General features: G+C 41.7%; 2 protein-coding genes across 2 annotated transcripts; both read left to right on the forward strand.

Annotated features, from left to right (window-relative positions):
- Positions 1–50,322: 50,322 nt before the first annotated feature.
- On the forward strand, positions 50,323–121,043 carry ANKRD26 (ankyrin repeat domain containing 26). Its single transcript, XM_080344776.1, has 44 exons — positions 50,323–50,687; positions 55,095–55,209; positions 55,477–55,650; positions 55,757–55,863; positions 56,379–56,516; positions 57,299–57,444; positions 60,846–60,896; positions 63,726–63,759; positions 63,837–63,909; positions 65,147–65,207; positions 65,367–65,482; positions 65,952–66,099; positions 66,740–66,801; positions 67,771–67,882; positions 69,535–69,563; positions 69,666–69,732; positions 75,987–76,048; positions 77,033–77,144; positions 78,796–78,824; positions 78,927–78,993; positions 79,084–79,128; positions 85,270–85,331; positions 86,301–86,412; positions 88,064–88,092; positions 88,195–88,261; positions 92,397–92,482; positions 95,985–96,223; positions 97,454–97,603; positions 98,567–98,600; positions 98,832–98,970; positions 100,412–100,592; positions 102,166–102,349; positions 102,825–102,971; positions 104,674–105,627; positions 107,176–107,328; positions 108,369–108,523; positions 108,722–108,815; positions 109,101–109,235; positions 109,823–109,900; positions 110,762–111,043; positions 111,740–111,975; positions 112,703–112,949; positions 119,224–119,269; positions 120,776–121,043. Exons 1-44 carry the CDS (start codon positions 50,485–50,487, stop codon positions 120,922–120,924), a joined length of 5,910 nt encoding a protein of 1,969 aa, XP_080200902.1. The 5' UTR covers positions 50,323–50,484; the 3' UTR covers positions 120,925–121,043.
- Positions 93,353–95,184, forward strand: LOC308041430 (uncharacterized protein; the record flags this gene model as incomplete). Its single annotated transcript, XM_080346091.1, has 2 exons — positions 93,353–93,436; positions 94,174–95,184. 2 exons carry the CDS (start codon positions 93,353–93,355, stop codon positions 95,182–95,184), a joined length of 1,095 nt encoding a protein of 364 aa, XP_080202217.1.
- Positions 121,044–143,883: the final 22,840 nt, after the last annotated feature.

Raw genomic sequence — 143,883 nt, forward strand, 5'->3', positions numbered from 1 at the left:
AGACAAGTAGATATATTAGAAAATGAAGAGCTAAAACCAGAACCAATTCACCCCTGACAGCCTTTGAAGGTTCCATACATGATGTCTATAGGAAAAGTTTGGTTTGGTATCATCTATCATGTACTCTTAACCAGTGTAATCTTCCCTGTGTATCAACTGTTCTATTAATTATTTATTCTTGGACATATAAATCTGTCTTAGCACTGCAGTAATAGTACTTCTGACATGATTTAGAATTGAATTATATGCTTTATAAAACTCTAGCTGATGTTTTAAAACATCTGTTGCACATCTGGGAAAATCACATACTCAACACACACAGTTTAGTACAATGGATGTATGTAAAAACAACAAATCTGTCTGTGAAGGTGGTAGATCCATTTCTCTCAATGGGAACATATAAACTCTATTTGCTTTATGGACAACATAAAAAAAAAAAAAAAAAGATGACATCATTATAACTGTAACTTGTAACACTGTATGGATATATTGCTTCACCAAAGTGAGCATTTCACTGCACAAAGATAGAATAGAATCAGAAAATCATAGAATCTTTTCAGTTGGAAGAGACTCTAAGCATCATCGAGTCCAACCATAACCTAACCTGACTCCAGCACTAAATCATGTCCCTAAGAACCTCACCTAAATGCTTTTTAAACACCTCCAGGGATGGTGACTCCACCACTTCCCTGGGCAGCCTGTTCCAATGCCTGACAACCCTTTCTGTGAAGATTTTTTTCCTAATATCCAATCTAAACCTCCCTCGGTGCAACTTGAAGCCATTTCCTCTCATCCTACCACTTGCTACTTGGGAGAAGAGACCAACACCCTCCATGCTACAATCTCCTTTCAAGTAGTTGTAGACAAATAGACAGATGTAGATGACCTGACTGTAAGGATGCTGTGCTAATAACTTTCATTTTCTTCAATTAATTTTCTTTAATTAACTTCAATTAATAAATGTCTGGGCTAATTAATTTTAAATCACATATAATAATTTTTGAAAAGTTAAATACCTTCTTTACCACCACTACTGTTTAAATTCAATCACAAGCTCAGAATTCAGCAGAGAAACCCAAGCATTTCCACATAAAACATAATTCTCAAGCAGTACAGATCAGAAATAAAGATAAGAAAACTTTTGATATCTAGAGACTGATGCTTATACATTCCTCCTATAGTCATTTTTCATGCTTAAGAAACAGAAAAACAGAGATAGATATAATAAGGCTCTGGAATTCTGTATTCTTCAGTGACTACAAGCTCCTGGAACCACTGACAGCAATCATCAGTTGTTGTCACAGACACCCTAACAGCATTCATGAGGACCACTACTATCCATTCTGCAATGAACAGAAGAGAATGAGAATGATATAATCAAAACACTACTTGAAAACTTCTGTGTAAACTCCAGAGGCTGCACTCTTGCTCTCAAAAAAAAAAAAAACATTAGCACACACGGGTTCAGACTGGGCAAATGTTTTAATAAAAAATGCGTTGGATTTTTCCCTAGCAAATGCTTACAAAAGCTATCAAAACTTATCTGTGCACAACAAAGAACACTCACTCTTATTTACTTATTACTTGCTCTTACTAATCAGGCTACTCATCTTCCATTTGCTCCCTAAAAAGTTTTAGTTGTTCAAATGAGAAGCAGGAACAATACTGCATGACTCCACTGCCCAGTGCCAACATGAAGGGAGCCAGGAGACCTGTGTGGTTAAACAGGGAGCTGCTGGGTAAGATCAAGTGGAAGAGAAGAGTTTATAGATCACGGCAGGAGGAGCTGGCCACTTGGGGAGAATATAAGGCTGTTGTCAGGGGGTGTAGGGAGGCAACTAGGAAAGCTAAGGCCTCTTTAGAATTAAACCTGGTGAGAGGGGTCAAGGACAACAGGAAGAGCCTTTTCAAATACATGGCAGATAAAACTAACACCAGAGGCAATGTAGGCCCAGTGATGAACAAGGTGAGTGCCCTGGTGACAGAAGACACAGAGAAGGCAGAGTTACTGAACACATTCTTTGTCTCTGTCTACTCTGCCAGATGCTGTCCTGAGGAGACCCGTACCGCTGAGGCCCCAGAGGAAGGCAGAACAATGGAGGAGTTTGCCTCAGTTGATGAGGACTGAGTTAGGGAGCAATTAGGCAATCTGAACATCCATAAATCCATGAGTCTGGATGGAATGCACGGCTGAGGTCATTGCTGGACTACTCTCCATCATCTTTGCCAAGTCTTGGGAAATGGAAGAGGTGCCTGAGGACTGGAGGAAAGCAAATGTCACTCTAGTCTTCAAAAAGGGCAAGAAGGAGGACCCAGATAACTACAGACCGGTGAGCCTCACCTCCATCCCTGGGAAACTGATGGAACAACTTACCCTTGGTGCCATCTCAAGGCATATCAGGGATAAGAAGGTCCTTAGGGACAGTCAACATGGCTTCACCAAAGGGAAGTCATGCTTGACCAACCTCATTGCCTTTTATGAGGACATAACAAGATGGATGGATGATGGCAGAGCGGTGAACGTGGTCTACTTTGACTTGAGTAAGGCATTTGACACAGTCTCCCACAGCATCCTCACAGCTAAATTGAGGGAGTGCGGTCTGGATGATCGGGTAGTGAGGTGGACTGCGAACTGGCTGAAAGGAAGAAGCCAGAGAGTCGTGGTCAATGGGGTGGAGTCCAGTTGGAGGCTTGTATCTAGTGGAGTGCCTCAAGGGCCAGTACAGCGGCCTATATTATTCAATATATTCATCAGTGATTTGGATGAGGGAATAGAGTGTACTATCAGCAAGTTTGCTGATGACACTAAGCTGGGATACGTGGCTGACATGCCAGAAGGCTGTGCTGCCATCCAGCGAGACCTGGACAGGCTGGAGAGTTGGGTGGGGAAAAATTTAATGAAATATAACAAGGGAAATTGTAGAGTCTTACATCTGGGTAGGAACAACCCCAGGTTCCAGTATAAGTTGAGGAATGACCTATTAGAGAGCAGCGTAGGGGAAAGGGACCTGGGGGTCCTGGTGGACAACAGGATGACCATGAGCCAGCACTGTGCCCTTGTGGCCAGGAAGGTCAATGGCATCCTGGGGTGTATTAGAAAGGGGTGGTTAGTAGATCGAGAGAGGTTCTCCTTCCCCTCTATTCTGCCCTGGTGAGACCACATCTGGAATATTGTGTCCAGTTCTGGGGCCCTCAGTTCCAGAAGGACAGGGAACTGCTGGAGAGAGTCCAGCGCAGAGCCACGAAGATCATTAAGGGAGTGGAACACCTCCCTTATGAGGAAAGGCTGAGGGAGCTGGATCTCTTTAGCTTGGAGAAGAGGAGACTGAGGGGTGACCTCATTAATCTTTACAAATATATAAAGGGTGAGTGCCACGAGGATGGAGCTAGGCTTTTCTCGGTGACAACCAATGGTAGGACAAAAGGTGAAGGGTACAAACTGGAACACAAGAGGTTCCACTTAAATTTGAGAAGAAACTTCTTCTCAGTGAGGGTGACAGAGCACTGGAACAGGCTGCCCAGGGGGGTTGTGGAGTCTCCTACTCTGGAGGCATTCAAGACCTGCCTGGACACCTTCCTGTGTAACCTCATCTAGGTGTTCCTGCTCCGGCAGGGGGATTGGACTAGATGATCTTTCAAGGTCCCTTCCAATCCCTAACATGCTGTGATTCTGTGATTCTGTGATTCTGTGAATAGTAACAGGGCAGCTACCAGCATGAACATTTTGGGAGCAAACCATGGGAGGAACGGCTTTCATTCAAGGTATCCAGACCACCAGCAAAAATCATGGCCAGCTTCTAAATGATAACACCCTCATTCAGGTCAGTTTGTTCCAACATCTTTAGCTACATGCAGAGAGACTCTGCAAGAAGAATATACCTTGCTTAAATTAAAAAGGAATTGTTTATTCACCAAAAAGCAGACAGTTAGACATAAAGTTTTCTTGAGGTGGTTATCCTCCATTCAATGCAAATGACAGCTTGATGTCCTACACCTTTTCAAGATGTCATTTAAAATATTTTTGATTGAAGTATTATATCTGTGCAAGGAGACTAAAGTTAATTTGGCTTTGTGTTATTAACAATTCATGTCCTGAATTCTGTCCCCTACATATTACATTACTAGCTCTTTTGTCATTTAATTGCTTTTGACTAGCTCTTCAGAACTGAGGAATTTATTCCCCTAGGCTCTATAATGACTGTGGGCATACAACAGAATAAATTCAGGATTAAAGTTTATATTTGACTTAGTACTCCCAGGCCCCTGGACATTTAAAACTAGTTGTAAGACTATTTCTATGGCTAAATAAGCATCTTATTTGTACAATTCATCCACCTTTTCAGTTTACAAGTTAAGAACTGTAGGTTACAAGGATCCACAAAATATAATTTAATTATGCAAAATTTAATCAAGAAATTATGTTTTCTTATAGCTTGAAGTAATTCCTAAAAATCTCATTAAAATATCTTTAATTAGTGCTATCAAAATTGTTCAAGCATCTAAAGAGATCATATTCCCCATCTCTAGCAGAAATGACAAAATCATTTTGCAATTTATATGCACTGTCACTTCTGGGGAAAATGTGGCTGTTTGGCACTTTCTAGAGACAATGCTCAAAAATGTTCAAAGGAAAAGTGTGCATTGAGTTGTACTGGCATTGTACTGTGCATGGCAAGAATAGAGAATTGCTTATTTCAGCTAAAATAGAGTTCTGAGATGTCAAAACTCATGCTGGTCACCAATGCTATCTGCAGTGTACACTAATTTATAATCAATTGGGTAAGGCAAGGTGCTCCATTCTGTCTGATGGTGTATTCTTGTTTATTCATTACACAGTAGTATTTGAAAGTTGTATAAGATCAGTGTTAGAAATGTAAGGAATTACTGGCTAAATCTCATCCATCCTGGTAAAAGTCAAAAAAACATGAGTGGAAAAACTGAGTGGACACAAAAGCTGCTTGTCTCTCTATGGCAGCAAAACCTGCACTGGTATACCCGTTCTTGGAAACACTGGCCTGCCCTAGTGACATGCACACAGAAAAGGGCTCGAACCTTTGCAGTGCAGTGGTCGTGTCCACACAGCCTTTCATCTTATGTGCCACAGACTAAACAGGTAACTCATGTTTTGCATCTCACTCCACAACCCTCTGCCAGCTGTGTCCTCCAAGCCCGCCACAGCACGCTCCATAGAAAGGGTTGCAGCTGCCACAGCCTACAGACACTTCTCTGAATGTCTTTCCAAATCATGGAACAGTCTTCACCTTCATGGCTGACAGTGAGTCAGATAAAGCCCATCACCAGGGCCAGCATCTCAGGAACATCCTCTACCAGGAGAAATAGAGTAATTGTGCACATGCAGGGCTGGCACGTGCAGGGCTGGCAAGGGGTGCACAGTCGGAAGACAACAGGCAGAGAGGGAAACAAGGGGAGGAGAAGGAATGGAGTTAGGGTGTAACACAGTCAAAACAGAAATAGGGCCACAGAGAGTCAAGCACTATGTCCCTGGGGTTTAAAGACGGGGGTGAGGGGCCACAGAGGTACCCCAGAATTGAGGAAGAGGATGGTATGAAGACAGAAAGTCTCTAAAGCAGGGAGACAGGGAGAGGCAGCAGTTGGAAAGGCATGGGAGAAATGCGTGCTTAAGCTGCCTCCAGTAACTTCAGTGAGCTCAGCCAAAGGAAGCTATGAACTGTGCAGCTCACTGGTATTTAATACAAATAACTCTTTGGCCAAAATCACTAACAGTTTACAAGAGTCAGTGAGAAGGATCCAAAGTTTTCAAGTTAATCCCAGCGCACCGATCCCAGTCTGAGCTGTTCTCCTCCTTACCATGCAGCATGGCAGAAAAACACCAGGCCATCACTCAGCAGCTCTCAGTCATATTACACTAGTATGAAGGCCAGACCCTCTTGCTGTTTGTCCTTCTTCTGCCTAATGGAAACTGATCTGAAAAGTGAGTACAGGCACTATGTGCCAGCAAAATTTTGGCTCCCAGAGCTATCTTCTTCATCCAGAGCACTTCAGTACTGCCAGTCATGGAAAAGGACATGCTTGTTCCTGTGCTACATAACCAGAAATCCAGAAGGCAGAAAAGCTAAACAAATTGTAGAATCATAGCACCATTTAGATTGGAAAAGGCCTTTAAGATCATCGAGTCCAACTCTAAATCTAACACTGAGAAGTCCACTAAACCATATCCCTAAGTGCCACATGCAGACAGATAAACATCTAAACATACATCCGCACCTGTATAAATTCCCAGCAAAAATTTCTCGTAATTCCATGACAAATGATCTTTCTTACCCACATTGCCTCTGCCTTCCTTCAGCCAAGAAGTAAAGTTATAGGTAAAAGTTTGGGGATCTAGAGCCAAAAAGAAATTAAGAGATCCAGGTCTGGTTGATTAAGGCTCCCCTATAGCTCCTTCAGTTATCCAAAAGTGACAGTTCCCTCTTCCCTTTGAATTTACTTTCCCTGCTGTGGTAGTGGGGAAATCTACTGCTCCCTGAGCAACAAAATGTTCTCTAGCAGTCTCATTTTTTCTTCCTTTCTATGTGTTATTAAGAACCTGAGCATCAGTTCTGCCTCTTTTAGCTCAGCAGTCTCAGTCTTGTTTTGTGAGTACCTCCATTAGCTATTAGTACATTTCTCATGTCAACTGTATCTTTCAAACTAATCTTTGAAAGATCTCTGATATATAGGAGAAGTTGGGAGGGGTTGAAACAGAGGACTGAGGGTCATTTGTATAACTGAAATCTGATGCTTCCAGAGTTAGCAGACATTCAAATCACAAGACATTCACAATAAATTATGTTGTTTCTTATTAGACATGAGTGCAGGTGTGTGAGGGGGATCCAAGAGTGACTCCCCACTTAGTCGCACACTGGCATTCTTACTGAATGGCTGCTAATATGGTTTTTACTCTTATAACTAGTGTTAATAATGGTAATAATGGTAATAATAATGGTAATAATCTAGAGCTAGGTAGAGCTCTCAATTAGTAGATCAAAAATACTTCCTAGAAACCATTAACTCCTCAGTTTGCAATTGAAATAAGCAGCACTAGCTAAAGAGCCAGTTATTTTTCAATGAGCATCACCATCTGACAATAGGGCTGACAATGGCCTTTATCACTGTATGTAACCATAATCTCTTATGATTGTTGTCTGAAGTGCTTCCATGAACTAAGAATTTCAAAATCTCAAATACTTTTAAATAAGCTGTTTGCCAGAAGAATTACAATGGAGATTAGCACATGAATTCTTTAGAGACATAATTTAGTCAGTAAAATGCTTCTGTCAGTTTCTCATGTTTGTTTATTTTCCTCCAACTTGCAAATGGGAACTTTTGATGATTTTTGAACTACTTTCTTATCATGTTTCTGTTTAAAGGTTCCTCATACAATTGTCTGGTGCAAAGCCAATGGCGGCTCTGGGTTTGTGCATTTATGTACCAGTCCTGACAGCTCTGCCAGTCCAGAGCATCTAACAGAGCATCAATGTTGCTGCTGCTGCTTCCAAAGGGACTAGACCAGCTCAGAAGATAAATTGCTTGATTCCCCCTAATATGCTCTGCTAAGAAAACTGATTAGCTGAAACATAGGGCCGCCTGAATACAGATAGATGCTTTTGAAGCCAGCAGGAACTTTTTTCTTTTTTTAATGTGAGTCAGGATATTAAGCTACTGAAACAGTTTTGAAAGCCTTAACTCTTGTTCCTTTTATTATGAGTATGAGCAAGGGATAAAAAGACATGAGAATGAGTTAGAAAAATATTGGTTATATATATGTGCTGTAAAATTATCTGCTGGAAGCTTGTTCCCAAGAAGAACAGTAAGCTAAGTATTAAATTAAAATTTGCAGGATTATTTGTAGTATCTTCATTTCTCTTTTATAGTCAGGTAAAAAATAGTTTTTATTATATTATGGTCATATATTATAAGCAATAATTACATTTTTATTAATTATTGCAAAGTTAATTATACATTGCAGGATTCAGAACAGACTGGCATAGCTGAAGAACCACACTGTTATGTGACTCATATATTTCATAATATAAAAATACACACTGAACATAGGGGTTATAAAATTTACCCTGTGAATAATGTTGTAATAATTAATACACAGGCTGTTAGTTCAGTCACAGTAAAAAAAAATATATATATATATATATATATTTTTTTACAGGGAGGGTATAAAAATGAGAATTCAGTTGTGTGTGCAAGCTGGACTCAGATAAGGTTGAGCTCTGCAGCCAAGCACTCAAGGTGTCTTTTGCTTCCAAAAAAGAGTGATTTTTATACCCTACTCATTACAGCTATTTACAGCATCTTTAGCCTTGGCTGTAACAATGCACTAGAATATCTGATCTGAGCCATGGGTCTGTGAAACAGTACAAGTGAGTCTTGTGCAGACTCATCGTGAGGCCCAACAGTGATCTAACTCTGTTTTCACATCAGCAGCAAACATTATTAAAAATTGCTAACAAAAGTTGTGTGAGAACTGCATAGGACCAGACATAACACGAAGGTGCGTAAGTGCTCCCTTGGCATAATTCTTGTGGACACACTAAGACAGACAAGGTACTTATTTTTTCTGTTTTATATTTTTTTAATGGCAAGACAGGGTGTGCCATAAATGTGAATGTTTCCCCCAAAACCCCTGTGCTAATACTGCCCCCTCAACACCTCCTTTGATTATGCAGAAGTGACGCATTGAACTGAAAGGAAAATAGTAAAAGTATAATTGTACAAAAAAAAATGTTGGAAAAGGGAGTAAATACATATTTTTTTCCTCACGGATATGACTTGTTTTTTTGTTAGCAGTAGAGCTGCATGTTGCATGTTATGTTTGGGGTTATTTTTTATATTGGAACAGCCTTTTACCAGTAGTTCATTCATTCACTTAGCACGGTGGAAACCGTAGCTCTACTTGTATGAATCGCCCCCTTATGTATGCTAAATACTGACAGCAGTCGCATTTAGCAAATTTCATTGCTTCCTCACCACTCTTGAAATGTAGGAAAGCATTGTGCACATTCAGACCTACAAGTGTTTACAGGCTTCTTTCTCTTTTATCAGCCAAGGACAGCTAATCCCTGCAGGAGAGGAGGTACAATGTGGTTTTAGTTTGCTGTTCTCAGTCCCAAACATGATTTTCTTTAATTCTCCTCCATTCCTTCTAAAAACAAACAACTGGTTATCTGCTTCCTACTCCCCAGAGGCTCTGCTATTTCAGGCCGCTTGTCTGAATCTCCTTGAGGAATTATTTTTCTTCCAATCAGTCAGACTTCAAAAGAGAAGTATCAAGGGGCAATCTCTGTCACTCTGTGTAAATAAAGATTACTTTTTTGTTTAGCGTCCTCCTCATGCTTTTCGATACACTGAGATTTTTCAAAATCTCAGCTTGCTCTGTAGTTTGAATGAAATCTTCATCTTCTCTCTCTGTCCTATGTTTGCCTCCAGTTGCACAGAGGCAGGAGTTTGATGGGAGCATTATTGAGGGACTATGCAAGGAAGGGATTGGAGATGATGTTCCGAGCACAAAGAGGCTGTTCTTGGCGGAGGTGTGAGACAACGTCCTGAGGGACATACTTCTGCTAGGAGGAGTGCTTTGGTGAGCAGGATGAGACAATGTAAGGCAAGATTCCAGGAAATGGAGAATACGGTGATGAAACCTGCTGTGGGGTGAGGAAGAGATGGTAAGTAAAATTCACTTCCTGAACACAGGTATTTCATGGTATTTGAGATACTCTATGGCACTTCACACATCTTCATGGAACTGGCAGCTAGAATACAGGATGCAAGTGAGCTTTTCTGGACTTGCAGGTGAAGATTTCCAAGGACATTTCAAAGAGGAATAGATCCCTATGTATATTTCACTTATCCCTGGTACATCTAGCAAAACGCAGAAATGAGGGAGAAGAAGGTCTGATCTAAAAGGAAAGCATGACAAAGATAAACACACAAAATGGTAAAAACAAATAGAAAAAGAACGGAAGACTTGATAGGTCATATAAAAGGGAGAAAATATGCTGAGGAGTAGAAAATGGAGAAGTGATCTCTGGGGTAACAGTAAACAAGCAGAAAAGCTGCGTAGTCCACCAGCAAGATACCGGCAGACGTTCAGTACACAAGTCAGATTAATCTTCAAAAATATTCATGTCCCACAAGCCGCTGAGTTCAGTACAGCTATTGTTCTGCAATGTCAGGCACTCACCAGTGGGTATATTGAATCAATCTATGGAGGTTCAGATGATATATAGATATATTTTTTTAGTTATTTATTGTATTATTTTCTAAATTAAAAGCTAAAACTAAGGCCATTCCATAAATGAAAAACACCATAGCCCCTATAGCATGACTCTATGTTACAAGTTACCCAATATCTGGGTTCCTGTACTATGTACTTCAGAATGTCTCTGAAGTGTCAAAAAAAAGTAAGATAGTGTTGTGTGTCAAATTTTTTTAAAAGGTCGATCTAAATCAATATCTTTAGAGGCCATTGCCCACACTCTGTTTAGTTCATATTTCTTAATTTTTTAATCTGTCTCTCAGTCTTGAGAAAATCTGAAAAAGTGAAAAGCACTTTTTTAAAAAGGGAGTAAAAATACAAAATTAAAGAGGAAAAAAGAGAAAGTGGAGTGAAAGAAGGGAATTTAAATGCAGGGAAGCACAACAGGAAGGAAAACAGTCCATTGCAATCTCTGTTTTTCTTGTTATGGAGAATGCTTGCTATATGACTGTATAGGTGAACACAAATAAATATTCACCCTGTCAACAGAGGCCAAAGGACATAAGACAGAAGGTATAAATGTGTTGGGTGAGTAGAATAAAAATAATTTTCATCTGCTCTTTTACAGACACTACTGGATAATCCAGAATACATTTTTCTGTTGTAATATCCATTTTCACATTTTTCTGACAGGACATTTACAGGGATGTAGGTGAAAGATTTGGGTTTAATATCATAGAGTTTTTCTTCTGTAACGTTGTTTGCATACAGAATTATATATTTTAAAGACTGCCTTGTATTTTCTAAATATCCTGAAAGTATAAAATAATATGCTTCCAAAATCATCCTTTTCTTCTGTAGCATTATTCCTCCACTCTCATTCCTGAAAGGGTTCTGTATATGTTTCATTTTCCTTCTCTTAGCAACCTCACTGAAGATGATGAGATTCTTTGTATGTGTACCTCATGGCAAAATCTCATCCTAATTTTGACCGTTCTGATCACGGACGCCACAGAAAACTGGTGTGGCATCTTCCTCTTATGACTGAACTTCAGAAAGAGCGTAAGTAGAGATCAAGGTCCGAAAGGCAGAAATTCAGCCTTTGAAGCACATGCTATGTTGAAATCCATCTTCCTTCCCAGCTGTTAAGAGGAAGCAAATGAAGATCATGGAGAGTCTTTCCTCCAGCAGAAACAAAGAGAAAGGCAGACAGTGAAAGGAGCAGCTTCATCCTCTTGCTTTGGAGCAACTGGGCATGGCTTGAGGCAGTGCATGTGGTGCTGGCTGGGAGGACGAGGAGAGAAGCTTCAGCTCAAAGAAGAGAATTTTTTGGGTGCTCATGTCCAGAAGACCCAATCCTGAAACTGCTATATTTTCCATCTGCAAGCAAGAACTGCAGTAATATGTTCAGATCCAGCCTTGAATTCAACATTCTTCGCTGTGGTTTGGGTTTCAATGTTCAGTTCAGACCCCGCTTTAGTTCTTTTGGCAAAGAATTTGAAAAATATCCTATTGAATGGCAAGTCTCGATAGACTAGGAAAATAAAGCAAGCTGGCAACTAATTCAGCATAACAGGCTTTTTTATTGCCAAGCAGCATTTACAGAATTCATTACTACACTCAGTGCTAGTGAACCTAGTAAAATCTTCTATTAATATCCTTACTTTGTTCTGTTAATATTTATAGACTATGCCTGGTTCAACTTTTTTATATCTTGGCATTCACCAGACTTCAGCTTAGCAAGGAAGTGCATCATATTTACTAGACAAGATTTACTGGATAATCCTTGACACTTCCATGGAAACAAGGAGATATTCAAGATGGGAAAGAAATTCTAAGGTTTTGTTTTCAGTGGTCCTGAACTGTCCATCCTAGTATTGTCTGTACAAAATGCTGACATGCTGGAAGGCAAAATATGAGTTTACTGCAATGCCTAATATCTCACCAAGAAACCAAAATTCTATAAACAGAAACTGTTCTGTTTCAGGCACTTTAGCAGGCAAGATACTGTGTTTAGCACAAAGAAATGTGGATTTTCTACCTAGCTGTGGCGATGTCTTGATGTGTAATCTTAACTTCACGACCTTGTTCTTCTGAAGCTTTGTCCATTTTTCTTTCACTGCAAATGGTCTGAGGCAACTAAAAAGTGTTATGTAGTATATAGTGCCTGACACATGGAGAGTGACAGTTCCCATAAGATCTGTGTATGCAGGAATAAAAATACTGAGGAAGTGTATCCATAGCACCCAGCTGTATGATCCTAATTTAGTCTAGGAGGATACTCCATTAGTCAATAAATCATAGATATCTGAACTGCCTAAGGCTCTCAATTGACATGCAAGTGTTATAGGTGTCCAGCTAAGTCTGATGCCTATTGCTCATCAAGATAATAGCTTCTCAAGTGAAATGCAACGCATTTGGAGTGTTCCTGTGGGCCTGAGTTGAATCAAACCAAAAGTAAAATAAGAAAAATTCAGTTCAGCTGTTGACTTCCTATTACACTTCTCACAGAGAGAGGAAAGATATAGCAGCATAGTTTCTATTTCAGAATAAATGAGAACCACCCACAGATCTGGAAAAAAATCACTGTAGCATACAGTCATTCGATTCCTGTGAATAGCACCATTGGTGCCAGCAGAACCACTGCCTGGGACTTAGGTAAGTTTTTCTGGTTTAAAAGTTTATATTTTCCCTAAGTAATTAAAGTAACTTTAATTCTTGATAAATTAAACTGTCTTCTAAATAATATCAACGTTAGTAATTTATCTTAAAAGCTTTTCCTTGTCACCAGACTATAAACGGGGCAATATGTCTGTCAGCATGCCACTCTGTGGAGAACAATAGCTGAATATCTATGACAAAGAAGAACTGTCTAATTAGTCTACATTTTTCAAAGAATAATTGCCTGTCAACTGGTTAACCCATCTTTCTATAAATGCATTACCCAGGGCAGCAATTGAAATTACAGGTATGTTCAAGTGGATCCCTGATAATATAAATCTTCCTCAAAAGCTCTCCTATTTCTATTGTTTTATAGAAAAGTACATTTTCAGTGTTATTTTGTATTTGAAGTGTAGGCCATAAAATTAAGGAAAAAAAATATGTAAAGGGTTTTCTAGGCTCCATCAACAATACTGTGCAACTAATATACAGTACCTCATTTCAAATAACAAGGCCAATGACTTCTTTTATGGGATGTGGTAAATGTTTCTCATTGAGAACAATTTAAAACATTGCTGTTAGTTTTTCAGAAGACACAAACCCATACATTAATAGTGGCATGAACAGAATAGTATGAGGTTGAAGAAAAAAGAATTGAATATTAATGCTGTCACTCCAGGTAAAGATGGAAGCTATTTTTGGATCTTCCTTTTCATAGTGCTTAGGGCAATCATGTATTCATTATCAGACTCCATGGAGACTTTTGCTCAGTAAAACTTACTCAGTCTGCAGTGGTACAGAGGTAAAGGTACCTCCAAAAACATAAAATATATTTCAATAAATATTAGTATCTTCAGCAAAGCTCAGAGGAGATATTTTCTGATACCTCATTATGTATCGTGCCTTCTTATTCTACTGGTAATTAGGCACCAGGGAAGGAACAGATCTGAAACTGGGACAAACAACTAAATTAGAGATGTCATATACTTGTTTTGTTCTAGTTATATCCCTGGAAATTAATCTGATATGATGTAATCAAGAAACTGCTAAGAACACAGCAGAGAACTCTGCTTTCTTATTTATTGGACATTGGTTTTTATTTGACTTAGATCTGCACAACTCAGCTCTTCGTGTAGTATTATTTGTGTGGTGCATTTCACAAATCACTCAGAGTGAATTTCTGATTTTATTAAGGCCAAGGTTTTACAACCTTCAGGTTTACAAAGTAGTTTTGCATCTCCTGACTCACCAGGACTATCAGCAATGTGGCTCTTTACTCCATGTTTATTCTCTTGTCATTATCACCCAGAGCACTATGATATCTAAACACAGGTTACTAACATTTGCTAGGAAAAAGTGTTTTGTTTTGTTGTTGTTGTTGTTGTTGGGTGGTTTGTTTTGTATTGGTTTGCTTTTACCTTAGCAGAGAAAGGCTAATTGTGATATTTGTCTTTCCAATATATAGAAGCAAAAATAAAAATATCTGCTAATTTAATATGCCTTTGAGGCACGGAACTAATTACTAGTCTGGAGATTACACACTAGAAGCCAAAAAACTCTTTCTTTTGCCATCTGAAGTGGCAGACACCACATGTGCGATTTTTTTCTGTGTTCATTTGCCGTTCATTACAGAAAATCTCTTAACGTCAGGCTTCAAGAGTATTTCTGTCACTCTATCTGGGAAGCAAGAATCTTGATTTACTTTCAGGTTTTCAATATAAAGAAGATACCACAATTCTCCCTACTACAAATGGTATTACACAGGGGAACAAAAATTGCAGTGAGCTTAATTAAACAAGTGACTATTGTACCACAAGATCTAACATGAACATTTGTCATAATGCTATGTTCGTTCTTTTTACTAAGAAAAAAAAAAAAACCTTTATATACTGCTTTTACACATCTATTAAAGTTTAACCTTAGCTAGCTTCAAAAATTTCAAAAGATACCTTTTTATTTATATTGCAAGCACACAGTATAGTCTTGTAATTCCTTTTATTTGAAAACTATTTCTAGGAAAGGCTTTGTTGTTTTTTACATATGTTTGTCATTTGCAAAATCAACCAAAACATAATTTAATAATAATGAAGTAACTCTGGGAAGGAAATGTGACATTTAGTTACCAATAGTAAAAAATAACTTTTTTCCATTAACTCTAGATTATTCATTATTGACTAATAAAACAACTAAGACCATAATTTAAATTATCTTTTCTGGATTTCCAGAGGGTATTACAGTATTATGTAGTAAACATCAGTCTACTTCAGACTTTTTTAATCAGTATTTTTAAATTAATTTAATTTACCTCAAGACAAATGGGTATGAAATTCAGAAGCAAGCATCTTCAGCCTACCTCTGCCTTTCATTTAGTTTCCAGGGCAGTATTTTGGTCACCAAGTGCCTGGCCTAACCAAGAAAACCTACCAGAGGAATGTGTTCAGCAGAACTTTGCCCAGCCACCTGGGGCAGCTGATAGTCAGCATTAAGCTCCTGGCTCTGTCAAGACATTTCCCTCCTTCAACAGCCATCTCTGAAAGGTGTATAAAGCAGATGCCTCCTTTGCTCAAACTTTGCTGCAGTCATGTCTGCTTTTGCTGAAATCAGTCCAGACTTCAAAATATGGGGTTTTTTTGTTAAAGTTGAGTGCTTTTCCAATCAAGAGGGGTTTTTTATTGTGTGATAATATCCTTTTGACTCCCCAGACAACTGATACTAAAGGATTTGGTAAGGTTGTTGATTATTTTGAACTAAGCAAGCTTTCTTCCATAGAGAAGCATAAAAAGGATCAACTTTGCTTGGCAAGATATTCATTTTCTCAAGGCATGTTGCTATCAAGAAGACAAATTACATAGACAACCTGTGTCAAAGTTATTTCCTTGCTGGAGCTGTAACACCAGGCAGTCTATACATATTGCCAAATAAAATAGGTCATGTTACCCCATATGTACAAAAACATAAAAGAGGAAGAAATTTCCAAGGAATGTCTCACAGAGAGTTCATCAGAAAATCCATTATTCCCTTACAGTGATAAAAAACTGTACTCGATTTGGGGCTCTGTGTGGAGTGTCGAAGTCATTTACAGATGAATCTGCTTATAAGAATTGATGGGATATTGAATGTGGTGACATGACTTTTCTCTCTCAGTTGAAAGTGTCACAATTACATATAAGACGATGTTGCAGAGTTCCCCCCAGACTTGCTGTACACTTACTGCCAATCTGTTACCAGAGAGTTTGCCTTTCTTTTTCTTTTTCTGTGCTCATTCCCTCAAACTAATGAAATCTCTTCTGAAACTCACCAGGACCATAGCTCTTGATTTAGAGTCATTACCATGGGTACTTTCAAGGCTCTGTCAGCACTGTCATTGCAAACTCCAAGCTTCATTTATGTTGAGCAAAAATCCGGCACTTAGGTTCCTTCGTTATTTGTCAGCTCACATGCTGAGTTACAGCTCTGTGTAGATGGGTACCCACTCATCAAGTTGTCAGTGCAGAACTGTGGATATTAACTTAGTGGGGATTTATCTGTGAAGCATACCATCAAACCAAGGAGTAAAATAGCATGGGTTTTGTTTAAAGTGGTGTACCACTCAATTAGACACTTCTCAATGACATGAATTCACTTTTCTAAAAGAAGTATGGAAGTAGGAGAAGAACTAGTTCATTTTTCTCTTCATCATGCATTTGTTTTTCCTCTTTCCAAACTTTAACAGTTCTGAAGTGAGCTGTTCTTGTCTTTTTTTTTTCTCTTTCCTTTCCTCTAGTTATTTCTTTTATGAAAATGATAAACCTAAACCTGAACTTTTTCCAGACTGATCTCTTCATTGGATTACTCTGTCCTTCACTGGCTGAATATTCAGGAGAATGTATGTCCCTCCTTTATCAGTCTTATCAAACCAATTAGGTATGGACCATGCTTACGAAGCATGAACTATGCCCAGCTTGTAAATGCTGTGACTGAGGACAGATCTTCAGGACAGTGTGTCTTTTCCTATATATTCTCTTCACACCAGAGAGACTGGGATTAAAGCCTAACATCACAGTGACCTGGCATCCCTATGCCACATCCTCAGGCAAGAACCTGAGCCAGGTCAGACGGGTGCCCCACAAGTGCTACCATTCTGCATGTTTCCAGTCATGAGAGGCAAAGACTGCCCTCATCCTCTGTGCCCCACCACACCTCAGGAGACCTCCTGATGCTCCAGCTGCATTCCAGAGCATTGTCACTGAGGACTTCTGGGTTATGCACTTGATCAGAAGGCAATTCAGCTGGCAACACTCAGATTAGCACAGTTTGTAGCCCTTAGATGTCATTGAGTAAGGAATATGGCCAAATTTTAAGAAGCTACCAAAAGGAAACACCTATAAACAAATTGCTGTCTAAGCAGTGAGAACATCAATGCATGGCTTCTGACGGCTTTGTGTGCGCCCAGCCTTCCCCATGCCTCCTTCCACAGACCTCATGTCACCTTCCACACACCCGCTGCTGGTGCGGGCTGGGGTTGGCCTCAAGCAGCCCACGGGTTGCCAAGCAGACACCACCAGGTTTTCCCTCAATAATGGAGGTCTTTCTCCTCTGTTTAGGGAGCAGTCATTACCAGAGTTGCGAGAACTTAAACATGCTCAGGACCTCGATTCTTCTCTGAAACATAACTACAGTTTTCCATGTCAGATAGACCACCAGCTTTCCATCGTTAACACACCACTGACATCACTGACATTTTGCTTTTGCATTCAGTGGGAGCAGAATCCAGACAAGAGTGGACAAATACATTGAACAGCAACACGTCAGACCTAGATATGAGTTCAGCTTCGATTACACTTTGCACATAACTCTTTGGGGCTTATACACTATTAAGAACCAGAGTGTTAGACTTTGTTAATAGACAAATGGACTCAGTAAGAAAATATTCTTGGTTACACCAACAAAAGTTGAGAGCCTAACTGTGAAAAAAACTTGGCATATTACATTAAATGTGACAAGCAATATATTAATCAAATAGATGAGTCAGAAGTTATTTTTGCCGCTGTGAACTATGGAAATAAGTTGCACTCTGCTTCTTTATAATTTTAGAAGGAACTCTGGGAATGTCTCCCACCCTTTTTCATTCATTCTGTCAGCAACACTTGGGTTGTCTCTTCAATACCTAATAGCAAATTGCCTGCGTAATGCAATTCTGCTGGAGCCCACTAAACCTGAGCTCTACTTTATCAAAGCAAAGTGCTTATTACTAGTCTGAAGTTAAAGTTATTGATTCAGTTCTCAACGGAGATGTTATAAATCCTCAGATAACACCAAATTTTGTAGCTCACACATGGCCCTTCCAAAGAAACAATTCATAAACTTGCAGTTCCCATCACAGTCTAATTTCTAGAAACAATTGTTGAGGCAGGAGGAGACAACAATAAAGAGTGGCATCTCATCCAAGATATGCTAAATGACATAGGGGCATTAGCACAGGGAAAAGCACAAAAAACATTGCAGTCACCCATGTAATTTTGCAGAGTACGTACTTTAGTATTATATGTTATACATAGTAATAATAATAATAATAATCATAATAATAATAATGTAAAGCCAATGTCAAATAAAAATACTACAGAAGAAAAATATTTTCAGTGAATATGAGGATGAAATTGACAATGAATATAAGAACCAGTAAAGGGTCATCACTGCAAAAGAAGTTACTGAACAGGAAATCAAATAGGTGAGGAAATCGTCTTTTAGAGATGTTCCTATGCTCCTGTTCTGGAATCAACACCAAACAAGATTTAAATCTCAGGGTTTTTCAAATTCTTGCTATGTAAATTGTTTATGTTTCAATAGGGGGGGGGGGGGAGAGGGGGGAAGCCCTCAGTACAAGTGAAGTGTGAGAAAGGCACAGCACTTCTTAAAGTAGGCACAGCACTTCTATATTGCATCATGCTCTGGAGCAACTATCTCACCAGTGGGACCCCTGTTAGACTCTTACAGCTCCCAACATAATTGAAAAGGTTTATCTTCCTACAAAGAATGTAACCTTCATTGCAGCACTGTAAAGAGCACTTCTCGCCATCTCCTCTGGGTTCCTCTTGGCTGCCACCAGCAGATCACAGATTGCTGATGTGCTGCAGTGCACAGTGGAGTTTTAAGCCTTTTCTTCAGGGACCAGTGGCATGTACACTTTTACCATTGCATTGTGTCATTAAAAGGAGAACAAGCGTCAACGCACATTGCACTGGCATATCTTAGAGAATAAAAAGGTGTTCGTTGCAAAATTGTTTTTATGAGCCATTCAGTTCCTTAGAGATACACCTGGTATTAGCCTCACATATCTCTGTTTTTGCTTCAATATAGGCTGTATTATATGCTATGCTAAACATCACATGGCACAGGTCTGCACAACGGAGTATACACTTGCTCATAAGGTGCTCTGGAGATTTAAGCAATCAGTATGGATACAGAGAACTATCTGTCAACTTAGCAAATGTTCTCATGGTTCCCTTTTGGTTTACTGACTCACGGAAGAAAATTATGAAAAACTGCCTCCACTTAGAGTCACACAGAAATCTGCTTTAGAGTCAGAGAGCGTGGTAACATTCAGATTTGGATCTGAGGCCAGTTTAAGCTTAATGATAAAGTTTAAAATCAGACTGCAGAAAATTTGAACACAGATCTAAGGATGTTGAAATGAAAATGTGTGAAATGTTGCTCTAAAATAGCTGAAGTCTCCTGAGCTCACCTACATGCTTACATCAGACTGGATGTAAGGAAAGCCTTTTTCACCATGAGGGTGGTGAAACACTAGAGAAGTTTGCCCAGAGTGGTGATAGAAGCCCCATTTCTGGAAACATTCAAGACCAGGCTGGATGGGGCTCTGAGCAACCTGATCTAGTTGAAATGTCCCTGCTCATTGCAGGGAGGTTGCACTAGATGACCTTCAAAGGCCCCTTCCAACTCAAACTATTCTATGATTCTACATGAGTACTTCTTCCAAGTTAATTCAAACCCCCAGGCATTTCAAGAGCCTCATATTCCAGGTGGTGGTGATGGTTCAGGCACTTCTTCCTCCCACTAGAAGTTGGGAGCAGAGGGGGCAGAAAGGAGATCTGCACCCCACCCTCCCAGATCCACCTCCTCTGGATGCATGTGGTTCAGAGGCTTTCAGGAGAATGGTTGCTGTTTGTTTGTTTGTTTCTCAATTAAGCAACAGAAAATCTTTTTTGGAACAAAAAAAAATTACAGAAGTTTATTTTTGTTTTCCTATATGCAAACAGCAACACAGTCATCAAAATAGCTTTAAGGCACAAAAATAATAGAAAGGGCAGGTGTGTGTAATGAAATAGGTGACGCAATAAATCATCTGTTACTGGCTCTGCTGCAGAAAAACTAAACAGTTCCAAGCAATCACAAACCAGTAGGGTATTTCTTATAGATGATGCAGCACAGCAGCAGTTCACTATGCTCACATATAAGCAAAAATTCTACTTAAACTCTTTCTCTAGATCAGCCTCCTGTCATAAGGTGCATCTTCTTAAGCACTACTGTAATTAAAATACAATAAACTTATCAGTTAACTCAGCTTTTTTTCCTCAATCCTGGGAAAGTCAATCTTCACCATTTCTATTTTTACATCCCTGGGAGGCACTCTGATAATGCAATGACAGAAGTCCACAAAATCTGAGGCAGGCAAATGGATTTTGTAACTGAAATCTAAAATATTGTTACTGAGTCCTCCAAAAGATGTAATGTTAGTCCCAAGGGCAATACAGTGATGAGGACACATTGCTTCATGTTATAAATCCTTTTTTTTTTTTTTTTCATTTCTGTCCCTTCATCTTCCTTGCAACATGTCCCCCTCCCACATGCAGAGAACTGAATGGAACGGACTGTTTACCAAGAAGATTTGTGCCTGGAAGCAATGAAATATGCTTTCTACATTGTCTTTGTGAAAAATGGATGATCTTTCCTGCAACAGTGACTAACTGGGCACTACTGAATCCAGACATTAAGTCGTGAACATTTCACGGTTTTGAAATGGGGACCAGAAAAATTTCAGGCAGATGACGTTGCACTGGAGCTTCCATCTCAATCGAAATACTTTTTAGAGTGAAGCTTTATAATGGAAATTGCTGTTTAGTCTTCACTATGTATCCAACACAGCATTGCATTTCAACATGTATGCCAGTTTTATCTTCAAGCAAAACCATCACACAGAGTGTAGAATAAGAGTAAACTTGATGATTCTTTAGAATATATGAACCAAATACAGTCATCAGTACACTGTTTGCACACTGCTTTGAAAAACTAATATTAATTCATCCGATTATGTGGTAGAGTATGCATGTGCTGACAGAAAAGCCAGCTCCACGGTGGAAAACACTAAACACTTAACTTCTCTTCTAAAGATAACAGATTGGGAGAAAATAAACAAACAAACAAAACACCTGTGAATTAATGTAATTAATGTTAATGTTTTTAGTAGAAAATTAAGACACTAGACTAAATAAATTCTGTTTTGCGATGGATTAAATATTTTTGTAATTGCAAACGTTTATCCCACCACACTGAGCATGTCTACAGTCAAGCTCACAGGCATTCATAATGAAAGCTTGCTGAGCTACAAGCTGTCTACAAAATATACTGACAATTTAAAAGACACTTTTTTTGGTAAAGTCACAGCTTTAACAAACATTCACCCTTAATCATAACACCGCTGAGATTATATTATATTTCATTACCTGAAGAGTTGAGCTCTGGATCTATCTGTGCTATAACTCACTGGTTTGCAGTATTAAACTGAACATATTTGAAGTACAAACTATGACAGGCAATAATGGAGTATATTTAACTACAAACTGTGGCAGGCAGTAACCTCTCTCTGGCTATCAGGGCAGTATTATACTGTTAAAAATCTTGAAACACTGGTGAGATAGATCAACATAAGCCTATAAATCTAGTGAAGATGTCTGCATTAGTCTTTCCGCACATGACAGCAACAAGACAAGTTTCCGGCTGTAGTTGCCATGAATTTAACTTCTGACAACTTTCCTGCTAGGGTGCCTCAACTGGTAGACAGTTGGTTGTAGGTCTCCTCACTCGGGCATCAGGGAGAGAGATGGGAGAGTAGATACTCAGGAAGAAAGTAAAAATGCTAGAAACAGAAGTAATAAAACTCATAAAACATCTTAAAATAGCTCTAAGTGTATGGATATCCATACACTTTGTACAGCCTTCCACTTAAAAGTTCAAAATGTCATGAACCATAAAAAGCGTTAGGAAAAAATTAACAGCATGGAAACACATAAACAGCAACTTTTCTGTATACTTTTTCAATGAACATTTAATGTTTTAATCTACAAGCAACTCTTGGTTTATTACTGGAAACATTTTAGAGTATTTAAGCTTAAGTGCTTTGGAAAGAGATTGCAAGCACTAACCTAATTGTTCTCCCCATGCTGAGCTCCAGAGAGGAATGACTGTGCTGGGACAAGGGTCTATGACCATCCCAAGTGTTTCTTAATCTAAGCACACAAGCAGTCCAAATAACTACAACAAGATCATTTGAATATTTAAACATATAATTTTCAGATCAAGTCCATAAGCCAAATCTACAAATGCTAACAAAAATAGCAATGCAATAATGTTATAAAATATTAAATTATTAAAAAATAAAAACCTGACACAAAAAAATCAGTTTTGCATCTACCATGCTGAGAGAAGTTCTGCACGTTGCATGGCTTTTTTGATGCTTTCTGAAGCATCGAGTTCTTGACCCTCATGGCAACAGGACAGCAAGCTGTTACAGCAAGATCAACTTTTAATCTCTGTGAAATGTAATGAAATCAAAAGGCATTTGCAGTCCTTTGTGGCAAAAAGCATTAGGACAAAGGAATGTATGTTACTGAGCATTTTTCAGGTATAACATGCAGCTTCAATTCTGAAGCTGCCCAGTGTTTCCACTAAACTATAAAACAGGTACCAGGGAAAAAAAAAAATAAAGAGTATAAGGGTTTGATAAAACATAAGCAAAACAAATAATTCCTTTTTTTTTCTTTTCTCTTGGAATCATGGTTGTGTGACACTAAGTGCTCTTCGTGCATGTGTCAGTTTTTCTTTTTCTTGTGAAAGGGCGAGTAATTAATTCCTTTTATAAAGGCTTTTTACTGCAGTCCTGTCACTGAGATTGTTTTTTATTACTCATTCAGGCTCACCTACTGCATTCTTCAGTTTATTGCTACCATCTCTGCAGTCACTACATTTGCACTATTAAGAATTTTTTTTCTTTTTATTTTCATCTACTATTTTTTTCATTCTATATCCTTCTCCTTTTGCCTAGTCTCCCCCACCAAGGTTGGGTTTTTTTCTAGGAAAAAAATGTCTACTTACATGATGTACCAACCACTTTTGACAAATACATGTTTTCTGCATATGAGTGGGAAAATTATTTTCAGTGTAACGACAAAAATATTTTACAGACATTTAATCATTGATCTAAGATAAAAACCCATGTAGTTATTAAAGAAAAAAAAAAAAAAAGCACATACAAAAGGGCAGGAGGGGGCACCTAAAAAAAACCAAACCAAATTATTTCAGTTTAGGTTCACAGAATCACAGAATCATTTAGGTTGGAAGAGATGTCTGGACGTCATCTTGTCCAACAGTCCTGCTCGAGCAAGGTCACCTAGAGCAAGTAGTCCAGGACCATCTCCCATTAGGCTTTAAATATCTCCAAGGAAACTCCGCAACCTTGCTGTGAAACCTGTCCCAGTGTCTGACAACCTTCATAGTATTAAGGTGTTTCCTTCAGGTGGAATTTCATGAGATTTAATTTGTAACCATTGCCTCTTGTGCTGGACTCACTCATATCTTTACTGAGAAGCTCAGGACTGGATAGAGTAGAGTAGATCTTCATCTATCTGGCAGGATATGTTTAACTCTCCTCTTGCTTCAGTGCCTCTCAGCTTCCTAGAAACCCCTGGTCTTAGCACAGTAGGGTCTGGTGAAAGATTCTTCACTCAGTTCGGAACTGAGTTTCTTTTCCAGATATAGGAAAATGTCATTTAAAAGGTGGTTGAGCAGTTTTTGCTCCTGACAACTACCTAAGTCCCAGTTACTTTTTAGGTGTCTATAGACCTTTGATCTGTTAGGATCAAAAGCTGGCAAAACTACTCTTGCAACCTGTTGGAGCCAGGCCATAAGACCTTCAGAGCTGGTATTGATACCATAGTAGCAACAGGCTATATACAAAATAGCTCCAGTGCTTTCCAGTTTTTAATTGCAGCAGGCTATTATGCTGAAATGTCATTCAGGAAATCCTAATGATCTGCATAATAACAGTGAAACTTATAATAAAATATTTACATTAATTATATATCTTTTTTGTTAAATTATCACAGTTTTTATTGTATTCATAATGCTGTAGCATCATTCTTATGTTACAGTCCTCTGTAGCGAAGTATTGTTCTACAGCAAGAGCTACACACAGTACTCGTCAACAGCGGAGCTCATTTTTTCAAGACTAGTCCTACTGAAATCAGAAACAGATGACTCAGCTGCTGAAAATAAGATATAAGCATCTACTTATACCATACTCTGCAAACATACAGTTCGATAACTCAAGATTAAATGCACAAGACTAATGTACACCCCCAAGTCAGGATTACTCAAATTAGTACAGCTGATTTGGTAATTATGGCTCATTCAGGAAGCATTCAGTTGGATATAAACTTGCACTTCTATGATGAGTCTACAACTCGTAATATTGGCTTGTGCTATAAGTGTTTTGATTGTAGTTAATGAACTCTTCAGTTCATGCTTTTCATTATTTTAGGCAGGACACATCTTCAGGCTGTGTGATGGAAAGAAAAAGAAAAAAGACATTTGATCACTCTTACTCCTTTATTCCAATAGAATTTGCATTGGAATTAGTTTTAGCAACTCACTTCAGCTACTGAGCTACCTTTACACAAGGATTAAAAATACTGTTAAACTTTCTGTATATTTTCATCCTTTATATGCTCTACTTAGTAGGCTATTTATTTGCTTATGTCTCTGAGTACCACATACTTAACCATTGACAAGTTGAGTAGATCAGCCCTTTTCCTGAGTCAATTCCAATACAAATTCCTATAAAAGGAACAGGGTTAATCATCTGAGAGGATTTTTGTAACTGCTAAGTCCCTCCTGTAAAACAAATTACAGTAGAATCTCAGTTACCTGAAGGTCTCTTGGGACAACTGAAACGTTTGGATAATTAGGGTTAATTGGGTAGAGCTGGTTGGCTGCACTGATGCTGCCATGCACATAGCCACAGGCTAAAACGCTCTGCCTCCACAGATAAGAGAGGATTCTGGCAGAAGAGTGGGGACGGCTTGATTTCACAAGAGCTACATCTGTTGCAGTGGGGGCTTGAAGCTCATTTTTTCCTGAGATGTCCTGACAGAAAGACTGCAGCCCCATACAATGTGGGATTGGGATCAGGATATCTTGGATTGCAGGGGTCTCCATGAATAAGAACACCCAGAGGAAGATCCCTCCTGACTTTTTCAGCTGCTTATCTAGCCAGCATGCAGTCCAGCTATGTTAGTATGCAGATAGAAAGACAATTCTAAGCAAAAAGGCATCTCTTCCTATGTACCCAAACTCTCAGTTTCCCTTTCTCAGTTCTAGAAACAGAGTTCCCTGCCTGTACTCCAGATTTCCTCTTGGCTGCATAGCAGAAAATCTGCTAGAAAGATGCAACTACTTGTAGGAGACTGGCAACACTAATTTAAACAGCCTTTGCAAAACTGAAATTTCTGGGTTACCAATTTTTAGATATTTTTAATTTCTGTTGCTCGTTTACCTATTCCCACTCCCAATGGCAGCACATGAGAAACTTCTAATAAACCTGTCAAAAAGATACAGCTTAATGTTCTTAAAGAAATAGCGCTGGCCAGGGCTTTGAATTGACAAAAAGAAGCACCAGTGCCTGCCCTGGGCTTTGCTAACCATGAGAAAAATTACTAAATACACAACAGTTCTAGCACCTCTGCTCATGACACTAATATGCTTTGCCAACAAAAAGGGTATAGAAATTCAAGTAACAAAAAAGGAGCATTTGCTCATTGTAGTGTAGGCTGGTGTTCTGCTACAACCATTACATTGTGTTCTTGTCAGGCTAGAAGTAAAATTAAAATGCAGGGGGAAAAAAAAAAAAAAAATATGCCCCTAAGATCTGATTGTATATTTACTTCCTTCCTTCATAATTCGCACTCAGGGCTTAAATCTTTCTAACACTGAATAATTTTTTTTCAGCCATAATCTTTTTTTTCTTGCCTCTGCTTATGATCTCAGGCCTCTTTCTTCCATTCAACCTCTTTCTCCCTCTTTTCCTCGACAACCAGGACAAAGTCAAAACTCTCTCTAGTATCATAGACTTTTGGCATTTCATCCAACTTGCAAAGCTCTGAATCCACATCTGATTCAAATAACTTTGACTAATCATCCTGCTTTACAGGCCAAGTCTGAAGAAAACCAATATATTCATCACATTTTCTTCAACTCCTCTGTCTACCTGGTGCCACGGGAGAAAGGGCGATGGGTAGTGAGCTGGTTTTCAGCTCTTTCCTTTGTCTGGCTGGTTTCTGCCTCTCCAGGCGCTGGCTCTGCTCTGCAGAAGGACTTTGAAGGATCAGTTCACTGCCGTGACACCCACTGTAGCTTGTGCCTGCTCAGGGTGCACATCATCGTGCTGGGGAGCCCTGTCTTAGCTCTTCTCTGGGAGCTTTGACTCTGCTTTGAGGCAGAGCTTGCAAGCACCTATAATGGAGCCACCTAAGAGCTTTCAGTGACTATACCTGTATTGTCCCTGTTTTTACCCAGGTCACCTACGTCAACATGTCGTTCAGTAAAAATACGTTTACTTTATCTGGTTTTAACTGCAGCTCTTCCTGTATTATATCTAAAACTACTGCCATCTTGGTAGTTTCCCATTTTGTTGTAAAAAAGTGATACTGGAATAGCAAAAGGCTGCATGCAATTCTATATGGTACAAGAAGAGAGTGTTACAGTCCCTGAAGTATACTTGTTTAGTGCTAGGCAACCAATGGTAGGACAAGGGGTAATGGGTTCAACATGGAACACAGGAGGTTCCACTTAAATTTGAGAAGAAACTTCTTCTCAGTGAGGGTGACAGAGCACTGGAACAGGGTGCCCGAGAGGGGGGTTGTGGATTCTCCTACTCTGGAGACATTCAAAACCCACCTGGACACGTTCCTGTGTAACCTCATCTAGGTGTTCCTGCTCCGGAAAGGGGATTGGACTAGACGATCTTTTGAGGTCCCTTCCAATCCCTAACATTCTGTGATTCTCAACAGGTATCCATTTCTGGGGTTTGGGTTGATCATGCAGAGACAAGAAAAAAAATTAATCTTGTTCTATGGCCATTTACTCCTACCGACACTACTTATTTTATATTTCTTATTCTTTTATACATAAGGGGGTGGGGGTATATATCAGTATATACATATGAAAATCTGAAACTGCTGCACTGCAGTTGTGCTTTGCCTACATGGTGCTGGGCCTGACACCTTTGGTTGGGAAAAGACACCTCTTGTGCCCCAGGAAGCCTCCCTGGGACTTCTTATAGGGACCATTACCAGTCATTGGATATGAACAAGGACATCAGATTGAAAAGGTGTTTAGTCAAAGTGACATAAGGTCTCGTTATCACATTTGCTATTAGCCCTGAGAAGAGAAGCCACAGGGCTGTGTTCTCGGATCATTTTTGTTGGACAAAAGACTTCTGTTTGCCCTGAGGATACAAATCCGTCTTTTTTAATACCGCAAATGCATTCTTTGTGGCTTCCTTCAAGATCCAGAAAGTCTCTAATGAAGAAGCTGAGGAATTTCATGTTCTTCCCTTTGGCTCTTGAGAGTACTTGCCCCCCAACATTACATATGTCACCTAGAGTGTCAAGCAAACTTCGTAAGTGCAGCTTAAATCCAAAACTGCTATAAGCATTGACTGCATAAATCAAGCCAGATAGAGGCTTTGTGCTAAATTCCAGCAGAGATTTTCAGAAGTAGCTCAGGGAGACATTCCCAGGTGGGAACAGATGAGGCTTAGCTGAGCCTTCCTACAGTCCCTGTCTCGCACAAAGAGTGGGGTGTCAAGTGAAGGATCAGGGTTGATGTCTGTAATTTAGGACCAGGAATTTTAGAAATAAGATGACCTGTGATGATTGTTTTGTGTGGTTAGGTTGTGCTGGGATTTTTTTTTTCCTTTTCTCTCGTTTAAGCTTCATGAAGTAAATGTGGCCAGTAGCTCTGCCAAGCATGTCTGTGATGTTTGAGCTGTACAAACAACATGTAATTATAAGATGAAAATCTGTGGAAGGATAATGTGCTCTCTTTCTAGCCCCAGAGCCTGTTACAAGGGACCAAAATTGCTTCTTTTGTTACTGGAAGTCAGTGTTTAATATTAAAACTATTTTACTCTAAATCTGGTAGCTCCAAACAGCTCTATTCATACACAGCTTGGTAATCTAATTTGTTTCAGTTGCCTGTTTCAGTGCATTTCTCTGTCTGATTAAACTGTAACAGGCAGCACAACGAAAAATCACTTCAGTGAATTTACCATTGATCTATTTCCATTTTGCACAAATCAATTATGTCAAATTTCTTAGTGGCCCAATTTGTTAATCAGTAAGAGTTTTGCTGAACCTAGCAATTGTCACTGATGTCTGATAATATATTTAGGTATTTGCTTTCCTCCATTTCTATCATTTTTGATAGATAGTATATTATAATAGTCTCTAAACTGTCCCATTCTCTCCCACTATTGCTTCTTTATTAATGCCAGTCTACAAACTTAAATATACTTGTCCAGTAACACAGTCTTTGATATACTCTGACTACTTTAAATTTACAGTTTCTCCCTTTCTCCGAGAAGAATATCATATTTTGACCCATGTTTCCCATTTTCTTCTTATAAACTGCAAAAGCTCTTCCCTTTTCACTGCTGTTTAAAATGTCCTCCAAGCCATCCATCATTGTAGGTCGGAGTGTCGCAGTGAGGGAGATGCAGCAGGGGTGAACTGCACTGAATCCACTACAGTGCTGTGCCAGTCGACAGAAACAGCAAAAAAAACTGCAGCATAACAAATGACAACCCACCAGATTGATTACAGCAATGGAGAATACTAATGTCTTAAATTAAATACATCTGACTGCATCCTCAGCTGTTTCTGACACTTTATACCTTCAGCACAGGCCATGGCAGCCTGCAGCTTAATAAGGGGGACAGAGAGAGCCCTGGTCCAAACCAGGGGAGAGGAGGTGAAGGAGAAGGAAGAGCTGTGCAGCTGTTCATCTGTACAGCAGATGTCAACATAGAAATACAGTTTGTGTGAGCTGATGCTAATGGAAAGAATAAACACTTCTTATCTCTGCTGGTAAATCTGTGTCTGGTTATCACTTGGATCACCCCAAAAGAATCAACACAGATAATTCATCTGTCCTGTAGTTCATGTATGTCCCATACATGTAACATGTCATGGCTAAGAGGTAAGGACTTTTGCAATATGTACTCATCTTCCAAAAGCTGCTACAATATGATGATATTTGAAGTCATTAAATGGGACAATTGCTATTACTCAAATGTATTTCTAAAATATACAGACTTCTCAACGATGGTTATTTGCCCTTTCTTAACCTCCAAGCTAATTTTGCTTTAATGTGATATACACAGAGCATTTGCTTGTGTACATATAACAGTATTTCTGTATACAGGCAATATATCTGTATACTGGTCTTAAGCATTGAGCCACTCCTCTGACAAGTAAACCCTGAGCTTCAGTGGTTCCAAATGCGTGAGCAGGAAACACAAGCCTGGCTCTTCCAAATTTGCTGAAAGTTTGTTCCATGGACTCAGAAAGGGAACTGATTGCTATGCCACTGAAAATCACATCAAAACCATTACTGTCATCAAAAACCTTCCCTTATCTTTTACATGTGGTAATAGGTAGAGGTTTTTTTCCCTTAAGGTTAGGGGACAGGTTCTGAAGTCGGTATACAGCTGATGTACTGATGCCTTTGATAGCATAGGAAGTTGTCTGTTTAAGGCTTTGGGATTTGTCATAGCTCTAGGAAGACAATATTCTTATTCCTCCTACACAGAATGTGGAAAATAGGCATATTATTTAAACATAAATCTTACTTCTCCATATATCTAGATCATCTCCTGTTTATCTTTCCTGCCTATTTGTACTTGGATAATGCAGGACCAGATTCTGGCTGCCTAATAAGTCTGAGTGGGATGCTGTTTTCTTAGTGGTTTAATCAAAATAAATTAATCTACCAGAGAACTAAGTGATGAAGAATGAGAGTAACTAAAGCACACTCTCATCTACCATTCACATCTTATGAAAGTAGAGGCAAAAAAAATCATCAGGAATCAAGAGGGAGAGAACAAAGTAACTATATAAATGAGTACAGAGCTGGTCTTGCCTGCACATTTTCATTTCTCCATAAATTTAGTTATTTTACTTGCAGTTGTGGAGACAGAGAATGAGGAGGACACAGGTGGAATTTAAAAACAAACAAACAAAACCACTTTGTCTGCAAAATCAATTTATTCTAAGTCAATGGACAATTTCTCTTGAAAACTGAATTTTAATTAAGGTTTATGCTTAGGATTTAAATACTACCAGTGCAATGAGAAGGTTTATATACTTGTTCAAAATTTGCTAGCAAAATCCTGTGAGCCACTACCATGTTTTTAAAGACCATGCTTTTATGCAGCAGTAGGATGCCTTATGAAGTGTTGAGATAGAGTAAGGACGCCTATTGCTAAGAATGTATCTTAAGTGTCAGAACAGAAGTACTAAAAATTTTGAAGAAAGAACAGGAAAGTGGGATTGGTTGTTGCAAAGATTATGATACTTTTGCTCAGTTTAGATGAGATTCATCTCACCTAATTTTAGCACTCTAAACCTTAGTTATTAAGTTTGAGTTAGTCACATAGAAGCTGTTTTCCTTCTCAAGAGAGGAAAGCCTTTAAAATAAAGATCATATTCAAAGTTAACAAGTGCTAATTATTCTTTGGTGGAGCCTTTCTCCTTTTGTTGACTATACAATAGGATCAGTTAGACAAGCCTAATTTAGTTTAGGCTAAATGAGTAACTTCTGGATTGTTAAAGTCAGTTGAGATGACACCCACCCTGTTAGATGCGGGTGAACCTCTAGTGTTAAGAGTAGTCTTTTGGGTCTTACAAAGGCAAATACTGAAAGGAGGGAAGAACTACAGATGCTGATGATCTATTTGAAAGGGTCCTACCAAAACCTGAAGTCCTTGTGAGTGTAGGACCCAATTAGACGAGAGAATCTCAGGCTTGATATCATCGATTTCTCTTCTGAAAACACTAGATTTGGACCAAGAGTTCATTCCTGTGGGGACACTACCAGTAAAAGGTTTGTACCTGTCCATTAATAACTACTGTTAAAGATCTGTTAGTGACCCAGTTTTTGATGCAAATGTGTTCCTGACTAATGCAGTGAAGGTTTTTTATTTGAAAAATCATGCTGTAATAAGCGAAAAAATGTAATCATCATAGTAGTCTTTATCAGTTAGCCCTGCAATTTTCTCAAAAAAGAAACAGTTTTACATGACAAGACCTATTTTTTTTAAATCTCCCTTTTGACTCACTGTAACTACATTTTGTAATGTTATTTAGTAGCTGAATTTTTTGTTAGCTGTGTTACAATTTTATTTGCAAGTGATGTCAGACTAAACAGTTTATGTTTCTCCTACTAAGCAGAAAGACTCAGCTACACTTTATCATATCTAGGAACACCAGTTGACATGAGGTGCTCACTCCCATTAGCTACTTGTTTGCTCACTAGGTACAAAATCACTTTTCTCATCAGTAACTCATCTGGATGCATCTCATAAGTCTTTTGGCAGTGAAGGAAATATTTGTTTTTATCACACAGCTCATCTCACTGACTACTTTTCTTCTTTCCTGAGTATCTTTGTGTGCTCTGCTTTTTCTTACATAAGCTGCTATATGTGTTGTTCTTAGTCTTTCTTTGTCTGTGTCTTCCCTACTTAGCCCAGCCTATAGTATACCATGCCTTTCAAGAGCTGGCACAGCATCTGTAGAGAACAATCAAATTGCATCGTTGATGTTGTCAACTGAACTGATTAAATTTGCACTTGTCCTGGTACTCTCATTCTAACCTTAGTCAAATGGAAATAGTTTGTACAACAGTAATCTTAATGCTGGGTTTTATTCTCATTACATTTTTGATTAGGCAGACGGAATTCTGAGCCCTTTATGTTCTCATTAAAATTGATTAGATGAATGGATTAACTGTGTGCCAGTGTCTGGTATCTTACGATCTTTGCAGGAATAATCAGCCAACATCTCTCTGAACAAGGAGTGGTAAGCTGTTGCTGGGTATTGTGGGTTTTTTTTATAATCTAATTTCTGAAGAATGTCATGGGTTTCAAAATAATGAGCATTTTCCCCCAAACAATGTCTCCTTGAGGGACACGTCACATCTAGCTGTCACAGTCAACGTCTATTACTCCACATGATGATACATGACATGATTGAGCAGCTGGTGGTAGCGTGTCACACAGGAAACCTGGGGAAGGAAACACTTCCTCTGGTTGCACTTGAGCGAAGCTTTTCCTGTTCCTTAGATCTGAAGTATATGTTCCCTAGAAAGTAATAAGAGCCTAATATAAAAACGATAAAAACACCAAGGTGCACTAGTAGGTTCTGAAATCCTGTTTGACCAAAAGATGCATTTTGGACTGAGGAAATAAATAAAACATTTTATTTTTTTTTTCTTCCTTTTTTTCCCTAATTCAGGAACTTAACTGAAAGTTTTATTAAAGGAGAATATAAAATATGCACTCATTGAAATGCAGATTTGAGAAAATGGGCAATAATTTCAGCCTCTTATTTTTGTAAAAACACAAAAAATCTAGGCACTCACCCTTTTCTTTCTTAACTGCATTTTAAACCCTAACTATTGCAATAGGCTTCAATAAATGTCTGCATTGACATTTCTGTCTGCCAGAGAAGGGGCAATGGATGGAAATCATCTTATGCTACATCTGAGTAAGTCACTCAAGATTTCTCTGATAGTCAGTGGAGATTCATTGCTCCCTAAAGCAGGTATTTAAAATAGGTCTGATGGTTCATGCTCTAGACGTGCCTATGTTTCTTCTTGACTGCAAAGGGCTAGCTGAAAGGTATAGGTGAAATGAAGCTATATATAAAGTCAGGTGAGATAGATCCTACTGCAGGGTGTTACTGTCACCTGAACTCATTCCAGAAAAGAAGAGGGAAATTTTACCTGCACACAAGGAAATCTAGGACCCAAATTTAACCTCTTGTTCTTTTACTAAGCTTAGCATACTAAAAACCTAGTTTCACTGAGAATTGCTGGGAGTTTTATCAAATTGAAGAGAAAATGCTGAAGGCAAAAGAGGGGAAAATATGCCTTTCCATTTTTATTCTGCATTTCTTCTCAAGGTAGAAATCCTAGTTGGAATTAAGCCTTAGCACACTATCAGTTTTGGAGAAGGCAAGGCAAACCTTATACCTAAATTGGAGCTTATATATAAACACTGTGATGGAAATCCTTTGCTTTGGATTTATATAAATTTAGGATTCAGAGTGCTTAGAAGGAGCATCACTTGAAGCAGAGCAGCTCTCATGGAAGTAGTTTTCTATACAGGCTTATGTCAGAGACATAAGCAATTTTACAACTTTGAAATAAACACACAATAATCTTGTTCCTGCTCCAGTGTACACCTATGACTTGTTAAATGGATCACTGGGTTTTGTGGTTTTGCCAAAATCTCTAGTCTATTCTACTTGCTTCCAAACTTCCTCTGTTGCAATTACCATATGCACCTAACCCTGGAAAGTTGTTTAGACCTTCCCACCATGTTGGTGTGTCATTGTCTTGGCATCTACATGGCAGTGGAGTGTCTTCTGTGTGTGTTTCTCCTGTGGCATCCTGAAACATGTGTAAATGTTCATTTGTTGGCCATGGCAAAACCAGCATAACTTCCCACTGCAGGAGGAACCTGAAAGAATACCATGGGAGTCACGGCAGGCCAGATACCTTCAAAGAAGGACCCAAACCAGGCAGCACATCACTTAGAGAGCTGCCTTAGCCAGCAGCAAGAAATGGTGGCCACCAGACAGCGTTTGAAAGCATGCACCTACTCAGGCCTCTTTATGAAGAAGGAGCTGCATCTCAGGATCCACAGGGCAGTGCTTGGCTTCAGCCTCTGTGCCTCAGGGCCCTGGGGTCAGCTCCTCTGGCAGCCTCCATGGACTCAAACCACAATCCCTCACTTTGAATTAGCCACTCTGCCCCCTGGCTATAGGAGAACCTGGCTGGAAATACCTCCTCCCTGCTGAAACTAACTAATAAGTGCCAGGAGCCTCAAGGCTGGTGGGACAGGAGTCATGACTTGCAGCAAGGCTACTGGGGTCAGTGGCCTCAGGGGCCAGGGAGCAGTCCCACATGCCCTAAGCAAGAGGAGCAGGGCAGGTCCGGTGACAGCAAGCAGGGTCAACTAAGAGTGCTCCAAGGCTGAATGGCTGCACCACATCAGTGCCAGCCTTGAGCCAGCTCCAGAAAACCCTCCCTGAAGGTCAGTGATGAGCCTGGGGCCCAGTGATAAAGAATGTCCTTTCCATCCTTGGAAAGTGCATCGGTCCTGTAACCTGCTCCAAGTAATCCTGTCTTTCACTATCCATAGTCCCTTCCCAGCTGTCATTTTCACAGGGATGCAGTGTCAGAAGCAGCCCCAGCACAAGAGGGTCATGCCCTCCACCTACACACCTTCACATCAGAGGAGCTAGAGAGAAGGTGGGTTGGCTCAGATGTCAGCACTGCAAAGGAAAACCAATAAATGAAGACTAATAAGGGAGCGAAAATTCTTCCTGCCCCACAGCAAACGTCTGGACCATGTTCTCTTAAGATTCCTTGGCCTCAGGGAACTCCTTCACGCTCCCATGAAATACAGAAGAATTTAATAGAGAAGCACTATCCCAGTATGACCCTCATATCAGCAATTTAGTAGACAAAATGCATACACTGGGAAGGAGTAGTATCATACTTTGTCTTAATACTGTCTCCAAGCTGCAACTGAGTAATAATTAAATGCAAGGAATCTGCCTTTGTGTAATCCTAGGGTTAATATTTTATGCACAGTAGGAGTGAAGAGGGAACAGAATGATACTATTTGTCTGCCAAGTCAGACAAAATTGATCTATGTAGAATATTTTATATGTAAAGAAAGAAACACATTACTCACTAGAGGGCAAAAATAGGACTCACGTCATTAGAATACTAGAAATAATCTAATTTGTATCATAGGTCATGTCACCATAATTACAGTATTTTCAAAAGGTACATAATATAGTCTTGTTTTCTGTCTTAGGGAATTGTGTTGTTTTACTCATTGTCACTAGTGGGCAGATGTTCCATGTTATGCTTCCATAGCTTCAAATAAAACAGGCAGCTAATACTGCACAGAGCTATTTAACAAGATTCAAAACATTTAACTGCATCTATGTAAGAAGTCTCAACAGAAGAATTTATTGTGAATAAGATGAATCACTGCCAATATTAGTGAGTCTTAAAGTGTCTCTGTTCTCGATTAAATTACTCTGTCACCTTAAAGAAATCACACTCTGAAGGGAAGTTTCTGATATCTCAGATGCCAGTATCTACTGGCCCCTATTGTCTTATGTGCACTTTTGTGACCTCCACTAAAGCCTGCTTTGTGTCTGGTATCCATCAATTATAATGATAGCTGTCCCAATTTTATACTATATCTGGCAAGCAGAATGAATCCTGTTCTGGAGTGACTAATGCCACCATGAGCTCAGTGTCTGTGCCCCTCGAGGTCTCAGCCTCTGCAGTGAAGGGTTTTTCAACGTTTGATACCTTGGCAGCTTTCTTTTTTCAAAATCATGTCCTCACATCTGTACACTTACCTCCTTATTTAACTTGGCATCTTGGCTGCAGTTTACACTATTTGTTCAGCATTTCACCTCTCCATTTGCACTAAATTGTGCCTTCCATGGAGCCACTAAGTCAATGTACCCTGTAGTTGAACATAAAGTTTTGCATTTGTAAAATAACCTCCGGATTGTTGCATTTGGCACTCCAGAGAGATGACACCGCACAAGGGGGAGGAAGACTTTGACCTGCAGGTGCTCTGATACTTATCTCTGTATAGCCAATAAAGTGTTCCTAATGTATGATGTTTCTTGTTTCTTAGCAGTAAAAGAAAATACATTCAAAAACATGTTCCATAATTGAAAATTACAACATGTATTTTGGAGGTGAAATGACACTCTCTTCCTTGAAAGAGGCATGTAACTCCTGTATCTCCAGCCTGATAGCACACTGGCTCCTCTTCTGGAATGAGGTTATCACAGGATCAGAAATAGTAACACAAGAGTCTTCACTTTCATCTTAGCTGTTTTTTATTACCTGAGGTGATGAAAACCCAATTGAAAACTATAATAGAGTGTTAAGGAAGGTGGGAAAAGAAGCATAAAATTTTGCTTATTATAGGTTAGTAGCTAATATCCAAGCAGCCCAAGAGAGAGATGGAGAAAGATGTCATGCTTATCTTCTGTTGTCTTTCTGTGTCTCAAAACCTATCTATCACCTATGATCAAGTTATAAGCCTGCTCTTCTTAATGACTTAACAGCCAGAAAAAAATTCCTCTCCCACACACATCATCTGTGGTAAAAAGCCTGCATAACTTGTGTCACTGTGTTTTGGCATATAAAGAAGAAATTATATCCTATCTTTATTATGAAAGCATGATTCTGTTATATTCTGCTGATATTATCCTATAAAAGTAGTTTTTCAGTATTGCTGAAAATATCCTGTAGCAGTTAACCAATTATAAATATTTAAAATCTCTCACTGACATCCTGGAATAGCAAAACCTCACTAATTAACATCAATGATTAGAGGGATCAAATTAGTGAACAATGGAACAAACACATGAACAAAGCAAGGTAACATATCAACAAAAGTTGTTCATTAATTTACTTGTTGAGAACTGTTTCATTTCTTGTGTGATGATTTATTATTAGAGTCGAATAGGATTATTTTTTATTACTTTGGCAAAATACTTTCACAGTGGCAAATGTCAATCTGCTAAAACTGAAAACATCCTCTAGTAACATCTGAATGCATGAAAAATATTTATGGAGAAAAAATGTATGCTGCCCTAGTTCTTTGGTATCCTACCAAAGGTTACACTGCTTTGTTTGAGCTAGTGTCAGGCAGAAACACTTGGTCTATCTCCAGATAAGCTGGCATTCCCATACAGCAGAATTCAGTGCTATCCAGGGTCATGGTTTAACCCCGGACAACAACTAAGCACCACCCAGCTGCTGGTTCACTCCCCTCCTGTGAGATGGAGGAGAGAATAGGAACAGTAAGAAAACTCATGGGTTGAGATAAAGGCAGTTTATTATATGAAGCAAAAGCCACGCACACAAGCAAAGTATAAAAAAGGATTCCTTCACTGTTTTCCCATGGGCAGGCAGGTGTTCAGCCATCTCCAGGACAGCATTTTGCTTTCTGTCCCCAGGATCAGCTGTTCAGCACAGAAGGAGTTCATGAGGAATTGCACTGAGTATCACTTATTTTATATTTTATTTTTACTTTATATATATATTTTAGTAGTAGTAGTATATTATCTATAACAGTAGTAGCAGTGGTAGCAGTATGTTAGCATTATTTTGTTATTTTATTAAACTGGTTTTATCTCAATTCATGAGTTTCTCCCTTCCATTAGAGTCTCTCCCCTACTTGGGGTATGGGGGGTGAGCAAGCGATTATATGGTTTAGATTGCTAGCTGGGGTTAAACTGTGTCAGCCATGAACAGCCTCACCCCCGGAACCAGCTGTATCTGTAAAACGCGGAGGTGTGGGCCACAGGAGCAGACACGGCTGTGCCCTCTAAACAGGAACGGGCCCTGGCCCAGATTGCCTTGGACCTTCCACCAGCGACTTCTCTGCTGGGTGACATCACCATGTCAGCAGAAGCTGTGGTGCCTGCCCAGGCTCCCAACTCACCTGGTGTTGCTCCCCAGCCCCAGGAAACAGCTCCTATGCAGCGCTGGACTTCACAGTGCTCCAGCAGAGATGAATTGGTGCACCTGAGCCTCAATCGCCTCTCTTCTTCATTAAACAGGGCATATGCACGGACTGTAAATAAATGAATTTGCCAGGGAAATTACTTTCTGTGTCACCGATTTTTCTACAGCCTCTCCTTCCAGAGGCCTGAGAAGACTGGTACTGAGCAAACAGGCAAAAATAATTAACCTTTCTGCCCTTCCAATTGATCAGCTGTGACCATGCTCCTTTTATTCTGGCTAAGCGGAATAGGCTTGTGAAATGGCTTTTCTATAGTTTACCACTGGTCACTGCATGGGAAATTATGAGATCTACTGATGCAGAAAGAGCTTATAATTAACTATCTGAGATGTTCAAAAAGCTGAGCTAAAGGGTCAGAGATGAGAGCTCAGCCCTTGTCACATGTCCAGGGAAAATGGCCAGCTCAGTGACGGAACCCAGCATCCCACTAGCAACAGTCTACTCTAGAAGTATTTAACCCTTAGCCACTAAAGTGGCTTAGTCTACTCTAGAAGAAGACCCTTAGCCACTAAAGTATTTTGCACGTGGAAATTCTGTTGTAATGCTCCAGCGAAACAGTTTGAACAAATGCAGGTTTGTCCTTCTCATCACTCAGCTGCAGAGCTGTATAGATAGTCACAGGTGACATGTGATGCAGCTCCCAGTACAGCTGTTTGCCTCCAAGCACCTGTTAGCACTATTTATTAAAGCAAGTGTGGAACTGGTTCCAAATTTGTATTACAAATAATTCTCTCCAGATAACATATTTCTCTCTGTATGTGAAAAAATACATGGGTATCTTTGTTCCAAACCTTCTGTAGATTGTGGAAGTGGTCAGGCTAACTAGCCAAAAAAGTATATATATGGCGTAACAGTGGTACTCAGAGATGAAAAAAAGAAATGCATCCAGTTCTTTCACATCCTTATAAAACATTTTTCCTAGGCAATTAATATTTGCATTACCAAAAGTAATCCTTTCATTAGTTCGTGTAAAATTCACACCCTGTACTTTCAGTCTTTCATCAACATAACATTATTTAGAGTTATCTGAAATTACAGTAATCACTGTTTTTAAAAACCTGAAAAATAAATTTAACCTACACTTTCCAGTGTGTATACTGCATGGTGATTCTTTTCTTATCTGCCATTTAACTACACTGATAAAACATAACGGCCAATTGCCATCCTCCAATCTGAGAAATGTTTCACTATCTTTTATTAGATACCTTAGTATTCATTGCTTCTTTACCTCATACTCTAGTTACTGAAAATACAGTCCTTCAAATAATTAATGGTAGGCTAACAAAATTATAAGTGTCTATTTTTCCACTAGTTATCAGTTAGACTTGTATAAGGAAAAATCTAAATTACTATAATTGTATAATAGCAGTGGAACACTCAGTACCTTTTGCAACACACTCTGTACAGACATAGCAAGCCAGTTTGCTATTTAAATATGAAATCAGAAGCAACAAGTGTTTATAAGGACTGAAAAGATGGGGAAAGGTGGTAACAAAGAGCTAACACATTCAGGACCTTATTCAATTCCAAAAGAAACCCAAAGACCAAAAAAGCAGAGCAATTGTCTAGTTCTGAGAATATCAAATACAGTCAGGTGAGCACCAGCCACCGGTTATTTTACCATTTCTAGCTACTAATTTTAATTTGTTATTAAAAAACCTCACTTCAAGAGAAGAATTTACGACTTCTTTATATCACTCCTAGAGGTACCTGACACTTTCTCAGTTTCTCTCAGATACTTAAAGGACCATTATCACAGTCAATGGCAATGAATGAAGGATGAAGCTTAAACCAAAACAAGGTTTAGCGGTTAAATGAGCCTTTCACTTTCATTCTATGATTTTATAATTCCAAACCAAGCAGCTTGAAAATTATTTATAAGGGAAGATTATTTTAAAAGTAAACCAAATTTCCTTGGACAGAAGAAATTGAAGCTCAATTGCAAAACCCCCTCAGAGTCTAAACATGCATAGACGCTTTGACAAAATAGAATGCTTTAGTGGGACAGGAAAACTTCCAAACATAAGGTGGAGATGAAAGACCATCATTCCTCAATCACATCACATCACACCACTTAAAGATAAGGAAAAGGCATGTAACCGTGTCATGCAGTTAAAAAAAAAAAAAAGGGCATATGTAGGCAATTTGTCTTACTTACTGTGACTATTTCTGTGGGTAAATATGCAAAATTTATATTTCTTGGGCTCATCATGTATTAGCATATTAAATCTTTGACTTACTATGAAAAATGTAGTATTTCAATAATAAAATATATATTCAAGATGTCTTTGCTATTGGTGTTCTTTCTTTGCTAGCCTTCGTAAAATTCAGCTTAAGTTCTTGTCATGAAGTAAAGAATTTTTTAGAAATAAAACACTTGTCCCAAGAAGGTGCATGGAAAAGACCTGAATTTTTTATATTGTGCTTTTTTTGGGCTGTGGCAACTCACCCCCTCCCGGATTCAGCTGAAGTGGTGAAGGACTTTTCCATTTCCAGCTGTTGGTTACTGTCCCTCTCTGAGAATTACTATCCCACAGCTGGGTGTAAGCAGAGAGTAGTTTTGCAAGCAGCAGCCAATATCCCCATCTAAAGCTACTACCTCTAGCCTGTGGATTGTTTTGCTGAGCACTTCCTCAACTGCTTCAGGCAGAATCCAGTCGGTCACTTTAACAGGGAAAGCCCATCAGGGAATGCTTACTTGTACCACAGAGGTGAAAGGCAACCTCTTTCCTTCTGAGTGGAAGGCAATAACAAGCAGCTGGAGGCAAGACCACCTTAAATCACCGTAGATGGTTGCTAAACAAATATCTATCAACTGGACATCTGGAAACTCTGTAGTAATTGCATAGTAGCCATCTGTGAAGCTTCCATAGGGCAAAGCAAATTAGCAGGTTTCACACACAGGAGATGTGAACTACTAAAGCTCAGGGCAGAAATGGCTCTGTAGACACACATCAAATGAGGTAGGATTCAGGGTCTGTCCTCATGGTGTCCTGTTGAACGGGGTGAAGATACTGCTAAACAAGCTCACTTCCCCATGAGAGCAAATATAGCTATGGCAATATAATCTGTTTATGCTAAGAAAGCCATCCGAACACGGAGTGTAGATCCACCTTAGTTCCCCATCTCCAAGTGCAATGCTACTTTCAGCTGCGATTTCAATATCGCGTTTGACCAGACTGTATTCTGGACAGTATTTCTATATCTTGGGAAATAATGCCTGTCTTGGAGCAAAGAAAAATGCATTGTCAAAAAAGTCTGCTTAACAGAGGTATGCATTGCATAGTACTCTTCAGACATTATGACCTACTGGAGAGTATTTGGCCATTTCAGTGTTGTTCTGCAAGATTGCTCCTGAGAGCTGACCCAGTAAACTGTTCAGAAAAAGGACCACTCCAATGTCACTTTTCAGCACATTGGGACATGCGGAAACACTCCACAAATAGCCACACTTTGTGTCATGTCTACTCCTGTGCAAAACATCTATCCCGAAGCACCTGGGACATACCTGCTATGGCCTTTTGGCATGTACCACCCATGCAGAAGTTTGCTGTGGTTGCTTTAGGACTCAGTGCCTCAGCAGTAATATGGATGGGTATTATTCCTATCACACTTGAAAGCTGGTCGGACCATAGGATCCTTCAGATGTGGGGTGACCAGCAGCAGGACTCTAATTCCTGGACGTGAAAAGATACTTTTTATGGCCTCACATCAGCAGCTGGAACAAGCCATCAATAAAGACAAACTAATTTCCAAGACACAGCCTGCTTCAAAAGTGAGTAGAAGCTCAGGAAGGTGGCCACAGATAGTCCACACAGATCTGCAGACTGTAGTTCAGTAAGGGAAATTCCTATAAAGCAATTTGGCAACAGTGTCCCAGAGCTGGTTTATCTACCTGCATCCCCAACACAACTGCTGCAATTCAGAGGTGCAGCATACCTAATTGTGCTTATGGAACAAACATTTCCAAGGAAATGTGACTTTTCATTTCAGAGGTCCCACTATGTTACCTTCCAGGATTCATCACTAAATCAGCAACAAGGCATTCATGGGATCAGATAATGAGTATTTGCTTAAATAACTCACAACTCCATTAAGTTTCGGAAAAGCAGCAATTTTGAACATTCTAGTGGTTTTACTTGACAGTGGATACTTCCTTCAATCTGACTGTTCCAGGAAAAGCTAGTTTCCTGGCCCTTAGTCACAGCACTAGTCAGTAGCATGGATGAGTAGTTGCACCTTGCTGCTTGACAAAGGAAGACTACAGCACAGATAATTTTGCATCATTCCTAGAAAGTGCAATTATCAGAGGAAAACTGTACACCAATAGGTTGCTGCCACTAGATGGCAAAAAGCACACATGGAAAGCAGCAACACATTTCTGAGAGGACAACTTCTAGTCTCTTCACTCAGGGGAATTCATTCCTTCCTTGGGCAGCACATGCAGGCAACAACACAGCACAAAAGCCCTTTCCAAGCACACACTGTGCCTTTGGAAAAGCTGCATTCAGTCCCAATGCTGCCTAATTACCCACCTCCCTCTGCATTGGGTTTTGTTGTTGTCAAGGTCTGATTGCACGGTGACAATAAAACTGTAGCAGACGTACTGTTAACCCCTCTCCCCACTTTCCCCTTTCAGCCCCTTCCTCTCCCCCCATCCCACTAAGGACAGGCGATCATGAGGGAAAGAAGGACAGAGAGAAGAGAGTTGGAAAAATTAAAAATGTTTTACTAGTGCTACTAATAAAATAGAGGAAATTATACAAAACCAATCTTGAAAGTCCCGGCAACTGCTCCGGCAGCTGAAGTCCTGGACTGGACTCTGCAGCCAATCAGAACTGGATTCAGTCTGTCACTAGCCCTCAGTTTGCAGGGATGATTCGCAAAGTCCTCTCCTAATGTCGGCCATAAGGAAAAGGGACAAAATCCTTGTGATCTCCCACTTTTATATGAAGTATTCACGTGAATGGGATGTTGTACTCCGTTGGTCAGTTTCTGGTCACCTGTTTCTCATCGCCCCTCTTGCAAGACCTACATCAAATCTTATCAGTCCAGCGACCTTGCATACCATTGCTATGTCTACCAAAACATGCATCTGGCTTTCAGGAAAGCAGCTAATACGAAGGCTTCAGCTGACAAGCAAATTCACTAACAGAGAAACTCGTTTTTAACAAAACCAGGGCAGTTGTAAAGCTAGCTACCAAAAAAACAAAAACAAAACCAAAACACCACCAACAACAAAACAACCCCCCCAAAAAAACAAAGAAAACCAAAAAGACAAAAGGCTGTGGCTGTAGCCCCAACATGGGGCATGGGGAAGCTTGTCTGGCTGCAAGAAACTGTAAAGGGGCATAAAGGGACACATGACAGGTTCCAACCACACATAAGGAGAAAACTTCTCATCATGAGGACAGTCAAGCAGCCAAACAGCTTGCTCCAGGAGCTTCTGCAGCCTCCATCCATGGGGGCTTTGAAGAGCAAAGTGACAGGAGCCGTGAGCCATGTGGTCTGACCTTGTGGCTGAGTCTCCTTTGGGGAGTCAGTTGGCCTGAAGACCTCCTGAGGTCCCTTCCAACCTGAATCCTCCAACACTTCCATGTATTTGTTTTCACTGTGCTTGTAGGAAAGAGAGCAAGCAGGGATTAAAATGATGACAATGTGGAGCCTGCAAAGCGGCAATATTTAATATTCACCTTTTGGATGCTTTAGGCCAGCTCTTACGGTTGCCACATTTGCCGGGGATATGAATGCAATCCAACTTCTTATTTTGCTCAGTGCCAATATTCATATAAAGAGAACTCTGGCCTCATGGCTGTGGGTTGTGCTGGCATGGCTGGGCACATTGGGTAAACAGTTTACGTTGTCAGAGGGGCTGAGTTGCCAGACTGTCTGTGTTGGTTTATGAAACTTTTTGGTGGTAGCCAGCTGAAAGCACTATGTTACGCATAGGAACACACCTTGTCTTCCCCCTCAGCATCTGCTCAAAACCAACTGTCACTTAAATCAGATTTCCTCTCTTCTCCCCCTGCCCCATTCTTTGAGCTTGTATCCATGCATCTGTCTAAACTCTTGTGAGAAATGCAGTTGTGATTCATGCCAAGAAAACGTTTAAAGGGATTTTCCACAAGATAAATATGGTTACAGATATAACCAAATAAGGCACAAGCTCTGAATCTGAGGAAAATGAAAAGATAGTTAAGTTTTATGTAAAGAGTTGTGGAACTTGTTTATGAAATTAAATGTACCATATGCACATGTGTATAGGAAAGGTGGGGGGTGACATGAAGGACAGGATGACCTTCTCCCCCTGGGGCGACCACCACGAAATGGGGGGGAGCCGGGTGGAAAAGACCTCTTAGCAACAACCTGGAGACTGCACACAAAGAAACTGACACTGAGGAAGAAGGAACCAATGAGAAAGAGAGAAGAACCCTAGTGACAACCAACCACAGAGTCTGAGTGCAAGAAGGACTAGCCGAGGCAATAAAAAGAGTTCATCAGAAAGGTAAGCTGTGTCTGTTGGTAAGCGCAGGCTCCTGTCACACCCAGCACAGTAACTTTGATGAGTAATGGTGCTAAGAAGGGGTTTCTTTCTGAATGAAAAAAGCTATGTAACGCGGTAGTTCCAGAGTTCTGCCTTGATTGCTGATGGTTGTGAGGAAGCACAGTTGGTTCCTGATTCTGTGTGTTAGTGCTGTACTTCTTCTCCCACTGCCCTTCAGCAAAGACGGGAAATATGGTTGGGCAATGGTGCTTTCACGTGTGAGTAATGTGCCTGCAGGGCACTGAATCCAAAGCTTGCCCAGGGTGGCTTTCTGTTTTGCAGTATTCAACTGAACTGGGACATCTTGGCAACAATTTGGCACTGAATGGAAGTCTGAGTCTAGGAGGAAGTTTCCTAAGCCCAGCTGGGAGCACATTATTATCAAGAAACAGGGTTGAAGCCTATGTGGCTAAGGTAAGGTTCTCAACTAAGGTTCTCAACTGCTGCTCAAGAGTATCTGTAAGCAAGGTTATTCTACCTTTTAGCCTAAAGCTAGAATCCACTTGTAGTTCCAAACCATATGGTCTAATAAGCCAAAACAACTGCTAATCCCCCAAACAATACAGAACTATACATGGTAGAAGTGAAGACTTCTGGTCATCAGGGTTGTACAAACACCCAAGACTGCTCAAAGACTGAAAACTATGGAAATCTAAATAATGAACTGTGTTACTACATTATTTTACAAGAGAAACTGTGATAAAGAATACCATGGCATAGGAAGTTCCCAACTAATCCCTTCATTAAATGTTCATGTATAGTGTCTATGACCTACTTAAAATGGCTAACTTGAGGATAAGTGCAAAATCCCATCAGACATCTTTCTTCCCAAAACATTTTCCTTCTTCACTCATTTTCATTCTAGCAATTTCTTCAGTGGAACTTGTTGAGTGCATTAACACCAAAGGGATGCTTCAAAATAGGATGATATGAGCAGGATCACTTTATCCTTCAATGCAGGATGTATACTATGCATAGGAGTAATTTGGTTTTTAGTTCCTGCTATGTGTTATTACATAAAAAGCTAAAATTAACGACTCCTCAGGAAGTCTTCACAACTTTCTAATTTTGCAGCAATGCCGCAACCCCTGCAATACCTCTGGTCAAAGTCTGCCCTGCCATCAGCAGTCACTGTCACAGCAGATCCCTCACAGAATGGTGAACATTATGTAATGAGATTTGGAAACCACATGTCAATAGTTGTAATCAGTTTCCTACCTAGCAGAGGACTGAGGCATGGACGAGCTTCTCTGTGCAGTCTGTGTTGTGTCCCCCACGTATTCCGTTGTTGAATGAATGTGAGAAGTATTCATTCACTTCTGAGTCCATCTCAGTTCAGTGGTCCCACCCACATTGGAAACAACCCATTTAGACAGTGTGGCTGGCCTTGTTCTTACTGTTGATCCTTGAACTCAATATTGACACTTAGAGTTGTCATGGCCAGACATATAGGTCCTGCTTTATCATTGTACAGGGGAAAGCACTCAGAAAAGAAGTCACTGAAGTTGCACAGGGGGTGGAGGTGAGGGACTTATTTTAGACCCCTCTGTCTTCTTTTTTTTTTTTTTTCTTTTTTGCTGTCTACAAGTTGGTGAACTTTCCCAGCAGTTGGAGGTAGAGCCTAAAAAATGCATGCAGCTAGACACACAAAATCAGGATTTGCGAGACGGCATGGTCTCTGATCTCATGGGGGTCACGGAGCACCATCACAGGCTCTCAGCAAGAAAAGCAGAACAGGTCTGGTGACAGTAAGCAGGGCAGCCATGACCGCAGGTCACCAGGCCAGGCCCTAGGGACGGGCACATCTACGAGTCATGTCCAGTTCTGTATTCAACTGAACTGGGACATCTTGGCAACAATTTGGCACTGAACGGAAGTCTGAGTCTAGGAGGAAGTTTCCTAAGCCTAGCTGGGAGCACATTATTATCAAGAAACAGGGTTGAAGCCGATGTGGCTAAGGTAAGCACTTTGAAATACTGTTCTCAACTGCTGCTCTAACGCATCTAACAAAACTCTGAGGAGATGCTGAGTGATACTGCGTTCGGCAGCTAACTGGTCCTGTAAGACCTTCACCATTTGTTGCTCTGTTTGTTAGTCCAGGTGCTTGGTGCTTTGAGCTGCCACCAGGCCCTTCAGTAAATCCAAATCCATAATATTTGTGGAAGTCCCAGTTACTAGCAGATCCCCCTTATTTTCAGTCAGCTGTCTGAAATATATCCATTCGCTGTCCCCCAGCTCACTTACTGGAGACAGCGAAGGAGGTTTCCCGGCTTTGAGGGACTGTTGAATTCCTCTCTAGGAGCAGTGGGAATGACTGGCATGGCTGACACCTGAGTTGCAGCGGCTGTGGGAGTGTCTTGCTTTCCTGGTTGATCTGTTTTCGCTGGTTTCCACATCTTTACGAGCAGCTGTACATTGGGGAGTGGCAAACCATCCATCAGTTCCCGGGGAATACCTTTATCCAGACCTAATTTCCAACACTGATGCCTCAAACCTACCACTATAAAATTCTTATCTCGGGGGGGCGAGGGAGTTTTACCTCTGTTTCAGTTCGGCGCACCTCTACTTGAGACTTAACCTCTTTACTGACGAACCCCATAGGCCAGCCATAATTAATCAACTCCCATGCAATCCCTCCCAAAGAGAGACCCGGTCCAGCCTGAGGCCCCCCTGCTGCGGTGGCTCTCAGACGATCCTGGATTTGTATGGCATAGACTTTTAACGAGTCAGGTAACCCTCTAATTAAGGGGGTCATCCTGTCAGGGTCAGCAAATAGCAACATTGGAGAGGGCTGGCAAGGAACCAAATCCTTATCATGCATCAGCTGAAGACAAGCTGCTTTCTGAATGCTCTCAATAAGCTGGCTTACCCCAGAGGTAGGGATAGCAAGCGGGTCTCCCCTCTCCAAAGGGTCTAAACCACCAGCACAATACACAGCTCTCTGTGTCAGGGACCAAGGCTCCCTGTCATCTTCTACTGTTAGAAATACGCCAGGACCCCAATATCCTTGAGATTCTTCCTCAGAAAGCCTTATTCTATCACCACCGGTCAGAGAAACTCTCCACACATATTCTGTCTCAGTCTCCGTAGCCAGCCTGCTATACTTTTGTCAGTAATTCCTGGTGTGTCAAGCACATTACAGATGGAGCAAGCCATGCCTGTGCTTTTTAGGTGAGTGCGTGAAGAAGGCCAGTTGTTCCTTTGCTTCATTGTTTTCTTGACTAATTTGATGTGTAGGTTGAATAAGCTTCTGAACAGAGTTATGAAGAAACTAAGTGTGTATGAGGAGAGAGAGTCACAGCTTAGTTTACAGAGAGAAACGAAGAACAGCTGCTCTGAAATGGTCTATGGGCGTGGTACGTTAAGAACCCAGGAGAGCTCTAGTTTATTTGGGGTTTTCTTGGTGATTTTCTTTTGCTGCTTCTGTTTGGGATCTTTTTGTTTTCTTTTGAGACCTGTGTTGCCCTTTTCCTATCAATTTTTTGGTATGGTCAATTATCTGTTTTCTCCTTGATGCCTCTTCTCTTGCAGTAGTAGTAGTAGCTGATGATAACCACTGCCGCAGTTACCATCATGGGTAAAAGTGAATGTGCAGAGCAATACCTGCAAAGGCACATCAAGGATGAGCAAGAGTCACAGCAAGGCCAGCAGGGTCTCTGACCTCATGGGGGCCACGGAGCAGCATCAGAGGGCCTCAGCAAGAAAAGCAGAACAGGTCTGGTGACAGTAAGCAGGGCAGCCATGACCGCAGGTCACCAGGCCAGCCCATAGGGACGGGCACATCTACAATTCAACCAGGACGTCACGTCCACGGGTGAGGGTCAGGGCTGAGAGCAGTGAGGCTGGCACAGGCCTGGCTGCAGCTTGAGGCCTCGCCGGCTTCTTCTAGGTCTGGCAGATGAATTCCTTCTCAGGAAGAGAGGGAAGTAACACCGCCATAACTCGGAACAATGGTATGAAGTTGGCTTTGCCCAAGATCAGCCCTTGATCCCCATCTTAGGCATGAGTTGAGCAGGAACCAGTTCAGCTTTGGCTTTTCTGAATGGTGTCCTTGCTTTGCAGGGCACAATGTGGTAGAGGTGATGCAGAAAAAAAAAAATCTGTAACATTTGCCACCAGTAACTGTCTCTGCCCGTCTTTCCTTAGTCACCTTGACTCAAAAGCAGAGTTTCCAGAAGTGTTTTTGAGGTTGCTTTGACTGTTCAATAGTGTGTAACCTTTTCACAGAATCACAGAATGTTAGGGATTGGAAGGGACCTCAAAAGATCATCTAGTCCTGCTGGAGCAGGAACACCTAGAGGTTAGGGTTACACAGGAAGGCGTCCAGACAGGTTTTGAATGTCTCCAGAGTAGGAGAATCCACAACCTCCCTGGGCAGCCTGTTCCAGTGCTCTGTAACCCTCACTGAGAGGAAGTTTGTTCTCAAATTTAAGTGGAACCTCTTGTGTTCCATGTTGAACCCATTACTCCTTCTCCTACCATTGCTTGCCTAGCACTAAACAAGTATACTTCAGGGATTGTAACACTCTCTTCTTGTACCATATAGAACTGCATGTAGCCTTTTGCTATTCCAGTATCACTTTTTTACAACAAAATGGGAAACTACCAAAATGGCAGTAGTTTTAGATATAATACAGGAAGAGCTGCAGTTAAAACCAGATAAAGTAAAGCTATTTTTACTGAACGACATGTTGACGTAGGTGACCTGGGTAAAAACAGGGACAATACAGGTATAGTCACTGAAAGCTCTTAGGTGGCTCCATTATAGGTGCTTGCAAGCTCTGCCTCAAAGCAGAGTCAAAGCTCCCAGGGAAGAGTTAAAACAGGGCTCCCCAGCACGATGATGTGCACCCTGAGCAGGCACAAGCTACAGTGGGTGTCACGGCAGTGAACTGATCCTTCAAAGTCCTTCTGCAGAGCAGAGCCAGCGCCTGGAGAGGCAGAAACCAGCCAGACTACCCATCACCCTTTCTCCCGTGGCACCAGGTAGACAGAGGAATTGAAGAAAATGTGATGAATCTATTGGTTTTCTTCAGACTTGGCCTGTAAAGCAGGATGATTAGTCAAAGTTATTTGAATCAGATGTGGATTCAGAGCTTTGCAAGATGGATGAAATGCCAAAAGCCTATGATACTAGAGAGAGTTTTGAGGTCACCCCTCAGTCTCCTCCAAGCTAAAGAGACCCAGCTCCTTCAGACTTTCCTCATAAGGGAGATGCTCCACTCCCTTAATCCCTGCTTCTCCACTCTTTCCTCAGGTTCCTTGCTAAAGCAGCTGTGTTTCAGAGCTCCTTTCATTTGTAGAAGGTATTACTGTAGAATAAGTCAACTGCCTTTCCCTATTTTCACAGCTGAAGACACCATTACCAATCAGATGCTGGCAAAGTCCCAACTCCAGAAAACAAGGAGTGGTTCTACTGAGATACGTACGAGTAGGACTGATAAATAAACCAGGACATGAATTGCATTGGAGATCATGTTCATAAACAGCTCACACACAAATATGGCGGCCGCCCGTTGGCCATTTAACGGCGCCGCTAACGGCCACCACGCTGTCGAGGCGGCGCATGCGCGGAGCCGCCGCGCGGCGGGCAGGGCCAGCCGTGCCTCCCGTCACCGCCCAACTGCGCCTGCGCTGTCGCGTGGAGAGGGAGGGTGGCCGTTGGCGCTGTTGCCGTTACCGCAGCAGCGAGACGCTGTTCTGTGGACACCCGCCCCTCGCAGTTCGCCGCGCAGCAGTGATAGCGGGCGGAGGCCTCTTGCGGGAGCTCCGCGTCCCAGTCCCCGACTCTGCCGGCCGATTGCCTGCCGCCGTTGCTCGCCTGAGGCGGGACCGTGCCCGCGCCCCCGCTGCGGGATGAAGAAGATCTTCGGGTTCGGGTGGAAGAAGAAGGGGCAGCCGCCGTCCGGCGGCGCCTCCCTGCCCTGCCCCGCCGGTGCCTACGACATCCAGCACAAGGAGTTGAGCAAGCTGCACCGCGCGGCCGCCAGCGGAGACCTGGCCCAGGTGCGGCGGCGGCTGAAGAAATTCAGCATCGACGGGCGGGACGAGGAGGCGAGGTAAGGGGGGAGCAGCGCCGCAGGGCGGGGGGCGGCAGCGGCGGGAGCCTCGAGGTGCAGCTGCAGCCCCCGGCAGCGACGCGGCGCTGGGGACGAACGGCCGCGTCGCTGCGAGGGGCGGAAGAGCTGGTTCTGTCACCGAACTCGGCCCTCGGGTGCGTGCGGGAGTCAGGCTTGTGCTGCCAGAAACACTTCCATTCGACCTAGCGTCCCACTGTCGCCTTTTGTCCCGGAGTCGTAATTCCCTGCCGGGGGCGCAGGGGTAGAGGAGAGCTGGCAGCAGAAAGACGGGGCTCACAAGGGACATCACAGCCATTCTCCAGCCACACTCAAAAGTCAAACTGCAATGGCATGCATCTCTGTGTATCTCTAAGGGCTCGGCGTGCAAGTTTAGTAGTTGAGCCAAAAAAGCTGCATTCTCTTACCAGGGAGTAACTTGTGGAGAGGTAAGCACTGCAGTTAGGAAAGAGTTCTAGTGCAAAATAACTGTGTTTTAGCTTGGTGCTCCATGCGCAGTTGCCTGATACATCTTTTATGACTGTGATGTGTCAGCCAAAGCAATAGTCTGATTTTGGGTGGCAGGTACTTAGTGGTTTGTTCTGAGGTTTTGGCACAGCTAATCGGTGCCTTGGCTTGGAAGATCTGGGCAGCAACTTGCAGGAGAAACTGCTTTTTCTGTCAGGTGTTACTCTGTGTGTTTTTGAGTCAAGCATAGCAAATGCTTGCAATTATATTTTAAGGAGAAGCCCTGGGCTGCAGCATAGCTCTTAGTGATCCATCATAAGCATAAGGGAGTCAGCTGAAGTTTTGGGTCATGTATGTGTCAATTCTCAAATGCCTTTTTTTTTTTTTTTTTTAAAGTCTCGGAGTCAAAACCTTTATGACATTCTGAAGACATGCTGGTTTTATCAGAGTAGCTCAGCATCTATCACAAAGACTGGACTTTTACCAGCCAGCTAGCATACTGCCCTGAAAGCACCTAAATACACCTATATTTGTAGGAGAAGCAAGGAAGAGCATGATAAGCATACACTTCAGTAATGTGTGTTGTGTGCCTTTGTGTTGCCAGTTAGGATTTGTTTATGCAGCTGGTGATGGGGGATGCAGTTTAAGGTGGTCTGAGTGCTTTTTGTGCACACTCCAGCTTTCTGAGTCAAGGTGCCCAATGCCATTTGTGGAAATAGCTGCTGAATGTTTGTCTTTTTTTCTTACTACTCCTTCTCTTTGACTGTGGCTGATTCAGTCAGTCATCAGGTCTTAGCAGACCCTGGCAGGAAATTTGGCTGGGTTTTAGATTTTAAGTTCATCTTGTCTAGAAAGCTTTGTTTCCTCTGGAAAGGTTTCCTTCTGTGTGTCATACTACGATCAGTGTTATAACTGAGCAAATAAAGTAACACACTGTAAAAAACAACAAACAAACAAACACAAACACAAGAGAAAGTAGTGTACATACACAGAGCACTGTGATGATTTTGGCATGACAGTGCCCAGTGCTGAAAAGCTCACCTGAGAGGAATTCAGTGGACAGTCTGCCTGGTTGCTGCAACCCCTGTACACTATACCAGCCATGAGAGCTGCAGGCCCAGCTGTGCCCTCTTAAGTGCTTGTGGCTGTGATATGTGTTGTGAGTGACCATCACATGCAGTTGTGTTTCAGAGCTTCACTGTGTCCTCCAGGGACTGGAAGAATTGACATAGTTGGAAAGTGATGTAAAGAACAAGAAACGTGACTAGTAATGGCTAAGGTGTGCATTGTTCATTTGAGTATCTCTGTTCTGCTCCTCAGGATTTCCAAAACCAAAATCTTGTACCAGGGACATGGCAAGTATCAGCCCTATAGGCTCCTTGCATAAAGTAGGTAGGTCCTGTAGCCCACAGGACCTCCCCAAAACTGCACCTGGAACAGTATCAGTTAGGAGCGGGCAGCTTTTCAGAGGTGATCTAGCAAAGCCTTCAGCCTTACTGAACGAGATGGGCAAAACTTAGCAGGGAGTTGGAAGCACTATAGGCATGATGCCAGCTAGTCATGAATCCTGGGTCAAAGCTAATCGCTAAGAGAGATTTACCTTGTCAGCTGCCTGTCAGAGTGAACTCTAGAGCTTTTCATTGCTTAGCTTGTAGCTGCTGGGTCATGGGCTCAAGTGCTGTTGGAAATGCATGACACCAGCCTCCTGTTTCCCTGTTGTATCCCATTGGGGCGGTTTTGCAGCTACTCAGGCATCAGCAGTTCTGTTTTACCCCATGGGTGATCAGCATAGGATTGCAGCAGCAGGAGAAGCAGAGTCTGGGCAGGGTCCCCACGGCTGGGTGGCAGAGCAGCTTTGGTGTTACTGGAGGTTTCTTGCAGGTATGTGAAACTGATATTCCCTGCTAGCCTGTTCCATAAAGTGGATCTTCTGTGGAGCTCAGGAGGCCTTGCTGCAAGCAGAGCCATCTCCTTACCTGTTGACAGGCTGAGAGGCTTGGTTGAGGAGGGCAGCAACCAGTTGCAGGTTTCCTGAAGGCTTTTCGGTTTGCAGAGCTGATAGTGGCTTCTTGAGGTTTGTCATGTTTCGTAGTGCTTGCTAGTAGCAGCCTTTAGGTGATGGTGGAATCCTTCATAGCCAGTTATGGTCAGTGCTCCCAGATAATCTTAGTCATTTCTTCAGATATGGAGGATCCTGTATACTTACATGGGAATTTCTCAAGAAGTGGTGGTAGTCACCATTGAGGGACTTGTCCGTTGCTGGTTCTGTCTCTTCCCCGTCTGTAGCAAGATATTGCAAGTTCTGTGTTCTGCATGAGAGAGGAGGCTTAGAGGTGACCTCATCACTCTCTATAACTACCTGAAGGGAAGTTATAGCCAGGTGGGGATTGGTCTCTTCTCCCAGGCAGTCAGCAATAGGACAAGGGGGCATGGGCTTAAACTCTGCCAGGGGAAATTTAGGCTGGATATTAGAAAGAAATTCTTTACAGAGAGAGTGGTCAGGCATTGGAATGGCCTGCCCAGGGGGTGGTGGACTCGCCATCCCTGGAGGTTTTTAAACTCAGATTGGACATGGCACTTGGTGCCATGATCTAATAAACGGGCTAGAGTTGGACCAAGGGTTGGACTTGATGATCTGTGAGGTGTTTTCCAGCCCAGTCGATTCTGTGATTCTTGTCCTTGTTGCCATGGAGGAGGCGCATCAGCTGCACTGTAACGAGAAGTATCTGCATTACAAATTACTGTGTTTCTGCATCACATACCACTGCATTTGTTTCTCGCTCCCTTTTCATTCCCACCTAGCCAGTGAGCTGCTGTCCTCTTGCTTCTCAGTGAGGTAGCAAAGCAATTGCAATGTTAGTTGAGCATTTCTAAATACAGACAAGGACCTACCCACAGTGTTGCAGTTCAAAACTGGTGCTGCCATCCCCCTCAGTTCTAGAGGAACTGCAGGATTGTTATTGCATCACCTTCAAGGGAGAAAGGTCCTGTGTGTTTTGTGGATTGTCTCCTTCTCTGTTGGGACAGGTGTCCTGCAGAGCAGCAGGAGCTTTACCTTCTGCACAGAGTGAAGCTTGTGCTGCTTTCTGCCTGTGATTTAGGGGGAAACACATGCAAGGACTTTCTGGGTGACTGTGTCTTTGGGTACAACTAGGCTGGTTAATTGACATCAGACCTAAAATGTTCTGTGGCTTGAAGGAGCTCTTTTCTTTCTGGCAAGACTTTAAGAAAAAAGTTTCATTTTCTTATGCTGGTCATGTACTGTTGAAATGCAGTATTCCTTCCTTGAAGAGGACTTCCTCTGTAGCAGGCTTTTTATAAGTGTGATAGTTTAACATGTCAGGATGGTCAAATATTACTTTCCTGTAGTCAGGATTACAGAGTCTTGCTCTCTGGTTTGCTACATGTTATCAGAGGCACTTCGGTGCATGTGCATCCTCGTGTTTGGTACAGTAGTAAACACGCTAGGAAAAAAAAAGCAGCATAAATTCTCAAAGCGCAGGGAAATACTAATATTCTTGCTGTAAAACCCACCTTCTACATTTCTGATACACTTCCGGGATGTGAATAATCACAGAAGAACTTAAGAGTTTTACTTGCCATAGCCCTCAGATACTCAGGCTTTGGTCTCTGTTGTTGTGCCTTGTATGTTGTCCTGCTGGATGCAGCGACCAACGCCTGGGCACAGGAATCTGTTTGTGCAGGGTCAGTTTTACAGTGAAGGAAATGTCACCTTACAAAGTGGACTCTCTGGAAGGTTTTTGCTAGCCAGCCTCAGGCATATGGTGTGCAGCTGCTGTTACTTGTAATCTTTTGCTGTTACAAAATCTTTTCTTAAGCTTACTTTTTACAAAGTGAAACTCGTGGTCATATCAATTTATCCCAGCCTGAAATATTTCTTTAGCTATCTGCCTGTGCTAATTTAATACATTTAATTTTTAGGACACCTCTGCATCTGGCCTGCGCGAATGGCCACGTGGATGTTGTTACATATTTGGTAGAAAGCAAGTGTAAGCTAAATCTTCTTGACAGTGATAACAGATCACCCCTGATGAAGGTATGTGGAATATGTTATGTGCTTGTAAGTGGGGCTTATTGATTATGCACTAAATGGTGTATCTGGCAGGATTCTTTACACGGCCCTATGTAGAAACATGCATATTGTGATGGATTGGCATGGAATAGGCATATGTTACTGTTAGGGAATAGACTGCATGAGCTAATCTTAGAAGATGCTCTTATTTTCCAGCATTGGGAAGCTGGGGGAATGGTAACAGAGTGAAATGTAAATGCTGGAAGTTTTTTCTTTGTGTGTTGTTCCCAGGCAGTACAGTGCCAGCAAGAAAAATGTGTGGCTATTCTACTAGAACATGGTGCTGAACCAAATCTGCCAGATGCTGATGGCAACACTGCCCTGCATCTGTCTGTCATCTCTCCTAATACAACTGTGGCAGAGCTGCTACTTGATTATGATGCCAATATTGAGGCCCAGAATAAGGTAATTTTTGTATTTGTTAAGGAAATTCTTTCAAGAAATTGCATTAATATTTCTCGTCAAGGTTTTTTTTTTGTTTTGAACTTTATTTATTTATTTGTCCTTTCAGGAGGGATTTACTCCACTTGCTCTTGCTATCTCTGAACACCAGGAAGAGATAGTAGAATTTCTCCTTGGGCACGGAGCTAACGTGCATGCTCGAGATCAGCGTGAAAGGTGAGGGGTTAGTCAGAACACTACATGAGTCTCCTTAGTACTCTCTAAGCTGGATTGATGAGAGGCATGAGAATGAGCTCTTAAAGAAAAAAATCAGGGAACCACACGGAAAGAGCTATTTCTGTGTGACTTTTGAAAGCAGGTCTGCACTTGACTGCTGTCATACCTCAGTGGATGCTTTCTGCATTGAGTTTGCAAGAAGGCATTGGCTGTGATGGCCCTTCTGGCAGGAAACGTGCCATTAATTTAGCAGCGCTGCCTCAATTTGAAAAAAACATCTCCTGAGCAGCAGCATAAGTGTTGTCTATGTGGAAGCTCTGTGTGAAGATTGAACTTTTGTTTTGACTTCCTCTCCCGTTTTGCTGTTGTTTTTAATACTTAATGAAAACCACTTTTTCTTTTGTACGTTTTGAAGTAATTGGACAATACGATTTTTTGAGAGCAAATAGGAATAAAAATAATTACAGTGTCTGTGTGAAAGGATCTATTTTTTTATCATATTTTGGATGTTTCAGAACACCACTTATGATTGCTGCTTCTGATGGGGAGCTTAATTTGGTAAAGATGCTTCTTCGGTATGGTGCTGACGTTTCCCATACAGACCCTCATGAATGGACAGCTGAAGATTATGCTGTTATTCATGGATATTCTAGGTAATTTTTTTAACTTTTTCTAATGATGAAGTTGTCAGTTATCAGCGTGGCTTTGGAACATCTTTGGTAACAGCTCAAAGGTTTAATGGTGTGTTGAGACCTGTCTAGATGTTGTGCTCAGTGGCATCTTCCAATACGTATCGTTCCTGTGTCTAGTGTTAATTTGGAAGCTGAGGAAAATTTCCGCCCTGAATTATCTCTTAGATTTCAAGTGTTGTTGCAAAGCTCCTATTTGACCAATAAAAGCTCTAAAAAGTGTCTGTATCTTACTGTTATCCAGTGGTGGAACTTGGCAAACTGAAATGCATGTAAGCCCTCTCTCCAAACCAGCACTATTGTCTTTACTGACTTCCACTACAATACCCATGAACTACCAGCCTTTTGTTTTAGAGGAGGTCTAACTGATATCCCTTTTGTTAAAATGTTAAGCAGTTTTAATCCTGTCTGCATAGCTTTGTTCATGTGGGTGTTCCTTCTCCAAGGTGGTTATGTGTGCTCAAAAACCAGGCTGAAAAAAATGTACCAAGCAGGAGTTAATAACTTTGTTGGGATGAATATCCATCTGTAGAATTAATATGACTGTAAGAAATATTGAAGTATGTAATAGTCATGCCATAAGTTCTGTGTGTATTACCCTGAGCAAATACATACAAGTATATTAATTCATATGGCTATGAATGTGCACAGGATGGATAATAAATGGCTGCTAACTATTCTGTTAGATGGTATAAGCAAGTATATGGTTATTTTTGCCAATATATTTCCTTTCTTTCTCTCTACAGTCTTAGTGAACTACTGGCACAACACGCAGACTCAGAAAACACAGCAGAAGCTTCTGCAGGTGCTGCACCAGGCCTCCCAGTACTTAGCATTCCTCCCTGGGCAGGAACTGCTGGCGTTATGTTGGGTGCACCTGCTGTGGACAGAGGTAGGATCCTTAATCATGGAGGAGCTCAGGAGGAAAATCACTATGGCCTTTTCTTTAGATGTTTTGTATGTTAACGCTTGTTGTGTTCACCATTGACTTCAGTGGAGATGTCAGAGGGAGTAGGACAAGAAGTTTTGTGAATGCGCTTACTTGTTGCTAGTTGGAGATGCTTCTCGTCAGACTGTGAATTGGGATTTTTGTGTTACGTGTCCACTTACGGCTTGTTCCCTTCCGCCTGTCAGATTGCCCATCTCTATATTGTTTTTCTAGAGAAAGAGAGAAGTGAGACAGGGAATAAACTAGGCGGGAGTGGTTTTGTTTTTCAGATGTGTACTTTTACCTGTAGATGGCCATTCAGATTGTGAAAATCCAATCGTAAAAGCAGTAGGTTCATCCTGAGTAGTTGTTCATCTTTCTGTAGTTAGGAAGTAACAGATGAGTTAACAGGAAGATATGTCCTGTTGATTTCCACGGAGTTTGTGTGTCTTTGTGTTAACTTTGTTAATAACAACAATGCACTGTGTAGACTGTATCTTCTTGGACATTGTTTGATTTACAATAAAAATAATGGGTTTCTTTCACTTTCAGTAATTTTATGAAATAAACTTAAAAAAATCTGTATTACCTCATGATCCAGAAAAAATCAGCTACATTGACCTGTGATAAAAAAAAACTCTTTCAGTGAGTTTTTAAAATCTATGCTTATGAGCTCACATAATTGTAGAGGAATCTTAGAAAATTAATATTTTCATGTAAACAAAATTGTTCGTCTTGAACTTTATAACTCAGGCCCTACAGTGGGAGGTTTTATTCTTTCTGGTTTTTTTAAGGGTGTTATATCAGAACTATGTGGCAAATGGGCAGCAGACACTGTTCAAACACAGTTCATTACTCCTTTTTTTATAATACGAGCAAGACATGGGATATTTTTCCTCATTGACCTTTCCAAGATATGAGAATATGGGAATTTAATTTAGAGCAGTTGCTTTGATCTAGTTGGAGATTTGTGAAGTTTCTTGATAGACTGAAGGAGGATCTTCATGGTGCAGTGCTTTTTTTGTGGGTGGTGGTGGTGTTGTTGTTTTTGTTTTAAGGGCTTGGTACAGGTAGTTTAATCAGCAAAATATTGCTTTCAGCCAAACAGCACTGTCTGTTACTGCTTCCCCGGAATGTAGATAATTGCTGTGATACCACATTGTAGTGGCTGATAGGCCTGAGTTATTATTTTAAAATATGACTTGAAGAATACTATTGGGTGATTCTGAAACTGACATACCCTCAGTGAAAATAATTTGCCCCATTCCTTGAAAATGATCATACTACTAATACAAGTCCCCAATATTATGAGAAGTCTTTACTTCTTACGTTCATTTGAAGAGGCATAATAAATGCGAAGAGAATGTTATGCAAGTTAAGGACCTGGAAGGAGAAAGTGTGTGCTGTTCTCAGTCTGCTTCTAGTAAGGCTTGGTTTTCTTCTGAGTAGCATGAATCCTTCTGAGCTTGTGCTCAGTCTCTTGGAAGATGACCTCAGCGTGTTGAGAGAGATGAGTAGCATAGAGAGGACACTCATTGGCGTTAATTCTGCAGTGTCTGGCTTGCACCTGCAAAGCACGTGTCCTGCATCATGATAGTCCCTTTGGTATATTGCATAACAGGCTTTGAAGCCTCTGTTAGTGGAGAAGCTGGGATGATCTTGACAGACCAGAGAAACACCCACTTCAGAATTACTTTATTTTGCTCTTCTCTATTGTTTTCCTGGCATCTTCAGTGTTGTCCTTATCCCTTTTGCTGGTTTTGTACTTGTCAAACATTCTTCAAAATATTCTCGTCGAATGAGCAAGTCAGCATATTTAAGAAGTTGGCACAAGCTTATTTGATTGTTTACTATTTGTCAGAACATGAACCTTTTTATTAATCACAGGTGAGTTTGCAAAAACCTCCAAATGAATGGCTTCCAGTCCCAGCATATTGAATGACAGACCTTTTGGATTTGAAGTTGGAATTTCTTTGGCAAAAATAACAATTCTGCAACTTTTCTAAAGGCCAAGATTCAGATTTCTAGTATATCTGCAGTGGCAGCTTGTTTTAGCTCCTGCACTGCCTTTTAGCGTATTGTTCCTTCAGTGTTTGCCTGAGTCCCTTCAGACACTGTTGGTTTTTAATCATAGAGCTCTTGGAAAATAAGTGAGCGCTCCAGTGTGATTTACATCTCCTGAGGTCAGGAAAAGTTGTCCTGTATCACTTTTGAAGAAAACCAAGAAATGGAGATGGGATGAGAAGCCATCTTGAAGTCTTTAAGTGTATGTTTTTTGATAGGAATCCTTTTGCCACATCCGTTACATGTATTTAGAGTAAAGTCAATATAAGCAGGACTCCCTTCTGCTCTGAGACAAATGTTTCCTTACCACAGAGAAATTTGGTGTCAGGTAGCTGCAATAACAGAACCTCGCTATTAAAATAATTTAAAATATAACATTTTACTAAATAGGATGGGTGGAGCAGGTGGTTGGTGATTTATATTCTAATACACAGACATGCACAGGCACAGAAACACGCATGCCTGACACTCAGAACAAGTCAACGCACCTGTTTTGGTCCACTTGTGGCCTGCCCTATAGTGCTTAGGGAACAGGGTATTCGTTCAGACTGCTTGTCATGTCTGCGTTCTGGTTGGTGGCATAGGCTGCTGCATGTCAGCAGTTTAGCATGGTCACATCAATGTAAGCAGGACTCTTGTCTTCACACTGATGTAGGAGGGGCCTATGTATCAGGCACCAACTGACACAGCTTTTAAGATGAGCTGTTTTAAGGCAACATGTTTCTGGGCTGCTTTTTGAGTGAGGGATAACAAGCATGCTAAAACTGTAACTTGAATGATTGTAAATAACATAATGGCTGGAAGTTGTGTAGTGGTGGAGCCAAGATTTCCTTCAAAATGTCTGGATAGTGTATCTCCAAAGTTTAGTTATTGGCACTTAGGGGATTTTGGGATGCTTAGAGGGAGTGGTTTTGAGTGTGCTGTATGTATAAAGCACTCTAAAAATACGAAAGAATTGCGTTTGCAGTCTATGCTAGATGAGGACTAGTCAAGTTAGCAGTACATTTCTGGTAATCTGTTGCAATATTTCAAAATGTTGGAATATAGGTACTTTACATGGAGCCAGTAAATTAAGTTACACTGTTTGACACTGTCCCTTTAGAGTAGAGTTCTGTTGTTTGTGATTGTTTTTGTTTCTAGCACTTAAAACTGTAGAGCAGGCTCGTAGTTGCAGTGCATTCTCCCATTGCTGTAGCTTTGTTGATGTGCTGCTTATGTTTTCCAAATTTCTGGGAATTCAAATTTATTCTGATGTCACTGTTTCGTCTGTCCTTTTCATGCCTTTTCCTAAATGGATATAGAAATGCAACCATCTCCTAACCACAGATCAAGAACAGGAAAATCAAGGAAAGGTATTCTGTACAGTAGCATTTCAAATATGAAATATGTTGTATTATGTACAAATACATCTATGATGTTTTCTATCCTGGAGGACCGTATTTTGATGGGTTTGCTTTTATAAATCAGATTTGCGAGCAGTCTTTGGGAACTTTTTGTTTGTTTGCATGTTTTGCATGAGTCATTTGTTATTGAATCGTTTGCTTTGTGTCATCAGTGACAGTAATTTTTTTTTTTCTTTTTTTTTAAAATATGTTCTTTGACTGCTCCAAAATGGAAAGAGACTTCAGTTAAAGGGGAAACAAGTAACCCCCAGAGACAGCTTTTCTAGATCCCGTTTCTGTGGTAGGGCATCAAGGTCTGTCTGAAAGCATGCTCATGAACTTCCTCTGTTGCCTTCTAACAGGCAATGGGACCTGGTTTCGATCATTGCTTAAAGTTACTGTACATTGAAAGCCGAAGTTCCGATAACTTCTTTAGCTGATTTGATTAATTATAGCTGTACTAATCAAAAATATATCTGAAGTATTGTGTCAAGAGTTTGTAACTGGCTGTTCCTCCCTATCCCCTTAGTTCTAAGAGGCATGTTTTCATTCAGCTTGGGACGTTAGCAGGTAGATTAGACTGTGAGCACTGAGTTTACAGGAAGCTGCAGAATGTCAAAATAATTACTCTTTTAAAATATTATGTGTTTGTAATAGGAAACATTAAAAATCGGAGACTGTGTTAGTATTTTAGCTAGTTTAGCTTGCACTGGAAGTTTCAGCCTCTAGGTTTTGTCTGTGTGACATGTCTGCACTGAATTTCATGGTCTGTATTTCATGGTCTGAAAGCCTTGTTGAGGTCAGGAGATGTACTCATCAAAGTTCCCACATAAACCCTGTCTTTAGGACAGACACAATTTGCATGCTTGTTTGTGGTTTACTGGTAGTAGAAGAGATGTCTTCCAGCATGATATGCCTTTGTTTTCTTTTGTCTTCAATGGCTTTGCCCAACACCTCAGTTTGGTTGTCAGCATGTGACTTCATGGGAAGTCACCTGTCTCCATCTCCTGTTTATAAACAACTTCATTTTGTTATGATAGTTAACAAGAATTAGTTATTGAGAACTTGAGGAGTGCTGAAATAACCGCTCTGTGGAGGTTATATTTGTTTGGTTTTCCCTTGCGTCTTGGGACTTGAAGAGCCCTTTTGTTTCATCTTAGTTGTTGATAGTTGAGATTTTAGCACTCTTCAGGCTGGATTCCTTGAGTGCAGATTTCATTAGGACATCAACGATGTGCTAGAGGGCACCATCATTGAGTTTGCAGATGGCCCCAAACTGGGGGGGTCATTCTGTACGCTCCAGGGCAGCGCTGCCATTCAGAGGGACCTTGGCGAGCTGGAGAAAAGGACTGTCAGGCATGTCTTACAAAATTCAGCAAGGACAAATGCCAAGTCCTGCACACAGAGAGGAACAGCCTCTTGCTACAAAACATGTTGGGACTGCCTGGCTGGAGAGCTGCTTTGCTGAGAAGGACCAGAGGGTCTTGGCAGAGAGTGAGCTGAGCGTGAGCCAGCAGAGTGCCCTGGCGACTGAGAAGCTCAACAGTGTCCCAGGCTGTATTAAGAGCAGCATAGCCAAGAAACTGAGAAAAGTGATTGTCCATCCTCTTTGGCAACTCACTGGAGTGTGTCCAGCTCCCTGGGTACAATTTTGAGTCCCCAGTGCAAGAGGGACTGGTCTTTCAACAGTGAGCAAATTCAGTAGAGGGCCATCCAGTTTGTCTAGGGCAGGAGTACTTGCCCTTTGAGGAAAGACTGAGGAAACTGGGCTTGTTCAGCCTAGAGAAGAACTGACTTTGAAGGGCACCTAGCCACAGCTCCCAGTACATATGAGGCGAAGACAAAGCCGTGTTCTTCCCAGTGGTGCATGACAGGAGGTGGAGATACCAGAGGCATAAACGCAAACAAGAGAGTGTCTAACTGGATGTGAGAAGCTTCACTGTGATAAGGACAGTCAAACAGCGAGGTTGTACAGTCTCCTTCCTTGGAGGTATTCAAGACTGGTCTGGATAAAGCCTTAAGCAACCTTATCTGACCTCTTCACTAAGCCTGTCTTGAAGAGGTGTTGGCTAAGAGACTTCCTGAAGTCCTTTCTGACCTGATTTGTCCTATGATCCTATATCCAAGTTGCCTTCATACCGCTGACGAAAGCTTGGTGTGCAGCATAGAATGCCCTGGTTATTATGCCCCTTTTTATCTGTTGAATGTCCTTTTCTGTGCAACATAGAGAACTGCTGGTGATTCTTCTACCTGAGGATAAGCTTGAGATCTTAATTGTACTTTTTGATTTTTTTTCTTTACATTTTCAGATTAATCTGTGACAGGGTAGAGCATTAGGTAGTGTAGCATATAGCATAATGTTATACATGTTACATAGAGTAGTAAAATCTCTGCATGTGTAATGTTACACATCACTCTCATGTGTGATGTGAGTACTTCAGAGGTTCATGTACTTAGTATTTTGCTAAACCACCAGCATTATGTTAACTGTTAACTAACATAGAGTATTCCTACTATGCTTACTTTTTTTAGTTTAGAGGTGTTTCTTAAACTTGTAGGACATAAGAGTCCAAAGGAGAGAGAACTCTGGTATTTTTTGTGTTCTTTTTTAATTCACTATGGCTTGAAAAATAAGTCGCTTTGGAAATAGATTCATTCATGTTGTCTTGTGTTGAATTGACTGCCCAAAGTTTCATTCTCTTATGACCTTTAGAGTTGTCCATGTGAGATATTTATATGTATTGGTTATTTTTTTGCATGCCAAATCTAATTTCAACATGTCAATGAATTTTTACACAGCAATAGATGACTCTTCCCAAGGAGACTCAATAAGGTGAGACTTTGAAAATACCTAGCACTTACCTGAGCAATCATTTGAGACACAGCACTCATTTTGCTTTGCTTTTTAAGAAGCTCTGAGAAAGAGGAGGGTGATGACAGTTGGCATACCTCTGAGGAAGAAGAACTCGATTTTACCCCCAAGGTACGGTGCCTTTACAGGAAAAATGTTCTGCAAAAATAAGTGATTTGAAGGCAAGTTTTCTCTGGAATTGACAGAAACTGCAGTTCCAGCCAATATTCTTTTCTCCTTAGAAGCAGCCTCTGGCCTGCCAGCCTCTCTTCTGCTGTGAGTTTTTCCGTAAAAGACCTGTAACTATGGCCAAGCATGCAGTAGATTTGTGGTTTGGGGCAAAAGAGCAATAGGTGACGGGATAAACAACCACATGGTTTTATTTATTCTTGTTCATTTGAGTCAGATTTGCAGACCCTGAAAGTTGATAAGTTACTATGCTAACCTATTCTGTTCTTCTCCAAACATTGTTATTATTTCCTGTAAATTTGGTGATAGAATCCTAACTGCTAAGAAAAAGGGCGTTTATTTACCAAGATCTACTGAAATCCTTCATCACCTAGTTCTCCTTTCCTCCTCCTCAGGTTCCTCAAGAGCACTCAATAGATGAGTTATTCAAATGGGTCATCTTTTTTCTTCTGAGATGGCATTCCATGCTTGCATGTAATCTCACACTGCATGTTTTCCCTCTCTTTTGAATGCTTCGGTAGTATTCTTTCTGTCAGCTACAAGCTCTCATAGCTGTTTTTACCGAAGTTTTGAATGGTTTTCAACTTCTGCAGTGATGTCCGGAGCATCTAATCTGTTGCACTGGGACTCTGCAGTGGTGAGAAACCTGAGTGTACTAGTTGAACCCTTTCTGTGATGGTAGAGATACAAGCGTGTTTAGTTTTAAATATGGTTTAATTTTCTTGCACTGATTTAAATAGAAATGGCGCATTTTTCTGGCATGATTTTTAAATTTAGGGATATTTTGGTAAGTGTACTAATTTATGCATTAAGTCTGGGGATCTTAACAGTTACTTGTGTTGTGTGTATTTTCAAGCAAGCATCCTGAAACTGCAATCGTAAATACAGCTGACTTTTACAAATACTAAAACCAGACTTTTAGAACTCTGATGCATGTTAACATAGTTTTGGAAACAATTTGCAGAAGATGTCTGCACAGTGTTTGGGGGTGAAATATTTACTGAATTGCATATATGAGAAGTGTTTGCATAGTTAGAACTATAGGATGGAGCAAGCACCTGAGCACTATCAAAAGGACAAGCCGATTGTATTTACTGTTCAAGATTTGATGTGAACAAAGGATTTGTTTTTGTTACCATTTTAAAAAAATTGGTTTGCTTAAATAAATCTTTATTTACAGAAGCCGCAGAAGCCAAACTTGACACTATTCATGAATGCTGCCCAGAAGTTCAGGAAAAAGAGTAAGCTATTTGGAAAAGATTGTATGATATACTGATATATAAAAGTAGACTTGATAAGTAGGGTTTTGGTTTTTGTGGGTGGTTTTGGTTTTGGTTTTTCTTTTCTGTTTACATAACTCCTTTTGTTCACATGCATTTTTCCTTTTCTTATGCTTTAAGACGATGGTGATGGTTCTAGAATTGAAAGTCCTAAGTCACCAAAGAAAAGCCTCAAAGAAGAACAGGAGGAGGAGGAAGAGCAGGAAGATGAAGAAACTCAGTCTAAAGACATACAGGTGGAGAAGCAGGGAAAGAAAACAAAACTTAAGGGGAAATTAATCAGAAATTGAAGTATTTTAGTAATGCTAAGTATGAAGAGGAAGCTTGGTGTGGAACTGGAGATGTCTGTGATGATGATCGTAAAATAAGTAAAGAACTTGATGAAAAGGTGGAGGAATCTGTCGATACTCCTGTGTTTTTATAGCTGGGTGTTAGGAAAAGGTGCAAGAAAATGTAACTTCTGTGTCTCCAAAGATAATGAATAATGAAGTATCTTGCAAGTTAGTGCCAAAACAATCTGTCTTGCTTAGGTCTTGCTTTCTACTCATCTAGATTCCCATGGAAAAACTGAAAGTCTTGTAAAATAAAGCTCAACAAATTTTCCCTGTTGTCTTACTCAAGAAAAGTATTTTTCAAGTTGTCGATGGATGGCAAAGAGGCTGCTTCTTTCTGCTCTTTCCAGCTGCTTTGATCCATTTTTTTTAGGGAGAATCACCTGAATGGGAAGAAAAGGAGGAGGAGCAGGAGGAAGAAGACACTGGTGAAAAGCTACAAACTGCAGTTCTTGAGGGAGTGAAGAATTCTATTTGTAATGATAACCATCAAGTCCACAACGCTTCAAAAGAAAATGCTGGTGAGAGAAATGAATTAGTAAATACTAGTCCCAGTTATTCCTGTCTAAATGTTAATGCACAGTAAATGAAATAAAATGGTGATTGACCTCTAAGACAGCAAATGTTTCCCTTGCCTGTGAATCCTAGTAGCCATTGGCAGAGAAGGAAAGCAGCTTTTGTTCCTTTTCGTTAATTCTTGAAGAGTTGCAGTTATGTTTTTGGATTCCAAATAATGCTATATGATGCAAGCAAGAATGGTACTTGCTTTGCTCTGTTGTCCCTGAAGTCATCTGAACACAATGCACACATGATAAAAAAATGGAGGACTAAGAGTGTCTTGGGTATGACAGTAGTATTCCCCTTACTGGCCCATATTGTTCGATTGTTCTTAGCTGAAGCCTAGGAGAGATTTGAGTTAAGCTGAGAGCTGTTTGTTCTAGTGCCTCACCACCTCCAGTTTTTAAAGGTAGAAGGTCTCTCCAGTGCCACAGCTGTGTGTGCTTGAAAGCATTACCAGCTTGTTCAGAGTTGAGCACTTTGGTCCTTACCTCAGGTCTCAGAGTAGGAGCAGAAGGCATCTTTTGGATGCAGGGCTTGACCGACGGGGAAAGCAGAGTGAACTAAAACCGCTCAGTGACTCACTTGTTACCTCATTTATAGGTGCCCTGCCAGCCAAGGGAGCAGAGGAAGAGGAAGATAGTGATTCTCCCTGGGATTCCGAGGTACTGTCTGTGGAAGACTCAGAGGTCCCCACCAGAAGGGGTGCATGGAGGGCAGGAGTGAGATCCAGAAGCACTTGAGAGCTTCCTGTTGCCTTGAGCCCTAACGCTGATAAGGGTCATTTCTTCTACCGCTTCTACTCCACATTTGTAACCAGGGCCTGGCAGGATTGTTGATTTTTCACCATGCAGCCCTATTCTGCTGACCTGGTCAGCGATTTTCCTTAGGGTCTATAACCTAGATGGTTAGCTGCTTCTGAACGGATCCCCTCTACCTTTTGGAGGTGTACTGCAGCCCTTTTTGGAAGTCGGGTTAAACAGAGATACCAAACATCCTGACTGTATGTGCCCTTTTAGTTCTGTCTGTGGTAATAGGCGGGCTAGAAGGAAACAAGCAGGGTCTGTAGCTAACGCCCTCTGGCTTTGCATGTGAGAAAAAAAAACCAAACTCTTTCCTACCCCCTTCTTAAAAATACAGGACTAAGGACTAAATTATTTGTTTTATTTTTTTGGGGGGGGTAGCCTGAGTTTCTGTAAGCTCTGCCTTGCTAGTCTTCATTCAATCCAAATTGCCCTTGTGACTGGGAGTATCGATGTATTCCGTCACCATGCAGGATACGTGCCTAAGAAACATAAGCACAAACTTGAATGTCAGCTACTAGTTCAGTACAGAAGTTGGATCACCACAGACCTGCAGCTATTGGTTCGCAACCCACATCTTGCGTTGCCATGTTCGTTTTCCTTTCTCAGTGTGACTGAATAGTTTAGATGAGTTGTAAGTTTTTTGCCTAAGACCTGAAAACACAACTGTTGTGATTTTCCAGTATAGTACATCTTGGTGTGTTCTTTCCTGGGGTCTCATAAAAGGCTTTTGTACCTCTAATATACTTGATACTATGCTGTGCAAGTTGGCTTTTTGCATAGAAATGAGTTGAAAATGCATTTGTACCAATTGTCGTGCATATGTTTTAGATTATAGAGTCGGATGGTGAAGGTCTGAGGCAAGTGTCGTCCGGCGTGTTTCTCCCAGCTGCAGACAGACAAGGAATATACTCCAAGATTGTCTCAGAGGAATGCAACAACGGTAACTTCCTGGGGGACTAGATGTTTGTCTGTAGGCATTTATAAACTAAAGTGAACTTTTATCAGAGTCTGTCTTAGCAATGCTGTTACGATGTGGGTGCGTGCTATAGCAATGAAGTGCTTACGTTTTGAATTAACACCAGTAATCATAGCGCTTGCTGGCCACTTTGTTAAAAGGAAGTTGTCTTGTTTGCATTATGTGTGTTCTTTGGACGTGTTTGTATTTTTTTGGATCCGGGTTCTTGTTGCATGATGATGAAAGTGTATGTGGTTTAGGACTGACCTGTCTGAACACTTAAACGTTACTGGAGGCTAATGCATCAGAAGAAAGCTGTGGTCTAGCTAAACGTTTTTTCCCCCAGCTTAATTTTTGATAGCTTTCTGTTTTGCTTTGCCTAGGAGCTGAAATGGGACCGAAAGTTCAGGTTTTGTTGCTAAGGGTTTCTGCCTGTATTTTGTGATACTGTCTCCCTAGCATCTTGAGCATAGGATGGCAGGGAAGTTTTGCTCTTGGGGTAGAACTCTTTCCAGAAGAACTTCTCCTTTACCAAGTGGTTTGTCGATCCTGCTTCTAGTATAGGTACAATTGGACAACTGAAGAAGCTAATCCAGTTTGAGTTTAGCAAGCTAGAAGCAAAACTGGACAAGCTCCTGGGAGCTTGTAAATCTGCTTGTTGAGTAGTTGTCATGGAAGTCTGCTTTGTGTGATTCCACTGAGGCAAGTCTAAAATCCCCGTGGTAAGGGGGTGAAAGGTCATTATGGTAATCTTTCTAAGGTGTTTCCATAGTGCTAGACCACCAAGTGAAGTGAAATCAAATACTGTTTGCTTTTAATTTTTCTTTTTGTTTTGATCTAAAAATTTTGCTGTGCAGCCATTCTTAGTAACACTTCACAGACTCATTTCATGAGAGGACTCAACCTCAAAGAATTAAGCAGAGGATTTGAGAAACATAGGCGGGCCAGTAGATTGTGTGGGTTTGGAAATGATTTAATGTTGGACAACATTTAAGGAAAAAAAGTATTTGGAACTATACTACGAATGCAGATTACAACCAAACAACATTTGTTTGTTTCTTTGCAAGCTAAACCAGAACAATTTGATGAGAACTAGCTCGATTTTCTTTTCTCTTTTTTTTCCTTTTGCTGAATGACACGTGTGAGGTTTCTGTGTCTGCACCCATGCTTTCTGGGTCCCATCAATGTAAAGGAAAATACTCCTTAACACAAATCACTTGCAGAATTGCAGTCGTAGGGCTGCTGCACTGTTTTGTGATCATTCACTATAGCAGACCAGATTTGGCTTTTGAAATAATCCTTTTAGAAAACAGAATTCAGCTCCTCAAAAGGACTAAATATTTTGATTTTGTTCTTTCAACAAGCCCGACCTTATTGGTTCACCTGAATTATCCTTGTTTAGTGATTATTGTTCTTTAAATCCAAGGTGCGTGATGGGAAGTGTGTGGTGTCCATTTCTGGTATAGTCATACAAATGCTATATGACGACGCAAATTGAATGTTAGGTATCACACTCTTGATGAAAGAATGCTTTCAACTAATACTTAGCTGTAAAACTGGTGATGTTGAATGGAGTAAAAGAGACCTTCAATTAAATAAAATCACATTTTTCAAAACTTTTTTTTTTTAACCTCCAGGCTTTTCGGAGAAACCCAGCAATTCCCAGGTAAGTATTTGTTCCTGTCAGATTGGCTACTTGTTGTCCTCATTGTATAGTATGTGGTTACTTTGAAATTGGCTTATTGTCATTGGATTGTGTCTTTTATAGCTGAAGGCTCCAGAATCTGCTTTGGAAATGAAGGAAACCTCTCCTAAAAAAAGGCAGCAGGAATCAGGTAACATTAATTCATGTGGTTCTGGGTTTAGCTTCATAATCTTTCTGGAGAGGAGTATTTAATAAAGCATCTGATTTATTTGTTTTGCAGATCTGTTGGAGGAATTAGGTTTAGGAGATGTAGATGATATCGAAGGTATTCATAGCAGGCTCTGTAGTGTGTTGGGTTTTTTTATGGCCAGACACATTGTACTGGCATTTTTTTTCCTAATATGAAATTAATGGTTCTAGCAAGGTGTTCTGGGAAAAGAAGGTCTACTGAAATACACCTCTATGCATGTGTGTGCTCCTCCTCTGGTCTGCCATTCAACACTGCAAATAGCCTTCCATGATGTGGGCTTCCTCCTCTACACCTGCTGTCATCTCCCCTTTTCAGGGGAGTCCTGAAGTTTGCTTTCCTTCCAGTTTCTCAAAAAAACCCTTCCTGATATTTGTGGTTCCCCGAGCATGTGCCGTAGCTGATTCCGGGCTAGGGATCTGCAATTTAAGCTGTCCAGGGGCTGCGGGTGAGACAGAAAGGATCATTCTTGGGCTCATCCTGTAGCTGTACGTAGCAGGAATGATTGCTTACCTGGCTTTTCTCTACCTGTCTGGCAGCTGCTTTGGAACGTGTAGCAAATACATTCCTTTGAGGCTGGAAACTGCCCAGCAGGTTCAGAGGCAGGGGAAGGAAGCGGGGAAGAGAGACAAGGTGGGAAGTAATGACAGTGTCATCGTGTTGTCAGGAATTCTCTTTTTTTGGAAACAAAGATAAAAGTGAACTTTTAAGTAAGTGAACTTGTAACTTTGAAGTATAGAATACAAATGGTTCCAAGTACCTTGGCATCCTTGCTTCAGGGGGATAAAAAAAGTACCATATTTCTTTCGGCAGTAATAGAGATTAAACTTCTCCCTAGGAAAAATCTCTCTCTCTCTCTCTCTCTCTTTCTCCTCTTGCTCTTCCACTCCTCCTCTCACTCTTTACCACCTCTTCCTCTCGCTCTTCTCATCTCTCTCATGTCCTTGCAGTGGGTAAGCAAGAGCAGGTCCTCTTGTGCCCTTTATTTTGTGGTGATAGCGTTTTTGTAAGATGCATAGAGGTTTGATAAAAGTTGTTCAAGCATGAGTTCTGGCTTTGTCTGTATTACACAATAGTGTGAGATGTAGCCCCATAGCGGATCATTACGTTATATATACATTTGCATAATATTACAAACACAGAACAACCACCTTTTCGTAGCTCGTTTCATGTCAGCTACTTTTCTGGTGTGTCTTTATTCATTTGTGCCATGGTAGTGTTTACCCGTGTATTATCGTGAAGATCAAGTGTAAAGAAGTACATGTCACAGTTTCTTTCCAACTTTTATGGCTGGCTTTTGGTTTAAGCAATTGAGATTGCTTCAGCAAAGCATCACAGTTCCTGCGGCACAAATCTGTATGACTCTGAATGGCCTGAATGCCATCCTTCACAAGTTTATTTCATAAATCTGGAAAAAAGGTGCAGTATCTTGCACAACTGAGTGTTCAATGAGAGATTAGATTTCCCGTTCTATTTACTTTGTTACTACTCATAAGAACTTATTAAAATATATTTTTGGGTCAGTAGTGTTGTTCCTATGTTTTCTGTATAGAAGAGTAGCTGCTTTGCACTGTAATCTGCACAAAGTCACTGTGGAAGACAATTGATGAGGAGGGAAATCTCAGAGGAGAGAGGAGTGGTAAAGGCTGAATGGAGAGAGCCCTGAAATCACCTCTCGATACTAGCTAGAGAACAGGCAGAGTAAAAGGTGGGGGATTTGCATCTTTTGTATGCAGAGAGAAGTCTGGGTGCTGGCAGGTCTGACTTTTCCAGCTTTCAGGCAGATACAGTTGACCAGAGAAGCTTATTCAGTCTGTGTTGGGCAGTGTTCCTCAGAAAACGTGTCACAGCTCTCCTGTATCCACAAAATACTTCATCTGTCTTTTAAGCAAAATGGTGGTGTCCATGTTACATGCCGGAAGTGGTCACACATAGGAAGTTGTATGGTAGGAAGCAGCACGCATGTTGCAGTTTGTGACTTGAATGGAAACTGGAGGAGTTCTGTCTATCTGAGAGATTGTCCGCCCCCTGCTGAACTTCGAGTGGAGAGGCTTCCAGGTGTAGTAGAAACTCTGAGCACACTGGTGTGTCTAGACTCTTCTCATTCAAGGAGATATTGTTACCACTCAAGATGCTTATGTGCAAATTATCAGCATACTGCATGCCTAGTTATGCCTAATCTGTGTCCACTTCTGCTCTCTTGAGCTCTTTTTGTTTTCTGAAAGGATGTTACAAATCACTGTGATGTTGATGCAGATACCCCTCTTGAATTTCATCGGGCTCTAATGCTTCTGGCCAGCCCTCCCAATTAGCACTCCAAAAGCTGTGTGCTCGGTGAGAGAGGGACTTCTTGGGTCCAGTTATCCAGTCACGTTACAATGCTAGTAAGAGGCACAAAGACCCATCTACAAAACTATGCATAACTGTTGTAGGAAATGAAGATGTTGACCTCCAGATTATAGAGGTTATTTGTATAGAAGCTAAGTGTTTACTTATTCCAAGCGTCCTGGTATTGATAGTTTATAGCACTCCCTACGGTACCTTCTGTGGTGCTATCTACAAATGGTCCTTGACTACCTGCACATCGGTCCTTTATTTGTACTGCTGGTTGAAGCCTTCATCTGCACCAGCAAACAGCTTGGTACTGGGATATCTATAAGCATCAGGAAAGGCTAAATCTACTCTGCAATCCTGAAAAACAAGAAAAAGTCAGAAGTGTCTGTTTTCCTTATGGAATATTCTCCTTAGATAATCAAGTATCGTTGTTATTATCTTTAATACCTGACAGATTGTCAGAAATACATTATAGTCATCAATACATGCTGTGTAACCTGAGGTTAGGATTGACCTCTGGAAACCTACATGACTGACTGAGGAGCTTAGGTTCCCAATTCAGACATACGAGTTGTGACTCTAAGTTTCTGTCTAATGTAATCCCTTTCAAGAAATGGAACTTGCAAAACAAGTCACTTAAAGCAGAAAATGCCAGAAGTGAGTTTGGCCCTGTGAGTTATTAATAGTGGACCCTTTTGTATTCTTACGACAATACCTATTTTCACAGTATCACAGTATGTTTGGGATTGGAAGGGACCTCAAAAGATCATCTAGTGCAATCGCCCTGCTGGAGCAGGAACGCCTAGGTGAGGTCGCACAGGAACATGTCCAGGCGGGTTTTGAATGTCTCCAGAGAAGGAGACTCGTCAACCTCCCTGGGCAGCCTGTTCCAGTGCTCTGACACCCTTACTGAGAAGAAGTTTCTCAAATTTAAGTGGAACCTCTTGTGTTTCAGCTTGATGCTATTACCCCTTGTCCTATCATTGTTTGCCCCTGAGAAGAGCCTGGCTCCATCCTCATGGCACTCACCCTTTATATATTTATAAACATTAATAAGGTCACCCCTCAGTCTCCTCCAAACTAAAGAGACCCAGCTCCCTCAGCCTTTCTTCATAAGGGAGATGTTCCACTCCCTTAATCATCTTCGTTGCCCTACGCTGGACCCTCTCCAGCAGTTCCCTGTCCTTCTTGAACTGAGGGGCCCAGAACTGGACACAATATTCCAGATGTGGTCTCACCAGGGCGGAGTAGAGGGGAAGGACGACTTCTCTCAATCTACTAACCACCCCCCTTGTAATACACCTGAGGATGCCATTGGCCTTCCTGGCCACAAGGGCACAGTGCTGGCTCATGGTCATCCTGTTGTCCACCAGGACCCCCAGGTCCCTTTCCCCTACACTGCTCTCTAATATGTAATTTCCCAACCTATACTGGAACCTGGGGTTGTTCCTGCCCAGATGCAGGACTCTACACTTTTCCTTGTTAAATTTCATTAGGTTATTCCCCACCCAACTCTCCAGCCTGTCCAGGTCTCGCTGGATGGCAGCACAGCCTTCTGGCGTGTCAGCCACTCCTCCCAGCTTAGTGTCATCAGCAAACTTGCTGATAGTACACTCAATTCCCTCGTCCAAATCGTTAATGAATATATTGAATAATATTGGCCCCAGTACTGACCCCTGAGGCACTCCACTAGATACTGGCCTCCAACTAGACTCCGCACCATTGACTACCACTCTCTGGCTTCTCTCCTTAAGCCAGTTTGCAACCCACCTCACTACTCTATTGTCTAGACCACACCTCCTCAACTTAGCTGTGAGGATGCTGTGGGAGACTGTGTCAAAGGCTTTGCTGAAGTCAAGGTAGACCACATCCACCGTTCTGCCATCATCCATCCACCTTGTTACATTCTCATAAAAGGCTATGAGGTTGGTCAACCATGACTTACCCTTAGTGAAGCCATGCTGACTGCCTCTAATAACCCTCTTATCCTTGGTATGCCTTGAGATGGCACCAAGGATAAGCTGTTCCATTACTTTCCCAGGGACAGAGGTGAGGCTGACCAGTCTATAGTTACCCAGGTCTTCCTTCTTGCCCTTTTTGAAGACTGGAGTGACATTTGCTTTTCTCCAGTCCTCAGGCACCTCTCCCATTTCCCAAGACTTGGCAAAGATGTTGGAGAGCGGTCCAGCAATGACTTCAGCCAGCTCCCTCAGCACCCGTGGATGCATCCCATCTGGACCCATGGATTTATGGATGTCCAGACTGTTTAATTGCTCCCTAACCAGTCCTCATCGACTAAAGCATACTCCTCCATGTACCTGGCTTCATCCGGGGTCTCAGGAGTACAGGGCTCCCCAGGACAGCCTCTGGCAGAGCAGACAGAGACAAAGAAGGCATTCAGTAATTCTGCCTTCTCTGTATCTTCTGCCACCAGGGCACCCAGCCCATTCCTCAGTGGGCCTACATTGCCTCTGGTATTAGTTTTATCCGCTATGTATTTGAAAAAGTTCTTTTTGCTGTCCTTGCCCTCTCTCGCCAGCTGTAATTCTAAGGAGGCCTTGGCTATCCTAGCTGCCTTCCTGCATCCTCTAACAGCAGCCTTATATTCTTCCCAAGTGGCCAGCCCCTGCTTCCATGACCTGTAAACTCTCCTCTTCTGCTTGAGCATACCCAACAGATCCCTATTCAACCACGCAGGCCTCCTGGCTCCCTTCCTTGACTTCCTACGTGTGGGGATGCTCTGATCCTGAGCGTGGAAGAAGCATTCTCTGTATGCAATCCAGCTATCTTGGGCCCCTTTTCCTTCAAGCAGTCTTGCCCATGGGATTTCCCCCAGCAATTGCTTGAAAAGGCCAAAGTTTGCCCTGCTAAAGTCCAGGGTTGCAATTCTACTTGCTATTCTGTTCCTGCCACACAAGATGCTGAACTCCACCATCTCGTGGTCACTGCAACCCAGGCAGCCCTCAACCTTTACTGCTTTGACCAGACCCTCCTTGTTAGTGAGGATGAGATCCAGCAGTGCACCTCTCCTAGTCGGCTCCTCCACCATCTGCATGAGGAAGTTCTCATCAATGCACTGGAGGAATCTCCTGGACTGTGGCTGGCTGGCTGAATGGTCCTTCCAGCAAACATCAGGGAAATTAAAATCACCCACAACAACCAGGGTCTGTAACTGCGAGGCAACTCTCAGCTGCCTATAGAAGGCCTCATCAACTTCCTCAGCCTGATCTGGTGGCCTGTAACAGACACCCGCAACAGTGTCACCCCTGCCAGCCTGCCCCTTCCTACCCGTACACTCTCAACTTACTCATCATCCACTCCTGGGCAGAATTTAATACATTGTAGTTGCTCTCTCACATAGAGAGCAACTCCACCACCACGCCTGGCTGGCCTGGATTGGATTGGATTGGATTCCAAATAATGCTATATGATGCAAGCAAGAATGGTACTTGCTTTGCTCTGTTGTCCCTGAAGTAATCTGAACACAATGCATTCATGATAAAAAAAATGGACGACTAAGAGTGTCTTGGGTGTGACAGCAGTATTCCCCTTACTGGCCCATATTGTTGGATTGAAAAGCTGTGATTGTTCTTAGCTGAAGCCTAGGAGAGATTTGAGTTAAGCTGAGAGCTGTTTGTTCCAGTGCCTCACCACCTCCAGTTTTTAAAGGTAGAAGGTCTCTCCAGTGCCACAGCTGTGTGTGCTTGAAAGCATTACCAGCTTGTTCAGAGTTGAGCACTTTGGTCCTTACCTCAGGTCTCAGAGTAGGAGCAGAAGGCATCTTTTGGATGTAGGGCTTGACCGACGGGGAAAGCAGAGTGAATTAAAACCGCTCAGTGTCTCACTTGTAACCTCATTTATAGGTGCCCTGCCAGCCAAGGGAGCAGAGGAAGAGGAAGATAGTGATTCTCCCTGGGATTCCGAGGTACTGTCTGTGGAAGACTCAGGGGTCCCCACCAGAAGGGGTGCATGGAGGGGAGGAGTGAGATCCAGAAGCACTTGAGAGCTTCCTGTTGCCTTGAGCCCTAACGCTGATAAGGGTCATTTCTTTTACCGCTTCTACTCCACATTTGTAACCAGGGCCTGGCAGGATTGTTGATTTTTCACCATGCAGCCCTATTCTGCTGACCTGGTCAGCGATTTTCCTTAGGGTCTATAACCTAGATGGTTAGCTGCTTCTGATCAGATCCCCTCTACCTTTTGGAGGTGTACTGCAGCCCTTTTTGGAAGTCGGGTTAAACAGAGATACCAAACATCCTGACTGTATGTGCCCTTTTAGTTCTGTCTGTGGTAATAGGCGGGCTAGAAGGAAACAAGCAGGGTCTGTAGCTAACGCCCTCTGGCTTTGCATGTGAGAAAAAAAAAACAAACTCTTTCCTACCCCCTTCTTAAAAATACAGGACTAAGGACTAAATTATTTGTTTTATTTTTTTGGGGGTAGACTGAGTTTCTGTAAGCTCTGCCTTGCTAGTCTTTATTCAATCCAAATTGCCCTTGTGACTGGGAGTATCGATGTATTCCGTCACCATGCAGGATACGTGCCTAAGAAACATAAGCGCAAACTTGAATGTCAGCTACTAGTTCAGTACAGAAGTTGGATCACCACAGACCTGCAGCTATTGGTTCGCAACCCACATCTTGCGTTGCCATGTTCGTTTTCCTTTCGGGCTGTCCAGTTTCTCAGTGTGACTGAATAGTTTAGATGAGTTGTAAGGTTTTTGCCTAAGACCTGAAAACACACACAACTGTGTGATTTTCCAGTATAGTACATCTTGGTGTGTCCTTTCCTGGCGTCTTATAAAAGGCTTTTGTACCTCTAATATACTTGATACCATGCTGTGCAAGTTGGCTTTTTGCGTAGGAATGAGTTGAAAATGCATTTGTACCAATTGTCGTGCATATGTTTTAGATTATAGAGTCGGATGGTGAAGGTCTGAGGCAAGTGTCGTCCGGCGTGTTTCTCCCGGCTGCAGACAGACAAGGAATATACTCCAAGATTGTCCCAGAGGAATGCAACAACGGTAACTTCCTGGGGGACTAGATGTTTGTCTGTAGGCATTTATAAACTAAAGTGAACTTTTATCAGAGTCTGTCTTAGCAATGCTGTTACGATGTGGGTGCGTGCTATAGCAATGAAGTGCTTACGTTTTGAATTAACACCAGTAATCATGGCGCTTGCTGGCCACTTTGTTAAAAGGAAGTTGTCTTGTTTGCATTATGTGTGTTCTTTGGACGTGTTTGTATTTTTTTGGATCCGGGTTCTTGTTGCATGATGATGAAAGTGTATGTGGTTTAGGACTGACCTGTCTGAACACTTAAACGTTACTGGAGGCTAATGCATCAGAAGAAAGCTGTGATCTGGCTAAACGTTTTTTCCCCCAGCTTAATTTTTGATAGCTTTCTATTTTGCTTTGCCTAGGAGCTGAAATGGGACCGAAAGTTCAGGTTTTGTTGCTAAGGGTTTCTGCCTGTATTTTGTGATACTGTCTCCCTAGCATCTTGAGCATAGGATGGCAGGGAAGTTTTGCTCTTGGGGTAGAACTCTTTCCAGAAGAACTTCTCCTTTACCAAGTGGTTTGTCGATCCTGCTTCTAGTATAGGTGCAATAGGACAACTGAAGAAGCTAATCCAGTTTGAGTTTAGCAAGCTAGAAGCAAAACTTGACAAGCTCCTAGGAGCTTGTAAATCTACTTGTTGAGTAGTTGTCATGGAAGTCTGCTTTGTGTGATTCCACTGAGGCAAGTCTAAAATCCCTGTGGGAAGGGGGTGAAAGGTCATTATGGTAATCTTTCTAAGGTGTTTCCATAGTGCTAGACCACCAAGTGAAGTGAAATCAAATACTGTTTGCTTTTAATTTTTCTTTTTGTTTTGATCTAAAAATTTTGCTGTGCAGCCATTCTTAGTAACACTTCACAGACTCATTTCATGAGAGGACTCAACCTCAAAGAATTAAGCAGAGGATTTGAGAAACATAGGCGGGCCAGTAGATTGTGTGGGTTTGGAAATGATTTAATGTTGGACAACATTTAAGGAAAAAAAGTATTTGGAACTATACTACGAATGCAGATTACAACCAAACAACATTTGTTTGTTTCCTTGCAAGCTAAACCAGAACAATTTGATGAGAACTAGCTCGATTTTCTTTTCTCTTTTTTTTCCTTTTGCTGAATGACACGTGTGAGGTTTCTGTGTCTGCACCCATGCTTTCGGGGTCCCATCAATGGAAAGGAAAATACTCCTTAACACAAATCACTTGCAGAATTGCAGTCGTAGGGCTGCTGCACTGTTTTGTGATCATTCACTATAGCAGACCAGATTTGGCTTTTGAAATAATCCTTTTAGAAAACAGAATTCAGCTCCTCAAAAGGACTAAATATTTTGATTTTGTTCTTTCCACAAGCCCGACCTTATTGGTTCACCTGAATTATCCTAGTTTAGTGATTATTGTTCTTTAAATCCAAGGTGCGTGATGGGAAGTGTGTGGTGTCCATTTCTGGTATAGTCATACAAATGCTATATGACGACGCAAATTGAATGTTAGGTATCACACTCTTGATGAAAGAATGCTTTCAACTAATACTTAGCTGTAAAACTGGTGATGTTGAATGGAGTAAAAGAGACCTTCAATTAAATAAAATCACATTTTTCAAAACTTTTTTTTTTAACCTCCAGGCTTTTCGGAGAAACCCAGCAATTCCCAGGTAAGTATTTGTTCCTGTCAGATTGGCTACTTGTTGTCCTCATTGAATAGTATGTGGTTACTTTGAAATTGGCTTATTGTCATTGGATTGTGTCTTTTATAGCTGAAGGCTCCAGAATCTGCTTTGGAAATGAAGGAAACCTCTCCTAAAAAAAGGCAGCAGGAATCAGGTAACATTAATTCATGTGGTTCTGGGTTTAGCTTCATAATCTTTCTGGAGAGGAGTATTTAATAAAGCATCTGATTTATTTGTTTTGCAGATCTGTTGGAGGAATTAGGTTTAGGAGATGTAGATGATATCGAAGGTATTCATAGCAGACTCTGTAGTGTGTTGGGTTTTTTTATGGCCAGACACATTGTACTGGCATTTTTTTTCCTAATATGAAATTAATGGTTCTAGCAAGGTGTTCTGGGAAAAGAAGGTCTACTGAAATACACCTCTATGCATGTGTGTGCTCCTCCTCTGGTCTGCCATTCAACACTGCAAATAGCCTTCCATGATGTGGGCTTCCTCCTCTACACCTGCTGTCATCTCCCCTTTTCAGGGGAGTCCTGAAGTTTGCTTTCCTTCCAGTTTCTCAAAAAAACCCTTCCTGATATTTGTGGTTCCCCGAGCATGTGCCGTAGCTGATTCCGGGCTAGGGATCTGCAATTTAAGCTGTCCAGGGGCTGCAGGTGAGACAGAAAGGATCATTCTTGGGCTCATCCTGTAGCTGTACGTAGCAGGAATGATTGCTTACCTGGCTTTTCTCTACCTGTCTGGCAGCTGCTTTGGAACGTGTAGCAAATACATTCCTTTGAGGCTGGAAACTGCCCAGCAGGTTCAGAGGCAGGGGAAGGAAGCGGGGAAGAGAGACAAGGTGGGAAGTAATGACAGTGTCAGCGTGTTGTCAGGAATTCTCTTTTTTTGGAAACAAAGATAAAAGTGAACTTTTAAGTAAGTGAACTTGTAACTTTGAAGTATAGAATACAAATGGTTCCAAGTACCTTGGCATCCTTGCTTCAGGGGGATAAAAAAAGTACCATATTTCTTTCGGCAATAATAGAGATTAAACTTCTCCCTAGGAAAAATATCTCTCTCTCTCTCTCTCTCTTTCTCCTCTTGCTCTTCCACTCCTCCTCTCACTCTTTACCACCTCTTCCTCTCGCTCTTCTCATCTCTCTCATGTCCTTGCAGTGGGTAAGCAAGAGCAGGTCCTCTTGTGCCCTTTATTTTGTGGTGATAGCGTTTTTGTAAGATGCATAGAGGTTTGATAAAAGTTGTTCAAGCATGAGTTCTGGCTTTGTCTGTATTACACAATAGTGTGAGATGTAGCCCCATAGCGGATCATTACGTTATATATACATTTGCATAATATTACAAACACAGAACAACCACCTTTTCGTAGCTCGTTTCATGTCAGCTACTTTTCTGGTGTGTCTTTATTCATTTGTGCCATGGTAGTGTTTACCCGTGTATTATCGTGAAGATCAAGTGTAAAGAAGTACATGTCACAGTTTCTTTCCAACTTTTATGGCTGGCTTTTGGTTTAAGCAATTGAGATTGCTTCAGCAAAGCATCACAGTTCCTGCGGCACAAATCTGTATGACTCTGAATGGCCTGAATGCCATCCTTCACAAGTTTATTTCATAAATCTGGAAAAAAGGTGCAGTATCTTGCACAACTGAGTGTTCAATGAGAGATTAGATTTCCCGTTCTATTTACTTTGTTACTACTCATAAGAACTTATTAAAATATATTTTTGGGTCAATAGTGTTGGGTCAGTTTGGGTCAGTAGTGTTGTTCCTATGTTTTCTGTATAGAAGAGTAGCTGCTTTGCACTGTAATCTGCACAAAGTCACTGTGGAAGACAATTGATGAGGAGGGAAATCTCAGAGGAGAGAGGAGTGGTAAAGGCTGAATGGAGAGAGCCCTGAAATCACCTCTCGATACTAGCTAGAGAACAGGCAGAGTAAAAGGTGGGGGATTTGCATCTTTTGTATGCAGAGAGAAGTCTGGGTGCTGGCAGGTCTGACTTTTCCAGCTTTCAGGCAGATACAGTTGACCAGAGAAGCTTATTCAGTCTGTGTTGGGCAGTGTTCCTCAGAAAACGTGTCACAGCTCTCCTGTATCCACAAAATACTTCATCTGTCTTTTAAGCAAAATGGTGGTGTCCATGTTACATGCCGGAAGTGGTCACACATAGGAAGTTGTATGGTAGGAAGCAGCACGCATGTTGCAGTTTGTGACTTGAATGGAAACTGGAGGAGTTCTGTCTATCTGAGAGATTGTCCGCCCCCTGCTGAACTTCGAGTGGAGAGGCTTCCAGGTGTAGTAGAAACTCTGAGCACACTGGTGTGTCTAGACTCTTCTCATTCAAGGAGATATTGTTACCACTCAAGATGCTTATGTGCAAATTATCAGCATACTGCATGCCTAGTTATGCCTAATCTGTGTCCACTTCTGCTCTCTTGAGCTCTTTTTGTTTTCTGAAAGGATGTTACAAATCACTGTGATGTTGATGCAGATACCCCTCTTGAATTTCATCGGGCTCTAATGCTTCTGGCCAGCCCTCCCAATTAGCACTCCAAAAGCTGTGTGCTCGGTGAGGGAGGGACTTCTTGGGTCCAGTTATCCAGTCACGTTACAATGCTAGTAAGAGGCACAAAGACCCATCTACAAAACTATGCATAACTGTTGTAGGAAATGAAGATGTTGACCTCCAGATTATAGAGGTTATTTGTATAGAAGCTAAGTGTTTACTTATTCCAAGCGTCCTGGTATTGATAGTTTATAGCACTCCCTACGGTACCTTCTGTGGTGCTATCTACAAATGGTCCTTGACTACCTGCACATCGGTCCTTTATTTGTACTGCTGGTTGAAGCCTTCATCTGCACCAGCAAACAGCTTGGTACTGGGATATCTATAAGCATCAGGAAAGGCTAAATCTACTCTGCAATCCTGAAAAACAAGAAAAAGTCAGAAGTGTCTGTTTTCCTTATGGAATATTCTCCTTAGATAATCAAGTATCGTTGTTATTATCTTTAATACCTGACAGATTGTCAGAAATACATTATAGTCATCAATACATGCTGTGTAACCTGAGGTTAGGATTGACCTCTGGAAACCTACATGACTGACTGAGGAGCTTAGGTTCCCAATTCAGACATACGAGTTGTGACTCTAAGTTTCTGTCTAATGTAATCCCTTTCAAGAAATGGAACTTGCAAAACAAGTCACTTAAAGCAGAAAATGCCAGAATTGAGTTTGGCCCTGTGAGTTATTAATAGTGGACCCTTTTGTATTCTTACGACAATACCTATTTTCACAGTATCACAGTATGTTTGGGATTGGAAGGGACCTCAAAAGATCATCTAGTGCAATCGCCCTGCTGGAGCAGGAACGCCTAGGTGAGGTCGCACAGGAACATGTCCAGGCGGGTTTTGAATGTCTCCAGAGAAGGAGACTCGTCAACCTCCCTGGGCAGCCTGTTCCAGTGCTCTGACACCCTTACTGAGAAGAAGTTTCTCAAATTTAAGTGGAACCTCTTGTGTTTCAGCTTGATGCTATTACCCCTTGTCCTATCATTGTTTGCCCCTGAGAAGAGCCTGGCTCCATCCTCATGGCACTCACCCTTTATATATTTATAAACATTAATAAGGTCACCCCTCAGTCTCCTCCAAACTAAAGAGACCCAGCTCCCTCAGCCTTTCTTCATAAGGGAGATGTTCCACTCCCTTAATCATCTTCGTTGCCCTACGCTGGACCCTCTCCAGCAGTTCCCTGTCCTTCTTGAACTGAGGGGCCCAGAACTGGACACAATATTCCAGATGTGGTCTCACCAGGGCGGAGTAGAGGGGAAGGACGACTTCTCTCAATCTACTAACCACCCCCCTTGTAATACACCTGAGGATGCCATTGGCCTTCCTGGCCACAAGGGCACAGTGCTGGCTCATGGTCATCCTGTTGTCCACCAGGACCCCCAGGTCCCTTTCCCCTACACTGCTCTCTAATATGTAATTTCCCAACCTATACTGGAACCTGGGGTTGTTCCTGCCCAGATGCAGGACTCTACACTTTTCCTTGTTAAATTTCATTAGGTTATTCCCCACCCAACTCTCCAGCCTGTCCAGGTCTCGCTGGATGGCAGCACAGCCTTCTGGCGTGTCAGCCACTCCTCCCAGCTTAGTGTCATCAGCAAACTTGCTGATAGTACACTCAATTCCCTCGTCCAAATCGTTAATGAATATATTGAATAATATTGGCCCCAGTACTGACCCCTGAGGCACTCCACTAGATACTGGCCTCCAACTAGACTCCGCACCATTGACTACCACTCTCTGGCTTCTCTCCTTAAGCCAGTTTGCAACCCACCTCACTACTCTATTGTCTAGACCACACCTCCTCAACTTAGCTGTGAGGATGCTGTGGGAGACTGTGTCAAAGGCTTTGCTGAAGTCAAGGTAGACCACATCCACCGTTCTGCCATCATCCATCCACCTTGTTACATTCTCATAAAAGGCTATGAGGTTGGTCAACCATGACTTACCCTTAGTGAAGCCATGCTGACTGCCTCTAATAACCCTCTTATCCTTGGTATGCCTTGAGATGGCACCAAGGATAAGCTGTTCCATTACTTTCCCAGGGACAGAGGTGAGGCTGACCAGTCTACAGTTACCCGAGTCCTCCTTCTTGCCCTTTTGAAGACTGGAGTGACATTTGCTTTTCTCCAGTCCTCAGGCACCTCTCCCATTTCCCAAGACTTGGCAAAGATGTTGGAGAGCGGTCCAGCAATGACTTCAGCCAGCTCCCTCAGCACCCGTGGATGCATCCCATCTGGACCCATGGATTTATGGATGTCCAGACTGTTTAATTGCTCCCTAACCAGTCCTCATCGACTAAAGCATACTCCTCCATATGCCTGGCTTCATCCGGGGTCTCAGGGGTACAGGGCTCCCCAGGACAGCCTCTGGCAGAGCAGACAGAGACAAAGAAGGCATTCAGTAATTCTGCCTTCTCTGTATCTTCTGCCACCAGGGCACCCACCCCATTCCTCAGTGGGCCTACATTGCCTCTGGTATTAGTTTTATACGCTATGTATTTGAAAAAGTTCTTTTTGCTGTCCTTGCCCTCTCTTGCCAGCTGTAATTCTAAGGAGGCCTTGGCTATCCTAGCTGCCTTCCTGCATCCTCTAACAGCAGCCTTATATTCTTCCCAAGTGGCCAGCCCCTGCTTCCATGACCTGTAAACTCTCCTCTTCTGCTTGAGCATACCCAACAGATCCCTATTCAACCACGCAGGCCTCCTGGCTCCCTTCCTTGACTTCCTACGTGTGGGGATGCTCTGATCCTGAGCGTGGAAGAAGCATTCTCTGTATGCAATCCAGCTATCTTGGGCCCCTTTTCCTTCAAGCAGTCTTGCCCATGGGATTTCCCCCAGCAATTGCTTGAAAAGGCCAAAGTTTGCCCTGCTAAAGTCCAGGGTTGCAATTCTACTTGCTATTCTGTTCCTGCCACACAAGATGCTGAACTCCACCATCTCGTGGTCACTGCAACCCAGGCAGCCCTCAACCTTTACTGCTTTGACCAGACCCTCCTTGTTAGTGAGGATGAGATCCAGCAGTGCACCTCTCCTAGTCGGCTCCTCCACCATCTGCATGAGGAAGTTCTCATCAATGCACTGGAGGAATCTCCTGGACTGTGGCTGGCTGGCTGAATGGTCCTTCCAGCAAACATCAGGGAAATTAAAATCACCCACAACAACCAGGGCCTGTGACTGCAAGGCAACTCTCAGCTGCCTACAGAAGGCCTCATCAACTTCCTCAGCCTGATCTGGTGGCCTGTAACAGACACCCGCAACAGTGTCACCCCTGCCAGCCTGCCCCTTGATCGTGACCCATACACTCTCAACTTACTCGTCATCCACTCCTGGGCAGAATTTAGTACATTGTAGTTGCTCTCTCACATAGAGAGCAACTCCACCACCACGCCTGGCTGGCCTGGATTGGATTGGATTCCAAATAATGCTATATGATGCAAGCAAGAATGGTACTTGCTTTGCTCTGTTGTCCCTGAAGTAATCTGAACACAATGCATTCATGATAAAAAAAATGGACGACTAAGAATGTCTTGGGTGTCACAGCAGTATTCCCCTTACTGGCCCATATTGTTGGATTGAAAAGTTGTGATTGTTCTTAGCTGAAGCCTAGGAGAGATTTGAGTTAAGCTGAGAGCTGTTTGTTCCAGTGCCTCACCACCTCCAGTTTTTAAAGGTAGAAGGTCTCTCCAGTGCCACAGCTGTGTGTGCTTGAAAGCATTACCAGCTTGTTCAGAGTTGAGCACTTTGGTCCTTACCTCAGGTCTCAGAGTAGGAGCAGAAGGCATATTTTGGATGCAGGGCTTGACCGACGGGGAAAGCAGAGTGAACTAAAACCGCTCAGTGTCTCACTTGTTACCTCATTTATAGGTGCCCTGCTAGCCAAGGGAGCAGAGGAAGAGGAAGATAGTGATTCTCCCTGGGATTCCGAGGTACTGTCTGTGGAAGACTCAGAGGTCCCCACCAGAAGGGGTGCATGGAGGGGAGGAGTGAGATCCAGAAGCACTTGAGAGCTTCCTGTTGCCTTGAGCCCTAACGCTGATAAGGGTCATTTCTTCTACCGCTTCTACTCCACATTTGTAACCAGGGCCTGGCAGGATTGTTGATTTTTCACCATACAGCCCTATTCTGCTGACCTGGTCAGCGATTTTCCTTAGGGTCTATAACCTAGATGGTTAGCTGCTTCTGAACGGATCCCCTCTACCTTTTGGAGGTGTACTGCAGCCCTTTTTGGAAGTCGGGTTAAACAGAGATACCAAACATCCTGACTGTATGTGCCCTTTTAGTTCTGTCTGTGGTAATAGGCGGGCTAGAAGGAAACAAGCAGGGTCTGTAGCTAACGCCCTCTGGCTTTGCATGTGAGAAAAAAAAAACAAACTCTTTCCTACCCCCTTCTTAAAAATACAGGACTAAGGACTAAATTATTTGTTTTATTTTTTTTGAGGGGGTAGCCTGAGTTTCTGTAAGCTCTGCCTTGCTAGTCTTCATTCAATCCAAATTGCCCTTGTGACTGGGAGTATCGATGTATTCCGTCACCATGCAGGATACGTGCCTAAGAAACATAAGCGCAAACTTGAATGTCAGCTACTAGTTCAGTACAGAAGTTGGATCACCACAGACCTGCAGCTATTGGTTCGCAACCCACATCTTGCGTTGCCATGTTCGTTTTCCTTTCTCAGTGTGACTGAATAGTTTAGATGAGTTGTAAGGTTTTTGCCTAAGACCTGAAAACACAACTGTTGTGATTTTCCAGTATAGTACATCTTGGTGTATTCTTTCCTGGGGTCTCATAAAAGGCTTTTGTACCTCTAATATACTTGATACTATGCTGTGCAAGTTGGCTTTTTGCATAGAAATGAGTTGAAAATGCATTTGTACCAATTGTCGTGCATATGTTTTAGATTATAGAGTCGGATGGTGAAGGTCTGAGACAAGTGTCGTCCGGCGTGTTTCTCCCAGCTGCAGACAGACAAGGAATATACTCCAAGATTGTCCCAGAGGAATGCAACAACGGTAACTTCCTGGGGGACTAGATGTTTGTCTGTAGGCATTTATAAACTAAAGTGAACTTTTATCAGAGTCTGTCTTAGCAATGCTGTTACGATGTGGGTGCGTGCTATAGCAATGAAGTGCTTACGTTTTGAATTAACACCAGTAATCATAGCGCTTGCTGGCCACTTTGTTAAAAGGAAGTTGTCTTGTTTGCATTATGTGTGTTCTTTGGACATGTTTGTATTTTTTTGGATCCGGGTTCTTGTTGCATGATGATGAAAGTGTATGTGGTTTAGGACTGACCTGTCTGAACACTTAAACGTTACTGGAGGCTAATGCATCAGAAGAAAGCTGTGGTCTAGCTAAACGTTTTTTCCCCCAGCTTAATTTTTGATAGCTTTCTGTTTTGCTTTGCCTAGGAGCTGAAATGGGACCGAAAGTTCAGGTTTTGTTGCTAAGGGTTTCTGCCTGTATTTTGTGATACTGTCTCCCTAGCATCTTGAGCATAGGATGGCAGGGAAGTTTTGCTCTTGGGGTAGAACTCTTTCCAGAAGAACTTCTCCTTTACCAAGTGGTTTGTCGATCCTGCTTCTAGTATAGGTACAATTGGACAACTGAAGAAGCTAATCCAGTTTGAGTTTAGCAAGCTAGAAGCAAAACTGGACAAGCTCCTGGGAGCTTGTAAATCTGCTTGTTGAGTAGTTGTCATGGAAGTCTGCTTTGTGTGATTCCACTGAGGCAAGTCTAAAATCCCTGTGGGAAGGGGGTGAAAGGTCATTATGGTAATCTTTCTAAGGTGTTTCCATAGTGCTAGACCACCAAGTGAAGTGAAATCAAATACTGTTTGCTTTTAATTTTTCTTTTTGTTTTGATCTAAAAATTTTGCTGTGCAGCCATTCTTAGTAACACTTCACAGACTCATTTCATGAGAGGACTCAACCTCAAAGAATTAAGCAGAGGATTTGAGAAACATAGGCGGGCCAGTAGATTGTGTGGGTTTGGAAATGATTTAATGTTGGACAACATTTAAGGAAAAAAAGTATTTGGAACTATACTACGAATGCAGATTACAACCAAACAACATTTGTTTGTTTCTTTGCAAGCTAAACCAGAACAATTTGATGAGAACTAGCTCGATTTTCTTTTCTCTTTTTTTTCCTTTTGCTGAATGACACGTGTGAGGTTTCTGTGTCTGCACCCATGCTTTCGGGGTCCCATCAATGGAAAGGAAAATACTCCTTAACACAAATCACTTGCAGAATTGCAGTCGTAGGGCTGCTGCACTGTTTTGTGATCATTCGCTATAGCAGACCCGATTTGGCTTTTGAAGTAATCCTTTTAGAAAACAGGATTCAGCTCCTCAAAAGGACTAAATATTTTGATTTTGTTCTTTCCACAAGCCCGACCTTATTGCTTCACATGAATTGTCCTAGTTTAGTGATTATTGTTCTTTAAATCCAAGGTGCGTGATGGGAAGTGTGTGGTGTCCATTTCTGGTATAGTCATACAAATGCTATATGACGACGCAAATTGAATGTTAGGTATCACACTCTTGATGAAAGAATGCTTTCAACTAATACTTAGCTGTAAAACTGGTGATGTTGAATGGAGTAAAAGAGACCTTCAATTAAATAAAATCACATTTTTCAAAACTTTTTTTTTTAACCTCCAGGCTTTTCGGAGAAACCCAGCAATTCCCAGGTAAGTATTTGTTCCTGTCAGATTGGCTACTTGTTGTCCTCATTGAATAGTATGTGGTTACTTTGAAATTGGCTTATTGTCATTGGATTGTGTCTTTTATAGCTGAAGGCTCCAGAATCTGCTTTGGAAATGAAGGAAACCTCTCCTAAAAAAAGGCAGCAGGAATCAGGTAACATTAATTCATGTGGTTCTGGGTTTAGCTTCATAATCTTTCTGGAGAGGAGTATTTAATAAAGCATCTGATTTATTTGTTTTGCAGATCTGTTGGAGGAATTAGGTTTAGGAGATGTAGATGATATCGAAGGTATTCATAGCAGGCTCTGTAGTGTGTTGGGTTTTTTTATGGCCAGACACATTGTACTGGCATTTTTTTTCCTAATATGAAATTAATGGTTCTAGCAAGGTGTTCTGGGAAAAGAAGGTCTACTGAAATACACCTCTATGCATGTGTGTGCTCCTCCTCTGGTCTGCCATTCAACACTGCAAATAGCCTTCCATGATGTGGGCTTCCTCCTCTACACCTGCTGTCATCTCCCCTTTTCAGGGGATTCCTGAAGTTTGCTTTCCTTCCAGTTTCTCAAAAAAACCCTTCCTGATATTTGTGGTTCCCCGAGCATGTGCCGTAACTGATTCCGGGCTAGGGATCTGCAATTTAAGCTGTCCAGGGGCTGCAGGTGAGACAGAAAGGATCATTCTTGGGCTCATCCTGTAGCTGTACGTAGCAGGAATGATTGCTTACCTGGCTTTTCTCTACCTGTCTGGCAGCTGCTTTGGAACGTGTAGCAAATACATTCCTTTGAGGCTGGAAACTGCCCAGCAGGTTCAGAGGCAGGGGAAGGAAGCGGGGAAGAGAGACAAGGTGGGAAGTAATGACAGTGTCAGCGTGTTGTCAGGAATTCTCTTTTTTTGGAAACAAAGATAAAAGTGAACTTTTAAGTAAGTGAACTTGTAACTTTGAAGTATAGAATACAAATGGTTCCAAGTACCTTGGCATCCTTGCTTCAGGGGGATAAAAAAAGTACCATATTTCTTTCGGCAATAATAGAGATTAAACTTCTCCCTAGGAAAAATATCTCTCTCTCTCTCTCTCTCTTTCTCCTCTTGCTCTTCCACTCCTCCTCTCACTCTTTACCACCTCTTCCTCTCGCTCTTCTCATCTCTCTCATGTCCTTGCAGTGGGTAAGCAAGAGCAGGTCCTCTTGTGCCCTTTATTTTGTGGTGATAGCGTTTTTGTAAGATGCATAGAGGTTTGATAAAAGTTGTTCAAGCATGAGTTCTGGCTTTGTCTGTATTACACAATAGTGTGAGATGTAGCCCCATAGCGGATCATTACGTTATATATACATTTGCATAATATTACAAACACAGAACAACCACCTTTTCGTAGCTCGTTTCATGTCAGCTACTTTTCTGGTGTGTCTTTATTCATTTGTGCCATGGTAGTGTTTACCCGTGTATTATCGTGAAGATCAAGTGTAAAGAAGTACATGTCACAGTTTCTTTCCAACTTTTATGGCTGGCTTTTGGTTTAAGCAATTGAGATTGCTTCAGCAAAGCATCACAGTTCCTGCGGCACAAATCTGTATGACTCTGAATGGCCTGAATGCCATCCTTCACAAGTTTATTTCATAAATCTGGAAAAAAGGTGCAGTATCTTGCACAACTGAGTGTTCAATGAGAGATTAGATTTCCCGTTCTATTTACTTTGTTACTACTCATAAGAACTTACTAAAATATATTTTTGGGTCAATAGTGTTGGGTCAGTTTGGGTCAGTAGTGTTGTTCCTATGTTTTCTGTATAGAAGAGTAGCTGCTTTGCACTGTAATCTGCACAAAGTCACTGTGGAAGACAATTGATGAGGAGGGAAATCTCAGAGGAGAGAGGAGTGGTAAAGGCTGAATGGAGAGAGCCCTGAAATCACCTCTCGATACTAGCTAGAGAACAGGCAGAGTAAAAGGTGGGGGATTTGCATCTTTTGTATGCAGAGAGAAGTCTGGGTGCTGGCAGGTCTGACTTTTCCAGCTTTCAGGCAGATACAGTTGACCAGAGAAGCTTATTCAGTCTGTGTTGGGCAGTGTTCCTCAGAAAACGTGTCACAGCTCTCCTGTATCCACAAAATACTTCATCTGTCTTTTAAGCAAAATGGTGGTGTCCATGTTACATGCCGGAAGTGGTCACACATAGGAAGTTGTATGGTAGGAAGCTGCACGCATGTTGCAGTTTGTGACTTGAATGGAAACTGGAGGAGTTCTGTCTATCTGAGAGATTGTCCGCCCCCTGCTGAACTTCGAGTGGAGAGGCTTCCAGGTGTAGTAGAAACTCTGAGCACACTGGTGTGTCTAGACTCTTCTCATTCAAGGAGATATTGTTACCACTCAAGATGCTTATGTGCAAATTATCAGCATACTGCATGCCTAGTTATGCCTAATCTGTGTCCACTTCTGCTCTCTTGAGCTCTTTTTGTTTTCTGAAAGGATGTTACAAATCACTGTGATGTTGATGCAGATACCCCTCTTGAATTTCATCGGGCTCTAATGCTTCTGGCCAGCCCTCCCAATTAGCACTCCAAAAGCTGTGTGCTCGGTGAGGGAGGGACTTCTTGGGTCCAGTTATCCAGTCACATTACAATGCTAGTAAGAGGCACAAAGACCCATCTACAAAACTATGCATAACTGTTGTAGGAAATGAAGATGTTGACCTCCAGATTATAGAGGTTATTTGTATAGAAGCCAAGTGTTTACTTATTCCAAGCATCCTGGTATTGATAATTTATGACACTCACTACGTACCTTCTGTGGTGCTATCTACAAATGGTCCTTGACTACCTGCACATCTGTCATTTATTTGTACTTCTGGTTGGAGCCTTCATCTGCACCAGCAAACAGGTTGGTACTGGGATATCTATAAGCATCAGGAAAGGCTAAATCTACTCTGCAATCCTGAAAAACAAGAAAAAGTCAGAAGTGTCTGTTTTCCTTATGGAATATTGTCCTTAGATAATCAAGTATCGTTGTTATTATCTTTAATACCTGACAGATTGTCAGAAATACATTATAGTCATTAATACATGCTGTGTAACCTGAGGTTAGGATTGACCTCTGGGAAACGATGTGACTGACTGAGGAGCTTAGGTTCCCAATTCAGACATACGAGTTGTGACTCTAAGTTCCTGTCTAATGTAATCCCTTTCAAGAAATGGAACTTGCAAAACGAGTCACTTAAAGCAGAAAATGCCAGAAGTGAGTTTGGCCCTGTGAGTTATTAATACTGGACCCTTTTGTATTATTATGATAATACCTATTTTCTCCCTGTCTTGATCACTTTCACTGTAGAAAGAATACTGTGTACCTCTTAAGCAGTGAAGCTTTCCTTATAGAAAGGCTGTTGTATAGAACCCGTAGAATTGTGGAACGGGAAAGGAGGTGCAGAGTGCTCAAGGTGAAAAGCCTCCATCTCTGTTTTTAGGTGCCACATTAAAGCTGGTGGGACTTGTTTCTTTCTGAATACTTGAGACTTCAGAGTGTTGTGTGCCTTCCACAAAAGCGATGGCAATGAGTTGCTGCTTCTAAATTGTGTCTGGGACTATTTGGAGTCTAATTCTCAGATGTAACAGAGATTAAAGGCAGACACCCCATAATGGGGAGCTCAGACTGAGTGACTGCTTCTGAGGCGTTTGTGACTTGTCCAATATTCCTTAGAGATTCTGGGAGAGGAAAGGTGAATCCAGTTTTCAACAGTACAAGTGAAATGTTTCTCGACATTTCACAGGCCTGTCTTTCATTGTGTCTCACTTGTTTCTTCTGCAAGAGATGAGGCAGCAGTTTGACTGAAATACTCGTTCCAGATCCATATCTAGAGACAGATTTGTTTGGGGCCTTACTGATTTCAGGCGTGATTTTGTTGTTTGTGATTTTCTGTGCACAACACACAGGGACGTTAAAATTGCTGGTGGAATGTAGCCAGTTGCTGCATTGCACACAGTGTGTCAGAGAGAAAGACAGAGGGATTTCACGCACCTTTAAAAACAGGAATTTTGTTATTTGTGACCATGTATATCGATTTCTTTGGCACATTTCCTTTATACATTAAAAACTAAAATGCCCTGGAGGAAAGGCATTCACACAGATGCATCTTGAATCTGTATGATGATAGATTTATCTCTGGGAGCTCCCAGATTTGAGGGGATGTGTTATTTTGTGTTAAGATTTTTCTCACAAATGTGATGTTTCAAGATGCACTCTTGGTGTAAATAACTAATCTTAACTCATGCTTGTTATAAAAGTGCTTCTATTTTTCACTGTAGGTGAGTACTCAGGATCTACCTGTCGTATGTCATCAGCAGCTGAAAAAGAAGACATCAAGGATGCCTTTGAAAATGATGAGATGCTGGTATGTAAAACAAAATATTTTGAATTAGAGTCTGAACTGGTTGATTGTATTATACACCAAGGTAAAAAAAACCTTACCAGTCAGTAAATAATGCTGAAGAGAGAGGCCTGTAGATGAAAGTTGTATTACAGTCTGAAGTAAATTTGGGTACAATCTTCTAAGGGTGGGGTAAAACCTTTGTCATTATGTTGGATGCTTGCTGTTATACTGACTTGTTTCCAGCTGGTTTGCTTATATTTTGACCGGTATTCTTCCTTTTGTGCAGTGCTGACAAACAGTGCAGTCATGCATTTTTTTCCTTATACAAAATGCACATTCAAGTGAAGAGGGAGATTAGTCTATTATATGGTTATCTGCTTGGTTAAACATGCCTGCTCTTCCTCTTTGTGAGAGAAAGATCAAGCAAAACCACTCGAAATATGGTGACCTTTCTGATCCTTTCTCTGCCTCTGCAAAATATGTGCTTGTTTGACCATGGCAATAAATGTTTGAAAAGGTTTTTGGATTTTTTTTCAGAGGACATTCTAGAATAAGGCAGGCATCCTGTTCGTGTTGGGCGTACAGGACAGGGCTGGATAGAGAGGTCTGGAATCTTCTGTACCACTTTGAGGGACAGTGGAGCAAATGATTTCCACCCCACACCCAGGCGCCATGAAAGAGGGACATGCTTAATTTTAACAGGCAGAGCACAGAACTGAAGCCTACTGTAAGCTAGTAGTAGTTGGGCAATGAGCTTGGGAATGGAGAGGCTGAGACAAGTGGTGGCTGGTTGAGGTGCTCCTGCCCTTTTCTAAAGGAGGAATTTGTATAGAGGGGGAAAAGGGCCTGGCTAATGAGAAGAGAGAGCGAGGAGTTGGATGGTCTTAGTCCATGGGGACCCCAAGGCTGCAGGCCCTGTTGCGAAGGCACCAGGAGCTAAGGAGACACATGGGGAGTGAGGATGTTGGGAGGAGGGTGACAGATGACTGGAGCAGTCGGAGCTATTGAGGAACAGTGCGTGGGGTCAGGGAGATGGGCTGGGGTGGACCTGCGACAGCATGGTGCGGTTTCCATACAGGCTTGGGTTCCTGATTTTTTGGGGGATGAGGGAAGAAATGGACAGGTTTCCCTAAGTAATGCTTCTCTTTGGAGCTTGGAATGGAATTTAATATTTCTGAATCTTGGGTGAAGGTATAGTCCTAACTCTGCCAGTTCTCCATGTGCTGGACAGTGGAAAGCTTGTCATGTTCATCCAGGCTGTGTTAGATTAGCTGGCAGGGGACTGTAAAATGTCAGACAGCGGAGAATGGTGGAGGAAAGAGGGTGAGAAAATGTAGGCAGTTGTGATGAAAAATGCTAATAAAGCAATACAATGTGAAAAAATTAATTGCGTTTTGATAACTGCTACCACATACAGAAAGCAGGCAGGATAAAAGGTAAAAGCAACTTTAATGTCTAAATGAATCTAATCCAAGATCTAAACATATCTAGTCCGAGAGAAACTAAAGTAGGTCCTTGCATTTTTAAGAAAGTGTTGATTCAGTGAACCTTTAATTTAGGGTCACTCAATTTTTTTTTATTATAAAAATTGCTTTCAAACTTTCTTATTTCTATTATTTCTGTTGAATGCTGAGTTTGCAACAGAAATTACCTAGATTAACACTAACCTCCTTTTCCTTGGTAATCTTTCTATCTGTACCTGTTTGCTTAAGGGTAAATATATTTTAGAAACTATCAACTTGACACAGAAAACAGCATGGGAAAATCAGACTGACAAAGCAGAAATTCCACCTCAGGAAGCCCTAGTGGCAAATGAGGAATTGCACAATGCTGACAAGCAGTTAAGTCCAAAACCCTGGGAAGAAAGATACGAAAGAATGTGGGTTGAAAGTGAGAAAAGGGAATTGAAAACAAATTTTAAAAGTATTACAGCAGAGCTGAAGCAGCTGTTTGGTGAAATTAGTGAAACTCGGAAAAGTACTTCCCTTGCGGGAGAAATGTCAGAAGTGAAGAGTTCTTGTGTTGTTCCATCTGGTGCAACAGAATCGGATAAGAAGTTAGAAAATAAAGGTGAATTTGGAGATCTTAAACTTAAGCGAGGTGGAAAGGTACCCAAAATGGAAATTGTAATTCCAAGTCTTGGTGTTCTTCCTGATCAAAATAACTTAAATGCAAATCTGGAAGGTAGCTGGAGTACAGATGAAGATGACAGCACAAACCATACAGATAATATAAAGGTGCCTCTAGCCAAAGTAGAGGAAGAGAAAGTGCCTGCGAATGAAATGGAGGAGAATGAAAATGGAAGTAGTAGGAAAGTAATGGGAAGACCTGAATATTCCCCAAGACGTAACTTTAACACAAGTATTTTGGATGATGTTTCTACTATTCTTCCTAAAATACAATGTGTTTCTACAAGTGATGAAAATGCACTTTTTGTAAGAGAAAGTGAACTTGGAAAAGACTCTGGATTTAATGGTGATGTTCCCAGGGAGTGCCTTATCAACAGTAATATAAGAGGAGAAACAGAAATTGAAAATCTTCTTGCAAATGCTCAGCCGTTGTGTGGCACACTGAAAAAGAATCTTGATGAAGAACTAAAACAAGATATGGAAAGATTTAAGAGTAAGGTAGGAGTGCTGCAAATAGTATTCCTGGCTTTGGAGAAAGAGAAGGTACAGCTGCAAAAAGAGGTAGAAGTTCACCTGTTACTCCTTTTTCTTTAGTCTTTCTCCATATCAATGGTCCTGTTCATTTCAGCTATTCATCATTAAGGGAAGATGCTTTGTGCAAATTGGGCTTTGTTTTAATGGAAATACATTAGTTATGAATAAAGAGAGAAGTGGAGAGTTGTCCTTTTTCCCCGTTTTTGGAAAACAGTCTGTGTTACTGTTCCAGTTCAACAGTAGATGGCGCTCATTTCCAGTGTCAATAATTCTCACTTCTTTGCCAGAAAAAGAAATGCGCACAGTGACTTCAATTCTGATTCTGAATCAAAGAATGAAAATAGCTTCTGAACAGGGTCTTGAATGATCTATTGATTTGCTGTGGTTTCTGCACGGTGTGTCTTCCTTGTCCTTTGCCAAAATTCCTGTTTGCTGTGAAACCATTTCTGCCTGTGCATTTGGGATCTTTTTTCTTTTTACCCTCATTAAGGAGACAGTAGCCCCGCACACTTCCATGTGATTTCTGTTGTTGTGTTTTTGCAGCTAACATTGTGCAGTCCTTCTAGCTCTTTGTCCCTCAGTAATGCTTTCACTTTTTGTTGTTCATGTTTTTAAAAAAACCTGTTGTTTTCTTTCTAAGGGCTATGTTTTTGTTATCTCTTTAATCATGAGTGAATTCAAAGTACTTTCAGTGCCTTAACACACTTTGTAGTGTAATTTTGTGAAAATGCTTCTCTGTATGAATTTTTTTTTTTCTTTGTATGTGATTTTGGAGGTAAACACTGAATTATTCTGTCTTGAGTATGGTGTTTCTTCTAGAAATACTGGGAAATACATGCAGTTTAACTTTCTTTTTGTAGGTTGAAAAGGAAAAAAACAAACAAAGATGTTTCAAAACTGAGGTGATGGCAAACCAGGAAGATCTTGATAAATTAAATTCACCACCATGCAACATTACTGATCAGCAAATGAAACAAAAGGTTACTCTAAGGAAGAAGGACTCTTCGAAAATTGAGACTGGAAACACTGCACAAGTCAAAGACGAAAAGAATTTTTCATCTGAGGAGAGGTCAAGATGCATCAAGATGCCAATGAAAGGGTAAACTAAGGAAATAATGTCTAATTTTTATTTGTACTACTACTCTAAGTATCTTTTAGGTTTTCAAATATTGTGGTAGTTGAAGTAGTTTCCTCAATGCCAAAAGGCATGCCGAGTAGTCCACTGCTTCTCAAAAATTTAAGGAAAAACAAAAGAAAAATAAAAAAAATAAAAACCTGAGCTCATAATGGAGGTTCAAATGTATTGATTTATTGCGTGCTCAAAAACAAACAAACAAACAAATTCCTGCAGATTTCCTTGTCAATACCGAGGCAAAATGCGTCTTCAAAACCAGAGCTGAAGACTGAAAAACTCCCTATTTATTTTTGTAGGAAATGGCCAACCAGGAAATAGGAACTTACAGTTTACTTCACGTTCTCCCTTTTCTAGATTATTTTAAGTGATCTTCATGCAGTTGGTGTTTTCATAAAGTCCAGATGCTCTTCGTCAGGAAAAGGGAAAAGATATTACCAAACCAAGCTCAAAAGTTTGACAAAGGCACAGATATTTTTACGCAACCCTAAGCACGAGTTTTTTTTCCTGTCTGTCCTTCAAAGGCATCTCTGCTCTAGGTACGTCCTCTAATGGGGATATGAAATATGTTTCAGCTCACCTGAGTCTAGCTCAGATTCCACATTTCTTGCTCGTTCCTAGGAGAAGGTTATTAAAATACTTGAGTGTCTTACAGAGTTGACTCCAAAGACCCTGGATTTTGTCATAGGTATTCTTCATCTCAGTTGTTTCTGGGCAGCATCTTAAGTACATCTGTTACACAGGGCTTTTTTCTGTAAAGCTACTCAGCTGATGATCTTTTTCCTTCCTTCTCTCCCCTTCCTTCTCTCCCCTTCCTTCTCTCCCCTTCCTTCTCTCCCCTTCCTTCTCTCCCCTTCCTTCTCTCCCCTTCCTTCTCTCCCCTTCCTTCTCTCCCCTTCCTTCTCTCCCCTTCCTTCTCTCCCCTTCCTTCTCTCCCCTTCCTTCTCTCCCCTTCCTTCTCTCCCCTTCCTTCTCTCCCCTTCCTTCTCTCCCCTTCCTTCTCTCCCCTTCCTTCTCTCCCCTTCCTTCTCTCCCCTTCCTTCTCTCCCCTTCCTTCTCTCCCCTTCCTTCTCTCCCCTTCCTTCTCTCCCCTTCCTTCTCTCCCCTTCCTTCTCTCCCCTTCCTTCTCTCCCCTTCCTTCTCTCCCCTTCCTTCTCTCCCCTTCCTTCTCTCCCCTTCCTTCTCTCCCCTTTGTAGTAAACTTTCCCCGAATGCCAAAGTTTCAAAGAAAAATAAAAGACAGGCTTCAAAGAAGGCGGCTGATCAGCAGATGAGCTCTTCTACTGGGAATCATTTTCAAGTACTGGATGACAGCACTTTCAGTGAAACATCTCAAGATGAAAGAAGGTACTGAATAGAAGGAATATTGGAAATAAAACTTTTTCTTGATAAAGGGTGACCTAAAAGCTAACGGGAAGTTTTGTAAACCTGAGTGCACAATGATTCTTACTCTTTCATATGACAATACTACCTGATGCCCTTTGTATTCAGAACCACTTGTTTTTAGCTTAGAGTGCTTTGAGCATACCAGCCAAGTTAATGATAAGGTCAGACGTGCACAAATTCTGAGTAATTACCTGAGTGTGAGTGTGTGCATAAATAGATATATTTTATCTTTTCCAACAGAGAGAGGAGAGACTAAAATTACTCTTCCACTGCAGGCATCTTAGTTCTTTCTGCCTTTTGAATTATTTTTTTTCCAGCTCTATCTCCTCCCCACTTCTTGCTCGCCCCAAAGTTACTGTTGTGGGAGGCGAAGTGAGAAACAGTAGGTGCTGATGCTGTCCAAGCACTGTCCAGCAACAGCTCAAGCATTGGTGTGTTATCAACACTGCCCTGGTCAGAAATTTAACATGCAGCGATGTGCGAGCTGCTATGAAGAAAATTAACTCCATCCCAGACAGACCCAGTACACCAGGGAATCCAAAATTAGGCTGCTTTCAGCTGTAAGAGAAGGATTCTCAATACTGAAAAGAGCTGAACCTCTAGATTTAAATAGCAAATGCACATAACTCTGTATCTGCTTATCTCTCTCTATATATCTGTAGCTCTGAGATTCCTGTCACCTTGGGTGAAGTGCAGAGAATAGTAATTTCAGCTATTTGCTTAATATCTCGTGGCAAAAAATAACCTTCCAATAGACATAATACTACACAAATTTTTTTCAGTCTTCAACTCCATCTAACAAAATTCTCGTACTAATTTTTAGTTTAATTCACTACTGACGTTAAGTTTCAGAGCAACCTTAGATATTGTTCATAATGCAATATAAATATTCCAGTACCAAATACTTATGTTTCTGTTTTCCAGACCTGCAGCAAAACTAGGGAGTGAAAAGAACAAGGTAATGTAAAATTAATGTCTTAATAAATAGCTTGTGTCAGCTTTCAATCACTTAGATGGGAACAGTGTTTATGTAGTGGTCAACCAGATGCACAAATTACTGCTAGTATGCAGCTTTGTAATATTTGAGCCGAATCTATGGACTGTGAATGAGGGTAATGCATCATTCATGCATTTGTAATGATGTGTAATAGTATATAGTTGTATACAGAAAGTATTTTGTTCTTTGTAGGTCAGCACACAAATGGATGTAACTGCTGACCGTGATTTAGTTTGCTCATCTGACACAACTTCAGCAGATGCTGAGTTACCGACTTCAACCTACAAAGAGGCGATGCTGCTGTTAGAACAGCTTCACGTGGATCATACGGGTATGTTTTCAAGTCACTTTGTCTTCAGCTGTTACAAGTTCCTCTTTTCAAACACGATTGCTTTGTATGCTATTTTAGTTTTCTATTTTGATCTAACAGTTCTTTATGATTAGAGATCACTCTCAAAAGATGTGAAATTATCTTGCCTAAGGTTAGAAGTCTGCCTGTCTTTTCAGCAAACATGCCTTTATCATTGGTTCTCTGTCTGATCAGAGCTGGAGAAGCAGGTTCTTGAAAAGTACTGTTCAGCGACTCCTAATGCAGTCATCAATAGTTACCAAGATCCTCTTTATATCCCCTCAATAGCTAATTACAAATAGTGCAGGAAAATAATGGCTTTACTTAAATATTTTATATAGGTGTATATATATATAAAATCAACTGTCATAAGATGCTTGCATATATTCAAACAATGTTATAGAAGAATAGGCATCACTATGTCTGTTAAACTATGCTAAAATTTTTTTAGGCAAGGGTTAGCCTTGGCTAACAGCCAGACTCCCACCCAGCTGCTCTCTCACTGCCCCTCCTCAACAGCACAAAATAGGATGAAAAATCTTGAGGATCAATACAAAGGCAGCGCTCTCGCTTATCAGTTACTGTCACGGGCAAAACAGACTCTACTTTGGGAAACTTAACTTTTTACCAATTAAAATAAATTTGGATAGTGAGAAACAAAGACAGAATATTAAAAGAACACTTGCTCACCACCCCCTTCTCAAGTTCAGCTTCAGTCCTTCACCCTCGACCCCCCTACCGCTCCCCAGGCAGCGCAGGGAGGCTGGGCGCTGCAGTCAGGACACAGCAGCTGCCCTCTGCCACTGCTTCTTCCTCAAACTTTTCCCCTGCTCCAGTGTGAGTCCTTCCATGGGCTGCAGGCCTTCAGGGAAACATCTGCTCCAGCCCGAGCTCTCTGTGGGCTGCAGATCTTCAGGAAATATCCACGGGCTCTGGCATGGGGTCCTCCACAGCACTGCATTGGGTATATCTGCTCCAGCATGGTCCTCTCCAGGGGCTGCAGGGAAGTTCCTGTTCCACCATGGTGTCTCCATGGGCTGCAGGGGAATCTCTGCCCTGGCACCTGGAGCACCTCCTCCACCTCCTTCACTAAGCTGGGTGTTGACAGGGTTGGTTTCCACATTCTTTTCCCCTTATTCTCTGCCCGTGTGGTGCTTTTGCCCTTTACTAACTGCATTTTCCCTGAGGTGCCACCAGCCTGAGGTTCAGCTGTGCCCTGCGTTAAGTCCATTGGAACTGGCTGTGTTTGGCATGGGGCAACCCCTGGCATCTTCTCACAGAGACATCCCCACTACCTGCAGTCTTCCCACTACCAAAACCTCACCACCTACACCCAGTGCAGTAAAAGCTTTAAATAATGTATACATTGGGAAGTATTTGTGCATATGTGCAGCTTTGCAGGTTTTTTTCTATCTCCAAATAGCTTCTGCTATTTTGTTGAAACTTCAAAACATACTTCTTGAATATGAACGGATAATAGAACATGAAAAAAATCGATATTTGGCTGTCTGGAGAGAAGTAAGGAAACTGGAAAGTGAAAAGGAGTCGTCACAATTAAGAGCAGAAGAGACTCAAGAATGGAAGAACGATATTCAGAGTCTTAAGTATGTAACCTTGTGTTCTGATAATGTGTTATCTTGTCGGTGTTTCTGTTTCAGAAGATGCTGATGGTACAGGCGATAGGATGAAAAGATTCTAGTCTTCTGTGTTTGGGTTTTTTGCTATAAGGGACACACTGTCAGGGGAAAAAATGCCTGGCTATTTGTTCCATGTAAAAACTTCTGGATGTTGTTTAGACTTTTTTTTTTTTTTTTTTTTTTTTAATAGCCAGAGAGGAAAGGAGAGCACCTATGGGAAAATGCGGTTTATAAGAGAGAGAATTGCATGACATCTCTGCAGCTTCTCTTGGTATATAATATTAGGAATTCTGGTAACTCTAGAGTGCGACTCAGAGCAGAGCTTAGAGCATTTTTTTGCTTGCTTGTTTGTTTATTGGAAAGGTGAAATTTGGGATTGCCCCTTCCCTCATACTCCTGAGCTAGACCTGGATGGTGTGGGGTTTTTAACCACGTTCACGTCACTTCAGACAAGAGTGGCCAGCAGCATCATAGGACATTCAGCAAGGACAAATGCAGAGCCCAGCACTTGGGAAGGAGGACCCCCTTGTGATGACTCAAAATTCTCCAATATCTTTCGACTACAAAGAATAAAAATTTTCATTCTAAAGAAAGTCTGGGTGCAATGTTAACTTTACACTTGTAGAAGCTATCAGTTTTGTGAAATTACACTAAAAATTGTATGTAAAGCTTTTTCCTTGCAATATAAACCATGCAAATACAAATTGTTACTGTCAGTCTTTGAAATAATTTATTGGTGGTTGCTAATACTTGTTTTGCAGAATTTCTAAAGCAAATTCTGAATTGGCAGCTCTTTATGTGAATACTTTTGTGTGACTGTTGCAAGGATATCAGAAGAATATTGAAAATAATTAACAAACATAGAACTGCTTCCTTGTTTGCTCTCCATGGACACACCATGAACCATTTTATACCATGTTGGTGCTTATTGCTGATTGTCTCAGTTAGTAAAAAAGTTGACATTCCCTAAGGCTTTCGTGATAAATGAGCTTCAAAATTAAATTGCTCTTGTTTCTCCTAGATATAGGTCCCTTGAGGTTTAAAACTAGTTTTACTCATGTTAAGCATAAACCCTATGCATTTCTAAGTCTGCTTTTGAATACTGACTTCATTCTTGAGGAAAGAGAAACTGCTTGCTTTTCTTCTGGTCAGCAATTGTTTTAGACTTACAGAAGACTTGCTACAAAACTGTTGGATCTTTCACAAATAGGTGGCATATTGCTTCATCAGTATTACTTGCAATCACTAAATCCATGACGTGGAGGCAATGCTCAGCATATTAAGAGAATGTAAAGAAATCGTAGTAAAAGTTGGATGCTTTCATCTGATAAGACAACAAATTCCTTTTGAATGAATTGTTTGATACCATGGGTAAGGGAATGAAGTTAGAGTTGTTTAAAACATTAGAAATGACAGTAAAAATATGAAAACTGAAAAAATTTAACATTTTCATGGTTTGAGCTGTCTCTGCAAGTTCATAACGTGCAATATACTTTTTCTATTGGTGCTTTATTTCTCAAATACTCTTGTTAAATCCCAGACGTACTTTGGAACAAGAAGAGGAAAAGAGGCTCAGAGTAGAAACTCTATATGAGAAAACAAGCGAAACACTCAGAAAGAAAGAAGATCAATATTGTAAAGAAGTGGAGGAGAAGCAGCAACTTGAGTTACGCTCAAGGAATTTGGAAATGGAGCTAATAACACTGAGAAAGCTCTTGAAACAGGTATGTTGAACGAATTACATATTTGTCTTCTCATTTGCTGCTTCTTTTTAATTGGAATTGGATTCCAGTATGCCTAAAGAAAGGAGGCAGTTTGTTCATGCCAGAGGCATTGGATACCTATTGCCAAATCTTGAGGACAGTTGGGAACAGTTGGTTCACAGATGGTCTGGTGGTTTGTTAGTGTTTGGTTTGGGTTGGTTTTTCTTTGCAAGTTCATGATCCCTCTTCTCTCTTTTAAAATTTAGTTTTCATTTGTATTTCAGGCAAAGCATGACAATCAGTTCTTTTTCTAAATTACTATAAGACGTTCTGTATTCCTTCATTTTTTTCAGAAGAAAATTAAAATTTCTTATTTATAGATGGGTTATCATGACTTGAGAAGCAAAAATATTTGCCAGGATACCAAGGAGAATGTGAAGATACTGCTAGCTCTGATTTTTCTAAAGATGCAAGTAGTTTAATTGTATTTCTGTAGGTTGAAGAAGAGCGTGATGAGACACGGAGACTGCTCTCTCAGGAGAAGAGCGCCAGAGCCCTGCAAGAAGAGATTTTGAACCACCACCTTTGGAGGCAAAAGGAACTAGAGGAGGAGGCAAGAAGAACTATTGAAAAAAATGCAGAGGTAAGCAGATTTTTTTCTGATTTAATTGAATTTCGCCATGTTTGGTCTAAAGTCATAACAGATACTGTATAACTTTTTCTGCTTCTTGATGGATTATTTACAGTTCACCAGCATAACTTAACTTTGTACACACCTTTCCTGTTTTCCCTTATGCCTTTGAAGTTCTGGAAAGTAGCATTGGTCCTGTACGTACCTGAATTGTACATGCAAGTCAAAACAGCGTAGTGTCTCTATTAGTTTCCCTTAAGCTATTTGTTATTTTTCATTTGATAGATATTTTGTCGTCAGTTTTTAAGATTTCTAGCATTGAAACACGAGCTACTTGTGTCAAGGGAATGTGACCAGGAAGAAAGTTCTTTGACACTTACTCTTTGTGTTCCCATTACTTACTTGTTTTGGTGTTTCTTGGGTTTTTTTAATGACTTATTCTTTTATCGGACTTACTTCAAGTATGCCTTTTGCACCTCCACGTGCTAAAATTTTGTGAAGGAATATCAGCAGTGGATTAAACTCTCTATAGACAGAATAATTGGAGGAGAAAAAGCAATCATAAGCACTGTATAAAAATAATCCTGAAAAGAGTTTGCTAAATTTACTACAAATATGCAGTGCTTGGTAGAATTATTTGTTCTTGGCTGTTGTGTGAGCCAACACAAGGAGGTCGCAGGAGCAACCACGAACCGCAGATGAAATGCAAAGAGTAAATTTGTTTTCATTCTCTCGCTCATGGGGGTGATCTCCAAAAGGCCCCCAAGCAACCAGCACTGCTCCACAAGCGGGGATGCTGGCACTGCAGAGGTCAGTCCTTGCTAGAAGTTCTGCAAACCTGCTGGTTTCACCTGTATTATAAGGATTGAAGCAGGCCTAGTTTTTATGTGCTTTGATCTTTCTCACAACAAAGCAGGAATCTCAGGCGTATTTGATAAGGTGCCATTGAGTTTCTCACAGGCCTGTTTTATCCAAACACAGAGGGTTCTACTTGTCAAGCACACAAGGCCAGAACAAAATTACTGTGATCTATGTGCTTTTCTACACACCAGCTACAGTCGCTTGGGCATATTTACAATTCATCTCCTCACCAATCTTCCATTATTGGGCAGCAAAGCTGTAGGAATATAAATGTAGGCTGAAAACGCTTATGTGGAAAAAAAGGGTATGTACATATCTATATGTATATATATAAAAAAATACATAATAAATGGCAAAAATAAAAGACGGCTTTCCAGGGATGATTATGTTGTATAGCTGACTTTCAGTAATGCAAAAGGATAAGTTTTAATACGGTGTTTGAGAAGGAAAATGCCCTTTTTAGCTTTGTTTTTGCGAGATTTGTAACACAGCTAAATTAGCCTTAAAGGGAATATTTTAAAGGCATGCACATTAAAGAAAACATTTGTCATTTTAAAAGCTTTATTTATGAGATGTTTTAAATAATTTTATTATTTGGTTGCTGGTTTAAGAAAAAATGTATTGCATGTTTAGGATGTTCACTTACGTTTTAAGGGTATGTTACACTTCCATTGTGTGTATACATTGTACATGTACATGGGTTCATAGACTAGCTTGTGTATTACCTGAAATTTCACTCTCATCTTTGAAGTCATGCTTCAGTATTAGAAATTTTAAAATGCAGTTTAGTGCTGAAGTGGGTTTGTATGTTCATTTCCCAACTGGCTATTTATTTATGTTCCCTGTCATTCAGGAATCTGACACGGAGAGAGAAAAGGATCTGTTGTACAAAAATCAGTTACTGCAAGATGAGATTACTAGGTTAAGAGTAGAAGTGGATCAAGTAAGACTTAGGCATCAGGAGGAAGAAGGAAAATATTTAGAGGAAAATGAGACCTTAAAAGAAAAAAACGAAGATCTCAAAAAGCAACTTAAACTGAATGAGGAAGCTTTAGCACAAACAGTTTTTCAGTACAATGGACAACTGAGCTTATTAAAGACAGAATCTGCAGTGCTAAATTCCAAACTCGAGCAGACGAAAGAAAGCAAAGACAGACTAGAGACAGAAATTGAATCATTTCGCTCCCGCCTGAACACTACAGTTCAAGAACTCGAACGTCACCAGTCATCAAAAAGTGATGTCGAACGAACGTTTCAGAGAGAGCGCGATGAATGGCTTTGCTTGCAAGACAGACTCCAGCGTGACCTCTCTGATGTGCGAGAAACCAACAAGAGCTTGTCTCAGCAGCTGAGTAAAGCTGAAAGCAAGGCTAATAGTCTAGAAAATGAGCTTCACCAGTTGAAACAAACGCTCAGAGAAAAAACATTGCTTTTGGAAATGACACAAAAAGAATTAAGTCAAGCCCAGAGTCAGGCAAAGGAATGTGATCATGCTCGACAACTTGAGAAAGATCAAGTAAGCAAATTCATAATAAAGCAGGAATCCATGCAGGAGCGACTGGCCCACCTCCAGAGTGAAAACCTGTTACTCCGTCAGCAACTGGAAGATATGCAGAACAAGGGGATCCTCAAAGAGAAAGTAGTGAATGATGTGCAGGACCGGTTTAATGATATTTTCAGCAAACTCAGAGCTGATACTGAAAAGCAAGTTTATCTAGTAGAAGAGAGAAACAAGGAATTAAATGCCAAGTGTACCGATTTAAGAGAACAAGTCTTTAAATATGAGACTGACAAAGTAGAAAGAGAGGTAAAGTATACGCTTACAAAGAACAATTTAAAGTTTGTCAGTTCTTGAAATTCTTTTATGTTTCTGAAATGTATCAGGTATAAGTTATGTGCATGGGCTCAAATAATGCTGTTTTATTCTGGTTTGCCTTGTTTCTCTTGGAATATGGAAGGTTTTGGCGAACAGGATGTTACTGCTCAGATCTGAGCAGTGAACAGAACACAGGTATCTAGGTCTAAGCTTTGGTCAAGAAAGGTGATTCTTCTCTAGAACTTTTTTCACCTTTTCTTTAGTCCATTTTTGCCCTGTGGAATGATTTTAATTATTTAATGGGTTTTATCTATGTATTGCACTGATAACACAAGTAAGAGTGGTATAAAGGGAAGAACAATCCAATATGCAAGGGTTGAGAAATGAAGATGCAGACAAGTGAAGCGGTGGGGGATACATAAAAAAAAAAAATGCTTTTCCATAAGTTGCTATCAAAATTGAAGAGTATTAGTAGTGTCCAGTGTTAATTTATGGATGTTTTTTGGGGGTTCTAAGGTCCTGCCTGGTCCTCAAGAAGTTCATTTCAGACACTGACCTAAGCTTTCTATTCTCAGTTTTATGATGTGTAGCCATATTTAAATGTGTTCTTTCCTTGTGACTCTGTGAAAGACTAATTATCTGGACAGAAGACTCATTAGGACATCTGCTAAACTATCTTTCTGCAAATTCACACAGTACATGAATATGGAACATGCTCCTATGCAGAGCACTAGCATAAAATTATGTCCCTTAAACATGCAGGACACGTGTTGCTCCCATTTCTGCATGCAGATGTTTTTTGTTGGGAAAAGTGATGGAAAAGAATAAAGACAGGGAGATAGGGGGTAGGAAGGGAGGCAGGGGAGCTGTAGGTAATGGGAGAATGCATCCAGACTTTTGTAAATCTAATCTGCCAGTATAAAGGCAGTTGTTATTTTTAAATAAACTCAGTAAGAAGACCGCAAGAGGATGTGATTGAGCATGTACTTAAAGTGTATCTCAAAAGAGCTTTCAGATAGATATATTCATTATAGAATCAAAGAATCATTTCAGTTGGAAGCGACTCTCAGCATCATCGAGTCCAACCATAATCTAGCCTAAATCTAGCACTATATTTGTGTAGTGGATGAACAGAACCAAGGACAATCTAATACAAAGTCCTGCCTTTGGTCATCAGAGTAATATCTGCAGTCGAACTATCGCTCTTGTATTGCAACAGATTTCGTTGCCTTTTGTTAGAAAAAAAATACATTATTTGCAGCATGTGCTGGTGTATTGTTCCAAGAAGATTAATACTTGAGCCTTTTGTATGTATTAGGAAACACAAGTCCTCATGAACAGCTGCTGATAGTTTGGAGGTGCTCAGCTGAGTAGGATGAAGAGAGGTCATCATCTGTGCAGATGCCTGCTGGTGGCAGGCAAGAGTTCATACCTTTGAGTTCAATCTGAAGGCAGGTCTAGTTGTATAATCAAATAAGTGAAGGCATATTTCAGAAGGTTCTTGCAACCTTCTTCATGCTCATTTACCTGTTTCACTAGGGCATGATCAGACAGCTGCAGCAGGAACTTGCTGATGCTCTTAAAAAGCAATCTATGTCAGAGGCTTCACTTGAAGTTACTGCACGTTACCGCAGTGACCTTGAAGAAGACAAGCTGCGCCTGCAAAAGGAATTGGAAAAGGTTAAAACCAAGGTACATCATATCTGTAACTATATGACTAAATCTAAGGGTGGCTTTTGAAAGTAGGAGTGATTCTCAAAACCCTAGAAAAAACTTCAACAGAACAGATTTAATGTGTGAATGAATTGCACTGTTTTATGAAGTTAATGTCCAAATCTTTGACATGAGAATGCTCTGTCCTTACTTGGAAAAAGGTTTCTGTTTCCTAAGTTGCTTTGCAAAATAAACTGATGTGTCCATAGGTTATTTAGTTTGGTTTGGCCAAGCAGGTTGTCTGGTTTCTGACGAACACTAGGAATCCTGGACTGCTCCATTTGGGCGTTTTTATGCTGTCTGTGCTTTTTTTTACCTCCCCTGCCACCAGATGCTGTCAATTCTGAATGCTTTTGTAGCTTATTCTGCATATAATTTGTTTGGGTTTGGTTTTGGGTTTTTTTTGTTGTTGGTGGTTGTTTGCTTTTGTTTTGTTTATTTTATTTGTTGTTTGGGGGGTTTGTTTACTTTTCCTTATTTTTTTATCTCTTTTTCTCTCCCTTCTTTGGCCCTGCTCTAATTTGGCATCCTTAAGCAGCCTTCTTGCAAACGCACTGTAAGCTACTTTCTGAGGCAGGGCCACCTGTGGCAGTGTTCCTATGACCACTGAAGTATAGAGGCCTCATCTAATCAGAAATCATGTTAATCTTTGTTGTGAAGGCCCTTTAGGAGAAGGATGAACTTTTCAATTCATATTTTTAGTGGAGGAGCAAACTAGCAGATACAATACAAAGAGTGTTACAAGTCACTGAAAGGCTTGGAGGGGCAGTGTTGGTGCTTAGAAATGTGCTGTAAGACATCAGTGCAGGGATGGGAGAGGCCAGTTTGAAGATGCTGCAGTAACACAGTTTGTGGTCAGTTGCCAGTAGAAGCCAAGGTTTGAATGTATTGAAATGATGATGGTTCTTGGAGGAGAGGGTGTGCATACACACATGCAGTACTTGTATTCTTCAGCAGTAGTTGACTCCTCTCCATACAAGCTCACCTGACTACTGTGGATTCTTGCTGTGATTTTGCAGTTGTGGGAGTTGGAAGAAGAGCATCTTCAGTCAGACCACCGTGTTCATGGCTTGAAGATTGCTTTGGAAAATAAAGAAAAAGAAGTTCAGGGCTTCCTCTTGGCATCTTCTGGGGCTAATACAGCCATAAAACAACTGGAAGAACATGTGCAACGGTAAGAGAATAACTCAGTGAAGCCAGCCGTCTGTTGGTTTCTGGGACTTTGTGAAAACAACAGGAGAGCCTTGTTGCATCACAGCAAGTTCATAGACAATTTTCAAGGATGCTTTTGTTTTTGATCATGTTATTTCACACTGTTCTTTCACAAGTGGTGCTCTGGATTTCTGTAACAAGACCTTTATTTCTTTTTAAGCCTCGAAATGGAAAATGCCAAGTTGGAAGCCACACTCCAGCAGCAGGGAAATAAGATAGAAGCCCTTCAGCGAGACCAGCAAACCTCTGCATCAGTAAGCTGGTCACAAAATTGCATTTTGTTAGCTCCTGAGCCTAGTTAACTATTTCTGTGGGGAACTATTAAGATGAGGTTTTCCGGGAGAGCCTAGGGGAGTTCAGTTCCTGTGTTCTTTCCAATACAGGATTCTTACCTCTGAGAGGTAAGGATTTAGCACAAATATGCTGGTGTCACTCTTGTCTGCGTTAGACCTGTTGTAACATCAGATGCTCCTCCAGACACTCATGGCAATGTGTACTATTAAACGTATTCATCAAGTTAACTCATGGAAATTCCACAGGGGATATTGATGCCAGGCACTCTGTGCAGGGGCCTGACGGGCATCATCAGACTGGGACAAAAAATTACACTCCAGAACATCTGCTGTGCTGGATTGCTTTTCCTTTGGCCACTTGGTATGTATTTCCATGAAGCAGTGAAGAGGAATGCCTGTGGTATCATTTGCAGAACTCAGTGTGAGCCTTGGAATTTCCCAGTGCCTCTATGCAGTGGTTAATTTTAGCTCAGATAAGGTGCTTTCATCAGTGACCTTTATGAAGCAAATGATTCTTGTATTGTAAGCAGTGAGCTCGGCTTCTTGCTATGACTCTAGCTGTTAGTGCTGAAGAGATTTTGAAAATAACTAGGTGTGAAAGTTGACCTTTGTACTGATACTGTCAAAGGAGGGAAGGGAGTCACAGTGCTGGTCCTTCCCCTTTGGTTAACAGGGCATGATTTTCAAATGTACTGTGGGTGGTTAAAACTTAATACTTGTTTTCGCTGAAGATTCTTGATATCCCACATGATGTTCTCTTTCCATAAAGCAAAAGGCAGAGGTGATGATTGCTAACAATTTTACAGCGGCACCAAACTAAGGCTGTTTTGATCGTTGGTGCTGGTTGTAAATGCTATAGGAATAAAGGTGTGAAGAGGTATATGTAATATTCATTTTTGGTAATGGGGTGTAAACTTCAGCCTGGAAAGTCATAGTGTGTCGTCTTGTTTCTTACAATGCTTCTGTAGATTCATAACCGCCTGGAAGACTTAATAACTAGCTTACGGACAACACAGGCAGCTGCAGAGGACCACCACCAGCAGCAGGTACCTGACTGGTTTTGATGAATGACTGGTTTAGTCTTTGAATTTTTTGTGTGCAGGCAGTTGATGAAAGCAAGACACATTCCTGTGTGATCTACTCTAGGTGTACCTGCTTTAGCTGGTGGGTTGGACTAGATGATCTCTAGAGGTCCCTTCCAACTGCAGCCACTCTGTGATATCAAGTGGGCTGTGTAGGCACAGTGCAGCTGACAAATACCCTCCTGGTTTTAAGGCAAGGCAGGGTCAAGGGAAAAGGCTGTGAATTTCTTCATTCCGCTGCTGCTGTGTTTTGTATCTGTGTTGTGGTGTGCAAGATACTTGTGCTCATCGGCATGATTTGCCTGATGAATTATTTCTCCCATGCCATGAGTGGGAGTGAGCAAGTGGCTGTGTGGTTCTTAGCAGCCTACTGGAGTTAAACCATGGCAGACGATGGACAGAATGAATGTTGGGGGCAGCAGGGAGATCTGTGGTTGAAAACTGAGAGGAGACTGAACTTAGGAGGCCAATATTTTCTTGGCAGTTTTGTCAGAGGTTGCCCATGAGACCATGTCAACTTCTGTCATGAGACCCAGTATTTCACCTACTCTGTAAGGACACTTGAGAAGGTTGTACACCCTGAGGATTTTTTAATCTAAGCCTTTGTGCTAAGGTTTTCATGACCTTCTGTGTATCAGTAGACATTTCTTTTTCTTAGAGAATGCCGCTAAAAGCTTCTAGTCAACTTGCGTTCTTTATACTTGAACTGAATCAGCAAGTTCTATTCCACTCAAATGTATCGATCTGTTTGGTTTTTTTTGTTGTTGTTGATTTTGGTTTATTTTTTTCTTTTTTGTTTGTTTGTTTCTTTTTTGCTGTCTACAGGTTGCTGAACTTTCCCAGCAGTTGGAGGTAGAATCTAAAAAATGCAAGGAGCTAGAAGCTGAAAATCAGGATTTGCGAGAAGAGGTGTCCACCATGCATGAAAACCATCAAAAACTGGAGACAAGCAAATGCCAGCTGATAGAAGAGGTGGCTAACCTGAAACATCGTTTGGAGACTAACATGGTGGATCACAACCATATAGAACAATATAAAAAAGAAGTGGAAGAACGAGCTGAACAAGAAATAAGACAAAAACTACAAGAAATCAATCTATTTTTGCAGGTAAGTGAATTTCTTGTGTGTGCCTGTAGTCTCAATTATATACTTCTGTTGTGGTGATAATTTTTTAGTATGTTATTTTTGGTTCCTGATTCTGTGTGTTTGTGCTGTACTTCTTCTCCCACTGCCCTTCAGCAAAGACGGGAAATACGGTTGGGCAATGGTGCTTTCACGTGTGAGTAACGTGCCTGCAGGGCGCTGAATCCAAAGCTTGCCCAGGGTGGCTTTCTGTTTTGCAGTTCTTGGGCAGTATCACTGTCTGGCCTTCTTCTTACTGTTCATCCTTGAACTCACTATTGACACTTAGAGTTGTCATGGCCAGACATACAGGTCCTGCTTTGTCATTGTACAGGGGAAAGCATTCAGAAAAGAAGTCACTGAAGTTGTACAGGGGGTGGAGGTGAGGGATCCTCATAATTTCTTGGAGGAATCCTTTTCTATATGCCTTGTTCTACAGAGACAGTGTTCTTTCGATTAGTAGCTTTGATGAGTAATGGTTCTAAGAAGGGGTTTCTTTTGGAATGAAAAAAGCTATGTAACGTGGTAGTTCCAGAGTTCTGCCTTGATTGCGGATGGTAGGGAGGAGGCACAGTTGCCTCACTGAGTAAAGCTGGGCCCTCAAAATTGCATACAAGAAACTGACTGGTGGGGAGTCTTCTGTTTTCTTTGCGGTGGTTCAAAGTGCATTATCTCCTTCAGACGCAGGCAGCCTCCCAGGACAGATTAGAACAAATCAGAGCCAGTCATCATGCTTCCCTGAGAAAACAGCTGAAACACAGAATTAGAGATCTTGAATTTGAATTGGACAGGATAAAAAATATCCAACAAGACAATGTATTTCAAAAAGAATCCACGCAGGCAGAAGTGAAAAGGTACAAAGAGCTGTATCTGGAGGAGGTGAAAATTAGAAGATGCCTGGCAAATAAACTGGAAAGGTAAGTCCACGCTTTTTTGGAGTGGTAATAAGATACTTTTTCCTCATACATTTTCCTCCTAAAATCCCTCTTCTATATCTGGTTAGTATTATATATGTACACATAAGATGGTGTATTGTGAGGAAAGTACCTTAAGACCCTTCCCCTTTATTAGAACTGTCTTAATTTCTCTTTAGTGTTCCAGCAATAACACCACCGATCATGGCATTACTAGAGGATTTTTTAAGTTGGTTGTGCTTTAACAGACAGCCTTTTTGCTAATCTCTAATAATCTCCTCCTCTTATTCTGTCTATGGCAGAAAAGATAAACTTGATGCTTGAATGACAGGCTCTTCAGGCAGCAGAATTTGATTCTGTGAAGCAAAAGAAATCTTTTCTGGGTTCCATTTTAGCACCATGTCTGAGGTTTGAGCTTTCCTTGGGAAAAAGGAGAGTAGCCCAGAGTTCTTAGGCACATGACATGCCTTTCAGAAGCAGCGCTGTAAACACACAGCATTCACAGGTTGCTGACAAGTCCAAAGTGTTGGTAACTTGCTGGTCCTTATAGGTAATGTGACTTCTTAGAAATAGGCTCTCCAAAAAACCTCGGATCAAATTATATTCTTGTTTTGGACGGTCTTAATCCCTTCCACTTTCAGAAGTCAAATAATAGTCAAAGACCTGGAGGTTAACTTTGTGGAAGAGTTACTCCCACAGGTCATTCTTTGTATGCTTCTGAATGTTTCAGAGCTAATGAGAAACTCGCAGAAGCCAACGCACATCTCCTTCAGGAACGCCACAGAAACAAATCTCTCATCGCAAGCAGCATCGTCACTGGAGGTGTGGCTCCAAGTCCAGTTCTATATTCAACTGAACTGGGACATCTTGGCAACAGTTTGGCATTGAACAGAAGTTTGAGTCTAGGAGGAAGCTTCCTAAGCCCTGTTGGGAGCACATTATCATCAAGAAACAGGGTTGAAGCCTATGTGGCTAAGGTAAGCATGTTAAAATACTGTTCTCAACTGCTGCTCAAGAGTATCTGTAAGCAAGGTTATTCTGCCTTTTAGCCTAAAGCTAGAATCCATTTGTAGTTCCAAACCATATGGTCTAATAAGCCAAAACAACTGCTAATCCCCAAAACAGTACAGAACTATACATGGTAGAAGTGAAGACTTCTGGTCATCAGGGTTGTACAAACACCCAAGACTGCTCAAAGACTGAAAACTACAGAAATCTAAATAATGAACTGTGTTACTACATTATTTTACAAGAGAAACTGTGATAAAGAATACCATGGCATAGGAAGTTCCCAACTAATCCCTTCATTAAATGTTCATGTATAGTGTCTATGACCTACTTAAAATGGCTAACTTGAGGATAAGTGCAAAATCCCATCAGACATCTTTCTTCCCAAAACATTTTCCTTCTTCACTCATCTTCATTCTTGCAATTTCTTCAGTGGAACTTGTTGAGTGTATTAACACCAAAGGGATGCTTCAAAATAGGGTGATATGAGTAGGATCACTTTATCTTTCAATGCAGGATGTATACTATGCATAGGAGTAATTTGGTTTTTAGTTCCTGCTATGTGTTATTACATAAAAAGCTAAAATTAATGACTCCTCAGGAAGTCTTCACAACTTTCTAATTTTGCAGCAATGCCGCAACCCCTACAATACCTCTGGTCAAAGTCTGCCCTGCCATCAGCAGTCACTGTGACAGCAGATCCCTCACAGAATGGTGAACATTATGTAATGAGATTTGGAAACCACATGTCAATAGTTGTAATCAGTTTCCTACCTAGCAGAGGACTGAGACATGGACGAGCTTCTCTGTTCAGTCTGTGTTGTGTCCCCCACGTATTCCGTTGTTGAATGAATGTGAGAAGTATTCATTCATTTCTGAGTCCCTCTCAGTTCAGTGGTCCCAGCCACACTGGAAAGAACCCATTTAGACAGTGTGTCTACGTACTGCACCTGGTTTGAGAAAAAAGGCACAAAGCAGTGTAGGTTATGCACAGCAGTGGCAGCTGGAGATCAGCTTTTCTGTATCACCGAGAATGTGGTTCCGAGGTCAAAAAACTTATTAGTCCAAACTGTAGTTAGGACTGCACCATCTGCGGGGGCTATTTGGTGTGCTAGCAATAGAAAGGAGAAAAAATTCAGGGACCCACTGCAAAAGTGCAATAAGGAGAAGGCTGGAACAAGACGGGCAGGGAGCAAGGGACAAGTGAGGAAAAAAAAGCATAGAGGTGGGTGCAAGAGGCTAAAAGAAGAAAAAGGCAAAGGAGAAAACCATCCCACTTCTAGGAACAAAGCTGCCCTAGTTGAAAAGAAAAGTGTTGCCAGTTTTGCCTTTTTTGAAGAAGAAACAGGGAAAAAAAGACAGTGAAAGCAAAGAAGCGGGAGTACTTGGTGCTTCTTAACTGAATTACAGCGCCACTCTTCAGATATTTCTTTCTGTTGTAATTTTCCAGAAGAAACTGGAACTCTCTGGGCATCTCAAAGTTTTGTCAGTCTCAAGATAGATACCTTTACTAGCTTCCTAGTTTCCCTTAAGTATGTTACAGAAATTGAATGTTTTAAAAGGCTCTTTGATAGCTCATTGGTTTTATCCAGTTGCTAATATATGCAGATATATATTTCAAATCTTTGTATGGGCTGCTTCAACATTTTGTGAAAAGTAGTTCCCAAATCTACTTGTGGAAGAAATTTGAGGTGATTCGAAGGAAAGCGTGCATGAGATTGAGAATGGTGATACTGTTCTCATGCGGTGTCCTGACTTCAACAGCATCTTCCATTTTGTGATGGGTTGCTATGCTGGGGAACACATTTAGGTTTTGGTACTGCGTTTGGAGGTGTCACTTGGAAAGATTTAAAAATCAGAACGAACAAAATACCCTCAGCCTTGAGCAGACTTTCCAAGAAGTTGAAGAACAACTATGTATGACATTTCCCCAGTCTCCAATTGCTGATATCAGGTATAGGACTTAGTTCTCTCTGATCTCATTTGCTACCTACAGCAAATTTTAGGTTGGTTGTTGTCATCAGAGGAGCTGAGGATAATTGGCTTTTACCATACACAGTTTGTCTTCTTGGAATTCGTTTTGACTTCTAATACAGTATTAAATTCTAAAGTTTTCTTCCTTGAGTGAATGCGAGTATAACTCTTGCTAAAACCTCAGAGAACTTATACATTTCTTAGCATTTCTACCTCTTTTCCAGCTTTGTCTGAAGAGAAGCTCAGCATGCATATTCTCCCTCAATCAAAGCAGAAGGCTGGTCTCTGGGACTCAATGAATTTATCTTCCCTGTTACTAAATCCGGCTGCACATCCTTTCATGATATTTCTTTCTGTAACCACTAGTTAGGGAACAACTGAGACTAATTGGAGTAGCACTGTCTGTAGCCTCAAGTCACTCAATGTCCATTTTATTCAAGAAAGCCTTAAAACCTGATATTCTCTTTCAGAAAAACAGGGTTCTGAGAGGTGCAGGGGTTGCTAGAGGACATGCATCTAAGTAGGTATTTCACTTAGGACTGCTGCTTAGGTTCCCTCAACTGGGTGCAGTACGATGTGAGCAGTGCTTGAAACTATACCATATCTCTGAGGAACTGAAAGTCCAGGATTTGTGACACGTGCATCTAACAAAACAGGACTGAATTGGAAAATAAGGCTTTAAGTCGGGAAGTAACAAATTTGGTGTTTCTCCCAGTAGCTTACTCAAGGTGAGAAAGGCTCTTTGCAGCAGCAGAGATGCCATTCATAAGAGGAGGATGTTTATGTAAATTGGGTTTGTGCAAAAGCTTTGAAATAACTTCAAGGGCAAGGAGGGGAAAATACTTCACACTGCTCTTATTCAAAATATCGCTTTTAATTCTTTGTCCGTGTTGGAAAAAGTTTTGGTAAATGATGCTGATTGCAAACAAGAGGAAGAAGTGTTCCTTTGGCAAGTGGGCACAGTTGCATCTTTTAGATGTAATTAGGAATTTGGAGTTTAAAGGCCTGAAAGATTGCAGTTTTGCTAAAGCTCTGCTTAACGTGAGAGGTGAATGTCAGTGATCATGCATATAGCATTATGTTTTGATAATGGTCATGTTGCAAGCTAAGCAAAAAATGAGCATTTTTCTTTAAAAAAAAAAAAGGTGTTCCTTTAGAGTATAGCCCCTCCCCCCTTATTAAATAGATATGCTACAGACATTAATAACCTTAAAATGGAAATGCACAAGTATCTTGAAAAATACGAAAAAGTCCATATCGACACAACCTCATGGACGGTAAAATCCCCATCACGTGCCAATGCCTTTGGGTTTTTTCATTGTTTTTATTTTTATTAGAGGTCCAGGAATGAGGAATAAAGCACTTGAAAAACTCTGTGCCTGTAATTAGGAGCAGTGACTAGCAGCTGGCAGTTCACTGTCTTCTGGAGGGAGGTGGGCTGAAATTTGTTTCATAGCAGGACTTGTCCTAAGAAGGATGTACGTGTGTATTGCCTGTCCCTTACAGCAGTACAGAGATCTTTGACAGGGCCTTTTCGTCTTTTGATTATATGGTTTACTCATTCCCAAACTACTCACGAATTGGCGTGTCACCAGCTGAATCAAGCAGATGAAACACAAATATGAGGGACTGTTAATGGTCTGTGTCTCATAGTTTGGCGCTGCTGCCTTAGTCCAGAGACTAAGGCAAGGAATGTCTGCTGAAAGGTGATTTTGGGGACTGGAATCCCGTTGTTAGGTTTAACAAATGTCAAGCTTAAATCCAAACAGCTGTGCCAAAGGGTGGTGCAAATTCAAGTGGGTGTCTTGACATAGAAAATAGTAGTGAACTCTGCTAGCTGCAACCAGTGTGAATTAGTGGATTTGTGAAACTAGTTTTCCAACATAATGTGAGAAAGGGAATGTCTGCCTCCTGTTCTCTCAATTTCCGTTCCTTTTCTGATTTCATTTTCCATCGGCACTCTTGTATTGTAGCAGTCTTTGTATGGTTTGCTTTTTTCACTTCATTTACATGCAGGCCATGTTCTTATTACTTCCTGAAGACCTTTGAACTTAAGGCCATTTTTCTTTCTTCTTCAGCTCCTTAATCAAAAATCTGTTCTTCTCTCTCTTCTCTGCAGCCAGATACATGACAAGGTTTGTAGCCACTATCGTTTAATGTTGACTGCTGTTTTATACTGGAAATGTTTTGTCTATTCCTGCTGCTCGGTTTTGATTAAAACTGACTGATGCATTCATGTTTTCCTCATACTGCAAATATTTTGAACTTGTTAGTTTGTCCAAGTGAAAGAATGGCTGCTGCAGAGTACTTTCATGCCTTACGTGTTTGTCATGTTATGGCTTCTGTGGTAGTTAACCCTCTGTGAGATGACAGTGTGTGGATTTCATCTGTTATAATGGAACTTCTTTAAACCATAGGAGTAGGCTGGTTTACCCTCCTTGCCAGTTTACCCTTCTTGTGTGTCAGGGGATCCTTTCTCCCCAGGATTTTGCTGCTGCTTGAAAACAGAGGTTTGGGGATTTGAGGGGGGTCCTTTTCTGTTGTTCTTTCAGCTCTGTGCTACCCTTTTTTAGTGATGAAGGCACCAGCTATTCCAACAAAGTACCACTGAGTGGTTCTTCTCCTGGAGGAGCTGGTGCATTTGGTCACAGCCATCCCTGTAGCCCTGGAGAGAGGGCCCTCCCCTCCTCTTCTCTGGCCCTTGGAGTTACTGCCTGTCGCTGTTCCTCTTGTGAAGGTCTGCAGAGTGCTTCCCCCCCGAGGCTCTTGCTCTTGCTGTACATTGTACAGTGTTTCAGCTCTTTTTCTGCTTTGTTTTGATTTTTGTTGGTATGTTGCTAGATAGCCTCCTCATTTCATAAAATACTTCTTCCCCCAGGAATTCACTAATAACATGAGAACCATAGAATGGGTGAGAATAGAAGTGGCCTCTGAAGGTCACCTAGTCCAACCCCATCCCTACTGAGAGCAGAGTGAGCCATCGTGTCCAGACAGGTTTTGTACATCTCCAAGGACGGACACTCCACAGCCTTTTCTGGGCAACTTGTTCCAGTGTTGGACCACACTTAAAATTTGGAAAAACAAAACATTATGTTAAAATGAAATTTCCTCTATCTCGATTTGTGCCCGTTCCTCCTGTTCTTTTACCTGGCAAGACTAAGAGTCTGGCTCCATCTTCTTAACTCCCCCAGCAGGTATTTATACACATAGATGAGGTCCCCCCAGCTTTCTCTACTCCAGTCAAGAAGCAATCGCAGCTCTCCAGCCTCTCCACATAGCTCACCTGGTCCAAGCCCTTCAGCATCTTCATGGAAGATGCATGGTATCTATTTCGAAATTCACTTCCACATGTCATGGTCCTGATGGGAAAAGATGTAGGAGTCACAAATTTCATCAAATGTAAACAACAGCATATAGTGCTTGGACTATGACTCTTTGAAAGATCCTGTTTCTTCTTACGAAGACTTTGAAGTCAGAATCCTAAGTGAGAATAAGTTAATTGGTACCAATAACCCCCTTCTAGGGGAGAAACGAGTAAGTGCTCCTTTCTAGTGGTCCAACTTGATTTGGGCAACATAATAAAATACACAGCACTTGCTGGGCGGAAGCTGTAGCTGTTGCTATCATTTCTTGGTACAAAGGTGTCAAGAAAAATGTGTGAGTTTATGTTTTCTATATATGTATGTCATGATATTTGCAATAACAATAGAGAAAAGTCTTGGCGTGATCTGTAGGAGCTCTTTCCGTTTTCCATCTTAAGATGGAGAAAAGAATATTGGGGCATGCTTTTTTCTATACGATAGGACACGTCCATCCTGCAGCAGCTGCTGTTGTGCCTTTTCTCTTAGGAAGTTCCAGAAGCCAGCCTTGGCTGGATTTGTCCTTTGGATGATCTCTGTGCATATCTCAGCATTTAGCTGACACTCTGCTCATGTGTTTGATGACAGACTTTAGCCAGACCTTCATTGTAATAATTCCACTGTGCTTTCTTCCTGTATGTTTTTTAAATGCCCAGTTATAATCCAGCAGGTGAGCTACAGGTTGTTTTGTGCTAGTTAATATTGCTCAGTAATGGGAATGTTACAACCTGCCTGACCAAGAGTTTCTCTTCATTAAAAAAATCAGACCCCAAACCAAGACATCTCTATTTGTTATGATCTTTTAAGGCTTTTTCATGTTATGTTTGCGTTTTAAGAATGTTTTAGAGTTTTAGTGCTACAAAAATGTAGCTGTTAAAATATTAACTATATATTTTCTGTATAATTCTAGGTACGGCAGGAACTGGATGAAAGAATCACTAAAGAAATTGAACAGGGTAACGTATCATTATGTCAGGCATGTTTTTAAGGAAAAAGATGACTGTTCCTAACCCTTGAAAAGAATGGCTTGGAAGCTGTGAAGTTCCCGTTCTAAGCACAGATTTTCTTATTTTTTTTCTGCTAGCTTTCCAGTTTGGACTTGAATGTGAGACCTTCCTGCTCACCAGAATATTGTGCAGGAAGTTATGTGGTTGCCTGAAAAAAAAAAAAGAAGAAAAGGCACAAAGACAACTAACTCATTTGCCCCACACAGATCCACTCAGCTTAAGCTAAAATCACCTTTCACGAGCGTTAATCCTCAAGCACAAACATCAAACGTAAAAACAGCCCTGGGATAAGATTTTTATAGCTTCAGCCATCACTGCTTCTTCCCTGTACCTCAACTGCATTCAGCTCTAAACCACACCATACACATTCTCTGCTGTTAGTTCTTAATGTTTGCTGTCTACTATTCATTGCTTCTATTTGTAGCTTATGTCTTGCAGCCTTTTTTGAAGAATATAATCAGTGACAAAATATACCCTTTCTTTAGGAAAAGTTAATTCCGTAGTGTTTAGGCACACACGAGTTTAAATACTTGTAATGCATAGCATAAAATACATGCTCTATAATATGAGGCCAGGTGTCCAAAAAGGAATTTCACCTCTTTCATGACAAGTGGTCCCCCAGAGTCACCACTTTGCAGTGGCTGGTGCTATTTGAAAGCAAGTAGGCCCTGAGAACATTTCCTTCTGTTTCTGTATGCTCTGAATAACACAGAGAGTGTTCACCTGTGGCCTCAGAGCTATTTCCATGTGTCCGAATGGACACAAAGTCATTGCATCGTGTCTGCATGCGTTTTGAACGTAGTTGTGTGTCTGGTAGGAGTCATAGAGTGTGCTTGGTTTGGGCACCTTGTCTAAAAAACGTGACTGGGGAAAGATGGCAAAGGTGTCTTTGCTTTCACGGATTATGTTTTTTCATGGAGGAAAGAGGGTTTTGCCAGGGTGAGTTACAGAAATGCCCCTCAGAGAAGGTGCCAGGCTGGGAGACTTGGCCTGACCTGGCTGCGCTGGACAAGCGTTGGTGTTTTCACAGCCAGATTCTTTCCAGTTTGTCACAGTGGATGCAGAAGCTGGTTTTTAGGAGTAACGTTCCAGTAAATTACTGGTTTGAACGTTTAAGGAAAACAGACACTTGAGGCTGAAGAGGCCTGCAGGGGGCTAAATTCAGCGCTGCTGTAATCAGGTGGATTCCCTGAAGATGTTCAGCGTGGAACCTCTGGAATTGCTTTCACTAGCTTTAGAAATACTGCTGACTGATAAGCACATGAGGGGAAAAAAACAACAAAAAGTATTTCTTCCTTTGTGCCTGGCCCTTTCGTTGTTATGTTCCCTTGGAAGTTTTCAAACCTCTTTCTGGACGGTAGTTTCTTCAGTTACCCCCTAATGTTTTTACAGTGATTTATTTGGCTGTGTCTACTGGAAAAGTAACACCAGCAATCTTGTCTCTCTTCTCCCCAGCCACTGCTGAACTTGAAACTGGATCTACTGGAGCTTCTCCCGTGGGATCCACTGATAGATCTTCAAAAAATGTCCATGTTGACCAGGATCCACTTAGCAGGGCAATACTGGAGTACCGTGATGTTTTAACCAAAAATTATCTGATCTGAGTAAAATGCTAGGGAAAGGCTCTGGAAATCCTCTCTGGTTTCCCATCCCATGGTTCAGATGTGAAAACGTGTTTATTGTACTTTGAATGCAAACGTGTTTATCGCAGTTTGAATATAAGTTCTAAGTCTGTTTAATGAATGTCAAGCACATTGCACTTACCTGTTGGTTTATTGATGCAAAGTTTTATTTTGCACTTGCAATAAAAACCATATCTATTTTTTTTCGTACTAGCAGATTGACGAATATTGATTCTTGAGCTTGACAGAACTGTCAAATGTTTCTTGCTAAGGTAGATGGATTATTTTGCTCCACTCTTATTCTGCGTTTTAACAAAAACATTCCCTTTGTTCTGTTTAATACTTTGTGTTTTACAGTGTTCTCAGTGTTACTTCGATGCTTAGGGCATTATGTGATGTGCTTTGAGCCTGCTGCTTCAGTCCTGATGCAGTGAATGTTTCTGCTGCTGAAATGGAAGTTTTACCAGTATTTGAGCTGGAGAACAGGGCACTTTACTTTGCTGGCACTTTATGCACCTTAGCTTTATAAGTACTGTGAGTGTATAGTAGTGCCGAGAAAGTTGTTACGTGGTCTTTTTGGTATGTTGATTTTTGTGTGGGCTGTCTCCGGACTTCCACCTCTGTCCGAGAGGGCAGGAGGTCCATCTCCTTTTGGGGGGTACCTTCCTGGGGTCTTTCCGACTGGCACGTCAGGGTGTTACTACACCAGTCGATCTCCCTTTCGCACTCCCTGATGGACCTCAGCGTCTCAACCTCCTCCTTGAGTTTCACAACCATGTCGAGCAGATCTTGCACCTGCTCGCACCTCACACAGGTGGAGTGCTGGCCTCCCTCCCCCGGCAGCAGCAGGCTCTGGCACTCCCTGCAGCCAGAGACCTGAATAGCCACCGTTTGGGACAGAACCTCCGTCTGCGTTGCCACCGTCTCCTGGAGGCTCTTCTCCTGGAGGCGACCATGGTCGTCAGCAGTCTGGGATGCTGGCAATAAGTCAGAGGGGCTGACAAGCAACCAGTGCTCTCTGCACCCTGCTGCACAAGCTGCCACACCCGCGACTGCAGCACAGGGTGGGTGGGACTCACCCGCTACACAAGCTGGTTGCTCCTCCCTGCACCTGGTGGGCAGCGACTAGTCGCTTCCCTCCCAAAGGCCTTTTCAAGGCCAGGGGAAGGGCTGTGATGTCCCTGCACGTTTCCCTCTGAGCTCCCTAATCTCTGCTGAACCTCGTGGTCGGCTGAACCTTGCGGGCTCTGGCTCTCGCTGGGCTGGCTTCGACCAGCTGACTGAATAAAAAATTGCTGCTACATTCATAGTTCCTACATCAACACTTGCAGTGTACCTGAAACGCTTCATATGGGGGGGGAAAAAGAAATGTTAATATATCAACTTTCAGTCTCCTCGGTACTTTCAGAAACATGTGTGATAGGACAGTCAATCTTTTTGTTGCTGCTACCAACTGATGATACGGTGGCTGTAGCCCAGATGTGAACCCATGTTGTGGGACATTTGTGTCAATAAAACAAGCAGTTTTACTTATTTCAGGAAGTTACTTGTTGTTACTGAAGATCTCCAGTTGTTATGGCCTGTCTGTGATCAAAAGATTTGAGAACAAAGTCCCAATTGTGAGAAAGAATGGTTGTACTGAGATGAACTAAGACTGGAAAAAAGCGAGAGTTTTTACCCACTAATTCAAGGACTTGAGATAACAGGCAGTGAGGAAAGCAATGAAGGCTGCTGTGACCTTGTTCCTCTTTATATGAATGCAGGTTTGTGAAGCCAATACCCTGTTCCTGTTTATATGAATACATGTTTGTGAAGCTAATACACTGTATTTAATTCCAGTATTTCATTACAACTTGATATTTAATAAAATTTGTAATCTAGGACATCTTTGTTTTATTGTTCTCCTCCTTGCCTTTTGTTTCCACCCCCTTCCCTGGGCAGAAGGTAGTGGCTGAGCTTCTGGTAGCCATGAAATGCTGGCAAATGCCACCAGTTATTATGCTCCTGTCCCTGCCCACCCCCACTGCTGCCACCACCGTGGTCTCTCTGCCTCCTTTCTTGGGCGCAAGCAGAAGAGCTTTCATCACATAACCCAACAACTCTGCCTCAGTGCCTCAACCTCTTCCAGCATGCACAGGGATCAGGTGTCTCAGCACTGTGTCGCTTGTCCTCATTATTTACCCATAAAACCCCAAGTAATGGGCAAGAAGATCTTTGGCTTGTATCAATTTACACTCTTTGTGGCTGTCCCAATCTTTCCTCCTACCAGTGTCTGTTAATGTTGCTGTTTGCTCACTGATTTATTTTAACTTTTGGGGCTGAATTTAATCTCCTCTCTATAAATGATTGGCTGTATTACTTTCCAGCTCCATTCCTTAAGCAAAATCCCGCACCTGCTCAGGTGACCTTTTGATCTATAGTGATTTATTGACCTATACCGAGCTTTTGACCTCAGGTGACCTTTTGACCTATAGTGACCTTTTGACCACGGGTTACCTTTTGACCTATAGTAACCTTTTGTCCTATAGTGACTTTTTGACCTATAGTGACCATTTGACCTTAGGTGACATCTTGACCTATAGTGACCTTTTGACCTCAGATGACCTTTTGACCTCAAGAGACCTTTTGACCTCAGGTGACCTTTTGACCTCGGCTAACCTTTTGAACCTATAGTGACGTTTTGAACCTATAGTGACCTTTTGACCTAGAATGACCTTTTGACCTAGAGTGACCTTTTGACCTCAAGAGACCTTTTGACCTAGAGTGACCTTTTAACCTCAGGTGACCTTTTGACCTCTAGTGACCTTTTGACCTCAGGTGACCTTTTGACCTAGAGTGACCCTTCGACCTCAAGTGACCTTTTGACCTCAGGTGACCTTTTGACCTAGAGTGACCTTTTGACCTATAATGACCTTTTGACCTAGAGTGACCTTTTGACCTCAGGTGACCTTTTGACCTCAGATGACCTTTTGACCTATAGTGACCTTTTGACCTCGGGTGACCTTTTGACCTCAGGTGACCTTTTGACCTAGACTGACCTTTTGACCTATGGTGACCTTTTGACCTATGGTGACCTTTTGACCTTTAGTGACCTCTTGACCTCGGATGACCTTTTGACCTATAGTGACCTTTTGACCTACAGTGACCTTTTGACCGAGAGTGATGTTTTAACCTAGAGTGACCTTTTGACCTACAGTGACCTTTTGACCTAGAGTGACCTTTTGACCGAGAGTGACCTTTTGACCTCAAGTGACCTTTTGACCTCAGGTGACCTTTTGACCTAGAGTGACCCTTTGACCTCAGGTGACCTTTTGACCTAGAGTGATCTTTTGACCTCAGGTGGCCTTTTGACCTCAAGTGACCTTTTGACCTATAGTAACCTCTTGACCTCAAGTGACCTTTTGACCTATAGTGACCTCTCTGGTTTCCCATCCCTTGTTTCAAATGTGAAAACATGTTTATTGCAGTTTGAATATAAATGTATTTATTGCAGTTTGAATGTGAAATAAATAACTTACACTTTTTCTATCGATAAACAGTGTTTAATCCAATTCCTTGTATTCCTTAAACACGTGTTCATTAGAGCATAAGCCAAATAGCGCTGGATGCGCGGAGGATTCGCTCTGCCCAACACGCACACCTTTAAACAATAAGAAGTGTGCTTAAATACAGTAAGGTATTACATATTCATAATGACCCCAGGAATGCCTATACATATTCATAACCTTTCCCCGTTTCTTATTAAAATGAGTCTCAGATAACCATTTCCATAGTCTCTGCCCTGACCCTCCTCTGTTGCCCCTGCGCAGTGTCACTTGGTGATTTTGAGGAGGGGTCTTTGGATGAAGGCTCCTTCAGCTTCGTCACAGTGAACTTTTTACCCTTGGCCCATTATGTTGAATTGACTGGGACCCAAGCTGCCAAGTCGATTGAAACCAGACTGGCGCCCCTTTTGCTGTAAATCTTCGTTATCTTGTCTCCTCCAGTTTACGGCTAGATGCAGTAAAACTTCTTATCTTGGCATTCGATGGGGTTCTGTTTTTCTTAACGTAAGTTTACATAAAGATCTAAACTAAGCATTTGTTGTGTAGCTAAGCCTTAAAGCGTTAGTTCGTTAGTAGGCACCCATTATATGTTTAGTTAACCCTTAAAATGTTAGTTCCCTTCATAACTTCATAACTTCATAAGCAAGTTTCATAACTTTTTACATAGAACTTAACCACCTTTTCCTTTTTCCAGGTTCAGAGCCTGTGCCTCATTTGGTTGTATTTGTAAACATTAAATATCTTAGCACAAACCACAACTGCATTTCTCACAATTCTTCCTTTTTCTTTTTATCCTATTGATTCGTGCTTTGGCTTCAAAGTTAGCTAGCACTTGCCTAGCAGCAGCTAGGCCCAGTTTGGTGTTATCTTTTAAAATCATTAATTTATACCCCATTCCTTTTGTTGCCATTTCAGGATCTATAGGCATGCCTGAGATTTGCATGCCTTGGACTACTGAATGTATTAACCGAATAAAGCACGGGATCATACATGGCACAAACAGTAAACCCAGAAATGCACATACTATCATGAACCCTATTTTCTCCCACCAGGCTACCATTTCGAGATCAATATCCATTAGGTGGACCTGGGTACCAAGTGGGAGGAATAGAGGTATTTGATGAATTTGCCCGCAACACTAACTTACAAGGGGTTCGTCCAATGTATTCAGTCATTTGAGACCCCCCACATATCCATCATGAGGTGACATTTAATTCCTGGGCTATTTTTCCATAAGATCTATAAGCAGGTTTTTCCCTACTGTTGGTAATTGTAATCCCTTGTCTTTTTGCCTTATTTCTTCATACCAATCACTGCATTTCTGTACCAATTTCTGTTTCTCTTGCTTTTTTTTTAATTCCTGAGTGGCACTCTTAACTATCTCCTCCTTATACTGATCTTGCACTCCCCCTCCATCTGAATAGCCCCACATACCAGCTTGTGTAAAACAGATATGCCGTTCTCCCCTAGGGCAGGAGACAGAGCCTACACCAAGTCCACCCTTCCCTAGGTTAGTTGCTACCCATAATTTCTGCCCTTGGATTTCACACTTCTCCAATTTCGTTCTATCATAAAATTCAGACTTAATATGAGCGTGATAATTTAGAACATATTGGGTTAGTCTTCCTATTCTCACATGCTCGTAGCACTTGATACAGGGATTAGCCAGGCTAAGTTGGGAACAATAAGTCACCACTCCTAGCAAGAGGATCACGTGCAGGTTTCTACACCCTCTGCCTCTCTGGCCTATCAGGCTGCAGCTGGCAGCCGAGTTCGTCATCTTCTCGGCAGCGAGGGTAGTGTCCCCAGCTTTCCTATTTTTGCCGTTAGCGTGGCGACTGTCGTTTCCCAACTCTCAGCCTTCACTTCCCAGGAACAACAGGAGCAACACGGAATTTGATTTGTCTTTCTACACTCTATTCTTCTCATCACTGGTGGACTCTCTAAATTCCCATTCACCCCTTTAGTAAATACCTCTTACCATTCTTTGCTATTCTTTTTCTATTCTTCCAGTGACAACTAGAATCCTCAACCTAGCTTTGGTTTCCTTATCTTCTGCTCTTAGACATTTATTACACAATCCTGTTGGTAAGTTCCCTTTATGGATATGCTTATACCACAGTCCATTTACAACCTAAACATCAAATATAAATAGAGAATTACATATACAACTTGGTTCAACACATTTAACTATTAAACTATTCTCATTTTCATTTATACTGAGCATTCACAATAATACTAATAGTAGTTACATCACCAATCCTGTGTCAATTTCAATTACCCCGGTTCTTGAGTTGCTTTCCAGGTTCTTTCTTCCATCAGTGGTCCTTTAACTCGAGAGACATGTGTCCATCCTTTCTCTGCAGTCCGAACAGCTGTTTCTGTAGTTAACAAAACAAGAAAAGGCCCCTCCCATCATGGGGTTGGAGTTTCTTCTTTCCAGGTTTTAATTAGTATTGCCCCCATATCTACCAAAAATTCTACTTGTTTTGTTCTTTTGGGTTTCTTCTTACCAATGCGATAAGCACCACCCAGGCTGGTCACCCAGAAGGACTAAAAGGTGACTGTGAAAAATATAGTTTTCCAGGTTGCACCTGGGTTACCTTCCGTGGTGTTTCACAGGCTTTCTTCAATCTAGAATGATGAATCCAGGCATTTTGCTCTTTAATATTGGTAGCAGTGAAGGATATCAGGAGGTCTTGAAACAGACCTTCCTATTATGGTTCCAAAGTTTTCTGCAAAAGACTTCACATATGCATAAATAAAATGTGGCCCTCTATCAGAGGATATAACAGCTGGAACTCCAAACCTTGGTGGTATTTTGTGTATCAGTGTTCTAGTCACCTCCTAAACTTTTGCTGTCCTGGTAGGGAATGCTTCTGGCCAACCTGAAAAAGTATCAGTTAATACCAACAAATATCGGTACCCCCCTTTTCCTGGGAGTTCTGAAAACTCAATTTGCCATTGTGGTCCAGGCCCATTCCCCTTCCCCATTTGACCCATTTCTAGCTTGGGCATATTTTTGGGATTAGTCTGGAGGCAAAGATCACACTGCTGTCACCTCTTTTACAGTGATATACAAATTTCTAGCTCCTGTTTCCCTAATCAAATGTTTGCATAGTGGTTCTACTCCCCAAAATCCTTTCTTATGTTCTTCCCTTACTTAAGGCCAAACTACATGAAAGGGGACAATAAGTTTTCCCTGAGGGGTGTGAACCCACCCTTCCTTATTATATGATTCCTCTAAATCTATGATGAGTTTCGATTCTCTTTAGCATACCCTGGCTTACCTTTTAAAGAGATCCGCCCACCAAGGACTAGAGCACTTTCTGTTTTTACCTTTTGCTGAGCCATTTGTTTTGCCTCTCTGTCCGCCAGCCTTTTCTGATTCCGAGCTCAGTTTCTGGTGTGCCTTATTACGCACGATTGCCATTTTCTTAGGAAGTTGAACTGCTTCTGGTAGTTCCAATATCTCCTCCGCACGTTTGATATGTTTGCCCTGAGAGTTCAAAAGTCCCTTTTCTTTCCAAATTGCTCTGTGCACATGCACAACCCTCACGGTTAGCTGCTTCCGTCCATAAACCAGTTTTCAGCATTTTCAATGGGAATGTCTTTTAGATCTGGTCAATTGGATTATGTTGCTTCCATGGCCTCCAGGCAGTCATGATGAACTGGCTCTCCAAAGCTACCACTGAGGAAAGAAGCTGGGTTGACAATATTAGTGACGATAATTTCTACACCATCTTGTTAGACACTGTGTGGGATACTAGCACAGTCATTTTCTGACCCATGGTAAATCTCCAGGCCTCCTGTATAGTCAGTATCACTGCAGAAACTGCCCACAGGCATCCAGGCCACCCTGTTGCAGTTGTGTCTAACTGTTCGGAGAAATAGGCCACTGCTCATCGATATGGGCCAAGATCCTGTGCCAATATACCCAAGGCTATTCCCTCTTTCTTGTGAAAGGGTACCCTCTTTCTTCTTCCTTCTATATATACACTGGTGAAAACAGCTAGGTTTATTTATAGTTGTTTTCCCCCCTGCCCCCAATTTTTTTATCCTTACCAAACTTTCACCCTGGAGACTAGAAGCCTTTTGCAAACCTTGAGTGTGACTTGGAAAATCTGCCCTGAACCTCATGGTGTTACTGGCAATCTTACTTCGGTTCTGGTGAGTTCGTTGGAGCAGGGACAGTCACAATTTTTGACAGTGGCGAATCTTCTATCATGCTGAATGTAATCTTGGTGGATTAAAGGACCAGCTGCTCTGCCTTGAGCCTGAAGTGATTTCCTTATAATAAACAACTTCTCAGAGAGGTGGCACTGCCTGCATAACTCAGAGAGAAATCCAGTTTCTGATGCTCCCTGGAACCAAAGTCGAGTTTTCAGCTGTTGAAGAGCCCCCTGACTTCAGCGAGGTTGTTCGGAGCAGGCAGATGAAATACACGCTCATATACCTCAATGCAGGAGGATCTTGGTTTCCTTGGGACGCCCACGGGCAAAATGCTGGAGGACATGTGCACCCGTGTGTTAGTGTTGATGGGATAAGAGACAACAACGCAGACCCACGTGTGCCTTCCTGCAGCAACTCTGCTGCTGCAAACTGCAGTAGGGGGGTTGTGTAAGGGCAGTGAATGCCCTCCAGTGGCAGAAAATAGGGAAATAGATTGGTTCAGTTTTCCATAATTGTTATGGAATTGGTAAATATAGTTCGATTTCAACTTATAAATGTATTCCCTTAGGGTGTAGTGGTGCAGTGTTAAAAGACATCCTCACCTCTGGTCTTGCAGTTCCAGCACGCAGCAAAGCGTTAAACCTCAGTTGAAATCTTTGTTAGTAGTTACTTCTATATAAGACAGTGAATGTCAGGATGCTCTTGCTAACAAACTTGTGTTGGTGAAGGGCACGTGATCTGACTGTCCAGCTTCATGAGCTGCCTGTTGATACGATTTTGTTTGCTGGAGCATGTAGCAGAAAAGGGTCATCCTGCACGCTGCAGTCACAAGGTAGAGATGGGGAGAAGGGGAAATGTGGCGTCTGAGTGTGTGAATCTTTTGCACAGCAAGGTTATATATAAGTGATGGGCTTTTTTCTGTCTAGTTTTTGGTTTTGTTTTTTAAATGGTGCTGCCATAATGTATCCAGTTATATTTGTGGGTCAGAGCTGTTAAGGTATTTCTTGCTGGTTTATAACATGAAATCAGCCTTTAGAGGGCATCAAATATACTGCAGCATATTTCCATGTTTGTCATGGAATAATCCTCTTGTAATAAAGAGGCAATGTGGGATGGAAATGTGCTTGATCGCCCTACTTTCAAAATTCAGAACAGGCTCATAAACAAAGAAGAAGCTTTTGTAACTATAAGCCAAAACCCCAAGAAGACCTTGAATACCATGACAGTGCTGACTCCAACATGCCTGTTTGCTGCAGTGGTTTCCCCAGACTGCAGATACCCCATGCTGGGGAACTGCAGGGAATGTGCAGCAGGGCCAAAAATCCAAATTTGTGTCAAAAAGTCCGTAATACTTCAGTGTTGTCTTAGGACAAACAATTATCTGTGGATTCATTAGACAAGATGGACCCATAAATTGTTATCTCTGTTGTTCCTGCATCCCAGGTTTATGCCTGGGAATGCATTGATCTGTGTTCAGTTTCGAGCCCCTCACTATAGGAAAGACATTAAGGTACTAGAGAGACTTCAGAGAAGAGCAATGAAGCTGGTGAAGGGTTTGGAGCACAAGTCTGATGAGGAGTGGTTGAGGGACCTGGGGCTGTTCAGCCTGGAGAACAGGAGGCTGAGGGGAAACCTTATTACTGTCTACAACTACCTGAAAGGAGGTTGGAGCATGAAGGGTTTTGGTCTCTTCTTCTGAGTAGCAAGTGACAGAATGAGAAGAAATGGCCTCAGATTGCACCAGAAAAGCTTCAGATTGGATATTAGGAAACATTTCTTCATGGAAAGGGTTTTGAAGAAGTGAAACAGGCTGCCCAGGGAAGTGGCAGAGTCACCATCTCTGGAGGTGTTTAGAAAACGTGTAGATGGTTCTTAGGGACATGGTTTAGTGCCAGTGTTATGTTAATGGTTGCACTTGATGATCTTGACTTGATGATCTTGAGAGTCTCTTCCAAACAAAATTATTCTATGATCACGTTGTTTGTTGCCGGCGGCTTTTTCTTCCATGTTTTAGCTTGTTTTGATGGCCAGGCATTTAGTGTGCAGCCTACGCCCACTTTAAGCCGAGAGCCTGGAAGTGGAAAGTTGGCATCAAGGACAGAGTCCTGCCCAGCATATTTTTGCTCTGAGTTGCCCCAGAATTTAAACATCTGGAAATCACATTACCATGAAATATTCACCTTATAAAAGATTGATGCTCATGTGTCTTTTCTCCCTGGTTGCCCTTTGCCATGCCTGGCCTGGTCCCAAGCTTGGTTGCTCTGTGGTGGGAAGACAGTAGCCTTGATCAAGGCCTTCTCACTTGTCTTTGATTACTTTAGCTTCTTATTCGCAACACTTACAGTAAGTCTTTACTCAAAACAAGAAGAAGATAACCTGAGCTTTACAGTAATATTTTGGGGTGATATAGAGGCCGCCCTTTTGGAAAAGAGATCAAGCTGTGCTGCCCACGCTATGTGAATATCAGCACAGGTAAAACTAGCAATTCGTACTTTAAATGACCCTTGATGTTGCCTCTGGAATGTTGCTTTTCCAGAAAGAATTTTCTGGGCTCGTGATCATTTGGTGGTGGCCCAGGAAAGAGTGACATCAGAAACTGATGGAAGCTTTAGTGCAAGACGTGAGTCTCTTGTAAACTGTGGCTGGATTTCTGTATAAGCTTAGTACAAGTTATTTAGCAGTTCCCACATCTCCATGGGTGCCTCTGGATAACCAGCTACATAGAGGCTTACTATTTAAACATGCATCGCTCATGAGGATTACACTTAAAATATCTATAGGAAAGAGACTAATAGTGTTCATAATATTTACGTTAGCTCTGGAGTGTGCTAAGAGGTCTGCTTTCCTTCCCGATGTTGACAGATCATTGATTTTACGCTTCTTCCAATATTTTGCTCAGTTCAGCAAGCAAATATAAAAAGATATTTTTAATTTTGTTCTAGGAAATGCAATAATCTATTGGATTAAGTAAAAGGCTTGCCAGAGATGTTAATTTGGAAGCACTGGTTGTTCTTCTTTTGATTTATTAATAAATTACTTAGCAAAGTTGATAAAGACATGAGGAGTTGTAATAGACCTAATCAGAGCAAAAAAGTGTTTTGATTTTTAAAATAATTTTCTTTTTCTTTGAGGCTAATATATGAACACTTATAACACACATAAATATATATGAAGACAAGTAATATTATTAGAAATTCAAGAGCAGAAAAGATCCTCAGTTAAAGAAAAATATATTTGTCTGTTTTCTTCACATCAATTTCCAAAGATGACTTACACCTTGATCGAAATGATATTTGTCTGCTGTTGAAGGCTGCCACATTACAAGTCATAAGCATAAACGTTCTTCACAGGATGCTCTGACGGAGCTGATTTAATACTTACAGGTTGCAGCTGAATGTTAAGTTTTCAATTTTCAAACACAAGTTATAATAGCGTGTTCATTCTGCACAACTCAAATAGTGGAAGTGTCCAAAAAGTAATTCTTGTTGACTTACTGTCACAGAATATTACCCCGAGGTTAATTTAAGAGACAACAGGGTCCAAAGCAACCTTTATTAAACCGATGAGAACAGGGTTTTAGTATTCCAAAAGTGACTTAAATACAGGTTCGGATATCAGCTGAGGAAACTTATTTAGGGGCAGCAACCACTACAGCAGGCGGTCCACAGAGTGCATGCACGTGGCTTCACTCAAAACAATGCCGGAGTCGCCCCTGAGTCCCGGAGAAGCACACACTTGCCCAAGCCTATCGCAGAATTATTTTAAAGAGATACACGTACTTGTAGTGAGTACGGAAAGTGTACACTCGTGATTGTGCGAGGGTAAATTTGTAATACACTCACAATTGTGCGAGAGTTAATTTACTTACACATGCAAGTGTGCACGGAATATTACACGTGCTTACGTGGAAGCACAGGAGGAAAACACGCTCGCGGTCGTGCGAGGGAATAATTTAAAGTACGTGTGCAAACGTGCATAAAAAGTATAAATATACTCGCAATCCTGCGAGAAGTTTTACTCACGGCCGTGGTGGCGAGGCAAGCGGAGTCTCCGTCCCGGGGGGCTGCGGGGGCCGTGGCTCCTGGCTGCAGTGGCCAAGCTCGTTCTCCGAGAAAACTCCACGGCAAAGGGAAGTTTTCGACGAGAGTCCCGTTTTATGAGACCTTGACCTGACTGCAGTCATTCCTCCTGTTCCCGGAAGCCCCCAAAAACATCCCCCACCCTGGGTGTGGACGCCCAGCGGCTTTTGCCACTAAGGACTCTGGTATGGATGCTCTGAGGCCAGACAAAGAAGCTGTTAGGCCCACGGCAGCCAGGAGAGAGGGGGATGTGCCCACTCCTCCATACTGAAGGAGGGAGGGGGAGAGTGGGGGCAGAGAGGGAGAGAGAGGCGCGGGGGGGGTTGCATTCTGCCACACTTACCTATTGAAAACTCATGTTCTCAAACTTCATCAGTCAATATTGCCTTGTGTGCATTTGTGTGTATCGAGAGGGTGTCAGGATAAGAGGAAAGCATGAGCTCGTGTTGACTCAGCATTACTTGGAGGAAAAGGTACATATCTGCTGGGAGAGCCGTGTTTAACAAGAGAAGTGGCGTTTGACACCATTACTCATTTAAAAACAAGCACCGCAGTTAATGTGTTCAAACGGCAGATCCGCAGCCTTGCCTGAAGTTTTGCTGCACCATCAGCCCCCATCTGGCTGGGCTGAGTGGAGTAGTAAAAGCAGTAAAAACAGGAATCTGCCTTGTTTGATCCCAACAATCTTGTCCAGGGCCTGGCCTTGGTGGAGATGTGGTGCACAGCTTTCAGGTGGTGGCATCCCTGGAGGTGACACTGTTTTTCCCAGGGAACATCAGTGCCATTGCCTCTGCTCCCTGCAACCCAAGAGCAAGGATTCAGGCTTTGGGAATCGGCTGGACAGGGAACTGATCTCCCTTTGGCTTTAACCTCACTGAGCCTCAGCTCCCAGAGCTAAAAGCTTCTCCTACAGCACAGACCTGGTGAGAGGGGTGTCCTCTCACATCCATTGCTCAGGCAGCAATGCAAAGTTGCTGCATCTGCCCCTGTCCTCAGATATACCGTACACTTGTGTTCCCCGCAATTGTGATTGCTGGAATTATTAATAGTAAGCTCTGAGCAAGTTCAGTGAGTGGTTATCTGCTTATCTAGCCAGCTTCTCGGTCACGCTGGTACTCTGATGCCAAAGGTTGGGCTGACCCAGAAGAGAACTGGGTTATATCCATATTCTTCCACACTCAGCTCGTTGATGTATTCAAATTGATAGGGTAGCAAAGCTGAATTTAGAACACAGGGGTTTTCACTCCCATTTTAATGTCTGTGCTTAACACTCTGATAGCCATCTCTCAGAAAGTTTTGGAATCTATACTGTTTCTCTTGCCATTTTCCGAGCAGCATTGTGGCTTATGCAGAAGCCTTTAGGCCAGTGTATGTGGGCAAGAGCATGCAGGGGATCATGAATAGTGAGATGCTGCTGTTTCAGATCTTTCTCTTCCTTTTTCTTTTGTATTCTGAAACATACCCTGTGAAAGAAAGGAATCCATGAGCTCATGGCACTTCTATATTCAACAACTATTTTTCAGAGCGTGCTTTTCCCCCCTCCAGGAGGAGCAGTGAGGGATGTGTTTATGTGCAAGGGTAGTTGTGCATGGCAGCAGAAAGTCTGAGCTCATCCCATCTTTCCTAAACAAGAGCCCAAAAATAGTGCCAAAATCACTCACTGCAAAACACAGAGTATGGTGCTCTTTGGCCATGTAAAAGCTGACTGGAGCTATGCCCTTGTTCAAAATGCTTTCAGATTTATAGGCCATGTGGACTAAACGAAAATACTTGGAAGGAAAAAGGAGGCTTTCAAGGATTATTGACTTGTCACCTTATTCTGGACAAATAAACCTATGGATAAAAAGAGAATAGAAATGTGTTTACTGAAATGAGACATTTGATCTGATAGGGAAAGGCTGCTGTGGAGCCAAACTCACTCTACATGCTCTCTCATATCCAGAAGATCTGGGCTGCCGATCAGACCCATTAGTCAGTCTGTAATCCCAGTGAAGCCTCCTGTAGAGGGTAAAAAAGGTCAGAGACGACTGTGACAACACTTACTAATCCTTAGCCTGCACTACGGTGATTTTTTCAAGCTGGGTCCATGACTTTAAAACCCCATTTCTAACCTATGGAGGCCAGTGTTAGTACAAACCATGTCACCAGTATCTTCAACAGCTCTAGGCTTTTATGTACCCTGCAGTGGGGACTGGAGCTCTGCACAGCTGAAAGGTGCTGAGAGCAGAGCAATGCTGAGATGGATGCCAGAGCTCCCCCTGTTTTTAATGAGAGGCGGTGCTGAACGTGGATTTCAGGAGGCAGAAGTGGGAGTGAATGGTGCTTTGAACATCTGCATGGGCATCCAGTGCAGCACCTGAGCCTGTCAGCCTGCACCAAGCTGCTGAGGTGTCTTCTCATGGGTACGACCATGCTATAAGTTGTGCTCAAGAATTATCTGAAGGGGAAATCCATATTCTTACCTATTTTCAGGCTGAGAGGGGCATTAGGCAAGCTTGGTGTACACCCCAAATCATCACCAGACTAGGAGGACAATTTTGCTGCTAATGCAGTAGATACGACCAAAACAGATCTGAGGAGTTTGACTTCGCAACAGAAACTACATCCTTCACCATACTGTGATTTGGTTGACTCCTTCCAGCTATATGTTTCTTAAAATATTGATGGCTGAGGTTGCCTTAGCAAGGCAGTGAAGTTTCACAGACTTAGCAACCCGTTTGTGTTTGGGTTGAGAATTTTTCTGTGGAGTTGCTAGATGGAGGTCCCATCTCATCCGCTGCAGCTAAAACTGAGGAGGAAAACTTACTACAGGGGAAATGGGTATACAGGTGTTGACACATGGTGCAAGCAATATATGATATTAATGGGAGTCTTCTTCACTGGCACTGGTAGTGTTGGGTTTGGCCCCATGGAGAAGAAGTCCAAGGGCACTGGTTCCTCATTTTTTTTCCTAATGTGCTAGTCCCAGGAGGCCTTTAAGTGCCTGGACTGGCAAGATATTTTCCGGAATGTGGTTAGTCCTTTCTGTCAGCCAAAATAGATCACTCCACTGCATTTTTCATGAAAAATAAAAAAAATCAAAGCTACTGAAAGTGTGTGTATTTCTAAGTGGCCATAGGCTTTTCATTCTTCTTGAGGTATTTTTAAGCATTTCCCAGGTGGCCATCAATAGCGCTTCTTATTCATGATTTCTACAGTAGGTTCCAGAGACTTGTATTGGGGTGGGCATCCCTGCTTTCCCTGTGGGCTGAGCCAGTGTTCCTGCTGCACCAGAAGCTGCTGGAAGCCACAGCCTCTTGCTGGGCATCCCTGTCAGCAAGCTATCACATGCAGAGCTGTCGGTGCTAATTTGCTTAAAAATCACAGTGTGATGATTAAACTAATTCGTATCCCTTCCTAATTTGGGCTTCTGGTGTTTCTGAGCTCCCTCCAATGCCAGGAGACTTGCTTGTCTGCAGAAAGCAGGATCCTGTGACAACCCCAGGCAGTGCTACAGGCTCGGGGGAAGAGAGGCTGGAAAGTGCCTGGGGGGAAAGCATCTGGGGGTGTTGACTGACAGGTGGCTGAACATGAGCCAGCAGTTTTCCCCAGGTGGCCAAAAAGGCCAACAGCATCCTGGCTTGCATCAGGAATAGCGTGGCCAGAACGAGCAGCGCAGTGATTGTGTACTTGGGACTGGTGAGGACCCACCTTAAATCTTGTGTTCAGTTTTGGGCCCCTCATCATATGAAAGACATGGAAATACTAGAGAGAGTGCAGAGGAGGTGACAAAGCTGGTGAGGGGTCTGGAGCACAAGTCTGATGAGGAGCGGTTAAGGGAAATTGGGCTGTTCAGCCTGGAGAACAGGAGCTGAGGGAAGACCTGATCACTGTCTGCAACTACCTGAAAGGAGGTTGGAGCATGGAGGGTGTTGGTCTCTTCTCCTAAGTAGCAAGTGATAGGATAAGCGGAAACAGCCTCAAGTTGCGCCAGGGGAGGTTTAGATTGGATATTAGGAAAAAATTCTTCCTGAAAAGGGTTGTCAGGCACTGGAACAGGCTGCCCAGGGCAGTGATGGAGTCACCATCCCTGGAGGTGTTTAAAAGGTGTTTAGACAAGGTTCTTAGGGACATGGTTTTGTGCCAGAGTTAGATTAGGTTATGGTTGGACTCAATGATCCTGAGGCTTTCTTCAAAGTGAAATGGTTCTATGATTGTATGCCCACACGCCTGCCTGGGCAACACCTTGATCCATGTGGTGGTTGGTTTTAAGACTCTACAGAGAGTACATATGTCGGCAGCCAGGATAAATGCTTCCCAACCTTTTGACCTCAGAGGACCTTTTGAACTCAGGTGATCTTTTGACCTCAGGTGACCTTTTGACCTAGAGTAACCTTTTGACCTATAGTGATCTTTTGACCTCAGGTGACCATTTGACCTCAAGTGACCTTTTGACCATAGGTGACCTTTTGACCTATGGCGAACTTTTGACCTGTAGTGACCTTTTGACCTCAAGTGACCTTTTGACCTCAAATAACCTTTTGACGTAGAGTGACCTTTTGACCTCAGGTCACTTTTTGACCTCAAGTGACCTTTTGACCTATAGTGACCTTTTGACCTCAGATGACCTTTTGACCTCAGGTGACCTTTGGCCCTCAGGTGACCTTTTGATCTATAGTGACCTTTTGACCTATAGTGGCCTTTTGACCTCAGGTGACCTTTTGACCTACACTAACCTTTTGACCTATAGTGACCTTTTAACCTCAAGTGACCTTTTGACCTATAGTGACCTTTTGACCTATAATGACATTTTTACCTCAGGTGACCTTTTGACCTACAGTGACCTTTTGACCTAGAGTGACCTTTTGACCTCAGGTGGCCTTTTGACCTCGGATGACCTTTTGATCTCAGGTGACCTTTGGACCTATAATGACCTTTTGACTTCAGGTGACCTTTTGACCTCGGGTGACGTTTTGACCTAGAGCGACCTTTTGCCTTATAGTGATCTTTTGACCTATAGTGACCTTTTGACCTCAAGAGACCTTTTGACCTAGAGTGACCTTTTGACCTCAAGTGACCTTTTGACCTCAAATAACCTTTTGATGTAGAGTGACCTTTTGACCTCAGGTCACTTTTTGACCTCAAGTGACCTTTTGACCTCAGGTGACCTTTTGACCTATAGTGACCTTTTGACCACGGGTTACCTTTTGACCTATAGTAACCTTTTGTCCTATAGTGACTTTTTGACCTATAGTGACCATTTGACCTTAGGTGACCTCTTGACCTATAGTGACCTTTTGACCTCAAGAGACCTTTTGACCTCAGGTGACCTTTTGACCTCAAGTGACCTTTTGACCTATAGTGACCTTTTGACCTCGGCTAACCTTTTGAACCTATAGTGACGTTTTGAACCTATAGTGACGTTTTGACCTAGAGTGACCTTTTGACCTAGAGTGACCTTTTCACCTATAATGACCTTTTGACCTAGAGTGACCTTTTGACCTATGGTGACCTTTTGACCTATGGTGACCTTTTCACCTATAGTGACCTCTTGACCTCGGATGACCTTTTGACCTATAGTGACCTTTTGACCTACAGTGACCTTTTGACCGAGAGTGATGTTTTAACCTAGAGTGACCTTTTGACCTCAGGTGACCTTTTGACCTACAGTGACCTTTTGACCTAGAGTGACCTTTTGACCTCAGGTGACCTTTTGACCTCAAGTGACCTTTTGACCTCAGGTGACCTTTTGACCTAGAGTGACCCTTTGACCTCAGGTGACCTTTTGACCTAGAGTGATCTTTTGACCACAGGTGACCTTTTGACCTATAGTGACCTTTTGACCTCAAGTGACTGACCTCAAGTGACCTCTTGACCTCAAGTGACCTTTTGACCTCAGATGACCTTTTGACCTATAGTGACCTTTTGACCTATCGTGACCTTTTGACCTCAAGTGACCTTTTGACCTATATTGACCTCTTTACCTATAGTGACCTTTTTACCTGTAGTGATGTTTTGACCTGTAGTCACCTTTTGACCTCAGGTGACCTACCCTTAAGCACTGCTTTAGCTGAGGTTGCTGCTATAGCTGACCTTTTGACTAGCTATTAATAATTAAGTAGTATTGATCACTGCTACAAGCACAATTAACAGAGTTACTTTTACACAGGCAAGAGCGCAGTCCATGCTTTATTCAGGATAATTTGGACCACATACCAGTTAGGCCTTATGGGCACCGCAGTGTATCACAAATGACAAGCACAATTTTCACTTTTGATCTTCCCTTGCCACTTAAGGGAGCACAAATTCTGCTCACACCTCGTAGGGCCATTCCCAGATGTCTACTGCGGTGTCTGCATGTAGAATGGAGCTCTAGGCATCTTTGTAAACAAAAAGAAGCCTCCACTTCACATTTATAAACACTTGTGGCCTCTACGTGAATTCTAATGCCAGTCACTTTTTTCTCTCAGTTGTATTATCAAAACGCTGTGCATACAACCACATTCCTGTTGCAGGAATGAACAGACAGTTCTTATCCAACCCAAATGCTCCTCTTTAATGGCTTTTCACGAAAGAGCATCAATCATGCTGGAATGTTTCTGTATTTCCCAGGACAAAGCCAGCAGGCCTTTCACAGCAGCTAGGCAGCCACAGCAGAAATCACTTACCAAGGAATCCTGAACCACACAGGCCCAATCCAGCTCCCTTTTCCATACAATTCTTCAGATGAACTCCATCAACAATGTGCCTTTGTATTTACTGTTTTTACCGTTATGAAACACAAATTGTTTTATGCTGTCCTCTAATTTTCATGAGTTGCAAGGCTGTATCCTGGAAATGCACCAACACTTTGGAGAAGCTGGGCTTTAGAACCGGGTTTGTTTCCTGACATCCATAATGGAGCCGATCCTTCTTTCTGAATAAAAGGACTTTTTTTTTATTACCCATTTATTTTGGGGCAAGGAAGAAGTTACTTTAAACATGGGCTGAATTTAATCTCCTCTCTATAAATGACTGGCTGTATTACTTTCCAGCTCTATTCCTTAAGCAAAATTCTGCACCTGCTTTTTGCCATCTGCCATCTGAGGGGCCCGAGTCACTGTGGGAAAAATCAGCTTTCACTTTGGACACAGAAGACGTGTAGATGTTCTGGGCATGAAGACAGGAGCAAACACACAAAACCACATACCAGAAGCACAGGGAAAATTGATGGATCCCTCAGAAGTCTCTCTCTCTTCATTAAGTTACTGAGGCTCAGGTGGCTCACAGCAGAGTGCATGAACGCTTCAGTGCTTCCATAAATAATGCTCAGCTGCCCAAAGGCCCAAGCTGCTGCAGGGCATTGCCCTGGGTGCGTCTGTGCGCTGCAGCGTGGCATTGACAACCAATGGCAGGACAAGGGGTAATGGGTGCAAACTGGAACACAAGAGGTTCCACTTAAATTTGAGAAGAAACTTCTTCTCAGTGAGGGTGACAGAGCACTGGGACAGGCTGCCCAGGGGGGTTGTGGAGTCTCCTGCTCTGGAGACATTCAAAACGTGCCTGGACACATTCCTGTGTAACCTCATCTAGGTGTTCCTGCTCCGCAGGGGGACTGGACTAGATGATCTTTTGAGGGCCCTCCCAATCCCTGACATTCTGTGATTAGCAGTGTGGTCACCCGGCAATTCCCCTTCAGCTAAGGGCAATTCTGCTGGCACCTGCGCTTTGCTGTTGAAACTCAGAAAAAGCATCTCTAGAACAAAACCCAAAACTACCACCATGCACAACATGGTTGTAGAGCATCATCCATGTCTCAGATTCAAGTTTCTCTTTCTTACTGCTTTCTGCACTGGCTGGGCTTCTGAAAAATGGTGCAATTAGAAGTTAAAGAGCATAAACTCCAGAATTACTCGGTGGATGTTATAAACTATGCAAGATGTTAAACCAGTCTCTAGATAAAACCCCTTCACCCACATAACAATCGTCACTTAAATTATAACAATAGCTAACCTTACCAAATATTTGAATTCTGTTCCATCTCATCAGAGACTGTTGCCGCTCAGATCCTGACAATTTTTAATGGAATGTGAGCTGATGACTTCTCAGGGAAGCAGCCCTGCTAATCAGAAGTGCAATTCCAGAGAGCAATCCTACCCCGTTTTAGTTACACAAAATAAGCTTAAGCTTGCTTTTTCAAAGATGTTGAGCATTAGCACTTCCTAGATTTAAGGTGCACTTACGCCTGACTCTTGTATCCAGGATGAGTCAGGACAAGCAGCAGAAGAAACACGGCACAAAGCAAGAAGGCTGTTTCCGTTTGGCGTCGATGGGCACACGCTTTCACGCACTTTGCACTTGAAATTTAATCATGGAAATCGTTCTGCACCCTCCTGCCACTAATGATCTGATTGTTAGCAGCAAGGTGGGCCCCAGTCCTATTGGCTGTTTACATCTTCATGTGCCCTGGGTTTGAAATCTATTTCCAAACTAACTGAGGTTCTATTGTGTGATATTTCCTCGGCAGCATCACACACTTTCAATCGGCATCAGCTCCTCAGCCGTGATCACTTCCTGCCTTGGCTTCAGTTCAGCACTGCAACTCCCAGCAAAACACAAGTCCTGTAAATCCAGCCTGTGTACATGAAATTGTGTAGATGAAGTGCTATTTAGGTGGCGGGTGGCAAGAACTGTTTTTATTCCCTGGAAATGCCATAAACTGGGTTTGAAATGCTGGTAAATGGCTAGAGTTTTTATTGCTATGTTCTTTTCCTGGTCTTTTGTATGCATATTGCTTTGAATACAGCTTTGACAATCTATTGCCTGTATCTGACTGAGGACACTGCAGTTGGCAGAAACATCCCAACGTTCATCCACAGTGGCGTCCATCTGCATCATAAGCCGAGTTGAACTCTGAAATTATACAAGTGAGAATTCCCAAAGATTTAAGTACAAAAATCCAAAGCAAGAGCCATCATTTTAAAATTATATTTTAGGGTAAGAAGCTTCCATATGAAATTTTAGTGCCCTAAAATATGTCTGAGAATGTTTTCTCACAATTTCTCATAATATGAATGACACGCACACTAACTGTATCTCTGTTAAAAAGAACTCCACTATAATGAGCGTTGCTATAAAACCTAACTTTGCGCACGTTCAAAAGGATTCTATCCTGCTTACTTCATTTTTGTATGGATTTCCCTACTTCAAATTGAGCTTCTTCGATTACTCCACTTGTATAATTTCCACTGCAGTTTCTATGCAGAGCACTGGAACCACCACTGCTGGAAAAATAAACATTAAAGATAAATCTAGAGCATAAAACAAAAATAAGATGATGGGACAACCGCTGAAGATGTTTCAGTGGACAAAACTGGTACATGCACATGCCCTTGTGCTCCCTCAAGTAACAAACACCTTTTATCGAAAAGTGCAAGTGGCAGGAAAGAAGTTCAGCATTGACTGAAACTTGTTGGCACCAGGTAGCACCATTAGTGACGTAATGCTGAACGGCAGCAGCATGGTGTTCAACACAAGTTCCAGAGTTCCGGGAACGTGCTGCAAGGCTGCAGGAAGGAAGATATTACCGCCTAGATAAGGTCAGGCTTTAGCACTAGCAAGAAGCTCTTGGCAGAAGGCCGAATGCTACTGTGTTTTCAACTTTGATTTCTACCTTTATCAGCGGAGCTTTTTATTTTCTTCAGGGTAAATGCTGCTACTGGAGGAAATGTCAACATTTCTGCCATTATAGTAAAACAAAGTCCCTAAAAAGGACCCTACAACAGAACACAGCACACTGGAAGAGGCTATCGGAACAGGATTTCTGGACAGGTGCCTGGCTCTTCACTATCTTCTGTCATATGTTTTTAAGCTAAGCCTGGGACATTTTCCCTCTCCCACCTCAAGGCTTGATCTGTACAGATATCACCTTCTGGCACACCTGGCTTTTCGTCTGTGAATCCCTGATACATAAAGTATTCCTTATTACCTACGCATCAGGGAAGCTAAGACTGATTGATATAACACCGCTTTTCTGCATCTGTAACGCTACTGAAGAACTCTCTTCCACTTAAAAAAAAAAAAATCCAGAGACTTATGTCATCATTCTAATCAACAAACTGCAGTTTCTGCAACTGGAAATCAGAAATATGAACACAATTAGTACAAAATTAGTAGAGTTGCATACACAGGTGTTAAAATGTACCATAGACCAAATGTAACAAGCAAGCACAAAACATCTTGATGTTTCACTGGCATGACTCACATTCGTAGTTTTCAAGTCTCTTCTCCTTAGTCTTCTGCATTCTTGAAAAGCACCTTCGTAGTTGCACATTTAATTCCTAAAGGAACAACATCTCATGGCTTGCTATTTGTCCTGTTAATGGTAGAATAAATTAAATTCTTTCTTACCAGTGCAAGGAGAACACAACTCTGGCATTTAGGATCATTTCTGTAGGAATCTGCAGAATAACATTCTTAGCAGAGTGCGGCTTCATGCAGCAGAGGGTAAGAGGTAGAATTATGTTACCATGGGTACAAAGCACCTACCCAAGCACACAGATCTGGTACCTTTGCTGTCAAAGTGGTATGTTGATGGCCATGAGATAAATCTATTGTACAAACCACCCGTAGTTTATCTTCAGCTCTAGCACAGTGTGTTTAATATGTCTCTCAGCTACTTTATTTATAAAATGGATTGAAGAATAAACACTAACTCCGGGGACTAAGGATAACAGGCTATAGTTGACAGCAAAGGTTGAGTCACACAGAAATTCCCCACTGTCAGAAAAAGTCCTCAAAACAGAATCTATGCTCTTTCAATCCAGTAACCTGCCTGTAGGCCACATAATATTTGAAAAAATTTGATTGTAAATATGTGGACATGGAGGCACTTCACATGCACTGCAATTAGGGAAGCTGCCCTTGGACCACAGAAGATGGTTTCTCCCTTGCTTCATGCACACATGAATTAAATTAATCTCCTTATAGGCCAGCTCTGTCATTTTGCTGGAGGCATCCTTTTCCAGTACTAGTCAAGACTTGTCCTCTCTCTCCAAGATCTCTATTAAACAAACAAAAGGAGGAAGTGACCAACCTAGGGCAACACAGGAAACTTAATGCAATATGACAATTACCTCCAATTCAGCGTTACTTCCTTTTGTCCTTAACATCACCTTTCTCTGCCC

The sequence above is a fragment of the Nesoenas mayeri genome (assembly GCF_963082525.1).
Source record: "Nesoenas mayeri genome assembly, chromosome: 1".
NCBI lineage: Eukaryota > Metazoa > Chordata > Aves > Columbiformes > Columbidae > Nesoenas > Nesoenas mayeri.

Bases quoted from the DNA above. Each gene is read 5' to 3' on its own strand.
- ANKRD26 (XM_080344776.1), top strand. From the start codon at position 50,485: ATGAAGAAGATCTTCGGGTTCGGGTGGAAGAAGAAGGGGCAGCCGCCG. The intron at 60,897-63,725 runs GTATTCTGTACA...ATTTTTACACAG, and splicing joins AACAGGAAAATCAAGGAAAG to CAATAGATGACTCTTCCCAA. The intron at 107,329-108,368 runs GTACATCATATC...GTGATTTTGCAG, and splicing joins TGGAAAAGGTTAAAACCAAG to TTGTGGGAGTTGGAAGAAGA.